General features: G+C 41.2%; 9 protein-coding genes across 12 annotated transcripts; 6 read left to right on the forward strand and 3 right to left on the reverse strand.

The window, feature by feature from the left end:
- Positions 1-50468: 50468 nt before the first annotated feature.
- LOC310932516 (G-protein coupled receptor 183-A-like) lies at positions 50469-51437 on the forward strand (the record flags this gene model as incomplete). Its single annotated transcript, XM_083895843.1, has 1 exon — positions 50469-51437. The coding sequence occupies one exon, from the start codon at positions 50469-50471 to the stop codon at positions 51435-51437; it is 969 nt and encodes a 322-aa protein (XP_083751969.1).
- A 2231-nt stretch (positions 51438-53668) lies between these two features.
- LOC310932517 (nuclear factor 7, brain) lies at positions 53669-55677 on the reverse strand (the record flags this gene model as incomplete). The annotated part of the gene is made up of 6 exons (XM_083895844.1): positions 53669-54210; positions 54326-54444; positions 54529-54551; positions 54634-54864; positions 54938-55033; positions 55279-55677. 6 exons carry the CDS (start codon positions 55675-55677, stop codon positions 53669-53671), a joined length of 1410 nt encoding a protein of 469 aa, XP_083751970.1.
- Positions 55678-59032: 3355 nt separating this feature from the next.
- tubb4bl (tubulin, beta 4B class IVb-like) lies at positions 59033-61437 on the forward strand (the record flags this gene model as incomplete). 4 transcript variants are annotated; one of them, XM_083896743.1, is made up of 5 exons in its annotated part: positions 59033-59089; positions 59947-60055; positions 60184-60294; positions 60380-60456; positions 61315-61437. In XM_083896743.1, 5 exons carry the CDS (start codon positions 59033-59035, stop codon positions 61435-61437), a joined length of 477 nt encoding a protein of 158 aa, XP_083752869.1. The 4 variants fall into 4 exon arrangements, with proteins under 4 accessions (XP_083752869.1, XP_083752866.1, XP_083752868.1 ...); XM_083896740.1 differs by having other exon boundaries at positions 60380-61437; XM_083896742.1 differs by lacking the exon at positions 60184-60294 and having other exon boundaries at positions 60380-61437.
- Positions 61438-64051: 2614 nt separating this feature from the next.
- Positions 64052-68273, reverse strand: crb3a (crumbs homolog 3a; the record flags this gene model as incomplete). The annotated part of the gene is made up of 3 exons (XM_083895845.1): positions 64052-64261; positions 64367-64410; positions 68162-68273. The coding sequence occupies 3 exons, from the start codon at positions 68271-68273 to the stop codon at positions 64052-64054; spliced, it is 366 nt and encodes a 121-aa protein (XP_083751971.1).
- Positions 68274-70825: 2552 nt separating this feature from the next.
- On the forward strand, positions 70826-74621 carry asf1ba (anti-silencing function 1Ba histone chaperone). The gene is made up of 4 exons (XM_083896752.1): positions 70826-71118; positions 72313-72428; positions 73014-73190; positions 73948-74621. The coding sequence occupies exons 1-4, from the start codon at positions 71010-71012 to the stop codon at positions 74137-74139; spliced, it is 594 nt and encodes a 197-aa protein (XP_083752878.1). The 5' UTR covers positions 70826-71009; the 3' UTR covers positions 74140-74621.
- A 664-nt stretch (positions 74622-75285) lies between these two features.
- On the forward strand, positions 75286-92436 carry prkacaa (protein kinase, cAMP-dependent, catalytic, alpha-a). Its single transcript, XM_083896745.1, has 10 exons — positions 75286-76044; positions 83652-83713; positions 84121-84249; positions 84610-84708; positions 84802-84884; positions 84977-85103; positions 85195-85290; positions 86182-86304; positions 87393-87557; positions 89441-92436. The coding sequence occupies exons 1-10, from the start codon at positions 75999-76001 to the stop codon at positions 89564-89566; spliced, it is 1056 nt and encodes a 351-aa protein (XP_083752871.1). The 5' UTR covers positions 75286-75998; the 3' UTR covers positions 89567-92436.
- Positions 92437-95886: 3450 nt separating this feature from the next.
- samd1a (sterile alpha motif domain containing 1a) lies at positions 95887-105725 on the forward strand (the record flags this gene model as incomplete). The annotated part of the gene is made up of 6 exons (XM_083895846.1): positions 95887-96249; positions 100279-100648; positions 101063-101226; positions 101762-101826; positions 105048-105162; positions 105579-105725. 6 exons carry the CDS (start codon positions 95887-95889, stop codon positions 105723-105725), a joined length of 1224 nt encoding a protein of 407 aa, XP_083751972.1.
- A 1348-nt stretch (positions 105726-107073) lies between these two features.
- On the reverse strand, positions 107074-115584 carry tecra (trans-2,3-enoyl-CoA reductase a). Its single transcript, XM_083896748.1, has 11 exons — positions 115058-115584; positions 114366-114417; positions 114218-114262; positions 114026-114129; positions 111260-111375; positions 110957-111062; positions 109038-109110; positions 108897-108940; positions 108745-108802; positions 108460-108548; positions 107074-107998 (listed from the first exon to the last, which is right to left on the reverse strand). Exons 1-11 carry the CDS (start codon positions 115226-115228, stop codon positions 107825-107827), a joined length of 1032 nt encoding a protein of 343 aa, XP_083752874.1. The 5' UTR covers positions 115229-115584; the 3' UTR covers positions 107074-107824.
- Positions 115585-117308: 1724 nt separating this feature from the next.
- On the forward strand, positions 117309-121681 carry dnajb1a (DnaJ heat shock protein family (Hsp40) member B1a). The gene is made up of 3 exons (XM_083896746.1): positions 117309-117758; positions 118943-119556; positions 119754-121681. The coding sequence occupies exons 1-3, from the start codon at positions 117548-117550 to the stop codon at positions 119982-119984; spliced, it is 1056 nt and encodes a 351-aa protein (XP_083752872.1). The 5' UTR covers positions 117309-117547; the 3' UTR covers positions 119985-121681.
- Positions 121682-121896: the final 215 nt, after the last annotated feature.

A 121896-nucleotide genomic window follows, 5' to 3' on the forward strand; every position in this document is an offset into this window, starting at 1 on the left:
CTGAAGTTGAAAGGACATTATTTGGATAATGGCTTTTTATTGTTAACATTTATTTGTATAAAAAAACACACACAGGCACAAACAAATGACGCAAATTCACTGAACGTCCCCCCCCCAAAAAAAGGAAAGATGGAAAATGTGCTGTGTTCAAGTGCATGTTGGGTGGCTCAATGCAAGGGCCACTAACAATTACTCTTGTTTGTTGGAGAGTACTTACCTTTCATTTGATTACATTGTCTAACAAATGAAATTACAGAAGGGGAGTTTGCGTGCATGAATGTGGAGCGCAGGGGAGCAACGAGGATTAAAAACAAACCTCTTGGAAATACAAAACGGTCCGCCTCGAATAAAAAGCCCCAGAGCAGTGATTTATCATGCAACTGCTGAGGATCCAGTGAGAGTATAGCAAAAATCCAGAGTTTGAAATGCATCTTTTATAGTAACATCCACTTCCACTAATCTACAAGAATAGATGGCTGTTAAAAATGAAAAAGCATCACAACTCTCCTGAGTATGCTTTGATCCAAGCCAGGGTGAAGTTTGCAAGCCTTCAGGCTGCGGACGTCAGTCTGAGGATTACACCGTCCTTGTTAGGCTGAGTTCAGGGGCGACTGGCCATCGTGTTACAACATATCCTGTATATATAATCCCGGGCGCTGAACTCTGACTGACCAAGCTCGTCTTCAATTAGACACCACACTTATTACCACCTTCATCAATTCTTGTTCGCCTTCCAGCAGGATGACGCAAAAACGACTGAACCAATTTCCAAAAGACTCTCTAGACGGCAGCAACATGACCAGAGTAAGAATCCAATTACATTTTTGAAATGGATCCGATTAAAGCCAGGGATACAGGAATTCATTTTTGCATTCGTGGATGTGTGAGTTAATTTTTTTTTTGATACTATGTTAATGTGATCTGTACATAAAAATAGAAATGGGACTGAAACTTACTCCACTTGTTGGAAAAGAAGTCTGTTTATATGTAAGATCTCACATTCAATACAATGTCCATTTTATAAATGATGTTCCCATGTGCAGTAAAAAAAAAAAAAAGACACTGAAACAGCTTTTAGGCCTGGCTAGAGTGTGATTAACGGCACATGTCTTAGCCTAGTTTCACGTTGAATGTACGTGCAGTGTGTGATGGCAGCAGCAGCAGCAGAGATCTGCTGTGTCTCACATGTTGTTCACACCGGGTGCATGCGTGTCCCCTGCTCACCTACTCTACTCTGTCTTACGTAAAGACAATTTTAAAAATTGTAAACTGCACTCAACTAAATGCCAGGACTCAAGCCGAGAATATGCTGAAGAAGGAAGTGAACCACTCGAGTGCTTTTTTTCTTTAAAACAGGAACAGGATGTGCAGAGTTCGTGGCGTGTAAAACACAACCAGACAAGGAAACTGTGAAGAAAGATTTCCTTTTCCTTGGTGTCTTCTTTTGCCGTGAGGTGCGTGCAGCTCGCATGAAAAATAGGTGAGGGGGTCTATTCCCCCCAAAAAAGAGCTGCAAAATGGTCTCATTAAATAATATGTGCGGAGAGAGATGTGCCTCAGCTGTAATGTTCTGCAGACAGTACGAAACAGGCCTCACTCACGGTAAAATCCATCCCTGGCTTCTTTGAGCCGTTCATATTATAAAAACCACACTGACCTTGTTTTATCGTGCTAGCTCCAGCCGCCATTGCACGAGTGAAAACGTTATATTTCACATTATGTTTGAGAAGTTTGTTTTCATAGTTTATATCTTTGCCATATGTCTTGATTTTTTTTCTAGTATCTGTCGTGGTTGTTCTGTTATTCATTTATAATTTAATAATTGATTTATTTTCTAAAAGGTTGTATTAAATTTTATCTCTACTCAGCTTAAGTTTTCCCCAGTAAATCCCTCTGTAAAACAAGCCAAAAAACAAAGAGAGTGAATTTGTGATTACACGGCATGACGTAAATATGATTAAAATGATCAGTCACAGATCAACATTTCTCTACAGGAGGTTGGTCCTGACAATAGCTTCTTGCAAATGTCCTACTTTTTGCCCAGAGTCATATCAGTATCAAATCAATAAAAGCAGACAACGCCAAAAACTATTTAAGAGGAACACCTGTGTTCTTTCTGTTATTCAGCTGTAAAAATCAGGAATCTTTCCCCTCAGCTGCTCATTGTGCTCGTACTGGAATGCGTCCTAAACATACACAGACACTGAGAGTAGCTACTAAACATGTTGAGGAGAGTACGGTATATGGCAGTAGTCAAATATAATTGTCGTACTTTAAGGTAAGTGAGCTGAATTATTGCTTTTCTCTCGCCTGAGAAATGAGGACCAGGGGCCATTTTCCTTATTTTCAGCCAAAAGTGCTAAAGTGCAAGGCACAGAAAACCTGCTCCAGAGCAGCTCCTACATAATAACATGAGTCAGTGCATGCACAATCATTACACTGAACATCACTGTGATTTATAGGTCTCGCTCTCACACAGCTCCTGTTTTCTTTCTGCAGGTTCCTCAAACAATGGAAGATGAAAGTCTGAGTGCAACTAGAGAATATGAATTAGAATAAAAAAATGTACTATTAATGTTTTTTTTTTGTTGACTGGACATAATTTTGCTCTGTAACAGTGTTCCAGACAATACATGCACCAAAACACGATAAAATCAAAAATAATTGAACCTGTGCTCCCTTGTCATGTGTCACCAGTCTTGTATAAAGTACGTAAAAGGAATAATTGAGTAAAAGTACAACAGAAAATGACTTTGATAGAAGTTATGGTCACTTTTTATAATATTACTTAAAGGGACACTGTGTAGTATATATGGGTTTATATAACCCAAAATCCACTTTTTTATACATATTATGTGCTCCTGCATTGTCTAGTCGCTGTATAATAGTTTTTGTTTCATTTTCGTAGTGTTTCAAAAAGTCATGTTAAATAACATGACCGCGGACCGCGGTTGCATAGCCACTGTTAGCAGCGAGACGCCATGTTTCTACTGGAGCCTGTAAGGACAAACGCGAGAGAACAAATCAAGCGTCTTTTTACTTGTAGCAGAAGTCCCGCCTCCTCTCTCTCCGCTTCGTCTGCTACGGCTGCGGTAGCTCGCCCTCTCCCTCGCCTCACGAACCTCATCTGCTGACATGGAGAAAGACGACGAGGACGACTTTTGACCAGCTGCGGATACCGTAGCGCTCAGGGAAGGGAGGGGGTGAGCAGAGCAGCAGGTCTTTGTTGTAAATTTCAGCCTCTCCTCTAGATGGCACTATAAACTACTTATTTCCCCTTTAAGTAAAAGTCTTAAAGTATAAGGCATTTACTATACGTATCAAAAGTAATGACTTGTACTTAAGTACTTAAGGAGTTAGATTGAGCAGTGTGGTAGGGACCATTACTAACTTTTCTTCTTCTGATTATATTTGGTATTAACAAGTACCAAAGATAGTTAGAGGAAATAAGATTAGACGATATAAAAAAAAGTTAAATAGAGTTAAATAGAATAGAATGTATAGTGTACATAATAGACCATTTCTAGAATATATACAATATGGACCAGATATTTACATTATAGACAGAGATTGAGCATGGGATATTATATGTTTATATTGCACTTTTGTAAAAAGACAGTATATTGCACATGGAATGAGGAGCCTGGTTATGTGTGGTCTACTGAGAGCAGTGCATGTTGTAAAGTCTAACAGCTGCAGGGAGGATGTCAAAGTAAAAGTTGCTAGAAATGTAAATAACACTTTTCTTTTCTTTTTTTTAGCTGTTATGTTGCAACAGCTGTGAGTTTACATACATTTAAAATTGAGGAGACGATCAAATGTCACAGTTTTATCTGCTGGCTCAGTGGGTGATCGCTTAAGGAACAAAAACAACCTGTGTTACATTGTAAAGGCTAAAAGATTTGACCTCTCTCTGGGGGAGACAAGTTAAAAAAAGAAGGCCACCTCTGTTGTCGGACAACCACAGAACACTCTCTCTGATGAGTTTGAGGTGACGCTCTCTGGTCGCAGGTCTAATTCACCTCAGAGCAAAACACATCGCCTCTTAAATTCCTTTATTCCTTCAGCTGTCAGGCTGCTGAACTCACCTGTCATTTTAAACCTAGACACACACTTTTATTATTTATTTCTTGAGTGACTATGATATGTATTATTTCACTTCATTGTCTGCTGATGAGTGTTGTTAATTGCCCTTTGGGGTCAATAAAGTTGTCTGAATCTGAATTTGAATTGAATAAGATAAACAAAGATTTATAACTTGATCATTACATTTAACAAGAGCTTATTGAACTCAAATATTCTGTTTTAGATATACTTCATTTTAAGAAGTAGAAACATCCAATCAAAGACAACGCTTCAGAGCAGGCAGGGGTCAGAGGTCAAGCTCAGTAGCAAAGCAAATACTTTTTTCTCTTTCCATAGCATGGTGATTTTTGCATCACTAATTAAGAAGAGTGTTTCATGAAATGATTAACAACATTTTTCCGCTTTTTATGATGCATTTAGCAAGACAGATAATAATGGTTTTAAGGTAGCATAGTACTTTGTGCTGTCCACCTTAAATGTCAACATCTTTGACCATTAACTTTATCTTCATTGTCTTTCTTGCCTGACATTTGACTGAGGTTAAAAATAAAATAAAACTTAGGTTAAAAACACATTGTAATGTCTTTTCCTGTCCATGTCTTGACCGGACTTTTCTTTCCCTCGCTCCCTGCAGAGACAATATCTCTGGAAACTGGTGTGGAGACAAATCAGTTCAGTGTACAGAGAAGGTAGTAACACTGTACTTTGTTGAGGAAAGTGAAAACAATTTGGCTGCCAATTCCAAGTGCAACGTATACTTAATAGAATGATTTGCAGAGTTCCTGTTGACACATTAGACTTTCATATTCAGTGAAGTGCGACATCCCCTCGACATTTTTTGAACAACTCTCTAATGCATGTTTGTCGGCGAGGCTTATTCCCTGTTGTCGAATATTTTAGCAGGGCAGCAAAAATGGGCACTTAAGCTACTGTTTCATTAAATGATCATGTTCCCTGCACCGTGAAAAAGATGTGAGAGGAGATGTGTGTGTGTGTGTGTGTGTGTGTGTAAGACTGAGGATGAGTGAAACCGCTGCTTCACACTTTTTCCAAAAAAGAGAAAGTGCCAGCCGCCACCAAACGATTAGCTTCGCTGTACATTTCATGCACAGACCCGACAACTGCATCCCACTTAGAGACTGAGCAAATTAGGCGATACAGCCAAGGCGACGATAGTTAATTGTTTTTTGGCGAGTGAGGGTTGTACATCTTGTTTTTTTTTACAGGGGATATCAGTTCCATCACAGCCCTGAATATGCAGAATTGCTAAAAGAGACATACTGTAGTTAGCAATTAGAGACCTTTTCAACCCTGTGGATTTTTGTCTCAATCCAGTGGCATTTATGTGACACACAGTGGTGTAATGTAAAAAAAAAGTACAAATACTTTGTGACTGTTCCTAAGTACAAAATTCACTTATCAGAACTTTTACTCCACTTTCCTCTAACTATCTTTGTTACGATAAAATCTGGAGAAGAGTCTCTATTTTGCTTTTCTAGTCTTAAGTAAAGTACACACAGACTAGCTGGGTTAGGACAAGAGAATTGAACCCACAACCTTCCAGTTGAAAGACAACTCGCCCTACCACGGAGCTCAATCCTTACTCCTCACTTTTACTTCTAATGTCAGACACAGAAACAAATGTCATATACTTTAAGACTTTTACTTAAGTAATATTATGAAAAGTGACTTCCTACTTCTACCCGTCTGGTAATACACTTGTACTTTTATAGTCAAGGATCCCTTTTAGGTAGTTTATGATATACTCCACCTTCGTCTCCTCCTTTCTCTCTAATCAGTTCACCTGCAGCAGGAGCACACCTGCTCCAAATCTCATCAAGCCTCTACTTATGTCCTGGTTCTCCAGCATCTCATCATTGTTACAGACCTCTGTATGGTAAACGTCACGGCTCTCTTGAAAATGTCTATTTCCACTTGCTTTGTTAACTCCGGTGCACTCCAATACTTAGAACTTGCTGCCACTGACACTTTCCTTTCCACCGCCGTCTGGATCAGATCTCCACCTTCACCTCCGGTTCCTGCGTTAATCCGTCTCATCTGTTAAACCCATTCATCAATAAACTGTTAAAACTGCATTGCGTCTTCGCCTGCCTGCTCTTGCCTCCAGCACCACCTCGCCTTGACACTTTGTACAATACATGACAGCGATGACGCTAAAAAAGTATTTTATTAGTCCCACAATGGTGCGAGTTTCAAAATATATATTGTTTTCAACAGCTATGTCATGTGACGAGCCTGTGCAGTGCTTCAAATGTTTGTTGTCGACCTCGCTACAGTGTGGGATCGCGGTTAATGGTGCGGCCCATGTGTGAGGACGCACAGCTTCAGTGACCCAGCTGCCTGGACGCTGTAATTGCCTTCTGTGTGCGTGGATTTTATTCATGTGTTGTTGTTTTTTGGCAAACAGAGGTCATATCTGATACATGTGGGAGGGAAAACAAATGACACACAGTGGAGATGTCCCTGTGTTGTGTGAGAGTGAGTGTGTCAGGCTTTTGTGGGCATGTGTGAGGGGAAGTGTTCAGTCGACGGCCGTTCTAGACAATAACCCTTTCATGAGGCGTATTGGGCATACATGCCACATCTGCAGTGAAGCAACAACTACCCTGCAGGGAGCCTCAGCGGACAGTTACCATGTTTACCATTCTGCTTTTATGGCTCTTGTGTCTAAATCGTTTTTCCAAAATGAACCACAAACTATCTTTTGTCTGAATTTGCATGCAGAGGTTAACTGGATTTTTTTCGACTGCAGGAGAATAGTTTTTCATCTGCCCTAAAATAATCAGACATCCTTTTGCCCGATATCAGCTGTGATTGGCTCCAGGACACTCAGCATAAAACTGTAGACAATGAATGAACGGTGTCATATCAAATTCTCTTTTTGTTTGTCAAAGAATAGGAAAGGAAATGTGTCTCTTCTTTAATAAATGTAACATCATCTGTTCATTTCAGCTGTTGCATAATCTCGAGAAGTGAGAGCACGAAGCATTGGTGTTTACTCCTCTGACAATTAAGTTTACTTGTAACAAAACTGTCAGCATTGTCAGTCACACTGATGTTCCACTGCTTTCAAAGAGAGGGTTGTATTGATCGTGAGCCAATGGCAATCACGCCTCCCTTTAACAGGAGGCTTCCAACTGCTTCCTGCTCTCCTGAGTCTCTGAGCACAAAATAAGATTAGCTGTGAGTACAAACCTGATTGTGAGACAACAGTTTCATTCAGCAGGAGCTGTCTGTGGTCTCTGCTTGGCAGGAGCAACACTCAACACTCAAGAACAAAGCTTACAGTTTAAACTGTCCGCTCTTATACGTGCTGTTACAAAAAAAGAGAGAGAATCTCAGCAGCAGTTGTATAACAGGCAGCTCAGGGCTGCTGCATTAGTCAACCTGCGTCCGACTGTACACTTAAAGGTTTAAACGTCAGCAGCCGTGGAGCCTGGCAGTGCAGGGGCCTCAACCCTGGTTACACATCTGGTAACACATGAGTGAAGTCTTTACGACGCATTCCAGAAATATCAAGAAACAGGATAAGTATTTAAGGCTCAAAGTAAATCAACTGGACATTTAGTTATTATCACTGAATTTTCATTAATTTGTTTCCGACGGCATATTAACACGTTTCTCCATTTATTTATTTTTTTTGCAAACAGTGAAATAATTAAAAGTCATCAATGGTTTTAATGCAGCAATGAACCCCCGTCAACAACAGAGTGAGAACAAATAAGCGGAAGCAAATCAGCTCCTCAAGACATCAGTCGAGTGAACTGAATGGATTAATCAAAACATATTAATGCAAATGCAATGCAGTCATGACTGTGTAATTCTATTTCCAAAAAAAAAAAAAGAGCCGAGGACAACGTGAATGCAGCTATTTGATCTGTCAACGCTTGCAAGTGCGGCATGAAAAGTTAAACAGCACGGTTTCAGCTGTCGGTGGAGAAACGGTGCGTGCTGTGACATTTACTAAAAGCATTCCTTGTGCCAAAAAAGGTATGAGGAAGCTGTGCAGTATGTGATGTCAACAGCCTTTAACGTGAACGCTGACTATGTCTCATCGGGTGAGTGATGTAGAACATCGAGAACATCTTCTTTTGAAGTCAAGCTTCCTTTCTCTTCAGACAGGACCATCAAGGGCTTTGTTTTGATGCTATGACACTGTACAACTTCACTGAGTCCAGATAAGAGCTCGAGTTCAGGGACGAAAGCCAGTGTTTGACAAATAAACACTATTATCATAGACGCACGATAAACCTGTCTAATTTAATCCAACAGGGAAAGAAAAACACATACAGTACGTGAAGACTTCAAAGAAGACACTTTAAAGTTGAGATTGGGAAAAAAAGATTCTTGCACTAATTAAATCCCTCCTTATAAATTATGTACACTGTGTAATATTCTGGTGGCACTGTAACAAACACCATAAATAGAAATGAGGAAATGAGACCACAGAATAAAACAAACACTAAACCAGACACAGATAAAGCAATTAGAGGAGACACAAGAGGGCAGATACGGCTTAGAGCGCTAGTATCTGTGATTTGTTCCTAAAACACTTCTTATCTTTTCTGAAATCCCAATGTCCCAACAGCCATCGATAAACAAAGTGTATAAATTGAAAAATGCCAGTGTCTGTAAACGTCACAGTATACTGTAATAAACATGATCAATTTCCATTTCCACATGGACGGATGAGCTGGCGTACCTGTCTTTCAATTTAAACAGATACAGTTTGGATGGGTGTGAATGGGTGAATGGCAAAACAAACCACTTACTGTTATGCCTTTAAATGTAAAGGTCCCATATTATGCAAAATCAACTTTTTAATAATTGAAATCCTCTGGAGGACTCTGGAGGCCCTATCAGTCAACAAAGTGTGAAAAAAGATGACTCACTCATGTTTTTGTGGTCCTCCTCAGTCTAAGTACAGGAGATAAAACACACAGTGTTGACGTCCGCACTCACTCGGACGTCACAATGCGCTAAATTCCTGGAATTGTTGTCTCGTGGAGCTCCGCTTTGTACATGAAACACGCGAGTGCTGGAGAGGGCAGCGGTATCCGAAAACCGGAAGTCCGCAAAAAGTTCTATTCTTGGCTCCACAGTGCAGCACAGAGTCCTACACAGACTTCAAGCCTCAGAGGATTTATCTGTCCAGTGGATACAACTTATATATGACGTCAATGTGCCTGCTAGAGCCTGCAAATGATCACTTTTCCAAACGCTAACTGCTGTTAGCTCCCAGTAGCCTCTTTGGCAGAGGTAATTTCCTGTCCATTAAGTTTCGTTTTACTTTTTTAAGGTGGACCTTAAGAGATACTACTAAACAGAGTGTTCTGAACAGGGCTGTTTTGGCAGGGTGATTGAACTGCTGTGGTGCTTTATCCTTATGGTATTTTGACCAAAGCATGTTCATTTAACTTGGAGAAATAGGGTATAATATGACTCCTTTAAAGGTTAAATAGTCATTTTGAAGAAGCTTGAAGTCTGGAGCGGCGTGAATCTCTGATGCAGAGATGATAGCCAGAAGAAGTTTGTGAGTCACTTACAGAAAAATGTCGCCAAATTTCCCACTTTCACGACTCACAATAATTTCCAGTGTTGTGTGGATGCAGCTTTGAAGTGAAAGCCAAAAGCAGGAGCCTGGATGATTGGTTGTATTTTGTGTAGCAGAAAAGTGAAGCCTGTTATTGCAGATCCTATCTTTAATTTGAGTGCATGGAGTGAATATGCGTCTTATTACACACACACACACAAGGGGGGAGCTACATTGTTACCTAATGTTTCGGGTGTGTGTGCAGCAGTGGACGCTCGACACATCATCTTCTCCTCCTCTGTCATGTTTAATGTTTACGACGTCACTAACAAATACACCATATGAATTATGAAGGAACTTTGACGATCCATCTATCTTGGCTCTATTATACAGTGGCATGCGATGTTTATACGGTGTGAGTTCCCTGAGCCGCTCCACGCTGCTCCGTCACTCCAGCATCAGCCTGGAATTCACTTAGACACTTAGAGGTTTATCACACGCAGTGGCAAAACTGGATGGATCCCATGCATGCATATCCTGACTCTCTTAAACCTTATTTAGGCAAGCGGCTGAGCAAAAAGACATTTACATTATCTACGAGCAGCGAGCTGCATGCAAGGAAAAAAAAGAAGTCCTACGGTTTGCTCATGGCTGCACAGCAGAGACACAGACGTGGAATACTTGAAATGTTATTAACCCTGCGGGACTGTTCTGCATTCGTGACTGAGAAAACAGCATAGCATCAGACAAAGTAGGTCAAGTAAGATAGTCAGCGTGAAGTTCACGGTTCTCCTGCACTGTCAGTTTTACCTTAAATTGCAGTCGCTGCACAGTTTTTTGTTCTCCTCTCTTGTGCATCAGATAAGAAGAATGTTCATTAAATCCTAACTTTACACTGACACTGATGATATCTTTGCATTAAAAAGTGAAACTGAAACACTGTCTGAAGATTATAGGACGATAAAAAAGAACGTAGGCAGACGTTTGCAGTCCGTCTGTCTCTGTTTACAGCTGCATTCATTCTACGGTTAAGGTTATCATCTTCTTTATTACCTGTTCATTGCTCTCAGCGTGTGCGACTTACACTCACTGTTACAGGTTTGAACAAATGTTTTTTTGTAATGAGAATATCTACGCCAAGGGCAACATTGTGACTCTTTTAAGTGGTGAATTTAAGTTTGAATGTTTCTGTGTGAAGGGGGAAAAAAGGCTGAAATAACAGATGCCTTTATCTTTAGATGTGTGAGACAAAATTGTAAATTAAAATAACACCTGTCTTCCTGATCTAATCAGAATGAATTATATTTGATTCAATATGGATTCTTTGAGAGACCTTTCAATTTAGCAGTTTTGAGCAATATGTTAAAGTCTACAACTCTACATCATTACAAATTTACTCCAAAGTAGTTACATTAATGCACTTTTTATTCACTGTGATCACACAGTGTAACTCTACACTGTAGTTGTAGGTGACAAATCAAACTAAAGCCTTAAAAAACCCATCCAAGCTCAAAATCTACAGCCTCGAAGCACAGCAGACAGTTTGAACTAATTACCAAGTTGTCCAGCAGAGGGTGTTGTGAGCTCCACCAGAGGCTAGTCTTCTACTTTGCTCACCAAGATGATATCGACTGGTTACATTTAAACCTTCAGGCTACAGCAGTGATTCAGGGACAGATATGAGTGTGTGTGTGTGTGTGTGTGTGTGTGTGTGTGTGTGTGTGTGTGTGTGTGTGTGTGTGTGTGTGTGTGTGTGTGTGTGTGTGTGTGTGTGTGTGTGTGTGTGCATCAGCTCCCTAAAATAACTGGTGAGGTTGAGGCCAAACAGAGCCGACTTCTAACTGCTACATTATCAAAGGCGTGAATCATTTTATTTACAAGCTGTAAAAAGTCACTACTAAGCAACTTTCCCATCCAGTCGATGCCGATGATGATCTCTTGAGGAGGAACACGGCACTGGAGGTCTAACGTTGTTCGAGTCAATGTTTAATAAGTGGACTTTGACACCGTGAATCATAGAGAAAATTGAGAGATAAATGTTCCTGTACTTGGCTCCTTGGCTTCCTGCATTTCTTGAATCGCTCTCATTCCTCATCTGTGTAATCTCACTCCATTACCCCGCCTCTTCTCGCTGTGTGTCTCTTCTTCAATCGAAGTGAACTTGATTTTTTTACAACCTCTCGGCAGAGGAGCCAAAAAGTGCCAAACTGCTGCTTCATCGTCTCACTTATATACACATTAAGTGCGGCCGCTCGCTGTAAACTTAGCCTCAAGTGCTTTGTAACTTTGGAAACTTTTGTTTGATCTCACTTAGACAAGTTGATTTGTTATTGGCTCCAGCTGCTTGAAAGGTTGTTTTACACCTTTGTCAGTCCTGTATGAATAACAAAGTATTTTTTTTCTTGCTCTATGAGGTGCAGAGAAACGACTAAGTATGCCTCATGTGTCCTTTCTTTCATCTGACCCCACTTATGACTGAATTAACCATGCAAACAGTCATGGTCGCAGCAGCAGATGTTATCTTCAAGCACAGACGAGCCTGCGCTCAGAGCCTGAGATACAGAAAAAAGGGAGCTGTTCCTTGAATGTAGGCATATACTTTATGTTGTTAAACACACACTGACCTGGTTTGTTTTCAAGTTATTTAATTAAGCAGACAAGACCGATGATGGTGTGAGAAGCAGTTTACAGACTGTCACATAACACACACTCCTGTCCTACACTGAGGAAGACAAATGTGTCCTGTGCATCATCATCATCATCATCATCATCCTCAGGCATTCATGAGAAAATGCACTGCAGAATAAACAAGGTATTAACAAGTTGCACAGCAGCGAGGAGGAGGCATCAATCATTTTCATCACAGTCTTTAAAATGGAATGCTCTTATTCCATTTTCAGACACATAACCATAATGCTGTGTCATTTAAAATGTCTGAAGCCAATATTTAAATGTATCATGTTTCCTACATCTTTGATTACATATCAATGTATATAATATATGTGTGAATTAATACAATACCATTTCTTATATGCAGTTCCCGAGAACAGGTTCAAGTTTTAAACCACAACAACTGGGAAAATTACCATTTACGGAGCTCCAGTCTGTCAATTTTTGCCATTCCTACTTGAATTGTGGAAAAACTGACCAACAAAAATAATCCACTAATAGCAGCAGGTTGAGTTTCTATTAAACAAAACTTAAAAATGTATTATTCAAAAGTATTTGGTTCTGAACTTTCGTCTTACGTGTGGAATTCTGCTCCAATTTAAACAAATCTGTTCGGATAATCTGTTTTTTTCTTCTTCTTTGTTTTACATTTGTGCAGCTTAGTTGTGTTGTGTAACAGCAACGCCGGTGCTGTTGTGCCGAGTTTACGTCAAGCTGCGTAAACATGCCTGTGGAAGTCGTTTAGGTGGTGGTTTATGTTGCAGGTAATGTAATCAGCAAACACAGACTAATTATGGAGGAAAACACAAACACGTTTGCTCTTGCAAGCACGTTTCTTCCACAGATTAATAACTAATCCCACAAACTAAATTAATCCCAGGGTGTAAAACGGAACATACTTATATTAAAACCAATAGCCAAAAATATCCACAGCATTTAAGAAAACAGGAGAAGGGAATACAAAGACATTTGAGATTATAGAGGAAACATCTTTCACTGACTCCCGTCTTTCAATCAATAATAAATACAACACTTTAGAAGGCCGATGTCAGCAAGGGTAAATTACATTTTGAACCTGATTCTTCGACAATGATAGCAGCATAAGGTCATCCTTCAGATGCTATGCTTTTTTTTTTTTTTTTTTTTTTTTTTTAAACATCGCTTCACGTTCACAGATGATTTCTGTTCCTGAGGAGAAAGGACGATACGGTACTGTATGACCCTGCCTTGAGCTTTTCAGAGACCTTCTGCAGAGGCCCTCTGGAGCATGAATAATACTCCGCAGCAGCAGTGTGTTAGTGTGTGATGAATATTTGATATGTTTAGTTTATGACAACGTGGCCCCCGCGAAGGGAGAGGAGCATAGTTAATGGGGAGGAGAAGACGAGGTTTGACAGGAGAGAGCTGCACAGCCACGGTGACGGCATGCATCACCTCTCGGAGAGACGGAGGCAGCCAGTCAGTCCTCTGCGGTCACACGAGGGAAGGGGAGGGGCGGGGCGGGGCGGTCACTGGAGCAAAACAAACACCCTGACATCACTCACTTCTGCCAGTTAACACAGCACATGATGTAATGCCAGCAGATTATCTGTCTAATAAATCCTCACCTGGAAGGTAACAGTCCCTGCTTCCTTTAGTAACATATGATGTGTGACATTATTGTTATTTACATCTATGTTATTATGTAATGCATTTTGATAAAAACAAAGTATATTTCCCTTTAGCATAAGCATGAGAGAACAATATATATTCACAATATATATCACAGCACGACAGGATCAATATATATTGGTATACTATTAAACAAACATACTTTGAGGTTTCAAGCAGTCGCACATCGACTGTGGAACGCTCTTCCCCTCGCTGCCTAGACACTGTTGTCGCTTTTAAAAAGCAGTTTTAGTTCGACTTTTAGTGTTTTCCTGTTTTTTGTATTGTAATTGTATCGCTCTGTGAAGCACTTTGGGATTCCATATCTGTGAAAGGTGCTATATATAAATAAAATGAACGTACTTACTTAACTCAAATGTGTTTTTAATTAAGTTTAAAACACTCCCTTAGACTTCCACTTCATATGTACTTTTTGGACATATCATGCAGCCCTGGTCTGATGGTTTGATCTAGATGTAGCAGCATGTTAACATTTCTTCATGGTACTAAAACAAAGTATTTCAGAGCAACTGGGATGACTGCAGCATGACTCCTTTATTTTTTAATTTCATATTAACTATGAAATTCAATGGAAGGCGCAGAGAGAGTGGTGTTTATATGCGCTTATATGAGTACCACTCAACACTCAATAATAGATACAAGCGTATATAAAAAAATGATTTAAACCACAATGTGCTAAATTCTGTGACGTCCCAAACAGTGCGTAAGTAATGTGTTTTATCTCCTGTACTTAGACTGAAGAGGACCACAAAAACATGAGTGAGTCATTTTTTTACACACTTTGCCAACTGATAGGGCCTCCAGAGGATTTAAATGATTAAAAAGTTGATTTTGCATAATATGTATATATATACGTATATATACGTATATATATATCTCAGTCTTCAATCAGTCAATCGATGCTACTGCAACAGAGGGCTGTTAATTTTGTTGTTGTGTCCTTGTGACAGCAGACAGACGGGCGCATATTCATGTGTGTAACATGAAGATGGAGGTCAAAGTTTCCTGCTGTGTACACAGCAAGCGCCGGCCCGAGTCCAAACTTGTGGGTCAAAAACACTCTGACATCAACAGGTCCCCTTCGGTGAGGCATGGGGACATGTTGTTTTTCAACGCTGCGACTGACAATGGCTGCCACTGAAAACGTAGGAGAAAGGCCTCATTGACTGAAAGGTTACACAGACCCCAAAAAACCCTCCCGTGGAAGACATTAGTCTGACACCGTGTGCAGTTCTAATGCCTTTGATTCTGTGCAGCGCTTGCTCCAAACAGCGCCAACAGCGCTGCACTGACTGCTGCAGGCCTTTGGGGATGTGTGTGAGTGTAGACACTTTAAGATAAGTGTTTCTTACTCTCTTAGTTTCTTCCTCATATACACATCAAGTTCTAATACTGCAACAAGAAGTTAAAATGTCACCTCAAGAAACACTTCATGGCAGAAATGAACAAAATGCGATCAGTATTGTTGTACTTGAATACCCTACATCGTCTTGTCTCGTGTGCATGAAGCTGAAATAATACTTTACTATGAATGAAGTCTCATTATGCGCTGTATTTCCCTGTAGAGGGAATATTCTCTGCCCGTGTGGATGCTGCAGCAGCTCCTCACGCATGAACTGCAACTCACACGGTAATTCGTGAAAATATCTGGATCAAAATTCACATACATATGCATGTAGTTTCTCCTGCACATACGCACAGCAGCCAGAAGTAAAGTAAGCGGACACGTCCCCCGGTAGTTTCATCAGTTTTGAAAAGAATCTGGGCACATTTTCTTCCTGAGCTTAACGAGCCAAGTAATGACCTCACACTGATGAAAGCAAAGCTGTTACAAATAATCTCAAGTCACGCGTCGTGTCGTAAGAAATGTGTTTGTTTGTTTCCACATCTATTTTTGACGGGATAAAGACTGTGTACGCGGGCTCTTTATTTTCAATCAAAATTATTCTTTGAACGAAATCTGAGCGCAACGTCAACAACGCACTGGTGCATAATCTGGATTTTTGTCCCCGTTTCTTTCTGAGCGGTCGCATGAAAGAATTGTGAAGAAGTGATTTTTCCGCATTCTTTCAGATGGAAAAGTATTAGCATAAAATTGCCTCAGGGTGTAAAATCTATGAATGAGAATTTTCCTCATGCTATTTTTTTTTCCATGGAAATTGAAATAATGTGAAAACAACACGATTCATCTAAAATTTAAGAAGTTCTGTTATTTGTCACTGCTTTGCAACAGTATTTGTTTTTATTCCTGTGTGTGGTATTAATAAATAAAAATTTCTTTCCCATCGTTTCACAGAAAAAGCACCTTTAAGTAGTAAACACACAACGAACCTTTCATTATAAAGGGAGCAGTGGACCATTTATTATTTGACCGGAGAGAGGAGTTCAAGGGGACAGTGCGCAACCCAAGGCCATGGAAAAGCCACGGATGAGAGAGTTTCCGGTTGAGCAGTCGCCGAGATAAACCAACTGTTGTTTGTGCTCTGTACTGTGATAATAGGCTGTGTTTGGGGCGCAATAGGAGCAACACTTGACCCTTGACCCGTACACATTATCAGGAAGGAGGGGGTATTTTTAGTGCCTCGCTAATGTGGATCTGAACAAACAGAAAATGGCTCAATACAGTTTACCTCCTCCAGGGTTTACAGCGCACTTCAGAGAGAAGGGAAAAACCTTGTTGTTTTCTTTTATCCTCTCAAATCCTTTGCCGCACCTCCGCAGGTATCGATTCAGTCTTTCTCACCTTGCGTGGAAATGTCTCTGTGCACACTGAAGAGGAATTTACTGCCCACAGGATAGAAATGTTAACTCCTCCACTGACTGACATGTGAACCAGACAGGAGCACATTCAGGGCGCTTTACCACCATACAGTTGTACCACGGCACGGCTCGACTCTACGTGGTTTGAGTAGTAGTTTTCCATTACTATCCATACCACGGCTGCACGAAAATGACATAACGTTGTTTTATATGCGACACAAACCCACAAAAAGTACTTCCTGCAAGACCGGAGCACAGACTCCATCTGATCGACATGATCGCCAGCTTTCAGCAGTGCTGTCGCTAAATAAACCAGACTCCTGTGTTAACTATAGACATTTTAGAAATCTCCTTGCTAATGGTTGGAGACTAAGACATTTTCCAGAATGTTTAAGTCTTTTTAAACTGATCTACAGTTCGGCATTGTTCGTTTTGATTCCTGTGTCAGATATCGCACTCATGACTCTTCCATTGACAACAATCTCTGACCAATCGGTGGCCAGCAGTCTGTTGACGCCACGTTTAGTATCGGCTCAGCTCGCTTGGAACCTCGCCAGAGCAGGAAACCAGGTGCTAGAGTAGAGTCAAGCTGTGCTGAGCTGACCCAGGTTACAACTGTATAGTTGTAACCTGGGTCACAACTATACAGTTGTGACCCAGGTGCCATTAGTTTTTCAGTTGTCATTTTCATGCCCACATTGCAAATGCAGTTGCACCCATCATCTGCTTGTTAGTCTCTAAAATAAGGTGTGGTCAGGCACATTGTGCAGCAGTATTTTTATGCCGCATTAATACAACACACAGGGATGTGCTTCAGCACTCCTCCTCTTTCTTTCTCATCAGTTAAATGCAGGTTGAACGTCCTTATCCCGTGCAGTGTGGCGGAGTTGTTGATGGGACAGAGGATCGGTAGGCGACAGAGGTAGAGGGTTACCTATCCCTCAGTGAAGGGTTCTTGCTGCCACCGTAGACAAGCAGCTCATGTGCCTTCACGTCACACACGAGCAGATCTGTCTCCTCTGCAGATAAACATTCACTTCAAAAGGTTCCTGCTTTTAACCCATTAAGGCCTTAAGCACCTGGAAAAAAGAGTTTCAATGCCTACTACATGACTGATCTCTCAGCCTCTGTAGCAGATATAGGAACACCATTCAAAAAGTATGTGAGAGCTTACACCTGTGGCTCTCCTGTGAAATTACATTTATTTAGATACAAAAATTAAAAGTAAAGTGAATAACTATTTTCAATTCAACAGTAAAGTAATATCAATTTGTGTCGGTGCCTTGATTTAGTCCTGATGGAGTGTGAAGAACAAGAACAGCATGTAATGACAGTAACAGTCTGCTTCACATGTGACAGTGATGATGCTTACAGCACTGTGGCATCTGCAGGTAAATCAACTGTCACCCCTGGTGCGCGGTTGTAAACACTCCGTCGATTACGGTGGTATTTATCGTCATTATCGCCGACCTCGTCGTCTTCAAACATAATTGTCTTAACCATAAATCCCGATCGATTTGTTCAGAGCGTTCTAAGTTATCAGCGATCTCTTCACTGTCAAAGTCCTCCGTGTTTGCACGAAGAAATTTCAAAACAATGTCGCGAGGAACCCTTATACCCCCCGAAAATTGACATACCGTTGTCAATGGCAGAAATGCGTCAATGATTTCCCGGCGTCAATGGGTTAAAGGGAAAGACAGTGCTTAAGCACTTGCCCCACAAACCTTTAGACTGTACCGTATAGATCATTTAAATTAGGCCCTCAAACTCTCACATTTCGTTGACAAACTGACCTGCAGTGACCCCGTATGAAGCACATGCACATGAACCCTGTTCAGTCAACACTGCAGCATGTGTGTGTGAGTGTGTGTGTGTGTGTGTGTGTGTGTGTGTGTGTGTGTGTGTGTGTGTGTGTGTGTGTGTGTGTGTGTGTGTGTGTGTGTGTGTGTGTAGGCTGGTGATTAGACACTAATCATGTAGGTCACATGGAGCCTGATTGTGTGATTCATCTTACAGCAAGTGCTTTGTTTCTATTATCCCAACCCACTGACTTCTCCTGGGCCCACAGGACTTTTCAGATACCTCGGCTTAAATTCCAGTCACAACCTCCTTGGTAAAAAAAAAAAAAAGAAGCATAGCTCAGTCCAGCGATGCATAAACTATTATCATTATCAGTCTGTTATTTTCATAGTGCTGCTGACCAGAAACAATTATAAGTTAAGAATGAACATATGTGCAGAAGTCCTTAATCATTACCTGACCACATCTGCTGAGGTCAAATATAAAAGGGGCTCTGTTGGCTCTGTTGGCTCTTCACTCTCACTCTCATACACTGTTCATTTGATACAATTTAAGAGCACTGAAAAACAAACTCCATCCCACTGAGAAATTTGCATTTGCCTCCAAACACCATTAACTGAAATAAAAATATATTGTGTGTTTACAAAACTAACTCAAACTAAAACTTAAGCCTTTTTGGTTTCATATGAACTATTGTGAAAGGTCGTATCTGAGACAGCCTTTTCTTTCAGAATAAAAGGTTTTCAATTTGTTTTCAATTTGTTTTTCCTCAGATTGAGCTCAAGGAAACACAATGTGATGTGTCTCATGAGGTTCTATTGATTATTATTAATCATTATTTATTATTATTCATGCTGTTTGGTTCATGTGTGTCTTTGGTCTGTGGGCTATTTGATATTTATAACTGGCTAATAACTGCATCCAACCTCAGCAGTATTATGCACATGTGTGCACTTTGGGCTACTTTCTTGTAGACTTGTAGTTATATTTGATTCAGGGATGGTTGTTCATCTGCCCTAATACATATTTTGGTAACACTTTGGATTAGGGAACACATATTCAACATAACTAGGTGCTTACTAACATATATAAGTAGCATACTAGCTCTTTATTAGTAATCATTGAGCACGTATTAACACCTTATTCTACATAACCTTATTTATACCTTTGATTATTATTATTATTGTTTTTTGTTTTTTTAATGGCAGTTTGTTGGGTTTTTATGACACAATACTTATTATGACTTTTTTGAATCTTGCACCTGGCAAAAAAAACTAAGCATTTACATAAAAAGTAGCAACAAAAAAACAGCTCTAAATGCAAAAAGTAAAATTAAATAAAAACTAAAACTAATGAAAAATGATTATGACCTATAGCCTGGTTGCTGAAATTCCATTTGCAAACATGTCAACATGGCACTGGTCAGAACATCCATCTCAATGCTTCAGAACAGGAGAACATAGTCTAATGAGTGATGTCACAACCCGTTACCACTCGGTCATGATCAATCTCTCTAAATGTTATGACCACTGTTGCTTCTGAGGCTCATAAACACACTGAGAGGCTCTAACCCTTACACTTTTTCCCTCAGTGAGTTTGTTGAAATGACCAAGGGATGACAAGAAGGATATAATTTAAGTGTTTCGGTGTCTGGCTGGTACCGGAGAGAATGATGCGGGTTGAAGTGTTGTGAGGCCTAATTAGCAAAACTCTTAACAAACTTAGACTGAAATGACGTACTGGGTCTCTCCAGAACACACTGCTGCCTCTCTGGACTTTCTTTACTACATTCTAATAGGTTTCTTATGTGCAAGGTGTGTGAAAAGGGATGACGCAACGTTTTCTGGCTGCTGTAAGACACACACACTCACGAGAATCAGGACTAAAAATAAAAAAAAATACACGCTTGAGCTCCGTTTGTAGAACAGCTAAAGTGCTAAATCCATTTTGAGCCACGCAGCAGAGACATTTCAGCCTGTCCACATCGAGCAAATTCCCCTGACATGTCAGATTGATTAATCTCACCGTTTTCCTGCTGCAGAGCAGGCAACATCAAAACATTGTCTGGATAAGTTCACAGGGGCAGGAAGGTAAAAGGCTGGCAGTCGCCCAGACCACAGTCAGTGATGGAATGTGCTGCACTTCACATCTGATTCTGGTTCTGGTATTGAGTGGAAAACGCAGCGGAAAAGCCAACGGGTGCTACCCAGAGACCCAGGAGCCGCATTAGGAGGGAATTGGTTTCCAGTAAACACGTTAAGTGTGAACAAGATCGCAATCGGCTTTGCACTGTGGCCCGTGTGAGGCAAACCAAACTAAATGAGGACAAACAACAAAACACATCAAGCAACAAGTGTGCTGTCCTCAAAACCTTGACGACAGGAAAGTGTACGCTCATTGTTCATGTGCTGCTTTATCACCAAGGGTTCACCTTTGCTATCGCAATTGTGTTTATTTATTACCCTGGAAAAAAAAACAAATCCAGAGGTAAAGAGCACCAAAGGAGCTGCCAGTTCCTCTGCAACTGGTACACTGTCGGGTGTATTCGGGAAGATTTGATCAACTCTCAACTTATCTGTTTAACCTCAGCACATGCCTGAAAGTAGGAGAGAAAATCGCCCCATCAAGATGTGGCTTTGAGCAACATGGAGTCGATGTCTATTCAATAAGCAGTGGATGTTTCCTGTCGCTAACAGGAAGGGATTGGTTCTAACCCTTCCCATTCAATTGTGCATATAAACACCGAGCATCTGTACATGCAGTGTTTATGTGTCACTGAAAGTGCATCGTGGAATTTCATGTTTCAGTGTTAATGATGTGTAAATGTGCATCCTATATTAAGGGGGAAATAGCTTAACGGCACTTTTTATTTCCCTCCAACATTTCAAAATAAAATAAATAAATAAAAGGAAACGACCCCAGGTTATATTCAAAGCATGATAACTTTGACTTTGAACACGACTGCCTCGGGATGTACACCAGATTTGTTTAATTGCTCATGTGACGTGCACGGATCATTGGCAAGTGAACAGAGATTAGTGTAAAGAGACCATGCCATGTTTGTTCACATTAGAAGACGATTTCGGTCACCAGAGAATTTGTTTATTTCGGGGTTGTATAATATTTGTGTTGTGTGGACTGGGTGTTGTGAGAGTTGGAAGGCACACAGGTCTAAGTGGAGCCCCGCGGTGGTATCCGCACAGACTCTTATCGCCACTCTGTTACAATTCAGAGTGACAGCTCTTTGTAGTTAAGGCTATTCTTAGCCGCCGGGGATTCATTGTGGGGTTTCACTTGAACCGGATAGCGTTGGTCACGTGACGGTGCTGACACCTACGCTCCTCCTCACACCTGTCGTAACCACGGGTCATCATCCAGCTGAGGAACTTCTTATCACGTTCTGCCTTTTGCGAGGGATCAGTAAATGTCTGTCATTTGTCTCCCTGCACTATTTTCGGTCATCTCTCAGCTCAACCTTTCTGAACTCGACTCCCCGCGTTATAAGCGAAAATAAAAGTGAGCGCAGCAAAGTGTCTGTGCTTTCCTGCTCTCTGGCCTCGATTCTGCTCTCGCCTTGTTCGATGGCTTATCATCAGGAAACCACAAGAGACAGAGATATGCCACGGCTTCTTGCTTTCTCGAGCGTTAAGTTTGTCGCTTGCTCAACTCTTTTTAACCTCAACACTGCAGCACTTGAGCTACTCCATGTCTTGCACCGTGCTTTCATTGACCAACTCATCCTACTCGCTGCAACATGCAAAACTCCCATGATCTGCCTGTTGCTGCTGCTGCAAAAAAAAATCAACACAACCTCCAAACTGAAACCTGTGTAAAGTGCCAGATTCTGAGATTATGCAATCACACATTCGACACGAGACTCTCGGGGAGGTGTTGTCTTTGCAAGGAACCAGCCTTTTTAATGTCACCTCAGCTTCACCATGTGCAAATGTTTCACCTCGATATTATCCCTCTACACTATGTCCCTGTTCACACCTCGATCCCTCAAGTGGAGGATTCTGCGAGTTGACAGCTCTTACTTCACTTCACACCTGGCACCACTTGGGACTGAACTTTCCTTTGTGCTCTGTGTGCAAATAAGCACGTACACCACCACATTTCTTTTCACCGAGGCCAAATGATATTGTTTTTGTAAGGTCTGACTTTTACAAATATTAAAACAGCATGTGGCTGTCAGTGTTGACATGGTGATGTGTAAAACTGTACGTGCGTAACCTTTACATATAAACAAAAAACTCAGAAAAGGTTCACAAAAGCTCACAAAAAAACCAGTCATTAAGCCACCCACCTCTTCACTGCCTCTGTATACACACAAACGCTCCCTCAGTCAGGTCTGATAGTATTGTTTGACAGAGAAGGACAACAAACAAAATGTCCTTCTGCTCAAAAACAATACACACTGCAGCTTTAACACTTTAAAACCGAGCTCTGTATCACCGACGACACGCTTTTGCTTAAGTGCACTTTGTGTTGCAGTACTTACATGACAGTTTGTGCTATCGGAAACATTTTTAAAGAGTTGCACATTTAAGCCAACATGTGGTTATTGCGGTAATTTCACTCGCACTGTTGCAAGAAGCCGGAGAATTTTGGAATTAGATTTGTGTCACATTTTCACGAAGCAAAACAAATAGATTTAATCATTCAAAAGCTCAATGGACCGAAGGTCACCACAGGCTTGGTGGCGCTGTCCGTCTGGTACTCGTTTCCTGTCAACATCTGACAAAATAATTGTATCTAACGTTTGTCAGATTATAAACGTAAGACGTTATCAGATGTCGACTGGGAACGGGTCCATTGACGTGTCGCTCCAAAACTCAGTAGCCAATCAACAGCTTCGACAATCGACAGCTTCCTAAAGCCCGCCCACAAACAAAAGTGAAAACAAATTAGGGAGTGCAAAGAGCAAGTGTATTTTCAAACAATAAAATACAATATTTTTAAATGATTGAATCAATATTTTTTCGCTTATTAAAAAGTGTTGTTTGAAAATATTGGCACATCTAATTCCATAGAGAATCGGCATCTTTGTCGCCAGAGAAGAGAGTTGAAAAAACGCCTGTGCATAGTTTGCATTTTCTGGCCTGTTTTTATACATCGAGAGAAAGACTCAACAAATGTGCTCAAAATTCTAATTTAACATGCAACATCTGTTGTTTGTGTACAACGTTTTTGTTTTTCTTAATTTTAAACTGTTAATACACTATTTTAACATGCAGTTAATTGTAAATAATTGCAAAATACTGGAAGTTATTCTGGAGAAATGGGCAAAAGCACATAGTTACAGGACATTTTTATTTCCCTTTTATGGTTAAAATAAGTCCAGACTGACTTAAAGGGTTAATAAAAATAAATCTATGTGTGGGAAACACCTAAAAAGCATTAAATATTAAAATATTCTTGCTCCATTATGAAACTAGTATGAGCCAGAGGACATCAGCTGAGTGAGTGCTCCTTCAGTGTACATTTGTGTTCACAGTGCTTAAAGAATGTTGACCACCTACAGTAAGAGTGTGGTCTGCTGTCTCACACGCTGTCCTCAGTGTGTGCCAGCTGTGTTCACACCTGTGCTTCGATCACAGGGTGTTTTTTTTTCTTCCCCTGTCAGCTGCAGCCAGACTGTTCTCCAGCACTGACACAGCACTGTGGACATAACTGGCGGAAACTTGAAACTTGGAGCATCAATCATAGACCCCATACAATTTTGGAATTAACATTCTTCCTGTGTGATCTGCTCATGTCGAAGGTCAGGTCTAAATGGCCCAAATAAGCCCTGAATGTGTCCAAAGATCCGATGACATAAACCACATTAGGAGGTGGTTTGAGGACGCAGGTGTCCAAATCCCTGAATTGCAAAAAACGCAATTCATCCTCAGGTTGGATAAGGAAACCGACTCCTCTGCTGAAGTCGTCTAATAGCCACATGAATAAATCTGATCACCACATGATTTTAAAAGTAAAGCTTTGATTTACATGAGCTCCAATACACACACACACGCTGACAGTGGACACATCTCTACAGACAGACTTGTTAAAATATTAATTTGTTCTTGCAGTCGTGACGTGGGTGTGTATTTGAGTAAAGGGCAGGGACTCTAGATGTGATGATATGTGGCCACAGGAGACTCATTTAGGACACATTTCAATGCCAGGTGTGAAGAGCGCAACTTTTGTGCTATCCAGTTGCGATTGGATCACTGATGTAGAATCCAGATCTGAACAAAACATGAAAGCAGCTGATGTCATGTGTTCCACAGGAGGCGATGGGCAGCTGTGACAATACACTGTCTTCATCTTGAGTTTGATTTATTCCTCCTGAATGTCTTCATTGTGTTTGCCCCAGCAGCAGCCGCAGTTACCGCAGACAGAAGGCTGAATCGTTACGGACAGGATACCACTTCTCTCGGTTTACAGTCGGCCGATAGTTGAAAGTCATGCTGGAAGAGTAAATGTTTGTGAACGGGGGAAAAGCAGTAAAGTGCTTTGCAGACTGCACTGTGATATATATGTCTGTTTTAGACCAAATATCAAAGTAACGGAGCGTCCAAAAAGTTTAAAAATCACAAAGAAATATGTTTATAAATGATTGTGTGGGGGGGAGAAGTACCTTTACTTTTTTTAGTGCAGCATTTACATGATAAAGACAATTTTCACAAGTTGTGTCCCTCTCAACACATCGTTACATGCATTGTCGATTTAGTCCGTGAAGCCAACATTCATATCTGTGAATGACAAACATAGCAGAGGTTGAAAGTTGGACTCACGTGACTTATAAATACAGATAAAGTGGCTTGTCATCAGGTATGACATGGGCGCACTCCGAAGTCAGCTGTAGCCATCTGTTACAGCTTATAACTATGACTTACACCCTGACAAATGCACAGTGCCACAAACGCTGTCTTTAACGGGCTGCGAACGCGGGGATATAAGATCAAAGGTGTCCGTTTAAAAAAACTGCATTTTTTGGAATGTTTTTGTGCCACAACATGGGAAGCAAAGCCACGGTTTCCTACCACGTAAGTGCAGTCAAGCCTCAGAGGCAAAATCGTAGACCACACAGTATGATACTCATGCTACTTACACAAAGCTGCAAAATTATCCTTACACAAAGAGAGAGAGCGCGTGAGGGGAGGGTGAAATGGCAATATTGGGTTTGTCTTTATCCGACTTTGATAAAGCGACGAGACAGATCAAGATCAGACACGATCAGAAAGCACTTACTACTTTCAGTTTTCACTCCATCACAACGACTTCAGTCTGAGTCTTTTAGCTGCTTTCCCAGACAGCGTTCACATGCGGGTCAAATAAAACCTACTAACAAATGCAAACTCTAACACAGTATTATAATTCAAATTTTTTGGGGACGCGTACACACATAATGGAACGTTCGCCCCGATAATTGTTGCAGCACTCAGAAAAGCGGAAAGACTGCGTCAAAGCCGTGCTAATGTGTATTCTGTATGCATTGAGGCACCTGTACTGGTTGCTCATGTTTGCAAATGACCACTTAAGTCAAAACAGAGCAATGCATCACTTATTAAATGTCGCGCACCTGTAGGTACAAGAGCTCGTGCGTCTCCTCTCTGCGGCAGATGTGTCGTCGTAATGAATATGTTTTTGAGTCGAGAAGTGTGCGAGAATTGTTTGTGTCTGACAATAAGCCGCGCACTTATTAGCCGCCATACAAAAACATGCACAGGGGACCGAGAGAAAGAGCCCACATGTTGTGTTTTCTCACTCTCGCTGCCTCGCTAATTAGGATCAACATCACTCCTGATCAATTAGCTCCCATAACAATTACATCCTTATTTATTCAGGGCTGAAGTGGGCAGAGAAGAGCTAATCCCTTCACTCTGCCTGGTACATGATTACACATATTTTCCCTCACAAGTGAAATGAGCACAGCCGTATTTGTGGCTGCCTCGGCCTGAGCACATTGTCCTGGTAAGTTGTGCAAGCGGAGATTGAACTGATCTACAAAAACCTATACAAATCAACCTTGTTTTTCAAAATAAGATTGAATATGTTATTTCACAGCAATGCAATATTTGCTGCCTTCGATTTTTTTTTTTTTTTAAATTACATTAAGGCTACCACTAAAAATTATTTGCCAGGACTGATGAATTTGGCATTTCTATTCCTCGGTGAATCGATGAGTTGTTGTTTGCCCTGCAAATGTTGAACAATATTGACTCCTGTTTCCCAAACCATCAAAATGATGATTAAGGTTAAGGGAAAATTCATCATCTGCTTACTAAGAACGTTCCTAGAACTAGGAGCAGTGGGCAGCTACTGAACAGTGCCCACGGACCAACTCCAGACTTAATGACTGAATGATTCCCCCAATTCAAAACCATACAGAAAGATATTGACTGTGCGATAAGTCGAACAAATGTTTTTTGTTTTTTTTGTTAACTGAAAGAATTATTCAGGGAAAAATGTGGGCAACTGTGCAGAGACCCATGCACAATGAGCCAGATTAACCAGCGGAACAGAAATGTTGTGAAGCCTGAAGATTATCAGCCAATCCAAGCAGAGCAAAGGAGAAAATGTGTCTCTCATTAAAGGGAACAGCAAGATCATCTCATTCACTTCAGATGTTCAGTGACAGAATGGACACTGGATTATGAGAGTGTGTGTTTGTGTGTTTGTGTGTGTGTGTGTGTGTGTGTGTGTGTGTGTGTGTGTGTGTGTGTGTGTGTGTGTGTGTGTGTGTGTGTGTGTGTGCACCTTCACATGGACACACACTCCACTCACTGACACAGAAAGACAAACAGATTCCAGACACAGGCACACTGGTTTAGATAACAGCAGTGATAAGTCACAGGACATCATGAAAACATTTAGAAGAAATAAAACCATTAAGTCTCAGCAGGAACAAAACTAATAATAATAATCACATGGAGCTTGGCTGCAAATCCCAAATGATATGATCTCACAGTTTTATTGACGCACGTGCAGGCATTTGGAAAGATTTACAGTCTACACGTGTCAGTTTATAGAGTCGTAACCATTTGCAGCACGTGTAAAAAAAAATATTAAATAGGATTAAGAATAAGAGAATAAAGGCAGATTTACCGTGTCTAACAGGGGATTCCGTAGATGTCCTCCAGCGTGCACGTCAGCGCATCTTCTGAGCTGCATCTGGCAGCCCTTTATTTCCTCACAAGCGGATCAGCTGTTAAAAATCCAACTTTCAAAATAAACTAGCGTCTGCTGTGTTCAGCTCAGGGGACGAGTCCTCTGTCCCGGGAAGTTCAGCGTCTCCGCTTGAAACGACTGAGCTGCAACGGGGGTAACAAAAAAAAAGGAGAAAAGAAAGAAAGGAAAGGAAATGGGGAGGAATTGAAATAATAGTAATTAAAAAAATGAAAAATGTGGGTTAAACCATGTGTCAGTGAGGTTTTAGCACCAGCGGCTGAGTGAGAGCGAGGCGCGCTGCTGCTGATGCGCTCCTTGTACCCGTGTGACGTAAGAGGGCGCGAGGGGGAGTTTAAACCTGGGACCATGCAGGTTGTGTGTGTGTGTGTGTGTGTGTGTGTGTGTGTGTGTGTGTGTGTGTGTGTGTGTGTGTGTGTGTGTGTGTGTGTGTGTGTGTGTGTGTGTGTGTTTGTGTGTGTAGAGGTGGAAACAGAAATATTCTACTCTACTCTATTTAATAACATTTTACTTTAGTACAAGTACTTGTCTAAAAATATGCTCAAGTTAAAGTTAAAGTTAAAAAAGTAGCTTGTTTAAAAATAATAATAATAATTGGGTTTTTTTTGTGTTGTGATTTGTCAAGAACAACAAATCTCACATTAATTGTTTCTATTGAAGGAAAACTTAAAATATGTAAACACATAATGTATCAGTCAAAATGGGTCAAAGGTCACACTTTCTCACTCACCGTGGGACACCAATTCACCTGTCCTCATCATTCACTGCCAAAGTTTCCAGTACATAAACTTTATTTTTGTATTTTTTGTATTTTTAATTCAGGCCAACTGTTTTACTCAGTAATGGATGTGATTTAAAATGTACTTCCAAAAAAACATACAAAAGTACAAAAACCTACTCAATTACAGTGACGCGAGTAAATGTAATTCATTACTTTACAACTCTGCGTGTGTGTGTGTACTTTACAACCAGTAGAACAGGGGACTTCGGCGTCATTACACACCCACAAAGAGGAGACTCACGTTGAACATGGGACATTTCTCAGGTCCCCTCTGTGTCATGCCTTAAATCAAACTAAAATCATGTCAAACATGCTCTGGTGTTTTTTTTGGGGGGGGGGGGGGTTAATACTAGGCAAAGTGGGAACTTGGAAGTGTCTGGTCCTATAATGACACTGAACCCTGATATCTGAGGAAAATGGTTAAGTTTAAAACTCAGATTTGAACTGGGGTCATGATGAAGTTTAGAGTTGGACATTAACTGGTTATAGTTAAAGTTAGGAGTGTTGGAATGTGTGTGGGATTGTATCACCTTTGATTAGCATTGGTGGTAAAGGAAGACTCAAGTTCATTTTATTTTATTATTTATATTAGCAGCTTAAATCATTCACCCACTGTTGAGTTTGACCAGTGTTAAAAAATTACAGTTTAACAATAATGACTGTAAAATTTGTCATTGACCTGTTTTTATTATGTTGTTGTTGTTCCTTTGACTCATTGTGTTTCCAGCACTGAGGTCAATATTCATGCATGGATGATGCAGAGGGCAGACCACCCACCGGCAATGGGCATATTTATTGAATGTACATTTTTTAGTGGATTCATTTGAATAAAAAAATGTGCACAGGCTAAATGTGTGATTGGGAAAAAGTGCTGCATTAATTTGTCTAATTTGTCTGTGAATAGCTGAAAGGCAAAACTGCAAAGCACATTGACTACAGTACAGTATAAATACAGACCATTTGTTCCATTTGTCTGTGAGTGTGAGACTCCTGGTTTTATTATTTAAGATATAAATATATTATGCATTAATGTGCATGGAAGAGACTTTGATGGCTGCGATTAATCATTCACTCTGTCTCCATTAAATGAAAATATACTATACATATTTAAATGCCATTTTCCCTTGTCTCTTGTTATTTGCCAAATAAATTTCAAAAATTCACGTAAAAAAGGTTTAACATGTTAAATCACTACATTTGACGGGAGTGTTTAAAACCTCTAACGTCTAATAAAAAATGCCCTGTCATTCTGCTGATTTCATGCAGTGACACTGATTAGAATATTCAATCTCTGGTGTGTAACTGATGCCAAACCACTGATATTCTGCATGAGGTTTACAAACTTTATTCCAGTTTCATAAATAGTTTATAGTTTGGGTGAATGTTGTCCGACTGCTATTGTTACTTCAGAAAATTGCTGTTTCTTTGACCTTTGCAAGGAGAACCCACTTTTATTAAATGGGTTTGGATGGAGAAGTAATAATCCTGTATTGAGGGTTGATTTTTTCTTTCTTTCTTTTTTTTAAGTTAGTGGCATCACAAATGCAATTTGCCTCAAATGGCTTTACAGTATGTAGTGCAAGTGACACCCTCTGTCCACAAAAACAATTGTGCAGGGGCAGTGTGGGAGAAACCTCAGGAAGAGCCACAAAGGAGGGATCCCTCAGATGGACACGGTGTCACATTCTGCAGATTAGAGAGGATAGAGAAGAAGACGGAGACCAGGAGCTTTTCACAAGTCTCGTCCAGAGTGTGACATCATACCGCTTGTCCAAACAGCATCTGGGGTTGGATGTGACCCTCATAAAAGGACATGATGAAGGGCGATTGAGGATAATGTTTATAAGTTAACTATATAATATATAGTATTTGAGCTGTGGCGTTGAAGCTCTGTAATCAGGGATACTTAAGAACAAAGAATGCGAGAGGAAGAGCAAAGAGAAGTGGTTGGTGTAGTGTAACTTTCCTTCCTGCTTTATTTTGAAATGTCTGTGTCTGTTCCCACCCCTCGTGATTACGTCTCCGTCCTAATCGATTACACCTGTCTCCCTCTCCATGTGTTTCAGCTGCCCTTCTGTGCCAGATCTTGTCAGTTGCGTCAGCGTTCCAGCATGTTTTCTCGTGTGAATTTCCCTGCGTTAGATCCTCTGCTTGTATTCCTGCTTTGTGATTTTTATCAAGCGATTTGGGTCCTCTGCATTAATGAGTGTGTTGGAAGACATTTGGGCTGAATAAACTGTTCTTTTGAGAACTCTTTTCCAGGCCTCAGACTCTTTTGGAGGCATTTATGAGTCTGTTCTGTCAGAACGTGATACTGGGGGGAGGGGGAGAGAAAACGAGAGTTATTGTCATGATAAAGTGCTGAGAAAAGGAGGGAGGGAGGGAGGGAGAAAGACAGACAGACAGATAAACAGAGAGGAGTTCACTTGAACCAGCCCTAACTTTATTAAAGAGGAATGTTTTAAGTTTAACTTTAAATGTAGGGAGTGTGTCGGCCTCCCAGACCCACAGCGGGAGCTGGTTCCTCAGGAGAAGGAGCTTTGGTAGCTGAAAGCTCTGCCTCCTATTCTACACTGAGAGACTCTGGGAACCACAAAGCGTGTGCAGGGTGTTTTCAGATAAAAAACAATCATAACACAGAGGTTCTATATCTGAACTAAACTGAAAACAGATATGTGGCTATTCATGTGCACCCCAGTGTAAACAGGAAGCTGATATAATGAGAAGGGATTCCTCAACAACTTAAAGAAAGAGTTAACAGAGTTTCTTCTTCACAGATCATAGTTGAAAAATGCCAGTATTAGTTACTATATTATTATTATTTCCAAAGGTTCCTCTTTTTTGCAGCCACCGAGTTTGCAAACTAAAACAGAGACAGCAGCATTTAATCATGCCGTGTTTGTGACATTGACAGTTCATCCAGTTCCACGGCGTTGCTTTAATCACTGACCAGATCTCTGCATTCTCCGAGCAGAAGATCTATCACATTAGAAATGTGGATTTTGTCCTAGATGGATGCGATCCCAAAGCGTTTTGTACCAAGCACAAGCCACTGAAAATGCACCGAAAGACTGTGACTGTTTTCAGAATTAATGGGGAGGAAATGTCCACATTTCTGCTGCACTTGTATCTTAGCACTCTGCCTGGGGAATTTCTTAGATGTTAAGCAAGCGAATCAATCACCTCGCCTTGAAGTGAATTAAACCACATATCCCACTGTGAGTGAAATACCTCCTAACAACGCATAACTAAGAAGGATGTGAGGATGTGAGGTTGTCGGCTACCGTGGTGGAAAAAAAAACATTGTGTTTCTCCTTGCAAAACAAACATACTTTTTTTTGTACATGAACTTTGCCCGTGAACAGGGTTCAAAGAACGTCTGCATGTGTCATTAGAGTCTGAAGCAATGATCTGCTGGATAGAGGTGCACACGTCTTAATGCTGTACATATACTTTATTTATTATCTCTTTATACGATATATTCACGTAAATTCTTTTAAATCTCCTCTGTTGAGGTTGTTTTGGCCACGTCTTTGCATGAAATGTGGCCTTTGACTTATTAACCCCCCGTTCCCCTTGCTTTTCGTCTTTTACTTTCTCGCTTTACTGATAAGAGCAGCCATAAATGTCCTTGCAACATGTGGGAAATATCAGCACATCTCCACTTACACATTTTACTTAAAGCTTCTCTGACTCTTGTCCTCTTGATGTACTGTAAAACGTGAAATATGTGACGGTAAGTCTCCAGTGATCCGTGTTGCTAAAGGTGGCTCACGCTCTCTGATGCCACAGTATCACCTGAAATGCAAGACAAATGTTTTTGTCCTCTCTCTCTATATATATATATATAATCAACAGCAACATATGAGGATCTGTATGGGATGTGTTCTCCCACAGGCTATACACAACCTATAATAAGAAAAAATGTCAGATAATTTAACAGCATTAACAGCACTAAGACATATTCCTCATGTCTACCTTCAGGGTACAAAATGGAAAAGACATTATGTCTGGTGCTGTTTGCAGGAGCGCTGTGGCTGGAAATAGAAAAGATAAGATATGCATTTTCTATCATCAAGACTCTTTGATGCTTTTCTATAATGATACACACCCTGCACATGCACAGTCCACTCAGGAGCCGCTTTATTAGGTACACACAACATCTACTTAAAGATCTGGCTCTTGCGACAGTCGTGGGTGATTTTAGGCTGATGTGAACAGATTATCTGGCCAAATTATCCTGTGGTGTGAGAGGTTAACAGATGCAATTTTAACACCATCGTACGCCATATTAAACTTAATGTTTGATATTCACGTCTGAACAGCGATTAGGGGGCGTGAGTAGAACATGGAAACGGATGTTGTGTACTTTTCTTTAGAAGCCAAGTTGATTCCGTCTTCTCAGCCATGACTTCATCCACCGTTTTCTTTTACGTTTCTCAGCACAAAACGTTGCACGGCGCCAACATGTCCGCTTACATTTCTGCTTATATTCTGAAATCACGTTAAGTTTCCGTGAGATCACAAATTTCTGGAGCCTCTCCTTGTAAACGCCAAGTGTGTAGTCCTGAGTCTTGACTGGATCGTCTAGTCTGTGCTTTCTCAGGAGTAAAACATTGAAAAATCGCTTACAAAGTTCCTTGTGTCTGTGGTCACCCACATTTTTTTTAAATCAAGTCAGAAAGTTCTCTAATATGGGGCAGTCAGTGGTGTCACTATTTCATTATTTCAAACTAATCTGCTCATTCTTCTGTTCTCTGTTATCTGGCATCAACAAGGTATTTTTGACACTCCCTGGATATCTTCTCTGTTTTGGGGCTATTCTCTGGTAACCTTTCTTCTCCACTCTGATGCTCAGTTTGAACTCATTAAATGTTTGTATTAACAAGCAGGTGACCTAATACCTTATTTTACCATTTTTTAATGTCATTTCTACTGTTTAATGAAAAATGATCTGTTATTTAAACCAGATTATATTTACTTTGTGTAAGCCATGTTCTCTATGATTAACCCTTGACCAAGATAAAGCAATAATGTGTCTAGTGGTTTGCAAAAGTTAAAACTATATTTCCAATGTGATCAAATGTCTGATACACTGGAACCACTGTCACATGAGCTCACAAAATCACTGAAGGTCCCTTTTTTTCTTATCTTGCTTGCTTGGTCTTCCATTTGCTGTTTTATTTTATAATTCACAGGGTGTTACATTTCAGGAGTCCTCCTGAGTTTCTTACCTGTTTGATTGCCTGCACCTGCCCTGATGAGTCTCACCTGCTTCTAATTGTCTCCTCACAGTATATAAACCTCTGTGCTCCTGCCTCTCTGTGCCATTTGGTCTTGATTTCTATTCAGTTCCCTTTGTGAGGTTTTTCAGCCTTCATGTAGAGAACTCATTTTGGTTAAATGACTGCTTTTTGCTTCCACCTCTGTGTCCGGGTCTATGTTGTGGGTCTAAACCTATGGTTCAGTCTAATAATCAGTCTGTATTTCTCATTTTGGCAGTATGTAGTTTTTGGTGACTTTCCTCTGCTGCACACAGAAGTGATTTGTTTTGAGACAAATGGAGGCAACACTAATTAAGCTGCCAAAATATGGGGAGAACACAAAGTAGCATCCACAAAGTTTTGCTAAAAAAAAAACATTGTTGTTCAGCAGTTTGACAGCATGGTCCCCTCTTTCAGATGAAGGACACAAATATAGCATACAAATATAATGTTGCATCGTTTCTGTTCACAAAGCCCAATAATTGAAGTTACACACCATAGCTTTAATGCATGACTAAAAAGTCATTGTCTGACTTCATGTGGAGATCATTCTTAACAGCTACTGTATGTAGAATATACACTTCAGGTCATGCTGATCTTGTTACCCAGACACTCCAGTACATGAGTCCTGCTCAGGCTTTAGCAGTCTGAATTATCTGATATCATTTAACCTTGAGACAGTGCAGATACTAAATGTAGCCTCCTCACTGATCTTAGTGGAGACAGGAACTCACTCACTCATCTTCTATCACTTCATCCTCCACCTGAGGTTTTGCGTGGGGGGCGCTGGTGCCAAACACCAGTTGACCTAGGGCGAAAGACAGAGTACACCCTGGACAGGTCTCCGGTCCATCACAGGGACACATAGAGACAAACAGCCATCAGGGAGACTGGGAGGCTTTAGCTGCAAATGTGTTTCTTCAAACTTTTGTCATCTTCCTGAATTCTTATGCACGACATCACTGCATGAAGCACGTTTCTTTGCTGAATAATTCTCTCCTCGTCCACTATTCCATCCTGCTCGTCTTGTTCCTCCTCCTGAAGTTGTGGCTCCTTCTTGGCCTGTGTCAGCTCAGGTTTTACGGATAATGATTTTGCAGAAATCTGCCAACAGCTCTGCTTCTCCTCATACCAGCGTGTTTCCATTCATGGAATAAACCTGGAGTTCTTCTTCTTTCTCTTTGGGCTAATTTTCCATGCAGTCATACATGGAGTTCTCTTGGTTGATCAATAGAGCAGTTGTATTGTCTTTTTTCTACAAGCATGATAGAATAGAAAATATTTCTCTGATCATTGCAGGCTTTTTTTAATAAACTGTTTTTTTAGACCATATTCTGGTTGACTGTTGACTTTAAGCTCCAAAAGTTAAAGGTGCATTATGTAATAAATCTAAAACCATTGGCCATAAAATCCTCCTAATATGTCACAGAGACTCAGGAATAATGTTCATATAACAAACTGAACTCACCAACAACAACAGTACAGCCAAAATATTTTCATTAAAAAAAATCTTTTGCAAACTGCAAATCATGATTTTTGTTTTGAAATCATGTTTTGGCATGTGGCGCCACCTACCGCCATCTACCAATCATTGCAGTCAGTAGAGTCTCATCTCACGAGCAACCACGGGTTGCCAGTTGCGTCAAAAAACGAAACCTAAAAGACCTTGGTATTTTGAATTTGAATGTTGTAACCGTTTTTGGCCACATTCTTACATATGGCACCTTTAATCATCGACAGAAATGCTTACACATAACACCACTAAATTTGGTTAAAAACTTGAATTATCACACACAGATTTGTGCAGATTATTCCTCTTAGAACACTACATGGATTTCCATTCATTTGGTGAGCAAAGCATTATCCCTAGCCTTAACAGTAACCAGTTGATGCCTAACCTTAACCATAACCTTAACCTGATCACAATTCAAATCATAACCCTTAACTTTATCAGTTCCCCAGAAATTAGATTTTGCCTCATTAGGACAAGGTTTTGTTCTCCATGAGGACGACTGGTCCTGACAAGGTCAGCGTTTATGCCAGAGAAGGTTCTAAAGAGGTAACAAATATAAGCGCACACACACAAGCATTTATACAAGAGATTTAAAATGGCCATGGAAAACATATGCAAAAGTTCATAAGAAGAAAGGTAAACTCAGCATTCAAGCATCAATGCTATCACTTTGAACTAAGAAAAGGGAACACATTACCCCGGTTTTATCTTCCCTTCACCGGCTCCCTATCGATTTGAGAATTCATTTTAAGATTTTATTATTGACTTTTAGAGCTCTTAATGGTCAAGCACCGAGACCATATTCACCTACATGATCAATAAGATGTTCAGATCAAAGACTCTTGGTGGCCCCCTCCATATCTCAAAACCAGAGGTGACCGTTCCTTCCAGGCTGCAGCACCACGGCTTTGGAATCCACTTCCTTTGCCTTTATGCTGTCTTGAGTCTGCTGATTCTTAAGAACAATGTCTTTTTAGACGTTGGGGACATTGACAGATTTGGGGATTAGGAAAAATTGGACACTCTATAAAATGACTGTGAGTGTAATAGTGAATGGTAATTTGCCTCTATGTGGCCCTGTGATGGCCTGGTGGCAACACGTCCAGGGTGTACTCAGCCTTTCACCCTGTCAAACTGGATCGACATAGGGCGTGACCCTCATGTGGAGGATAAAGCGGTAGAAGATGAATGATATAATCCGGTTTTATGTTTTTATGTGTACATTTCATTCGCTTACTACACTGTAGATGAACGGTTCTCACTTACTTCACTGTGGGGCCACAGTGGTAACATCCTCAGGAGAAGAATCAGTGGCATGTTAACACTAATTGAGTTTCCCTTTATTAAATCAGAGGAGACTCAAACCTCTGTCCTCAGACGTAAGTGTCTTCTCAGCAGGAGAGAGGACACACAGAGAAACATTAGAAATTATTCTTGAGTAACATACCAGTGATGATTCAAGCTAGTTGTATTTGCCTTGCGCAAACATCCTTTCTGTGCCTCTGTGTGTGTAAACCATTTAGTTTGAACTGTATTTTTTTTGTTTGTTTGTTTCGAACAAAATGGAATAATATTATTTTTAAAAATAAGCACAAAAACTGGATATTCCACCTCACAATTAATAAGTGAAGAGCACTTTTGGCTTGTGGGTTCACTCAACACTGGATCAGGTAACCAACCACAAAATCAACATTCCTTTTTTGTACAGTAATACCTGGGTGGAATTTGTTATATAATAATATATTTGTTATATATACATTATATATTTTAATATATAATTAACACAACAATATTACATGAGCACTGTTAACAAAAGCATGGAAAATAAATTGATTGATTACAAGAATAATACTTTATTAATATGAAAATAAATATACCAAAACATACAGACTCTCCCTCTGCATCACTGGATAGGGATAAAAGGGATAAAGTAGCTAATCTCTCCCTCTGTTATCGCCTTATTTACTTGTACAGAGAGAGAAAATAAATAAAGATTAAGATCCTGGGTTTTGTTCATTCCATATAGGGCTCAGTTTTTGGAATAATAACTTTGAAAGCAACATCAATCAACAGGATTTATTTATGTTATCCCCTACTGCAGCTGTTAATAGCAGCAAAAACACCATATTAAAAATCTACACGGAGAAAAATATACATTTTTGTTTTTCAAGTAAATGTGTGAGCATAACTTCACTGCGAAAATCTACGTAAAGTTTGTACGTATAGTTCCCAGTATTATTCCACTATTATAACAACTCATTCTGGTTTTGGAACATGCCTGCGTTTAAAAAAAAACTAAAAAAACTAAAAGTCTGAATAACAGAGCTGCTCTGTGGTCGCATGTGGCGGCAACAATTGTTGGTTTCTAGTACGCCTCTAACACACCACTGTGGGAACTACTATAAACACACACTATCACAGAGAGAAAATAATACTGTCCTTAGTTGTCAAGGTGTTCACATCTGAGTAAACACATTATGTAAATGTAGGCATGTGGGAACACATCGCTGTTGCAGAGACACAAGCTGTGTACGACCAGAAAAAAAAAGAAAAAAAAAACTTGGGAACACTCAATGAGGTGGAAAAGGTCTGCACAAGTAGTAGACAGGCAGTGGGAATAGTGAGGTGAGAGTGCAGGATGTGGCGGTGTGTTTAGGTCAGCTGCAGACCAGCCTGTGGGCCCTCTGGGACTCCTGAGACGAGCTTGTTTGGAGTCTGGTCACGCTCTTTGAGTCTGGTCATTCAACCGGTATTTGGCAGGATGGTCATTTCTGTGCCAGACAATGAGATCAGTGCGCTGTGGCATACAGAAATTCTGACATAGTTTTAAACCTGATTAGGGTCTTTTTTTTATCATGTAAAGCCTTGTTTATGTTCATAATACGCTGCGATTGGTTTAAAACTCCTGGGTTTACATTCCGGCTCATTTCATCACAATTACTGTACATGGGTTATAAGTGGGTCACATAAGGGCAACGGCCCTATAGATGCTTCACGCCTCGCTAGCCTCATTATTCACTGCATTACCGTCCATTCAAGTTGTTGAGGGTTTTAATAGAGGGGGCATCAGTTAGGGCTTTGCGAGTGTTTCATAATTAATCCACCAGTCATTGAAATGTTTAAAGGTTATATACGAACAACAGCGTTTAAATCAGCTACTGCGATGCCATGTCAAAACAGACTGTGGTTGCACATTTTTGCAGAAGAAATAGAGAATTATAACATGACAAGGTGAGAGTAACAGGCCATAAAAACATTATATATGTTAAATATCGCCTGGCAAAATGTGTGTGAGAGAGAGCATTAGCTAACCTTGGCTTAAGTTCTGTGTTTTGCTTCCCTGTCTGGGATAAAATTATCCACATTTGGGCTGCCAAAATAAGTAACGGTTATTCGTGTACCTGATACTGCACTTTACATATAGGCTAAATTACCCACACACACACGACACACTTTCTCAGTTGAGTATAAGTTTCAGTTTCGCTGTTTTACAATAATATTTCTCTGTATTTAACTTTCTAATCTTGATCTTGTTAATCAACAATAAGGAACAAAGTGTGTTCCTTAGCTGCTCAGTACAGAAGACTTATTTTATCTTTCACATATGGAACACGTACTTATTTTTTAGTCTATGTTTTTGAGAGGGGTAGTGAGGCTTTTTAGATTTGTAACATTCCAGACACACAACAGCTAACTGCTAGCTGCTCCCTGCTTGCTCTGTTGCATTCTATTTGTCAAAGCTATGTTACTCAGTACGTTTACATGCATGTTAAAAGTCCAATTTTAGTTGGACTAAGACAATGTTGGTTTTCATGTTACACGTTCGTCCAACTAAAACCGAGCTAGTCTTAGTCAGACTATCATACCCAGATACTGAGATTCATAGTCTGATTACTGGAATCAGACTTTGCGTTCTGCACATGCACCAAAATTCCCCCAAAAATTCAAAAGCTACAAAGAAGAAGCGCTTTTGGACTGACGAACATTGTACAGCAGGTACAGACAGAACCACAGCACAATCCATCTCACCGCCCATCTTGCTGTTTTCGCTGTTGTTGTTTTTCTGTGACATAAAGGTCAACAGGAAACTGATTCAATACGCTCTAGCTCTCTCTAGCTCGTTCTAGCTGTATATCTAGAGAGACACAGCGCCACCAGGCAGAGTCAGACGTGCACAGACGCAAAAAAAATTCTCCCCCACATGTATACTCATACTCAGCAAGTTGTCTGATTGCCTGTCTTAGTCGGACTATGCTTGATGTTAACTGTGCATATACCACAGACCATAATTTCAATTTAACATTTCCTTAATCTCTAGTGACACATCCTGATCATTTTATGTCTTAATGTAATCCATTTATTTAATATAGCAGCTTTAATGAAATGCCTATTGCTTTATTACTTAGCTGCTGTAGGAGACAGAAATAAGGTGTGACCCAGAATTAATTAACTCCCGTTTTGACTTTGAAAGAGTCTGGAAATACTCAAGCTGCTGTAATGGCATGAGGTAAGTAAAGTGAGTCGCTGAGCAACACGTAATGGAACAACACGTTCCACACTGCATCCCCTCAACCTGGCGACTTGAGGCAACATTATGAGAAACAGGATCCGTTTGTGCTACTGTTAAAGCATTTCCGCTGAAGTGGTGGCCTGAGTGTTCTTCAGCCAGATGTCCATCAGCAGTAAAGGCCGAGTGTTCACAGACGGCTGATAGATGTAGAGTCATGTTGAAAGACTATCAGCTCTGTTCTCACCCTCATGCCTCCGACAGCCAGCTGGATAGAGCTGGAGCTCCAGATTGTCCCTGGGGAAGCGGTGCAGAGACGGGATTAGGTGGCACGTCTTATCAGACATCAACTCTGGCTCCACAGAGTTAAATAAGAGTACAAAACCATTTCAGAAAGAGCCTTGTGCATTTTCACTGTGGTTACTTGTTGTTTTGTTTTTGTATAATATCTGGTCTTAATATTCATTATGTTTGTTATTGTTTTTATTGGGCAGTGTGGTTCATCTTTTTATTCTTTTATTTATATTCTATGAATTCATGTCCTTTTTTGTCTGCTCCCTATTGTTCTGCAATGATGTACTTTTGCCCAAGGTAATATAAAGTAGATTGGCTATTGATAATATTTGGTAGGATTTTCTAAACTTTGCACTTATACAACATGTATAATATGTGCATAATATGTGTGCCTTATATTATCAGCGGTTTTACCCTTAATCATAAGTTAACTTGAAATAAATAAATACAATGTACTTCAATCAATCAATTCTAACTTCTCTTAAAGCTCACATAGAGTGGTCCTGTTGCACATATGTTAGTTATGGAGGTCTACTTACATACATTAACTTGTTTTTATGGTCAAAAACCTCCTAGTTGCTGTAAATGAGCCGATAGAAATCTCTCCTCACTGAAGCTCTCGTCATCCGCGCTGTGTCAGACTGAAATCTCACACACAGAAGACTGTGTTGTGATTGGCCAGCCAGCGTGAGCTTTCCCAATTGTCTTGTGATTAGCACACCCGCTCTCAGAAGCGCAGCTCCCCCCTCTGGAACGGTGGATGCACTGCTACTCATTATCAAAACATTGTTTTAACAACGTTTAAAAATAGCTTCGTCACGACTCCCCGCCGCAGTCCCTTTTATGACTTTGACCCGGAGTCAGACTCAGAGTCAGAAGACACACGTCGCAAGTGAAACACCTCCACAATGGAGGTTCTTCTTCTTCTGCGATACAATGTAATGTTACTTGGAACCTATGTGATGTAATTACAAATGTGCTCAGTTTATTTGAATCAAACTGAATTCAGTTATGTGTCTCATCATGTGATTATGGCTTAAATAGCACAACATCAAAAAGTGTTCTTACATGTTTAAATAACAAATAAGTGTCATATTTACAACAGTGCTCACTCACTCGTGTTAACTGTCATGTGTCAACTAAGAGGTTACAGTTCAATAGAGGCAGACTCTCTCATAAACACGGCAGACAGATATTTTTAAATACTGTCACTCTTCATCTGTGAATGTAGCATGACTTTGTTTTGAACAGACCAAGTGTTTTTTGTCTTTTAAGTGTTCACTCTAACCTACTAATCCAGCACCTTACATTGAATTTTAAAGTGCAAGACAAATGAACACGTTTGTTTGTTTTACATGCACGCGATTGGCCTATATATTTATCTATGTGTGGATGCCAAAGATTTTTCTTTTTCTTTTTTTCTGGATGTAGAGCAGTGGAGGCTCCACAAGGCAGCTGAAACAGTGTGTATAATCATTCTGAGAACAGTGGCAGGTGTTTGTTCCTGTGCACTGCAGAGGTACAATAGAGCAGCCCATGTCACGGAGTTGGACCATGTCCCCGGGTATAAAAATAGACATTTGACAAATGCTGTTATCTCTCTTTTCATACAACCGTTGACCAACCAAAATATGATCCTGTCCCGTCTTCGTATTGTAGACTTTAGGCCAACTCTCTGCCTAACATCACGCAGGCATTACATAATATTTCTTACTTAGATAAAGTGATGGAAAACCCAAACAGTCTAATCTCTCAAGGGTTTGTGTGTAAGAAGTTTATTAGTCTCAAGATTCATACAAAAATAGCAGAGACATTCGCAGACATTTTTAGATTTTTCTATTTTTATTTCGGTGAAGTTCCTAAAGTGTTAGTCGTCCCAATTCATTTCATAGTAAACTAGTGCAGTGCCCGTAGGAAGTATGTATTCCTATAGTGGGAGTTGAAGAAGATTTTTCAGTTATGGTAATGCATGATAAGGAACATAAAGGCTAACATAATACAAACACTGTGCAACCTCTGTCAGCCACGCGTAGACACCACAACAGGTAGCTACGCTAATGCTAATCGAAAATTAAAACATTTTGCCTAATGAGGTTGCGCAGTGTTTGTATTATGTTAGTGCTACGCTAATGCTAATGGTAGCCCCACTAGTTTACCATTGGAAACAGATTCGCCAAGTTAACCGCAAAGTAGTAGCATGCTAATGCAAAATAAATATGTGCTCGCGTATTGGTGAGTGGACACCGACTTCTCCGTTTCAGTATAACACCATGATCTGCGATGAACTGTGTGAAAATGTCTCACCCACTGTGAGGACAGCCTCTTCACTCTCACCTCCCCGCACCAGACAGCGCAGCTACTGCTGATGAGCCGCTGCCTGCCTGGTGTAACGTGATAAATAAGCGAAAGTGCAGCATGAAAAATCAGCAAAAAATCCTCCCAAAAATTTGACAATCAAGGATGCACACCATCAGGCCATGCTTAACCCATATCCAACGTCTTAGGGCGATCTGACAAACGGCCAATGAGATATGCCTGTCACAGATAGACAGACACACACACAGAAGCAACTTGCTTTATTTATAGAATTTCAATGAGCAAATATCGAAGCTCACGGATAATTTGGATAAATACATGCTTTTAAAATGAAGATACATTTAGAGATGTTGTTTTTACGTCTGGTTTGTACTGCACCGGGCCTGATTGATTATGTCTATTCATTCTAAATGTACTGCATGTGGAAATTTTCATTTTTATTTGACAATGTTTATTTCACACACAGATCAATTTCATTGAAGGAGGTGCCTCTAAAAGCCAATAAAACACATCAAAGGTTGCTCTGTGTTGATCCGTGTCTGCCCTCTAATACCTTAACATGAGTGTAAAACCAGCACACAGTCATGGAGAGTTGGACCGGTTGAAACTTTACAAACCGCACATTATTCAAATTGACAAAATACATCTTGTGTCAGCATTTATAACTCTTTTCAGGTCATTTCAATTCTGCTCGTTGGGAAAAACTGGATCTATAATAATTGATCTGATTAAATAGCATGTGCTGGATGGATGAGCACATTTGTTTTGGATCGCGGTGAAAACATACTGTATTGCTTCAATAATAGAAGGCTTCTTCAAGCAGCTAAACAAGTCCTGTCATCACAGCAAAATCCCCACATTGTGGTCAAAGTTCTCTGTCAGCGTAATTGTGTGTTTAATTTTGCTCAGAAAAACATTCTCTAATAGTTTAACACAGCTAAATTTTTCCTCTACTTCTGCTTTGACTCCAATAAGAAACATTTATGTTATTTCAAGCAGTGAATGACCTGAAGTTCTCCACACACTCGAACGCGGCCTGGTTTACCTCAGCCAGCACTTCATTTAGCTGAAAACTGGACTACCAAGAGTACATAAACACAAACAAATGAAAAACGAGGATCTTGATCATTTTTTTTTCGTAATGAAGAAATTAAGGGTCACGTGGTGGAGCATTGGCTCGCATCGTTGTCTCACAGCAAGGAGGTCACTGGTTTGGATCACGGTTCAACCGAGGGCTGCTCTATATTCTCCTGTGTGTGTGTGTGTGTGTGTGTGTGTGTGTGTGTGTGTGTGTGTGTGTGTGTGTGTGTGTGTGTGTGTGTGTGTGTGTGTGTGTGTGTGTGTGTGTGTGTGTGTGTGTGTGTGTGGCTTCCTCCCATAGTCCAGAAACATGCAGATTAAGGATAAGGTTAATTGGTGAGAGTGACAAGGTTGTATGTTGGTGAAAATGGACGAATCAATGAACACTGTCCTCCCCAAAAAATAATATTAATGCCAATACACACACAGAGTAAAACAAGAAACTGTTGTGTAGTTCGGTCCTGAGCAGCCAAGATTTCTTTATATTTTCATTATTACAGAACACACCCTTTGAGGTAACAAGGCCGCTTTATATGGAATAAGGACAACATGGAAAAGCAAGAAGAGAAAGAAGAAATATTGAAAGTGATGTTTGCTGAATGTGATTAATGTGGTGGTCAGAAAGTGTTTGTGAACCAGGTAGGATTTGAATGGGGACTTTGTGGGTGCAGGAGTCGGTTGGTAGGTGGGGGAGCTGTCACACTAAATTCTGTCACTGTCAGTTCACAGGCTGCTGCAGATTGGGATTTGATTGGAAGCCAAAGTGAAACTGGATGAGGGTGGCGGTGATGCGCACGCCTCTGCTTGGCGTAGGCGAGAAACCCGGCTTCCCAGTTCTGCGCGTACTGGAAAGCGTCCAGTATCTTGTTATGAGTTGTCCCCGACTAGAGTCCATCGTTATAGTCCAGACAGAAGGTGATGGATGAGAGTGATATCTGCACAGCTCGGCTCTCTGACGGCAATTTTATTTTCATGTTTGCCTTCAATTCCTTCAGGCAACTGAGTCCTGGCATCGCAAAACTGTATTCAATCATCTTGAAATGAATTCCTCCTGTAGTGTATTTTCCTGATAAAACTGCACCTTTTGCAGCAAAAGCCTGTCTCTTCTAAAAAAGTGATGTTGTTTGATTCCATAATTAACTCCATCAAGAAGCGATTGCTACATGAAACTCGGGGTTGTTTGTTGGTTGGCCATCCCAACACACTAGCGGCCATAATTATGGTGATTACTGCCTATTTAGAGTGACATAATTGTAGTAATGGGTGGAAAGCTGGTGCTGTGCCCATTCCCTCTGTTTTTGGCTGCAGGCCATTCAGATTATAACAAATGTGTACAACCATGTCAAAAATCCATTTCATGATTCAGCTCAGCTACTCACTCCAAACAGCTGCTGCACTGATAATGCATAAATAATCACCTTTGTATATGACTAGGGCTGAATAAAATTGCTTAATCCTTTATTAATTGATTACTAAATGAATTCTCCATTATTTTTGATAGTTTATTAATCAGTTTGAGTGATTATTCAGCTTCTTAAATGTTTATATTTTGTGCTTTCTTTTCTCCATATAACAAAGAAATCATTTAAAGTGAATACTGTTTTTGAAACACTGACCGAGTGATTCCGACACATTAATCAATTATGAGAGTTGCAGCCCTTTATATGACAGTTATAAAGGTTAAATTACATTATATTTTGGTGCATATGTGCTTTAGTTAAAATAGTTTTTAACATTCAAATGAGTTCAGTCACGCTAAAACTGCAAGTTACTGTAATATTGTGTTTCCCTTCACTTTATATCACATTGGTTAAGGAGAAAAAAGAATAATGAATAAAACCTTTAACAAGAAGCTTTGTCCTTTTGTTGTCCATCCACTCCTGCACTCTCTCTCTCTCCACGTCACTTCTCTTCTTTCACCTGATGCAAAACTTTGTGATTGATGACAGAACCGTCAAGGTGTGTGCTTTCACAGTAAACGTTTAGTCCTGCTCCTCATTCAAGCTCTTCTCCTCCTCCTCATCCTGGCAGCCGTGACCAAATACAGTTCTGTTGCAGCCAATATCATTTCACACAGTTAAGAAAAATGACAGAATAAAATTGGGCCTAAAAGGCAAAGGAACACTGTGATATTGTTCCATGTGAGATAATTCATCTTCCACCGCTCTCTCTCCCTTTTGTCAACATATGATCTCAGTTAACAGTGGTCAACAGACGATAGCCACACGGATATGAGACACTCAATTCAGCAATCATTAGTTTTACAGTGATTTTCAGGCTGCGTGCACTGCTACAGTGTTCAAACAGAAAAACAGTGCAGTATATGGTTGCATGTGTGTGTGGTATGTCTTTGTGAGGAACAAAAAAATTTATAAACAAGAGCTCTTTTGTCAAACTGAGGACATTTTAGCTGGTCCTCACGTTCTGTCCCACCTTAAAAGAGTTGTGCATGGTTACACACTTGGTTTTTTTTCCATCCATCTTCTACTGCTTTATCCTCCACATGAGGGTCACAGGGGGTGCTGTGCCAATCCCAGCTGACATAGGGCAAAAGGTGGGGTCACCCAGGACAGGTCACCAGTCCATCACAGGGACACATATAGAGAGGAACAACCATCCACTCTCACACTCATGGTCAATTTAGAGTGGCCAATTTACCTAATCCTCATATTGTATGTTTTTGGACTGTGGGAGGAAACCAGAGAACCCGGAGAAAACCCAGAGAAAACCCATGCACACACACACGGGAGAACATGTAAACTCCATGCAGAAATGCACTTGTTCCAACCGAGTCTTCTTGCTGCAAAGGCTACTACAGAATGATATTAATAGCCCAATGTGCACAGCAACACAAATAAGAAACAAGAAAAAAGACAACACATTTTCCCATCAAAGTATCACCTTCATACAAAAAAAAATGGGAAACAAAGGTTAGATTTAGCTTTAGTTTAGGTTTATGTTGAGGCCTGGGATTAAGCATTTATTTGTCGAGAGTGCATTATCTGAGTGTCCTCACTGAGACAGTTGTGCAATAAAATGCTAATTATTAGTTTCCAGGTAAATGAATGTTTAAAGGTCAGGCTGAGATTATATTTAGGTATTAAGTGTTAAATGTAACAAATGTACAGTAAGTCCTGAAATCATGCAGATAAAACTGACTGTCCATTTGACTCCAGGTGATTGGTCAGTTCCCTCTGGTCATCACTGAATCTGGAGGGCGACTCAATAGAAATATATGCTACTCCTTAATCCACTTCTTCCTGCTAACATTTGAGACAGAAAATAAGAGAAAGAAAGAGGGGTTTTTTTTTTATTCATAACAGCATGATTTTACCACGTGTTTATGTAAGCTGTGACTCACTCTGCTACAATTATTTAAACCGAACCACTCAAGCGATCCAGAATAGAGCTTTGTCTTCTGCTGTCATTTTAAAAAACTTATTTCTTGATTTAATTAGCAGATTTTTTTTTTTTTTTTTTTCAAGGTTGCAATTTTATCTTTTGTTTGTTTCATCTCATTCATTGTATTCCTCAGAAATACATTTTTGACTGAATATGTGAGTTTAACTCCTAAGCAGTTGTACGTTCTCAGTTGGCCTGGCAACACAGACCCTCCTGATGATGCCAGCAAATCAAGTTGCGTTCCTATTTTAATTCACTTTAATAAAGAAATAGGTGGATACAGGCACAATAAGTATATGAGAGAAATGTGGACTAAAAAATGTAAATAGAGAGAAGAGCCTAGAGGGTAAGACAGAAGAGATCAGTGTGATATAAATAAAAGTGCAGCTGTTAAATAATAAAAGAAGTGTGCCTGTTTGGATGTTTACATGGGACAGGTACAGACATTTTTTCATCTGTCTGGAAAGACTTTGGGAGCTGGAAAATGGTTCTTGGGAATTTTCAATGTAAATATCACATCATGTCTGCAAGGTATTGTCAGTGGTACACTGTTGTTCTTGTCCAGGGTCTAAAAGTGAAATGCAGACTGCTACTGCCCCCTAACACAACACGGAGACAGAGCATCCAAATGACTCTCTCAATGTGTCCTCTGAGTGTGTGTGTGTGTGTGTCTCTGGGGACTTACACATCAAAAAGACAAACGACCAACGTGTGTTTTCTCTCGTGTTCAGATGGGAAAAGAACATCCAGCTCAAATCGCCCGAGCAGAAACTCGAACACAATTAACATCACAGCGTAACAATAACTGCTGCCAAACACAAGATTGCTTGGCAAATTAAAAACAAAACTGTATTTTTTTTTTTTTACCTCCAATCCGGCAAGTATTCACTTACTGGACTTTTGCAAGTGAAAATCAATAATAAAATTAGAAAACATCTGTTGATATTGTTCTTGTGAGGTAAACGTGACACATCAGCCCTGCAGTAAATGCTCATCACAGCAATAGTTCAGCTTGTAAAGACTTTCAACCCAAAACACAAGCGGATGATGACATCTATATTATAGGATACTACTGCCCGCTTTTTGTGCTGTTGAGAAAACATGGAAAAAAACATGGCATCTCAGTTAAGTTCACCTGACTCATTATTCCCATGATACCAAAAAAAAAATCCAGGAGATCCTCCCCTCATGGTCAACGTCAAGTTCACGACACTTCAGAGAAGTTATAAATGAAATCACTGAAAAAACACGCCGACGTGTGACACACGCTGCATCGCACAGAAACATATTCCACACCGGTGAGTAGAAGAAAATATATTTGATTTTGAAATAGTTTCCCAAAATCCTTTGCTCGTCTTAATTTAAACAGCAGCTATTTGAAAGTATTTACTGTGGTTAATATCATTACTTTTTTAAAGTAATATCATTTCAGAAGAATGGACTTTTTGTGGATGAGGAGTGGAGTTTAGTTTTCACTTCACATTCTCTGTAACTGCAGTAAATGATTCACTAGGAAATCAATAGAACAGAATAGTACTAGAATTTGGTGTGTTTTTGTCAAATAATGTTTCTCGATATGTGACATGACGTATTTCATCAAAACTGGAAAAAATATATAATTCTTCGAATTAATTAAAGTTCTTGTTAATATTTCAGAACATGTCAAATTCAAGTAAAACAGCAAAAAAGTGTTAATAAAATATGAATAACCTAGAATAAAAAGCATTCTGCTTCTTGTAACGGGCTAGATGTACAGTCGCTGATGTATTTACTTGGACAAGTCAAGTTGTTGCAAACTATGTTTAATGAAAAAGGATTTCCTGTGAATAAAACATAACACATATCAACTGGTAGTTCAGCCAAACCCAAGGTCTGAATAATTTAATACAAACAGAAATGTAAGAAAAGGAGGAAGAAGAAGCTTCAATATTAATATGTTTTAGAATGCAAGTAAATCTGTTAACATTACACAATATTCAGCCCCTAATTGTCTGTAAAGTAGTGTTACTGCCTTCTTCATCCATTACTTATTGTCTTTATTTTCCATCTATCTCCCCCCCCCCTAATTAAATGTTTGTTAAATTGTTCTGTTTATTTCATTTCCAGTTTATGCCTCCAGATTGAGTCCTTCCATCTCCAAGGGGAAGAGCTGCTTCACTCGTCCATCAGTGTGATTAGTCCCACAGGTGTGTGTGTGTGTGTGTGTGGCCTAAGGTAGAGTTGACAGATAAGAGAAACACCATCCACTGAGGGGAGCGCAGAGAACAAAGGTCCACATTTAACCAGAATATGCCCCTTGATGGTTGTACAAGGAATGATCACAGCCTCTGGCTTCAACAGTCCAGTCACTGGAGAGGGATCAGGTGTACTGCATGTGAGCTTTTTCAGTAGTAGTTCGTGCAAATCGGCTTGACTTAGACACTTTAAATAGTCCCAGAGCACAGAAAAGAACTTGACATTCAGGTCTCGTAGCAGAAACACTGCATAAATCTTCCCATTTGTGGTCCTCAAAGGTCATAGACAGACAGAGAGCTTGAGGCCCACAACACCTGAGGGTTCACTTCATGTCAAACTCCAGTTTCTATTCCACCAATCCAGCCATTATTGAATTTATCTCCCAAGCTATTGTCCTTTTCTGGTCAGAAATTGACTTTAGCAATAACTAAATGCACATTTCCACTGCCTGTATACTGACAATAGTCTTAAGTGAACGTCTGTGTGCAGAATATGAACTTTGCCATTTTAACTTGGGCATAGCTGCCCTTTTATAGTGCTGTGAGAGGGCGGGACCTTTATCATGAGCGCCCTTAAGTGAGTTCGGTGTCCCGACATGCAGAGAATCAAGGATCCCAGAGGAGAGAGCGCACAGATACAATAACACAATAACAGCCCGAGGAGAACCTTGTTTTGTCTCTGAGGGAACTGTGTCATTCTCTGTTGGGAACAAACTTAGAAGAAAGGATTCTAATGAGCAACAGCACATTTGTCATGACAAAGGAGTGTATATAATATAATATAATATGGAGCAAGAAGGCAAAATATTGTACACAACTTTTTGAAGTGATGAGCATGTTGCTGAGCACAGCCCAGATACTTACTGATAACGGAAAAAACAAACACATTTTGGCCACTTAACAAAAGACTACAACTTCTACTGTTGTCTTTCCTGGTAAATTTGCATCACTTAGGTAAAGTTTTTAGCTTACTGGTGGGAGTCAGCAGTGGATTACCAATTCCTGTGTGCCATGATGTAAAATTGTTGATTTTCTCTCTGAACTATGGTACGGTAAAGTGAGCAGTTTACTTCAGTTTACAGCCAGAAAGAGCTGTCTAACTGTGAGCTAAAGCAGAAATCATACCTTTAAAACATTGTAGACTTAAGACCTTTAGCGTGAGCCTTTTTTATGTTGCTAAAAATCTCTTTTTCACAGAAATGGCAGTATTAATGTGTCACAACCTCATTACAGCTATGCTTCAAAACACATGAACGATCCCTAGAACCCTGGCATTAATAGAAAACTAGTGTTTGTCATTGAGAGATAAATTGATATAGTTAAACCTCTTATCCTCCTATCAGATTCTGCAGTCGAAACATGGAGAACAATGTATCTTCACCGCTCAACGTGACTTCCGTTCCGACCAAGCTCCCTCTCAATACCACGGCTGAAATCAACGCCACGGTAAAACCCTTCAGCGTGTTTGATGGCTGTGAAGATCTGCACGAGGGCATTCTCTTTGACTTGACCCTGCAGTGCATCAATGTGTTTGTGGGAATCCCCGCCAACGTGCTTGTCCTTGCCGTCCTCATTCGCAATCGCAAAGAACCCTCCACTTCAGACATATTCCTGGGCTGCCTGGCCTTCATGGATGCCTACTTCAGCTGCATACCCCCTATCATATTATTGAACCTCTACCTCTGGAAGAGCAAAGGAGTGTGGTCCGCCATTAAGTTCTCCTATGGTGTGAAAGACACCAGCGGGCCCTTGTTTCTTTCCTGCATCTGCCTGGATCGATTTATAGCTGTGGTCTTTCCAATTCAGTTTGGGCAGCTCAAAGACATTAAGTACAGGTTAAGCCTCTCTGTGGTTGTCCTCTGCCTCACCTTCGCCTATTCAGCAGCCAAGACAGTGGGAGGCCTCCCCAACTTTGAGAAGGTGTTCACAGGTGAGATCCTGGCAACGTTTACTTGGATGGTTGTGTGTAATCTGAGCATCCTGTACGCCCTGAAAAGGTCCCGTGGTGCAGGAAAAGATGAGATGCACCCTATGAAGAGGAAAGCCTTTAAGATGGTGCTCTCTATCCTTTGCATCATTGTGTTTAACTACCTGCCTCCCGTGGCACTCTTCCCATTTGAAGATTACTACTCCCCTGATGCGTTTCGCTGCTACGTGCAGCCTGTCGGCTTCGCCTTCCTCAACATCAGCAGCACGATCCAGCCACTTGTTTACCTGTGTCGTCTGGAGAAAGTGCCTTTCATCCCTGACAGCTGGGTTAAGAAGTGTTTTTCCTGTTTTACCCCAGAAAATAAAAAAAGCCCACCAGCGCAAAACCAAACAGCTTGAGATAAACTTCAAAATATCAGACACTGAATGTGTCGTGGATGCCGTGGATTCCATTTGTTGCTAAAACTGTTAAACTATCTGTGAATGAATGTTTATTTTAGTCACTAATTCTAAGCCTCTTTACTTCTGTCATGTGTATTGTAATTATCAAACTATTCAGAATATTGCTGTCAGAACACTTATATTCGCACAAAATATCACACGAATGTATAACTTGAAGTTTGCCCAAATAAAGATTTTTTATTATTATTCAATTGAATAAAAACCTGATAAATAAATGTCTCAACATTATCATCTTTTTTTTGCACATGCAAAACCAGCTGTTCATGCTGTCATCAGATCAAAACATTTGTGAGGCTTTGGCACCATCAAGTGTACAAGAGAAAAACACACTCTACCATTCATAAACCCTGAATGTGCACAAGAACCAATTGTCAAGCAAAAGTATTTTGTGAGGACATTTTGGCTGGTCTGCACAATTTTGGAGGATTAAGGCCTGTTTTTAGGGTTAGGGTCAGATTTAGGTTAGGGTTAGCATTTAGATGTTATTGTTGAGGTTAGGGCAAGGGGCTCAGGAATGCATTATGTCTATGAGTGTCCACACAAACAATGCAAAACTGCTATGAGTGCATGTGTAAGAAAGAAAGGGAATTTGGAAGAGCTATGATGCTAACTTTTGTGAATGTGACTATTAAAATTATTGTATATTTGGGGAAATGCACTTTTTGGCTTTCTTTAGTCTAAGTTAGATAGCAATATCAACATATTGCAGATACTTGCTGTATGTTAACTTAGCAACAGCTTTACAACAAGGTCGAGCAACATCTTTGTTGTTAAATCTGCAATTAAACTTCTGCATAAAAAAAAAGGTATTTTGATTGGGAGTTATTCATTGGAAGTGTTGCAAGGCATTCACTGGAGGTTTAGGAATGTTTATGTCCTGATTAACTCCTGCAGTTTAACAATAGATTTTTGTTGTTTGCATCATCCCTCCATCTTTTACTGGTTATCTTGTCAGACAGAAGGTGGGATGGCAGTCATTTTGACATGTTTTAGCAGGAAAAAGCACAGGTGTTGCGGATTACATTACAAAAATGACAGTTCTGTTAAGTTCATGTACGAGAGGACAGTGTGACAGTGAACCAGCATGCACCCTGAAACTGAGAAAGGTAAATGTAACACAACCATGATTCATTTGATTATTTACACCTGAGATTTTCTGTGACCTTTCAAACGACTGCTGTGCAACAGGCCCCATAAAACCCTCACCACCCCCAACCTAGAAGGAAGATAACCCAGAACATGCCAACTCAAGGTCAGGATTGACCTCCTCACTGGCTTTCTATGTTATTGTAATTTAATATGATAGAAGATGGAAATGTGACTGTCTTGGAACCTGGACAGCTTCCCCCCAAAAGAAGATTATTCTAAGAAAAGTTGTCAAGATGTTTGCAGGTGATGAGAAGAGTGTCTCTTTTCTGTCGCCCAAGCACCTGACTGCCGTGGGTCTAGCTCCACCTGTACCATTACTCTGGTACCCCAAAGCAAGGGTTATGAAAAATGGAACGATTTTGGTACAATTCCTAATGGAAACACAAAAAAATATGTACCGTATCATACCGAACTGTTCCACTCCTATTGTCTCTGAGGCCTACTTTACACCTTGCATTAAAATGCATTTTACTGTGATTGGATTGCAATCAGATTGCAACACCCAAGGACAGATTGTTATCGGATCTCTAAAACCACTTTGGGTGGTGGTCGGAGACGCATTGTGACCAGACTGAACAGAAGTGGAAGTGCAATGTGGTTCTGATGCATCTCAGAGCCACCAAATACCTCTCTGCTCCACTCAGTCGTTGTGGAGCTGAGACGTACTTGATGGCTCTGAGCACAGCAAAAACGATGTGGGAGGGTTGGTGACTGTGAACAGATAGCAATCGGAGCTTGCCCTGATTGGAAACTGAACTGTGATTGGTTGACCAGCACAAGGTGGAAGTTTCATGCCCTTTACCCATATGCCAGATAGTCTAGGAAGTGATGGTTTGCTTGTGTGTCTGTTGTGACATCACAAATGTAAGGAAGTAAGAGCCTGGAAGCTGTACAGCTGTTTTCTGGGAGCATTATTGTAAGAGAGAGAGATAACTCTCTGTATCAATTGATATTCTTTTACCTTCACTCTATCTTCTCTCTCTCCCCCTCCTTCTATGTCTTACAATAACTCATTGACCCTACTGTTGACGCAGCATTGTGACAAGTACCTTCTCGGGCATTATTCTCAGTGGATGACTACTCTGTGTATAAAAATATGGAAGAAGCGTTTCTGTGAATGTGTGTGTGAATGTAAAAACAACTGTGTTGTCGGCGGGGTCAAAAAAAGACACCGTCCCTTTGTTGTAGTCCAGTTGCACTTTGATTTGTTTTGGCATTCTTGAAAGTGCCAGTGGGGTGGGTGGCGAGGTCATGGCTCTGAACTCTCCATCTCTGAAACATAAAGTCCAGAAGCCATTTTCAGGCCGAGCGGAGACTTCAACGTTCCGGGGTACAGACAAGGAGGCCACGCCCAGGAGCCAGTCCTGATTACTTCCCGTTTCCACGACCCAGTGGTGACTTCCTGAACCAAGCGGGGACATGGCTACCACTTCAGCACTCATGTGGAAACGCTCTGGGTTGTCCGGGCAACAACTGGGCTGCTTCGAGTAGTGGAGGGAAGTGAGATTGTCAGACAGGATGAGGCAGGGGTGTGCTGTATTTGGGTCCAAAGTCACTGGAGCTAAAAGATGGGACATGAGCCAAAAAGACACAAGTCAAATAGGGTGTGAGTTGTACCTGCTCCATAATCTTTAAGTAACTAAACCTGAAGGAGAATAAAAATAAAATGAACTCACTGTAGTCAATGTGGTCCAGCATTTTCTCCCAAACTATGTATTTGAGGTTGCAGAGATGCTTGGTTGTGTCGATCAGTAATCCAGACATGTTATCTGATCCAAGCACAAAGCTGTTGCTTCTGTCAAAACAATAGATAGTTTTCATTGACAAAATGCCACAGTTAACACACTATAGCATCAACATGTCATTTTGGTGACCTTACCTATCATCGGTGGCTTTAAAATTCTGTAGGGGGAAAAAAAGAAATGTCACAGTGGGACTTTTTTTTGGAAACACTGATATAAAAGATAAAGTTGACAATGCAAACCTTCAACAAAACCATGTCCTCTTCTTTAAGCTGCTCCTGTATGACCGAGATTGTGTCCGTGAGGGACAGCACTTCTGCGGAAAGCTCTTTAATCTTATCCTTCATTCCTGCAATCTTCTCCTCCTCTTCTTGTTTCACCGCTGCTAATCTGTCCGACTCCTCCTGGCTGAGCATCTGATGGAGCTGCTCGAACTGGCTTCTGATCAATCTCTTTGTCTCCTCTGCCTGACTCTGTCAGAGATTATGGCAGATTATTTGCAATTCAAGAGAAATATGTAAGACGCGTCGGGTCATCGCGAGTTACCTTGATGTACGTGGACATGACTGCAGACGTCTTCTGAATTCTTTTGAGGTTTTCCAATTTGTCTTGCAAGGTTTTAAGGGATAAAGCGAGTTCATCCTGAGAATGAAACAGACTTCAGTCAGCAGAGAGCAAAAACCCTTAAGTACTTTAGATACCACTTTAGCCATTGATCACTCACAATGCGGATTATCAGGACAGACTTGCAGAACAGCATTCTGGCTTTAGGTGTTACAGTACATACTTCACTTTAGCAAAAACAGCAGCGGTGGTTATAGTGCGCTGCTGTTAAAATACTATTGTGAAACACACGCACACACACACACTTTGTTTACAACCCTTACCTTGCAGTCCAGCACTGCCTCCTCTATGGGTGAGTAGCTGTGGCTCTTGTGAAGTTTAGAATACTGACACACCACACAGATGGGCTGTTTGTCAACCAGACAGAAGAGTTTCAGCTTCTCACCGTGCAGGCTACAGTTCGTCTGGTCCTCCAGTGCCTCCGCGCACTGGTCCCTGACCAGCAGAAGAGCCTCACAGACATTTTTAAGAGCCAGATTGGAGGGAGGACTGGACTTGGGGGCTTTCCGTCTGCACACCGGACATTCGCGTATACCTGTTTCCCAGCAACGCTTGAGGCAGACCCTGCAGAAGCTGTGGCTGCATGACAGCAAGACAGGGTCTGTGAAGATGTCACAGCACACCGGGCATGTCAGATCCTCCTCTGGCAGTGACATGATCATAGCCTTGCCATGTACAGTGAGAGTAAATCCACAGTTTTCCACAGCACGCGTCCTTAATGAATCCCCCCGTCACTCAATAATTTAGAGTGCTGCGTTAGCTTCAGAGTATACAAACCGCCTATCTTGCGGTTGTGAAGAAGTTCTATTGTTCTTGACAGACTGTAGCAAATGCTCTTGGTTTTCCTGTGCATGACTTGAGTGGGAGTAACTTAAATCATGTGGCAGAGTGAAAAAGATTGCGTCGGGAAACAGGAAATAAAGCCCTATTGGTCAGGTCTAAAAACGGGTAAGTAAGGTAGGACATGCATTGGAATGCAACCACACAGGATATATGAATGTGAATGTTTCAGCGTTGGCTTCCACTTTATCAGCCCAAGCCAAACAAGCACAAACAAACATTTCAGGCTATTTGGTGAGTCAGTGTCTGGTCATTTAAACAAGGGATGATAAAGTGAATATAAAATACTGGTTACAAATTTCATGCACCAGTTGCATGCAAAGTACTGCACTGCACTGTTGTGTTCACAGGAGAGCTGGTTTCTGCCTTTTTGCAGGTGAGGTTTTAACTGAACAGGATAAACCAGCTCGGATAATGTTTTTAGCACGAAGGCCATACCATCACAACCACTCTCTGAAGTTTCATTGTTTTTATGCATTGTCAATATTCACATAAAAATGATTTACATAATACAACATTGTATATATCGTGTGCCTGCTGGTCATGTTTGCTCAAATATATGCAACAGAGAATGAGAGGAACAGATTTATTACTTTCCTAAAAAAAAAAAAAAAAAGACTTCCATATCTATAATACAAAAGCAGAATGTTAAATTACAGAACACAGACAACATGTGGAGGTGTTGAAGCAGGTTCAGGTTGTCTTTCCAAGTGACAAATGTTATGTTTGTCTTTGATTTTAGGGTGTGAACATCCAATGACGTACAGTGAAGCGTCATGGCCTTCAGGCGTTAGGGTGCAGATTATTTTTTAAGCTATTGGTGATTCTGTTTTCTGTCTGAAGAGTAGAGAAAAGTTAATGTGTATTTAACTTTTAAACCAGCTCATGTGGTCACTCTCTGAAGCTGATCCATTCATTTTACATTTTTGATTTCATTTCATTTAACAAAAAAGGTTCAACCCTTACAGTTTCTCACGTCAATCACTTCATCCAGGCCCATTTGCGTCGGATATACTGGCCCTGTATTTACTGAATAGCACATTAATACCAAATATTGCAATATCATCAAATTGACACATGAATGTGCATGAAGCAAATGCATTAGTGGAATGGCTTTTTAAATGTTGATCATTTAGTGTTTCAACATTTCAATTTCTCTTAAATTGTACATACTTTATGTGGGTGTTTGGCAAGAGAGACGTAAAACACAAAGTCAGGAGCGATATGTAAAACGTGTCTTGCTACTATAAAGTACACAGACAGTAAAACTAAAACTAACCTTATAACTCACCTGAAGAGGCAAAACAGTGTGACTGCAGCAGATTTATATATTTATTTACTGTGTACCAGTTGGCAGGGCATGCGTCAACTCCCACTTCAAAATAATGAGTGTTATTTACCCCTCCAGCAAATCTCATATGTCATAATTTGGCTTCGAATAAATGATTGCGTTTTTTGTAAAAGCGTCATTGAAACATCAGAACTCCCTCTTTGTTTCATGCTCTCATACTCAATTGTTCTACAAAGACTTCGTGGAATGGTTATGCTACAGAGTTGTTACCACAATAAATGATATCAATATTATTTTTTGGTAAAATAATAAAGACCACGAAACTGGACCTTATGCTTTGCTTATTCTAGCCAAATCTTTCATCCACAAGGCAAAAAATACACCAATATTTACAATAATTGCTTTTGTGGTCATGAACTTTGGGTTATGACCCAAAGAACAAGATCCCGGATACAAGCGGCTGAAATTAGTTTTCTCCGCAGGGTGGCAGAGCGCTCCCTTAGAGATAGGGTGAGGAGCTCTGTCACCCGGGAGGAGCTCGGAGTAGAGCCGCTGCTCCTCCACATTGAAAGGAGCCAGCTGAGGTGGCTCGGGCATCTGTATCGGATGCCCCCTGGACGCCTCCCTCGGGAGGTGTTCCGGGCATGTCCCACCGGGAGGAGACCCAGAGGAAGACCCAGGACATGCTGGAGTGACTATGTCACTCAGCTGGCCTGGGAACGCCTTGGGGTCCCCCCGGAGGAGCTGGAGGAAGTGTCCTGCAAAAGGGAAGTCTGGGCATCCCTTCTCAGACTGCTGCCCCCGCGACCCGGCCCCGGATAAGCAGAAGAAGATGGATGGATGGATGGATGGATGGATGCTTTTATAATAACATCCAAAAATACACAAATTCCATAAAACTAATGAATGCCAAAATCCTCTATGCATTACAAAATGCGTGTGAGCACCCCTTTGATAGTCAATGCAGTAAAGTGCAATGATGCTGTTATTGGGATCCCCCTCAAGGGGGCCCCTCTTACATGTCCATTGTGCTTGGGGCCCCCAAATTCCTTCAAACAGCCCTGCCTACCCAAGTCATAATTATGAGATGCTACGTCATAATATTGGGACACTATTTTGTAATTATGACTTCTGAGTAGGCCACACGGCTGGGGTCGTGGTTAGCACTCTTGCCTTTGCAGCAAGACCCATCGTTCGAGCCCTGTTTGGGACAAGGGCCTTTCTGCATGGAGTTTGCATGTTCCGTGTGTGCGTGGGTTTTCTCCAGTTTGTCACGTTTCCTCCTACAGTCCAAAAACAACATGCAATATGGGGATTAGGTAAATTGAACTCTCTAAATCGACCGTAGGTGTGAGAGTGAGAGTGAATGGTTGTTTGCCTCTATATGTGGCCTAGCGATGGACTGGCAAGCTGCCTATCACCCTATGTCAGCTGAGATTGGCACAGGATAAGGATAAAGTGGTTGAAAATGGATGGTTGGATGGATGGAATTAGTATATATTATAACTTAGTATCTGATAATCATGACTTACTAATGTTCATTTTTTTATTTTGTTCAGGGCTTCCATACACACTAGTGTTGTAAATGAGAAGTTTAAATACAAATTTTTTTTACAAAAAATAAAAGTCAACGATGATGTCACCTCCTCACATCCTATCCGCCGTTTCCACAGATCTTGGTTCCGCCCTCTCTCCTCCGCTCTGTGGTTGCCATGGCGATGACGTCAAGTTGCACCACCGCTTTAGCCCAGTAGACGCTTCCAGAGGCGGAGCCTCGACTCCCTTGTAATCGACTACAAACGGGAGCCATTATCCGCTTCTGCTGCTGCTGCTGCACAGATTCTCCTCTCCTGCTCGACCGTCCTCCTCTTTTCACTCCTTTCAAGATGCGCGAAATTGTGCATTTGCAGGCCGGTCAGTGCGGAAACCAGATCGGAGCAAAGGTACTTATATGATTTTATTTTGGATTCATTTATTTCTCTGCTCGGTTTAGTTCAATATGAAGTGTTCCTGCAGCTTTCTAATCCATCCATCCATCCTACCGGAATTTTCTAGAAGGAACACAGCATGACGGGGTGTTTTTTTATGTTCTCCATTGAAGGTTTTTTGTAGAAAATTGAGAAAAATCAGAGGATTTATTCCCTGCAGCACCGGGCTAAAAAAACACATAGATTTTGAGTATTAATTGTACTATTGACAGAAATATCCATGCTAAAGACATATATGCATTCAATTAATGCATTCAAAATTACATTTGATGTGATTGCATTTTTTTGCTCAGTGCAGTGATCTCACCATTGACTTGAGTAGTAATGCAGCCTAATGACAGCAGCCTCCCCTCCCCCTTTTTCATCTATGTCCTATTTTTATCCCATTTTTTCTTTATCTACTAGGGCTGCGACCATTATTCAAGGAATCCATTATTAATCGATTACTAAATGAATTGTTAACTGTTTTGATCATCGATTCATCGGTTTGAATGAGTGATTTTTTTTTTACAAGCTTTCTTATTTTTCAGCTTCGGGAACATTTCCCTTAAAGCAGAATCATTTTGGTTTGTTGGGAAACGTGTTGTTTTATCACATTAATCCGTTTTCTAATGGTTTTTCTAATGGCATCAACCTGCTAGATCATTGATTGATCATCTGCTTGACTGCTCAAATAGGTACTTTCGGGGGCTGGGAGTCTGCAAACTGCTACTTATTTGAAAGAATAATACATTGTTAGCGTTTATTACTGTGATTATTATTATTGCTTGAGCTTAATTATGCTTCTCACACCACGCCTATTTTTCTTTCAGTTCTGGGAGGTGATCAGTGATGAGCATGGCATTGATCCCACCGGTGCCTACCATGGAGACAGCGACCTACAGCTAGATAGGATCAGTGTCTATTATAATGAGGCCTCAGGTAGGCCTACAGATTCACCTTAAATAGACACACAGCAAAACGATCAATCTCATTCCTCCTCTTATTCACCCAGCTATCCTGCTGTGCACAATGATATGCATCCATGTCTATGTTTTGCCTGATTTCAGGTGGGAAGTACGTGCCCAGAGCCATCCTGGTGGATCTGGAGCCTGGTACGATGGATTCGGTCAGGTCTGGCCCCTTTGGACAGATTTTCAGGCCTGACAACTTTGTCTTTGGTGAGCTAATGATGATGAAATGACCTATAATCACTTTCTTTGTTTCCTGCATCAGCTCACTAAATTGTAAAACTCTCGATTATAGGCCAGAGCGGAGCAGGAAACAACTGGGCCAAGGGCCACTACACTGAGGGAGCTGAGCTGGTGGACTCTGTCCTGGATGTAGTCAGGAAAGAGGCAGAGAGCTGCGATTGCCTGCAGGGCTTCCAGCTCACTCATTCCCTTGGTGGTGGCACTGGCTCTGGCATGGGCACGCTGCTCATCAGCAAAATCCGTGAAGAGTACCCCGATCGTATCATGAACACCTTCAGTGTGGTGCCTTCTCCTAAGGTGTCTGACACTGTGGTGGAGCCCTACAACGCCACCCTCTCTGTCCACCAGCTGGTGGAGAACACTGATGAGACCTACTGCATTGACAATGAAGCTCTCTATGATATCTGCTTCCGCACACTCAAACTCACCACCCCCACCTATGGAGATCTCAACCACTTGGTGTCCGCCACCATGAGTGGTGTGACCACCTGTCTGCGTTTCCCCGGGCAGCTCAACGCCGATCTCCGTAAATTAGCAGTGAACATGGTGCCGTTCCCCCGTCTTCACTTCTTCATGCCGGGCTTTGCCCCCCTCACCAGCAGAGGGAGCCAGCAGTATCGTGCCCTGTCTGTGCCAGAGCTCACCCAGCAGATGTTCGATGCCAAAAACATGATGGCTGCCTGTGACCCCCGTCATGGCCGCTACCTCACTGTGGCCGCCGTGTTCAGGGGCCGCATGTCCATGAAAGAGGTGGATGAGCAGATGTTGAACGTGCAGAACAAGAACAGCAGCTACTTTGTCGAATGGATCCCAAACAATGTGAAGACAGCGGTCTGTGACATCCCACCACGCGGTCTCAAAATGGCCGCCACGTTCATCGGCAACAGCACAGCCATCCAGGAGCTGTTCAAGCGCATCTCTGAGCAGTTCACCGCCATGTTCCGTCGCAAGGCCTTTCTTCACTGGTACACAGGCGAGGGCATGGATGAGATGGAGTTCACCGAGGCTGAGAGCAACATGAACGACCTGGTGTCGGAGTACCAGCAGTACCAGGACGCCACCGCCGAGGAGGGCGAGTTTGAAGAAGAAGGAGAGGAGGAAGTCGCCTAAACCCTCCGTCCACCCATCTGCCAAAAGTCCTTTCACCTCATCCATTTCATCACACTGAAAAACAGTCACCATCTAGATCGCTGTTGCTCTAGTGTTAGACATTGGTGTTAAGAGATACTAGTGAAGTTCTTGGTTAAAGACGTTTTTTCTATGTTGTAACTGCACTAAATCATTTGCATCCTTCCATCTGTGGTGTCATTGCTTTGCCAAACTCAACAGCAACTGCAACTGCGAAGCCCTGAAAATGGAGAATGATTAAAAAGTCTCACTACTTTCACTACGTCTCGAGTTTTTATTAAATAACTATATTTTTATTGATTTGTTTTCCTGTGTACTCTGACATTACCAGGCATCACGTGGTAGGTGATTCACAACCTTCTAAGGGTCACAACGCAAACATTATGTTTGATTCAAATGCAGAATAGTCGTTAATGTGTTACGTTCTGTGAGAAGTGAACGATCCGAAAAGAGGAAATAAAAACAGTCACATGAAGCAGGACATAGGTGCTAATCATGCCGACCTAGTTCGTAAACAAAGGTATGCAGTGCAGCTTGAAATATGGGTCACATACTAAGTAAAGAAACACGTGGTAGGACACTGATGTGCCATAAATACAATTATTACAACAGCTCACAGTAAAAAAAAAAAAGTTTTATAGCTGTCCTGATAAAGAACTTTCTTTTTTTCCTGTTCATATCAACACTACTTCTTCTCTCCCAATCAGCGCAATGACAGATAAATGTCTTATCAGTGAGGCGTCTCACTGAATGTGAAAGTTGTTCTTCAGAACTCTGTGCATGAAAGACATCTAGATAAAAGCATCACAACCCAATAAGGATGCATTTTTATTTTCTGGAGATACAGCCATGTGAGAAATGATTCGATTTTGCTGGTAATCCAGATACAAATCACCATATGGACACTTTGGAAGAGGACTGTCCTCTTTGAAAAACTAAATCCTGCCTTGATGTCCTCTATAATTTAAAGTGGGAAATTTCACTTCTGACTTTAAAAATCAACTTGATATGATGTAATGTAATATATATTCATGTATAATAAGCATAGCAAATGTATGTTCACATCTAATATGTGCAAAGCTACTGACAGAAAACTACAGTATGTATAAAAAGGGATAAGTTGGTGTAAAAGTATGTGGCCTTTTGTCTATAGTTCCAAATACTGAGATTAAGTGATTAAAGGCCTGTACGTAAAAGATCAGACAAACTTAACATTTCTTCATTAAAGTCATGAAACAATGGCTTCACTGTTGCAGTGATTTCCTCAGGTGCTCTGAGGGCCTGAACTTTTCACTCTCGGTGCTTATCTGCGTTGCACTTTTTATCATCCTAAAACATTCCCTGCACCGATGCCTGAGGACGACCCTGTTTACACTTTTTCTCAGAGCTGCCTTAACTATTTAAAGTCTTATATTTCAGTCTGTGGTGTAAAATTATGGAACAAGCCAAATGTGGAATTAAAACAAAGCTGGAACCTAATCCAATTTAAAGGAACTATATGGTGGGTTATTTTTACAAGGTACAGGAATATGGTTAGGTGAAAAACAAATGTGTATTAATCTGTATTCTGTAAACTGTAATTACTGCTGTGAATAGTCCTCTCCATGTGCAGTATGATCTAATATAGATCATGTTTTATTGCTGTGAATAGTATATGTTAGAAATATAATCCAGATAATTATTTATATGTCAACTGTGAATGGTCGTCTATATTTGTAATATGTTAATAAAGTGATATAGACAACAATTTATATATATATATATATATATATATATATATATATAATATAATATATATAGGGGTCCAAGAGAGAATATAATTCAAGATCAAGGGGTAGGATTAAATAAGTTAATACTTCTTCCTACCCCATTTCAAACATGAGTGTGGCATTACATGTTTGAAATAAATAAATAAACACATATTCCACTACTCCATACCCTTAATCTAATTTTAACTGCATACCATGCAAATGATCCTATACACAATGTGGCCCACAAGATCTCGGTAAAATGCTGTGACGTTTAATTACTCAAACATGACATAAACATTAATAAATATGTTGTGACAGACAGTGTAAAACATCTCCGCTCGATCGCTGCACTGTTGATCAGATGAAATGACTTAAGCTTAACATTTGTTAGTCAAAAAGTGTAAACAGCTGGTTTGTGTTTGCTGGGTATATTTTCCCGGGTATATTTTCCCGGTGTGAACTTCTCAGGACTCTCTGTGGCAAAAAAAAAAAAAAATCATTTGAGGCAAAGGAACAGTGAAGATTCAAATCATCGAGGTGTAGCTAAAACAGGAACGTGTGTGAAAACTACAATTATTACAGGGGATAAAATACTGTCATTTCAGTTTCACTTGTGCAGAAGAAATTAGAAAACCTAATTGAAATGTTGGACTGTATTAAAATCCACTGGAAGTTGCATCCAGCTGCTTCTCCTCGCGGAACCACACATGAAGCAGTTTAAGGCGCCTCAGACTTGGCACTCTGTCCTCTCAGTCCTGAGAGACTCTTTCTCTTTCTTCGATCAGCTCAAAGACGAGAGACTGCTGTGCACATTTTTGTTTGAACACGAGGGACCACAGTGTATCTCAGATGAGCCTCTCCTCCTTCGGTAGCTTCAGTGCGTCCGGTGCAGCCGCGCTGTGTGTGCCGGACTGTTCCTCAGCGCTGGGCATGTACGTCCCTTCAGTCTGCCTCTTCTTTTTCACCATGCAGAAGAGCCAGCCGAGGACAGCCAGGATTATGAGCAGGACACCCAGCGTGACAGTGGGGGCCACAATGGCCGCAATATTTGTACCCTTGAAAAAAAAAAATGGTAAAACAGAAACAGCACAGGGATCAATTTGGTGAAAGTGCTTGATATTTTTCTTTTGTTATTATTCACTGAAGTTTTTCTCACTCACATTTTCATTGGAGGTGGTGTTACTTGCTGGGGTGGTGCTATTCCCTGTAAAAAAAAAAAAGAGCAGAGACTTTTGTGGTCATGATGTTTATCACATTTTAAGATAACACAGCCTTTGATGTTAACCATTAAATATCCTCTGCAGTACCTCTTCAACTAGTTGTTTTAAAGGTTTTTAGTGTTCATACAAACTAATGTGTGAGCGTCTGGATTCTATCAGTCTTAGAAGGATGAGTTTAAAGAAATATGCCCACATTTTTGCTGACACGTGTCTGGTTAATAGTGCCGGATTAAACACTGACCTGCAGTTTGTTAATTAGTAAACTTCAGAGGCACCAGTAAGTGGATTTTGTTAACTCCGACAAGGCCAAGTTATTTCTTTCCACCTGCTAAGAGTGTGCATACAGTGTTATCCTTACAGAAAGCATTGTTGAAAGGGGTCATATTATACCCTATTTCTCATTAACTAGTTGGTGTCCTAATGAACATGTCTGTGACATGCTTTGGTCAAAATACCGAAGAACACAGAATGCTTTGTTTAGTAGTATCTCTTTAGGTCCACCTTAAAGGTCCACCTTAAAAAAAAAAGTCAAACGAAACTTAAGAGACAGGAAATGACATTAGCTACTGGGAGCTAACAGCAGTTAGCATTTGGAAAAGTGATCATTTGCAGGCACATTGCAGTCATATATAACATGTATCCACTGGACAGATAAATCCTCTGAGGCTGGAAGTTTGTGTAGGACTCTGTGCTGCACTGTGGAGCCAAGAATAGAACTTTTCGCAGACTTAGCGGACTTCCGGTTTTCGGATACCGTTGCCCTCTCCAGCACTCTCGCATGTTTAACGCACAAAGCGGAGCTCCGCGAGACAACAATTCCAGGAATTTAGCGCATTGTGACGTCCCAATGTGTGCGTAAGTCAACATCATGTGTTTAATCTCCTGTACTTAGACTGAGGAGGACCACAAAAACATGAGTGAGTCATCTTTTTCACACTTTGCCGACTGCTAGGATCTCCAGAGTCCCAAATATAAGGATTTAAATGATTAAAAAGTTGATATGGGACCTTTAAATGTAAAAACAGAGGAAATCACTCTCCACTAATGGCTAAACAATCAAACAAAAACACCTACTTTGACCTTAAACAACTGTATCTTTTAATCATATCTTTGTGGTGACCTTATTTCGACACACACAGCAGGTGTGGAGAGAGACGTACTTTCAAGGTTGCAGATATCCTACCAGTACTAATGCTGTTCCCACGTATTTTATCCATGAGCGGCCATGTGATTACAAAGTGACATCATGAAACTACACAGTGACCACTTGAGCAGGAGACCGATGACTGACCGCGGCGGGGGAGAAGTTCAGGAATGTACAGTACACTGCAGCTACAGAGTCAGCTGAGTCAAAGCACACACTGGATCATAATGTGGAGAGGAGGGAAGAAGAAAAAAAACAACAACCCTCCGATGCCCTGTTGTTGTGTTTGTTTGTGTTCAGCATTACTTTACAGAGAGAGACACACATTTCAAATCAAGCCTGATTGCATTTCCTGAGTCAATCATTCACTGGTGGCAAATAGTAAACTTTACAAGGGCAAAAGTACAACCTGATAACAGGTGGGGGAGGGGGGAGACAGGACAAGAGGGGAAACATTCATGCTCAAAAAGTCATATTAGAAAAAGTAAGTTGCACTGCTGTGGAAGAATGAGGGAACATCATATAAAACTAACTAATATACAGATCCAGTACAGACTAACCAACTCTTTATCAAACTGAAAACGCTCAAATACAAAGATCTAGTTGACTTTACAAAAAAAAAAAAAAAAGCACAACTCATGCACAAAGTCATTCATCCAGGGGGTTGCTTCAGTTGAGGGAAAGCAAATATGGTTAACAAGGAATTTGAATGTTTAAAAACAAACAAAGACTAAATACTGTTGTCTCGAATTTATGGAATAACCTCAGCAGATGAAATGAAATCACGTGGAATAATAATCCAATTTCCTTCGATATAAGATACTAAACAAATACAGGATGGAAATATGATGATTTGTTTGTTCCTGTTTGGGTGCATGTATTATTAGTGTCTTCAATTTAATATTGACATAGATTGCGGGACATGTATCATATTAAGCAAAACAGGTCATTGTATAAACATAAAAACAGTAAAGTAAACAGTAAGGTAAGGCCACCAAAAGTTCTTACTTCTGCCTGCACACAAGGATTTGAAGGAAATGATTTATTACAATGTTCTGTGTTTTTCTTTCCTTCTTTTTTGCTTGTCTTCTTTTTGTTCTTTTTATTATCATGGTCGGGGGAATAAAAAGTATTCAGTGACTGATAATGTCTGCTAAAACTCTCCCTCATAGAACACAGAGCCTGTCTTAATGCAACACTGTGTAACTGTTGCTGGACGTGCTGTCTCTGTAACAAACCACGATAAAAACAGATTTTCTGATGACTTTTGATGTTTGTTGATGTTTTTTAACTGACCTCAGTTCAGCATTACTCTTGAGCTTGGTGAATTTCACCATAGAGCTGGGCTGTATACTGACTTTTTAAATGATATATTTTCAAACACGAAAAATTACACTCTACACTCTTAGAAATAAAAGTGACAGGTAGAACCATATAAGGTTATTTGGCTTGTCCTCATAGGAGAACCTTTTTTAGAGAACCTGGAACCCTTTTGGAGCATTCCACCAAGAACCCTTTTAAAACTCTTTTAAAGGGGAAAGGGGTTTTAAAGGGTTCTCTGGATCAAAATGGTTCTTACTGGAACCATTAGTGTTACCAAGAACCATTGAAAAAGCCTTTCTTTGGGAAAGGGTTCTTCAGAAGCAAAAGGTTCCAGGTAGAACCTCAGCCCTTGTAGAAGGACCCTTTTGGAACCCTTATATCTGAGAGTGCCATTTCACCGCAGCGTGAGAGTGGATGGACTGGCAATCCGTCCAGGGTGTAACCCGCCTATTGCACTACATCTGCTGGGATTGGCACCAGCACCCCCTGCCATCATCATGTGGAGGATAAAGCGGTAGAAGATGGATGGACGATGGATATAGAATTCGATGGTACCGTTTATTCAGCTGCTGATTAATACCTTTGCTGTAGAGGGTTAGTGTCGTCCTCAGGGAGCCAATTTAATTTACTAATAGTAATAATCTAAACAGTGGCCAATCTTTACTTTATTTGTCACCACTGCCACAAAATTAACATTGACAAACATGGGATTTAATTGTTAAATTTGCATTATGTCCCGAAGCAATGTGAGTCATCCCAACTCTTTCATTTCCCTCTCTCTGTCACTCTCACACACACATACACACACACACACACATGCACAGTTAGACTTGTTGAAACATGCTTCAGTTGGCGATCAAAGGCGCATGACAATGTTTACTACATATTACTGAAAGTTGTGCACCTGCCGAAAGCACCTGAATGAACACACTGTGTTTTCATTATGTGGTTTTATTAAGTGATTCCATTATTGAGGCAGAGGTCTGCGGTGCAGAGTGGGAATAAAAAAAAGAGGCTCTGATCGTTGAGCAACCAAATAAGATTTTGTAAATATTTTTGTTTCAAAATGAAAAGCACAGAGTTGCCACAATTCATCTCTTACTTCAGCTCTTGCTGACAAGCCTGTGCATGTTTCAGATTTGCTCTGGAACGTCTTTATATTTATCATTACGAGATTTACTAGTGTGTGTTTGTGTGTGTGTGTGTGGGTGTGGTCAGAGGAACACTTTATCTGAGTGCTGAGGATGAAGACATGGTTTCTGACTCACCCCACACCGGATCAGTGCTCAGCAGGAGCAGTAAAACACTCCCGACCACAGCTCTTAGAAGGGCCAGCACATCCGGACATGCTGCTGCCGACGACGCCGCTTCTGCTGCCATCTTTGCCCCTGGCCAGCGGGGACGAGTAAGCTGCAGACTGCAGCCCCTGCAGCTTCAGGGCATCAGCTTGCCCCCATTTTCATCTGGTACAATGTAGCGTCTTCCTCCTTGAACTGATGAAGACACAGGAATTTCATATGTTGAAATCGACTCTGGTAGAGAACCAGGGCCACAGCCCACTGTCTGGGTATAGTCTTTGATATTCACACTGTTAACATTTATCTGTTACCACATCATCCATCCATCCATCCATTATCTACCGCTTTATCCTCCACCAGAGGGTCGCTGGGGGTGCTGTGCCTATCTCAGCTGAGATTGGGCGATAGGCGGGGTACACCCTGGACAGTTCACCAGTCCATCGCAGGGCCACATATAGAGACAAACAACCATTCACTCACACTCTCACACCTACGGTCAATTTAGAGTGACCAATTCACCTAATCCTAACCACATCATATGAAAATAAAAATATTATTTTGATAATAACATAATAATAATAACAATGACAGTAAAATTAATTCAACATAGGACCAAGATTACCCCGGAATAGTGTCAACTTTATTTCTAGAGCACATTTAAAAACAACCAAAGTGCTTAACACAGGTAAAGGCATAGCAACAAGGTACAAAACATAAACTCAATAAAAACATAAAAGTAAAACAAGTTTATTTGTCTTATCTTGAAGTGAAAGCAAAGAAGAAGAGGGGGTGATTTAAAGTTACACTAAGAGATTTGACACTATTCCAGAGTATTTGGTCCTAATTAACATACTTTAATGCTGGGAAATGAGCATTACACACGTATACACATCTATACAGAGGGACTAAATTCAAAGTTATCAAAGTTATTATCTTTTTTTTTGTTATCTATCTGGCCATGAGCCATTGGAGGATTTGCATGATTTTTAGGAGCATGAAACCTTTCTGTGAAGCTCTGGTATAATAAGAAGCAGTGAGTCACACAGTCAGTCAGTCAGTCAGTCAGCCTGGTGCTGAATCATAAAAACCTGCTCAGACCACAGGAACAAATACAGCTATTCATAGATCATATGTTTAAAGTACAACTTTAAAAGTGTTATCCTCTTTCTTTTCACTTGCAGCAACAACAATAACAACAACGTGGTTACATTGTAATATGCTTCACAGGTGACTCACCCTTGATCCAGCTGTTCACAGGTGGTCACAGTCAAACTGGAAACACGGAGCAGGTTCGACTCTTCTTCACGGCTTCCGCCTCACCTTGTCATGGTTTAGTCAACCTGAGGAAAAATGGTGGTTTCAGGCATAACATAAACAGGAAAAGATCCTCCACTATCAGCCTGTGCAGCACACCTGTTGGTGTTTTATGTAAAGCAGCTTTTTTTTTCTTCTTCTTCTTCTCTCTACTGCTCTTCAAATCGCCATTGGTCACATGGTTCAGTTTCGGGTTACATTACCTGAGCGCAGTTATCCACCTGCAGCAGCAGCAGCAGCAGCAACACAACAGATCCTTCTTTGTACAGAGTCGAAGGAAGAAAAAAAACGCAGGGAAGGTCAGTGAAGCAGATCAGAGCCCAATTTCTGCTGCTGCTTTAGAAAAATACTCCTCACAACTAAACACCTTCAGAGCTTGTAGAATAACAGAGTCAGTCTATGTCAAAGTTGGATTAAAGTGGTATTTCCTCAGCGGCAGCAGCTGCAGTAGTAACAGCAGCAGGTTAAAGTGTGATGACAGGTTATACTCGCACTTGCTCACTCCAACCTGAACCTGCCGTTAAGTTCCTCCTCTGTTCACCTAGCAACCTGTTGGATAATAGTGGTGGTTGGAGGTGGTGGCATGAAAGAGCGCCCCCATCAGGTTTCATGTTTCCCAACATGAAAAGGCATATCAACATTCCTGGGATATTTGAATGATGAATTCGGGGCAGCCAGCTGATCCACTGCAGTCTCTAATCCTCAAACAACCTCCCCCTTCTTCTCAGACTCCCAAATCTGTGGTTTTCACAAAGTTTTTCCACTGACCTGGCGCTAATATTTAGTGATGTGACACATTTCTGATGTGTGATTCACAGTCACTCGACGAGTTCACTGTAAATGTAGACAATCGCGGTATGTCTTTAAAGGCAATAACACGTGTGGTGTGAATCATGACAGTACTATAACTAAAATACTATGAACAACTACGTATTGCACACCATACAATATCATAAAAAATATCTATCTATCTATCTATCTATCTATCTATCTATCTATCTATCTATCTATCTATCTATCTATCTATCTATCTATCTATCTATCTATCTATCTATCTATCTATCTATCTATCTATCTATCTATCTATCTATCTATCTATCTTGTATCTATCTATCTATCTTGTATATGACCACACGGGGGCGATAAAGACGCTGTGCATTGTTTCCTGTGACGGAGTCAGCTCTTCTTCGCTCTCGAACTTACGGCTTGCCGTACGCGCGGTAAAGCGAGTACGCGGCGGGAGAGCTGAGTGTTCCTAAACTCGTAACAAAGCTGTTCGCAAAGCGTATCAAGTAAAGCAAATCGTGTCCATTCAGCCGTTTGTTGTTTTTTTCTTCCTTTCTTTTTTTTCAAAGCCTCGTATTTGGTTAAACCCAACATGTTTGGGAGGCTCTTTGTTGGAGGCAGTGTTGCTTTTAAAACATTCCCCGGGAAAGTGGTTTAAACGTTTGCCGTTGGATTTTTTTTTTGCTAGCCTCGTTTTAGCAACAGCGCTCCAGCAACAATGGCGAAGGTGCAGGTGTTGAATGTGGCTGTCTTGGACAACCCGAGTCCGTTTGGAAGCCCCTTTCAGTTTGAAATAACCTTTGAGTGCATGGAGGACCTTCCTGAAGGTAGGCACCGTCGCAGAGTGTTTACTGATTGTCTGAGCAGTCTGTCTAACATTGCTAACGGCCATTAGCTTAGTTGGCTAACGTCAAAACAAAGTCTGGAGGTCTAAAATGGACCGTAAAAGTAACTTGTCAAGGTTCTCATACTCGTTCAGTCCAGTGAAACTTTTAAACGTATAAGCTAATTCAAACTACACCGTGAACAATGTCAACGTCTGTGTTCTGATAAACGTTTACTTTACCCAAATGTTTTTATTGAGAAAAAAACATGTAGGAAAAACATCTCTCCAATACTGGAAACACACTACACTCATTTCCAAGGTGTATACATTATGCTCGGATAAGAAATAAACAACAGTGAAATGTGAAAAGTGAAATAATTAAATAAATAAACAACCTATCCTCCCCCTTGCTCAGATGACCATTATATAAATAAATGGTAAATAAGTAAAGGTAATAATAAAGTAAATAAATAATAGTAACACTAATAATAATAAGGAAGAGATACTACACATTACTTCACACAACTCTGCAAAAAAAAATGAGCTTCAGTTCACCCTCTCAGGTCCTCTTCAAACCGTTTACATTTGAAAAAAAACAGAAAAGTAACAGAATATTGTAACAGAAAATTATTGCCCACAGCTACTGCTGTTTCTACTTAAGAATGCACAATGTTGGACTTGTGCTGATATATCAGGAGTGCTTGGGCCGATAACTAAAACCGATAAATTTTCCCCTGTGCCCAAGTGAAATAAACATAATTGTTTACCTACTCATGTCAGCAGACGTAGATATACATTTTCTTCATTGAGCAAAATAAATAAATAAGAAATGGGATTGTGTGACGTTGCATAATGGATGTGTCTCCCATTTTTGGTGCTGTCTGAGTTGTTTACGTTGCACTCTCAGTCGTTTCAAGATGTGAAGGTCTTGCACCCAGCCATTAGTGAACTGCATATACAGATTTGTAGTTTTTAAACTGATCCGATTTATAAGCACTCATGCCACAAACCTCATTTAAATAGATGACCCCTACCCGTGTTTAGCAGTCCAATAGCAGAAGGTATGAAGGACTTGGAGTAATGGTTTAAAATGAGAAGAAAGATGCTTGATCAAGATATGTCTACGAATTAATCTGTATTTCTGAATTTAATGATAAATCCTAACTTAATTTTACTTTTCTTTTTCCCCCCATAGACCTAGAATGGAAAATCATCTATGTTGGTTCAGCAGAGAGTGAAGAATATGACCAAGTCCTTGACTCAGTCCTGGTGGGCCCTGTACCTGCTGGGAGACATATGTTTGTATTTCAGGTATGTTTCTGTTAGGACAAAGAACTGAAAAGCTGCTTGTGGAAGTTTAATTTTCATTGGCAATGTTCTATTATGCCTTCAACACTAATTTTGTCTTCTAGATAGCTTTTTAGTTATTTACTGATCATTTTCAGATATCAGATATATCAAACTGACACCTCGTTTACATCCCCCAAACAACCTGTAGACTGCAACTAATTTTGCTGTCCTGTCTACTACTCATCTGCCCAGGTGATAATGCAGCTTCACAGTTATCACTTATCATGTTGTGGTTGGTTGTTTATCCAGCTATAAAACATGATGAGATGGCTCACATCAAGAATGTGGCCACTCAGTTTTTGATGACGAGTTGAGTAAAAACCTGAATCAACCTGATTCAGCTTTTACTGCAATACTGCTGCAGACCATCACCCCTAATGTTTAAGCCAATTCCTGAGTTATAGTATAGACACATATCATTGTACCCTGTGAAAGTATGAGTCAGGGCGAACAATGAGATGCAATTGTATATATAAAAACAGATTAAAATTAATGATTTCCACAATCTTTTTACTCCTTTCTTCAATGTTGTTTTTCTTCCAACAGGCCGATGCCCCAAACACTGGCTTGATCCCTGAGAGTGATGCCGTAGGTGTAACTGTGGTGCTGATCACCTGCACATATCGTAGCCAGGAGTTTATCCGCATTGGTTACTATGTGAACAATGAATACACCGATCCAGAGCTCCGTGAAAATCCACCTATCAAGCCAGACTACACACAGGTCTGACTCAGTATATTTGTTTGAAGGTTTAAGTATGTACATTATGTATGATGAGAATGATAAAATGAATTGATCATAAAAGATTAATAACATCAGATTACTAGACCAACTAAGTGTTTTTTTAAACTCCCAGCAATTTTCCTAATTCAGTTGGTAACTTCATTAATAAGCCACTGTGATTTTTGCTGTATTAGGATGGATGATGAGGATTTTGTTTGTAGGTGTAACATTTTTAAGGCAGCTGACCTTTGGATTGAAACCTTTCATGTACAGGTGCAAAAGAAAAGATCAGCATCAGGGATTAACAGTGATGGCAGTTGCAAAAGTGTAGTTTCATGTCAGATAGTATAGTTATTTTGATGATTTACAGCTGAATGAACTGTGATCATTGGTGATAACTCTAAGACAGCAAGTGAAGCTTGGCATCATCTAAAATGTTATATTATGATTAGAACGTGTCACTAGTTTATCACAGATAACAGATGTATTGTTAAGTGATGGTGGCAAGATACACATTCGCAAAATGACTCAATAGCTAGAGGAAAATTATTAAATTAACATTCAAGGTTTCAAATACAGCATGTTCCACAGCATTTGTTAGTCTGAGTCACACTTGTACAAACACAGTAGTCGAGTTCAAAACTTAACTTTCAATTTATAGTTAATTATAAAGATCATGGAAACATTAGATATATCTGCATATCACTCTGATTTGTCTCCATAATATTAATATCTATTTCCATTTTTCCCTCTTCAGCTTCAGAGAAATATCCTGGCATCGAACCCACGCGTTACCAGGTTCCATATAAACTGGGAAGGTTGTGCAGAGAGAATGGAAGACTCTGAAAATGTGGACCCTTCATCAAACTCCATGCTCCCCCCATCCTGTCTTCAAGGTAAGGCTCCACCCATGGGGATACTTCCAGATAACTCCATGGACTGCCTATAGAGATGACCCGGAAGATGAAGTGACCAGAAAGGTGACAAAACGGCATGAGACCTTGCTAACAAAGTACGCCTGTGGACATTCTCGTGTGGATGTACAAACATGTTTGCTTTACAGCTGCATTAAGTTCACCAAGGCTTGTTGTCACAGATGAACTCTCACCTTGGGTTTCAGATGAGTGTTTGTTTCAAGGAACATCTCAAAGGAATATTCATGACTAAGAGCTGGAGGATTCCTTTCCACGAAGCTGAAAGCAATATTGTAATAGTTAAACTCACAGGAGAAAAACGGCTACAAAAAATTAAAAGCCACCGAACTGAAATAGAGCAGAAAGCTGTGTTGTGATTGTCCTTCCTTTTTTGTTGGTGGAAAATGGATTTGTACCAATTTAGGAGGATTTCAGCACTGAAGCAATCGGCAAATAAATTGCTGTGTTGCTGAAGTAAAATGCCATGATCTGCCATCATATTTGTCTTCAAATTCTTTATGCACTTAGAACCTCTTCCCAGGTATGAATGGGCTATGTATCCCATGTTGTGTTTGCTATTTTATGTTCCAAATAAAATAACATTGTATTTGTTATTGGTCTGTGATGGTGAACAATGTTTTACTTAATTTGAACCACTTTGTCTTTACTCTGTCCAACATTTTTATTTTTCAACTCTACCACAAATATCAGTAAGTGTTGTCTTATATTTTTACATTTTACTAAAGATAGCCTGTGTTAACGTCACACCCAATCACAGATGAGTTGGATAAAAAGGGGTGGGTAGGCTACGTGAAACTTGTTTTGAAAATGCTTATGCTTCAAATTGGTTGACACTTACAAGCTATCCGTGTTGTTTTCGATTTCGCATGGAACCCAGTTGGATAAATACAATATTAATATATTGCAATACAATAAAATTACATTTTCAGGAAAAAAAACGTTTTGGGCGTATAGGTTACTAGCAAGTCCGGGAGGCGGGACAAAGCAATGTTAACTGACGAATCGCATCAATGCAATGGCTGGATGGGTTGACGCTCAACCAATCAGCGCTCGACTTGCAGCCACTGTCACGCAAATGTCTGCGTATGTAACAAATCAGAGCGAGCCAGAGGCGGGACCCGCTGGATGGATGACTGGAGTTTCCCTTGCGGTCTGAAGATTAATGGAAGGGTCTGTTGATTTTAGTAATCGACTATCAGGTGATCGGTACCACTGCACTTGACGGCTGGATTAGGAATGAATGGAGGGGCATCCCTTTGAAACAACCATCGGGGGAAAGTGCGAATAACCCTGGCACCACTTTTTGTTATCCTGGCCTCAACTGAAGGAGGCCTGCCTACATAGAGATAGCACCTAGGTAGGTCAGGCCAGGATACGACTGCGAGGGACGCTAACAGCTAACGATAGCCTGCTCGTTTGACAGACGGAAAACGGCTTTCGACGGTCTGTCCAATGGTTCTGAGTGGATGCTAGATAAAACAAGCCTCGTCTGGGAATAAAGGACAGTCGAGCGTCGTCTCAACTTGCAGACTCTCGCTTGGAAATTGACAGGCTAAAGCTATTAAGCTAACATTCACTGTCCATCTCTGCTAGTGTTAGCCGCCGTGCTAGACTAGCTAACTCTAAGCGTTAGTTTTAGCTGCGGACTTGGATAAGACACTCGCTCGTCTCGAGTGTTCCCGGATCCGTTGTGCGAAGGTGTTTGAAGACGCGCACAGTTACTCACTATAATTATTTAATAATGATAGCTGTTAGCTAGTAGCCAGCTTGTGAACACGTCGACTGCGGTAAGAGGAGGTATAGCAGCACTCTACGACTTGTGAAGGAAAACTCAGCCCGAACCCAGGGAGTCCACTATCGGCCTGCTGCCATCATGGGCAACACGCCCACCGCAAAGAAGGGCAATGAGATGGAGAGCGGTGAGTAGCCTTTACCCGCAGCTACAGCATTAGCAGTTGGCTGTATCATGTCGATGGGTCTGAGTTGTATTCATTTCCTGTTTCCAAGTGCAGCTTATTATACAGATGCAATAAACCAAGACCCAGAGATTCTGCCACAGAAACGCCACATTTCAGATTGTCAAGCGGCAAAACATTGTGGTACTGTCAACTTCAGGCGAAAGACACATGTGGCCGTGTATGTCCACATGCTGTGTAAACTTCAGGCCAACTGTCTCACTGTGGAGTATGTTAAATTATTTTTCCTCGCCCATTCTGTGTGAAAAGCTCGTGATGAAGAGCCGTAGGTTATGTCTGGAGGTGCCAATGAGGATGACAGAAACAGGCCTTGTACAACAGTCACAGGTTTCTTTGTGGTTTGTTTTTTTCACCCTCAGAGCAAACGGTAGTGAATGAGTGCAGGAACTGTGCAAACTCTGAACCCTGGCGTGGAGTTGTTGATGTAAAAACATTAAAATGTTATTACATTTATCTATTACTAACCTTAACAAATGCATTTGAACCAATTTCATCCAAAATGTATTTGTAAAATAGATATGAAGGCAGCATTTACAGATTGTGAATTGAGCAACACAAGTGTTGCTCAATTATGTTAAGCAGAATTGTGTATCATTTGTAACCATTAAACCATTTTATCATAAAGAAGAAACCCATGTCTCTGGACCTCTATTTTTAAAGGTCCAGTGTGTAAGAATTGGTAACATCTAAGGGTGAGACTGCAGATTGTAACTAATGAGGGAATAATCTGCTCATCCCGTTCTTTCCCAAGAGAGTTAGGGATCTTCAGTTGCATGCCAGAAAGAATGTTGGTTGTCTTTAAGTAAGCTGCTTCTTAAAAGCACGAAAAATACATATGGCTATTCAACTTCTGCATATAAACCCTCCTAAATATTATCCACTGTATCTTTAAGTAATGCAGTAATTTGAATGAAAAATACAAAAAGTGGGTGTGAAAAGTACACCCATGTACTTCTTTCAATGAAGAATACAAGCACACCCATATGAAACGTTTCACCTTGTCTTATCAAATCTAATGTTGACCGGAAAGCTGAGAGTTTGACGGTTACTGAACTGAGGGGAGTTGGTTGTTATCAGTGAAGAAAAACACTCAGGACAGGGTCATATGATGCACGAGGGCAATCCTCTTCAGGCACAAACTAGGAGTAGAGGAGTCTCTTGAACATCATGTGATGAGCAGCATTTAGAACAAGGACACTTGTATGTGTCACGGAGTACACGTGTGGAAATGTTGATGTGCGTGTTGGGCAGCAAGGGATGCTGTGGTGTCGCAAATCATTTTGCATGCTTTTGCTCCCTACAGCTTTTTACATGTTTTGTTGTTGAGCTTGTTAACCACCATATTATATTATTCCTGGCACTTTAAAAAAAGGAAAAAAAAGAATGAACCTCATTGTTCTACTTGGGGAAACAAACGGATAGATAACTTAATTGTCAATTTGAATCCAAGCATTAGGGTTGCCTTCCTCCAATCTGGACCACTGGCCTCAGAGAAGACTAGTGAGACCACAGTTCTGTGTTTTTATCCATGACACTATAAGTAACGCGCAAGTGTGCAAAGTTTGAACAGGTATCTGCAAAATGAGTTTCAGCTCCTTGCTGCTGCTAGAGAGTAGGTGTGAAGAATGGCCGTCAGTCCCTCTGTAATTTTAACCCATCACTGGTAACTCCCGTAACATGGACTGTGTCTTCAGGTGTTGTGACTCAAAGTCGTTTTTTTATGTTTTGGGGGTTGTGGAAGTTTAGCAATCTCTAGATTGCAAGCTAAACCATAGGAGGTAATACTGCTTTGGGTTTGCTTTACATCACTCCGGACCCAACCTGATCCTTGGAGACAAATTCAGACCAGGGATCCAGGGCCTAACTCAGGAGTGAAATTTTCCACAGAGCATCTAGGGATTCATTTCAACATGGCTGCTGGTTTTGATTTCTACAGAAAACGGAAAAAGTGTCGAGAGGTAATTCGAGCATGCAGGGTCTCTTTCCTCTGAACTTTCCAGGCAGCCGAAGACGAGCGGAGAGCTTCCACTCCATTATAAAGAGCTGCTTTCTGGCCCACAGGAAGAAGCAGGGCGGACAGACACTGTGAACTGAAGCAGGAAGTGAAGGAGCAGGAAGGTCCAGCCCAGGCTGAGCACCGTTGTTCATTGCCTTTGTTTGGGATAAACTCAGGCAGCCAGGATAGTATTAAGTTTAGTCCCAGACCACGCTGTTGATATCACATATTCTGGATTTTGCTGTTCGTTAATCCATCCGGACATACTGCAGTGTTGTCACTCTACACAGACTGTCAGCTGGCTTCCTCCAGCCTTTTATGATGTCTGTTATTCACAGACTGGCAGGAAGGCTGTTTCATCGGACTGGGCCTTGTTTAGGGGACACAGGCTGTGGAGAAGGCAGACATGACCAACCACAGGAGGAGCTAAAGGCTTGCTACTGGAGTGAGTTTTCAGTGTGAAGTTGGTCAGGAACATGGGTTAGCGGTGGAGTTGTGGTTAATGCTGTGGCCCACAAGCATAGCTTGGCAAGTTGTGCTCAAGTTCATATGTATAACCAAGTTTTATTTATTTGTCACTGCGGTAATCTCATGACCTGGTGATTTGAGTGTCTTGGCTTTGGTGGAGATTTTTTTCAAACTTGCAGACATAGGTACGTTAGGCCAGTAACTGAGATATGTGTGTGTAAATGCGTATATATCCACTGATACAAGTGCACTCATGCAGCAGTTTGTCTCTGCTTTGTTACCTTTTGTTTTCCAGTTACTGTTCAAACAAAGCATTTTAGCACTTTTAGCTTTTAACTGTTTACACAGTGGAGTGATGAACCAATGCAAACATTCACGGACTTTGAATTTTTCAAGTAGTGCTGTTCTTGTATGTCTGATTTAAGTGTTCACACTTAAAAACGGGCAGATATTTAACATGTCCTCACAACCAGTCATAGAGGCTGGATGGATACAGTATGTATTTTGGATTCATCTATATAATGAGATGGAACACGCATAAAGTGCGACTCCCTCCCGTCTATAAATATCTTAATGGTTCATGTCCTGCCCCTGCTCTGAACGCAGCTGGTTTGCGTAACGGGGGCAGGTTTGTATTTTGGATCGCTCATCACTTCCTGTCTCCAGTAAAAAGGGGCTTTTGTTATAAGTCTTCACTAATTACCAATTACCTTACGGTTGAAATGCCTGCTCAGATAAGCTCACCATGTTGTTGCCACAGGTAGCCAAACATGCTGCCTGTGAACAGTCCTGAGATGCATAATCTAGCAGCAGGCCCAGCAAAAAGTGAGGATTGAGTTCAGTGATCACAAGCGGAACAGGAGTGGCTGGTAGTGTGAATCCCTGTGTTTGTGTGTTGTTGTTGACCTCCGCCAAGGAGGTATATCTTTTCGCCGGAGTTTGTTTGTTTGTCTGTCTGTTAGCAACATGACTCAAAAAGTCACAGACGGATTTGGATGTGACCGGGAACAAGTGATTAATCCGTTGAGGCTATCACTATTTTTATTGCTATTTTGTAGGCACTGAGCTGCCTTGGTGGAAGTCTGCGCTCTCCGAGTGCTTTTATAGTTATTACTTGTATAATGTTGTTTGGCCTCACAGACAGTGCTGCTGAAATTACATGCTCTCTGCAATAAATAAAGCATCTTATGATACCATGCTACAGAAATGAAGGGTCAAGAATAGGCGAAACTTTGAAAAAAATAATGTTTTTTGTTTTTTTATTTCCAAGTAAAATGATTGTTCGCCAATCTTTGAAGTTACCTTTTATCTTCCTACAATTGTGTAAACCTAGAGGAAAAAATATGCACATTTGTAAAGGATTTGATGATGCGCTGTGGCTGTTGGTAAAGTTTTTTTTCCTCCATGTACAGTGCCTGTGTTAAAAATCTCAGAGAGGTACACTCCAGGTTTGACTTAAAGATCATTGTGCATGAGCACTGAGCACAATAAAGCGTTGCAAGTTGGCAAATGCTGCATGCATTTTGAATAGATGCTAGTACAAATATGACTGGGAGATAATTCAATAACCTATAATATTTAACACTTTGAGTTATAATTCGGAATGGAGGTATTGACCATCATTCCCAGTGTAGCACTGGGCCCGATTTACAGTCGAATGTTGGTCAGGTTGCCCTAATATAACCTTTCTGTCTCTGTGTCAGAGTGGGGTTCATGAAGCCTCAGGGAGGGATGCAAGATTGATTTCTGGAGGATCAATTCAGAATTGGCATTACAAATAGAGTCTCTGGTGTTATTTGGACAGGGAGATGATGTTTCCTGGTGGTTTGTGCCGTTCTGTGACTCCAGCTTACTTTTATTTTTTAAATTGCAGATGTGACATGTCTGATGGCTCCACTAATTTGGGTAATTTTCCGTTGCATCTGAATGGTATCTAGTTTATCTGACGGGTCATTTACATAGGCCTAGTTTTCCGTATGAGTTTCTCTCTGGGCTGGACAAATATACCAACTACTCTTTTATACTCCTCCCCCTGATGATTATGCCCCAGTTTAGATCAATATGGAGCTACTCTGTATGTGTGTGTGTGTATGTGTGTGTGTGTGTTTGCATGTGTGGTTGACATGAGAGCGAATGGCAGAGAGTACTTTGTGTGGAGAATAAATATTGATACAAACCAAGCAAGGGTCCAATTGATCTGTGTGAGTGTAACGGGGAGCAGTGCTGCTCTGTGTGCTATGTTTGCCTGGACGTGGACGCATCTTTGTGAAGTCGGTCTGAGGCAAAGTGACGGACACTGAAACCATCCTTCCAGTGAAAACACTTGACTGGTTTCTGTGGTTGAGTGGGGCTGCTGATCTGACCCCCGGCACTCTCACAGGGGCAGGATAGGTCATGAGTCACTGGCTGTGAGGAAATAAGGAAAAACTGGGGAGACTTTGCAGGGCTAATGTGTGACAGGAAGAGCTCCAGAAGGCATGCTGGGAAGAGGGAGTCATCGTCGTCCTCAAGTGAATCAGGGTCACGCCTTGCAGATGCTGTAGCACCAGAGGTACCCATAGTCCTCCCAGATGGTAAGGGCGTCAGGAGTGTCATTAAGGGAATCTGAATGAACATCAATTTCCTTAAAGTTGTTGATTTGGCCTTTCTGCTTCCAGCTATTTCAACAGCAGTACCTAAACTTCTCTGACCAGCTTCATGTCAAAACAGGACTAATTCCATTGGTGGCTTTTTGAGCTTAAAAGTAGGAGTTGAGCAACTTTCATGGGAAAAGTTTTCTCCCCTGGGACCAGTCTGCATCCAGTGCTCTCTGTGGGGAGCAACAGTGCTCTCAACATGTTTATGTGAACTTTGGTCTCTGTCGTTCTTGCTGGCCCTCTCCCATCCCATTGTTGGAGCTGCTGGTCTTAAGAAAATTAGCAGAAAATCCCATTTAGTGGAGAAGAATTTAGATTTAATTAAGTGTGTTGGAGGCCAATGTGTAGATCGTTGTTACGAATGTTTGTTTTTTCATATCAGTACCAATGTCCATTGATTTGAATATTTGTATCACAAAGTTAAAGAGTAGATTAAAATGCACTTTAACTATTGACTGCTGACTGGCTTTATTTAAACTGTGCCCCAGGCTGCTGTTTTGCACTGATTACCAAACCAAATTCTACAGTATCTTCACATTGTTTCAGTGATAAATAATTTCTATAATATATACATGTTGTTCTTGTAATCATCCACATTGGATACACTTTGGACTTTTTTAACCTCATTTTAGGGCTTTGCATCTTCACTGGTCTGACCATTCAAGTAGTGCACTTCTGAACCTGTGTGCGCTTCTTTGTGTTTTGACTTGTACTCCATCTTGTTTGGAGCTGTCTTGCTTTACTTGTTCAGTGTTGCCGTTGCATCCATGATCTTGAATGTAACCTGTTTTAAATTTTGAATTTGAACTTTTCTTTACACTTGTATATGGACAAAACTAATACATCTACAGTGAAGCTGCAGCTTTTGGCAACTGGACAATCAACAAGCAATGTTTTTTATAACTGGTTATGTGCTGTCACTGCATCAATAGACAATCATGGATGTCCTCATTGCAATGCATCATGGAAAAAAATCTTTCCAACACTCCCTAATTGTGAAATCTTTTGTCCAAATTAAGACACTAGCATTTAGTAGCTGTGCCATGTTTCCCTCTGTAAATATTCACTGTACTTTAGTAATTAAGCAACAGGAGAAATTATAATTTAAATTGCTGTATAATTACAACCTCAAACTTCTTGTGTCCTGGGATAACAGTACACCTAGCACTAGTTTCCTCAACTGTGAAGGCAGCTTGTGTCCCTTAAAGCTCACAGATGTTATGGAGGAATGAGGAAGGCCTGGTTATCTTCATGTTCCCACAGAGCACAGTGATTAACCTCATAAAGATAAAGGCAACAGAAGTAAACTTCTCCATACGACACAATGTGTGCTATGGCTGTCAGTGTGTTCAGTCATTGGCCAATTATAACATGTGCATGTGTGTTTTGCTTTGCCAAGTCAAACACTGCACTCAGAGGCGTTGTAGCATTGTGTTAAATTGCTCTCTTGGCACTGATGCATACATTTCCCCCCCCCCCCATCTATTTTTCATCCACCTCTATGGTGTATGCATAGGTGGAGGAACTGTGAAACTGTAGGTTTAATGAGATGGAAGTGGACTGTGTCAAACCTATAAAACGTTTTTGACATTTTAAATAATTGTGGTATTTTCTTGTTGGCTCCCTAAAGCTGTATCGGAACTATATCTTATATAGTAATGTCCACATTCTGCCTTCTTCTAGGTATGAGTTATTGGATCACAATAGCCCACAATATATACAAACAATTGTCGATGCTAACTGAAGGCTACATAGGTTCTCCAACATACTTGGAAGTGAATGTTGGGGTGAGGGATATTCAGCTGCAACATGCAACTTCACCAATAAATGTTGCTGAATTTTACATACCCTTACTCATACATATTTAGCCTTGGCTTTAATAAATTGATGTTTCACACTGGTGCCTTGCTTGAAATGGGGCTCCCAAATCTCACTTTAGATGCAGGTTTTTCGGCTCTCTCACAGATATTATATATATTTTGCTGCATTGCATTGATTTGATTTATCAAGCCTCACTCCTGCAGAGAAGCATACCCCACCCCACATCGTCGTCCTGACACTACCATAACTCACTGAGTTCACAAGATGATGTTCAGACAGCTTTTTGGTTCTTGCTCAATGTTGCATTAGTTTAAAATCTTGTCTGGGGCACATGGTTAACTTGAACTGTTGCTGAACACATTTCTTCAGTTGCAGCCATGAGTTCCTAATATAGCCTTCTAAAATTGTCCTCAAAACCAGAAACAGCTGTTAGACATTGCATTTGCAGCTTTATTTAACTTCACACATTCACACTGATTTGTTGTAAAACACTTACGCCCATACTGATGTTTTATTCTCTGGGTTTTGATTTTTAGATAAGGGAGCCCTGTTATGCAAAACCCTTTTTAGGCTGACTCGGGACGTTTACAACTATTTCTAATGATTATCCATTTTGTCTCCAATTGCAGTGAAGGAGTTTCTCGCCAAAGCCAAAGAAGATTTCTTGAAGAAATGGGAGAATCCATTACAGGTGAGAAAGACATACCTATTATTGCCCTATATATTGTGTGTGTTGGGCCACATTAATGTAATGATGCTCGATATAATGCATCATGAAATTTTCTTATTCATACGTTCTCAGACAGTGAGAGCAGACTGCTTCATGATGAAATTAATTCCACTGAACTTCAAAGGGCTATTGCACCCTCTGCTGGGCTAATGTGGATATATAAATATTTACATGTCTCTCTTGAATGGATGCACCGCTAACATGTGCTCCTTGACAAACGTGTTCAGTTGCATTAGTACAATAGGAGTTATGTTGTAACTGACACGTCGGGACAGTTTAGTTGAATTATGCCGTTAAGTTGGACCATTCATGGTATGTTGCTGGTAAAATGTGATCATGTCCATAACATCCATTTCTCTCCACCTCAGCAAACTGCAGCATTGGACCACTTTGAGCGTTTGAAGACCTTAGGCACTGGGTCGTTTGGTCGAGTCATGCTGGTGAAACACAAAGAGTCGGGCCAGCATTTTGCCATGAAAATACTTGATAGACAGAAGGTACGGTGGTTGAAATCTGATACTCAGGAGGGATGCTACATTTAAATGCATGACTTATGGTGTGTTCATTATCTCATAATATTAATACAATGATAATATTTTGATATTATTACATCACTGGCTGGTAGTGCCATCAAAAACAGGAAAAATGACTGCCTACTACAGGTTCAGTTTCTTCATCTTATGATCACACATCAATGCCTTCAATGAGGATTAAGTGTAAATGGTACAGGGGTGTAAGAATGAGATTAGGCATTTTTAATAAGGTAGTGATCCTCTTTCTTTGTTATTAAATACGTCTCATCAGCCATTATAACAACTTGTGCTTCCCGAATAAGCCTCCATCCTCTCTTCTCTCAGGTAGTGAAGCTGAAGCAGATAGAGCACACACTGAACGAGAAACGTATCCTGCAGGCCGTCAGCTTTCCCTTCCTGGTGCGCCTGGAGCACTCTTTTAAGGTATGTAAGGCGTTAAAAACTTCCGTTTTATCCTCACACCAGGTTTACCTCTTGTTTGTGTGTCAAATTAAGCCTTTGCTCATTTTTCTGTAGGACAACAGTAATCTGTATATGATAATGGAGTATGTACCCGGGGGAGAAATGTTCTCACACTTAAGGAGAATCGGTAGATTTAGGTAAATTGACTTTTTGGTTTATTTTATCAATATACTGAATTAATCTTGTGTGCTGCTGGTTGATTGTAAATATTGTGGCTGATGTTTTGCAGTGAACCACACGCCCGCTTCTATGCAGCCCAGATTGTACTGACCTTTGAGTACCTTCACTCACTGGATCTCATCTACCGAGATCTGAAGCCAGAGAACCTGCTCATCGACCACCAAGGTTACATACAGGCAAGGATCACTAGTTAATATTTGTCATAGATAAGTCTCTTCTTGCAGAGTGTGGCTTATTATACTCAGCCCTTTGCCCTCGCTTCCTCAGGTAACAGATTTTGGATTTGCAAAACGGGTGAAAGGCCGAACCTGGACGCTCTGTGGGACTCCAGAGTACCTGGCACCAGAGATCATCCTCAGTAAGGTAGGTGTCTAGTTATACAAGTGGCAACCAGTCGTTACGTAACCCATAACGTCATCTGAAATCAGGCCCCTACTGGACGGTACCAGCTGTCGATTACACTGTTGTGTGCTTATATGTGCCATATTTTATCATCTAATTTCCTGTAAACATGAATAGTAATGTATAACATCAACATCATGAGCTAGTGAATAACCAGAACTAGCCTCTGTGACCATTAACTCTGTCTCCATACAGTGACCAGTCTTGGTGAATCTGCTTAAGTTTTTTAACATCCCTGGGTTTAATTCACACAGAAGCAGTGTTTTTAAGAGCACAGAAACACTACGTTTTAAAAAACGGGTCCCACATCAATTGCTTCCATTGTAATGTATATTTGTTTGAATAAAGCTATACATATGTAAAAACTTTGGACGCAAAGTGCAGGCTTTATGCACAGGCTCAACTTCTATGTTTTCGGTGTAGTAGATAGGGCCGTAGATGACTATTACCCTGTCCCCTCTGTTGCTTGTTTAATTATTTATTTATTAGTAACTTCCATGTATCTATTTGTTTTTATTACTTTTGTAATTGAAATGGCCTTTGGGACAAATTAACTCGTCTGATCTGATCTGATCTAAACCAAGTGAGACGTCGGCTCATTTTACCATGGACTTCCAGTCAAACAAAGTTGTTATTACTACCAGCACAGTCACCCCCTGGTGGGTAGACAGTGGAATCCCAGAAGACTCAAATCATTATTTGATATACAGTCTGCACAACATTGGACTTAAATACTTTTTTTAAAAGGGGGGGGGGCAATCTGTGGCAAATATCCTGCTTACTACTCTGTCATTATTGTAAACTGTGGTTTAGTTTGACATTAATTTGGCGTTTTATGTGTTTTTTTTCCAGGGTTACAATAAAGCAGTGGATTGGTGGGCTCTGGGAGTGCTGATATACGAGATGGCTGCTGGTTACCCGCCATTCTTTGCGGACCAGCCTATTCAGATTTACGAGAAGATTGTATCGGGGAAGGTGAGTCTATAGAAAACTTTCTTAATTTCCTAATTTGTTTGAGAACACAGTGAATAATGTTCATCAACAGAGGCAGGGATTTGCAAAGTTTAAAAAACAGTTCTCTAATGGGAAACCTTTAATAGACTAGTGATGTGTCTGATTGACTGATCGTAACTGCTCACTACCTCTGGCTCATATTTGGGTTATATTTGTTGTGCTGTAAAGGTCCAGTCTGTAATACTTTGGGGATCTATCAATAGAAATTGAATTTTGAATTTGTCATTATGTTTTTATTCACCTTTTTTTTTTAATAACGAGCCCTTTATTTTTTACTGGTCACTGTTCCTCTTCCCTGCAGTCCACCATGTTTGTGCTGTAGCCCAGAATGGACAAATCAGACACTGGGGAGGGCTTTTCATGAGTTTAGGCCACTTTTAAGGCCTTTCTTTTACATTGTACATTTGGGCCAAAAATCCTACGCACTTGTCCTTCAATAAATGAACATGAATTTGTTGTCACTTGTATTTCAAGTGCAGTTGTTTCAACAAATTATAGATCTTAAACCTTTATTTACTACGCACATCTCTGTTGGGAGCTTTGGAATAGAAAGAGCTTGCTGTGGTTTTTTATTGTTTGGCATATACAACAGTGTTATACAGATTATAAATCTCAGTGAATTATCTGACATGTGACTGCAGTAGATGTCTTAATCTGGCAGCTGGATTCTCTGTAGACACTGTAAATAAATAAATGCCTACAGAAGGTTTGTTTTGAAAAAATAAGTCGCATTACACAGGACACAGGACAGTTTGCACCTCCAAAATCATGTCATCACTGCCTTTATTCCAAAAAAAACTAGCAGTGGTAAGCGATGTAGTTCATAGATGAGGAAGGTCAAAAGAAGGTTGAACGGTGCAAACAAGGTAGACGTGTCAAAACCAAGCAAATCAAATTTAAATTCAGCATTCGTGGGCACAATGTCATTTACACATAATGTGTGTGACTCCTTGGCTTTTACACATCCACAGCTGTAGGTCAGAGGAAAGCATGAGCTGAAATAAAACCTGTGAACTCGCACACTCACGCAGCTTTTTCCGTTTTTGCAGGTTCGCTTTCCCTCTCACTTCAGCTCAGACCTGAAAGATCTGCTGAGAAATTTGCTTCAGGTGGATCTGACCAAGCGCTTTGGCAACCTCAGGAACGGAGTCAATGATATCAAGGGCCACAAGTGGTTTGCCACCACCGACTGGATTGCCATCTACCAGAGGAAGGTGAGGAGTCGGCCCTTGATAAAATAATGTGTTTGGTTGGAGGAATTGCCTTTAATCTTCATCATGTGATAATTTCACACCAACTGTGCCTTACTTATAAAGATGATGATGTATTAGATGCTCATGGGAAGCTGACAAAAAATACACTAAACATGTATTTCTCTCAGTTTCCCTTCGTAATGTAAAAGCTGGTTGATTTAGTCGTAGTACTGCACCAGTAAAAAAGTTCAGTTCAGTCCAATTTATGGTCCACATAAACCCCAACTTTATTTATAGTTCACCACTGAAGCTGTCAAACAATTTCATAAAAAATGATTATTAGTCCAAGAGTGCATGTATACGCAGACTCTGTAAGTTGTCGGTTGCCTGATTACGGCCTTGGCTCGATTAAACTATGCATGTAAACGTACTGAGAGAAAATACTAAAAAGACAAAATCTCCAGATAAAAACTCTGGGTTGATATTAGTAATGCTTATTTCATTATACAATGACAATCTTTGTTTGGTTCCCCCCCCAGCAGTTTTTGATATTCATTCTGAAAAATGAGTCTGTTTTAGAGAAAGCAAATAACATGTGATCACAAATTTAGCCCTGCAGTGTGATCACTTAATGATGAGACTTCCAAGTATTCAAGTGTGATTTCCCACTTTAATGTTAATTAATGAGTAAAAATGTTTTTTTATTGTCTCTTAATCAGGCTTTTAGCTAGGATTTTTTTAGAGGGTGTCCCCCCTTGCCCTCCGAACCTAACCCTCACTCTCCTGCATTGTGCGCCGCTGTACGCGGATCATTCGCCTGTGGATGGATGGATTTCTCTATGCGCAGTTTTATCCACACATCCATATAATATGACACATACATAATGATCTTTATGACGAGGATCGAGTACAGTCGCGATGAAATACAGCGGATCCAAGTAGATCTTAGAAAAGTGTGTTGACAGATTCTGAAGAGCGCACTTTTTATTGTTTTCACGCCGTGGTCTCATTCTTTCTTTAGATGACGCTTTAGCGCTGTAATTAAGGGAATAAACGATGCATCGGATGAGCTGATCGCTTTAGTTAACTGCTCAAAGGGCGAGAGGGAGAGAAGAGAGTCCTGTCGCGGGAAGTTCATAATCCGCGCTGCGCTGCAGCCAAGTTTGGCTTTTACGCAAAGAGACTCCAGCATTTAATATGTGCTGTTCCACCGTGTACTCACATCTTGTGGTATACGCGCGGGTATAGACAAGCGCATGCTGGCCGTAGTTTTTGCGGCCAGCATGCGCCTGTCTATACCCCAATTCATCACAACATCGTTTCGGTGGTTACCGGGGGAAAAATAGGGCGTCTTCAGGGCGTCCTGCCTAAAAGTAGGGAGTCTAATTTCTTATTATTTTCAGTACAGCGTGACGCCCGGACGCCCTGCTCTTAATCGTCTGCAACCTGTATGTGAAGCATTCTTTGATGCCTTTGATCCACTACACAGTTCCAGCACGGCTCGGCTCGACTCTACTCTTTTTTTTTTTTTTTGGTGGCGAGGTTCCAAGCCATTTGAGCAGCAACAGACTGCCGGTCACTGATTGGCAGAGAGTGTCATCAATGGAAGTGTCATGAGCACGACGTCTAACAGGAATCAAACCAAACACTGCCGAACTGTAGATCCTGAAGACGTGTTCATCTCCAACATTTGGCAAGGAAATGTTTAAAATCCTTATGTTTAACAGAGGAGTCTGGTGTATTTATGTCACACTATGATGACTCCGCCCACGTTGAGGAGGTACTATAGTAATGGAAAACGATACCAAACCGAGTCGAGTCGTGCTGGTACTGTATAGTGTAAAAGCGGCGCATGTGACTGCACCGCATCACTCTAGTGATTTTGACGATGTGTGTCTTTTCAGGTGGAAGCTCCCTTTATTCCCAAGTGCAAAGGCCCCGGCGACACGAGCAACTTTGACGACTACGAGGAAGAGGAAATCCGAGTCTCCTTCACAGAGAAGTGTGCAAAGGAGTTTGCCGAGTTCTAGTTTTTCAACGACGAGTAGCGGAGAGAACGAGGGAGAGACACGCATTTAGAAAGTAAACGGGGGTCTGAGGACGGGACGTGCTAGGGTGGACTGCTAACTTGCTTATTTATAATGACGACAACAATGTAAAATCCCCTCCCCCTTCCCTCCCCTCCCCCAGTGGAAAATGTAGGCAAAGTGAAGAAAGATCCAGCAGAACCAGCAGTGTTGCCTTTTCTGATTGTTTCTCAACTGTTACTTGTTTGTTTTTATTTATCCCTCTTGTGTTTGTGGCCGGGGCTTGGGGAGAACGGACGTAGGTTGTGGCTATTCAGCTTTCTGATGGTGTAATGACACATTTTAAGTCTTTGCAGGTTTGGTCATTGATTTTCTGTTAAGGTACTGAATCTGCTCGACTCCCTCCCTCCCTTTTTTTGAGCGGGCCCTCTCTACAATCAAGGAGTGATTGTTGTATCTCGTCACCATGCCCCCTCCATCTCTCCATACTGAATCTGTCCAAGCAATACCAAGTCCAACAGATGTGCCTATCATAATGCCAACTGGTTGGAAAACTGCGTCAGAAGCATTGGTGCAGAGCTTTGGCTGTGGTGTTGTCGGCCTTTTGTGACCGTTTCGGTTGAAAGCTTGAAAAAAAACCTCTGCGCCGGCCTTTGTCTGCTCAGTGTGGCATGATTATTGGGTGGATGATGCACTCGCTGTTTGCAGGTGAAGCAGTGGGGGACCTCTTTGATCAAAAAGAAAGTGGTTTATCATATTAAACTTTCATCTAGGTCTTACTGCTTTTTGGGGACCGGTAAGAAATGGTAAACATGAGGTCTGCGTTTAAATTTGTCTTTCTCTTAGCTGGATTTATTAGAGCATTTAAAAAAAGAAAAAAAAACCTACTGGTGATCATTTTGTCCTTTTTTTCTTTGTCAATCTCTGTGCTTGTGTGTTATTTAGTGCTCAAGGGTTGGTTAAAAAGCTATGATTTAGCAGCGACTAACATTGTGGTCACACTCCTGACTATTGTTTATTTAATTCATAGTACATTTATACATGTATATTGATATATATATATAAAATATATATATATATATGATAGAGAGCATAAAATATCCATCTTTTTCAATATTGTCTCATAGCTGTACATCGGACATAGGATTTAATAAATAGATTGAATTTCTGCCAAATTTGCAAACTGAGAACACTGCAAAGTTTTATGTGTGTAACGGACGGACGGCGATGGATTTTAATATTCAGAGAGGAGGGGAAAAAAAGTAGCAAAATGTTTCGACGAAAATGTGCATGTTATTTTTGTACGATGTCCCTTTTAAAGAGCGTTCTGCTTTACTCGTGCTGAGGTACCCTGCGATTCGATCTCGGCTGCTCTTATTTTGGAAAGACGGAAGGAGATTCAGAGAGAGAGGTCTTTGACGTTCTTCTGGCCTTTTGTTCACGATTATTTTCACTGAACTCGTGCGTCTCACCTTGACGATTTGTTGGGGGTTTTTTTCTCTCTCCTCTCCCCCCATTTTTCTTGTATATACCTTACATGTAACACCTTCACATAGACTCGCAGTCCGGCCAAACATGGTGAGCTGTTTTGTGATTAGAGTGGGGTTTTTTTTTTCTTCTGTTTTTCAGCTTTCTATGTAACAAATTAAACTAATGAAGCTCTCCTAAAGCTGTCCCCTTCTGCCAAGTTTATTTCTGTGGATGCAAGACAATCAGACCAAATCGTATTGCTGGTTTGTTGACTGAACACATTGTTTTGGTTTGATGAAGGATGTTTGCTTTCACCCTCCCCTCCCTTCTCTCCCCCCCTCCCCACACCCCCGTTGCCCCATAGGTGCTAGACTTTGTCCTCTCACTGAAAAGCTTCTGTGAACTGTTTGACGTGCATCACTCTATTTGTCGAATCTTGTGTCATGACCTTTTTGTGAATGTTTCTAAATGATTTTTTTTTGGTTGGCTTGGGTAATTATTCATGCTGGGGGGGGAGGGGCCTCTTAAATGTAATTGAACGCAAATGCAGGATAACTTTTGAATGTCTTGGATTGTCTGTTGGAGATGTTTCACTGCTGTTTGGAGAAAAAAAAAATGATGTGTATTCTTTTATGATAAATATTCCTCTGGTGAGCTTGGTTTTTTCTTGCATGTTTTGTAAAGTGACCCAGCAGCAGGACATCTCCCTCTCCCGCGAACCTGAGACTAATGTTTGAGAACGCGCAGTTTCCACAGCCGACAGCCTCACGCCACCAACCCCGAACCTTTCGTTCATGAGCGTCACGTTCAGCAATGCAGTGGATCGCCTACCATCCTGTGCAGTCTTTTTGCAAATAGTGAAGCACATGCCACAACTATTTTTCAAATCTCTTTATTTATTGTTTGATTTCTTTTGTTTTTTTTCCTTCTTTTGTTTTTTGCTCGTTCTTTTGTGTGAAGAGAGCACATGTATTATCTTTATGTTCTGACTAATGACTAAATCAGAGTTGGTGGGTGGACGGCGATGTCGCACAACACCTTTCTTTTCCAAAACTAATTGCCACTTGTCTCTCATTCTTTAATCAGCTAAAACACTATCAAGTGATCTGTGCTCGTTTTGATTTATTTCCCCCCCCCCCCTCCTGTGTTTGCCTTCGATTTTCACACACTCTTCATTCAGACATAACACTTTTTACATCGGAGATGTTTTGCGTTCATATTTTCTAATTGTATTTTCAAAAAAAAAAAGGATTTAAAAAAAACAAAGCAAAAACAGAACATTAATCTTTTTCCTCATGACCTGGGTACAGTGATTGTGTAGTCTATTGTACCTTTTGGGAAACAATACTGTATATCCTTGCCTTTGACAGTCTTAACTATCTTACCCTCTGGAGAACTTGACAGATACCCTTAGAACACAATGAGTATGTTAAAAAAAATATACATAAAGTAATATTTTGCAAAATGTATCATTCCAATAAAGTTTTACTTGTTAAGACTAATATGTCTGGGTTATATATTAACTCACTCCATCTTTCTCAATGCCACACTCACTTTTTTTATGCCATGCACCTCTGAGGGAAGATCCTCCTCATGACAGGATCAGTGGAGCAGAATGTTTTGGTAGGTGATGGTGGGTATGGATGCTGTATTTTCACTTTGCTGTCGAGTATCGTGCAGGTTTTAAGGAGGCTGCCAGGTGCAATTGAATAATGCAGTGTTGTGTTCATCCCGTCACAGTGTGGGATCGGTTACCAGCCAGCTCTCAGCACCCCTCTCCACAATTACGCACTCGGAGCTCGCCTCAGAAGTGCATCTTCCAGTGCGTTAAACAATTAAATGTATAGTTAGCGACGGTAGCTCAGTGGTAGGGTTCGATTCCTGGCCCCACTAGTCTACATGCTGAAGTGTCCTTGGGCAAGACACTTAACCCCATGTTGCTTGTGACGGATGCGTCGGCAGTGTGTGAATGGGTGTGAAAGATGAGTGATGGAACAATGCTGTGCTGTATGAAAGAGTGAGTGAATGTGTGGAAAACTGTAGTGTAAAGCAGCTTTGAGTGGTCATCAAGACTAGAAAAGTGCTATATAAATACAGACAATTTACTATTAAGACCTAGACAAAAAAAACTGGATTAACTGTGCAATTAAGCAACACTTATTGATGTCGTTGCTAAGGAACGCTCACCCGTCCAAGTGTGTTGGAGAACCTGCTGTATGTAGCCTTCAGTTAAAGGAATACATCACAGATTTGCACTTAGCTTTGTATTACTAGAATATGGTTACAATGTTGGAAACATTGTGCTTCCCAACCTCAGTTTCCTCTGAGTTTAGAAATATCTTCATTCTTTTTTTGTTGCGTGCCCATCAGTGACACTTGGTCCTGTTAGCGTAACTGTTAGCAAAGATGGCGTCTAAAAAGTGTGTGGAATTAGCGTTGCAGTTTCAAGCCTCAGACCAAGGCTCGGACCAATTCTTTATTTTTAGTTACGTGCCCACCAGTGACACTTGGTCCTCTTAGCGTAACTGTTAGCAAATATGGCGTCTAAAAATTGTGGAATTAGCGTTGCAGTTTCAAGCCTTAGACCAAGGCTCGGACCAATTTTTTATTTTTGTTACGTGCCCACCAGTGACACTTGGTCCTGTAAGCATAACTGTTAGCAAAGATGGCGTCTAAAAATTGTGGAATTAGCGTTGCAGTTTCAAGCCTTAGACCAAGGCTCGGACCAATTTTTTATTTTTGTTACGTGCCCACCAGTGACACTTGGTCCTGTTAGCGTAACTGTTAGCAAAGATGGCGTCTAATAAGTGTGGAATTAGCCTTGGTCTGAGGCTTGAAACTGCTACGCTAATTCCGCCCTTTTTAGACGCCATCTTTGCTAACAGTTACGCTAACAGGACCAAGTGTCACTGGTGGGCACATAGGCTAAAACACAAAAAAAATACAAGATATTTCTCGGAAACTGAGGTTGGGAAGCACAGTTTTTCAAAAAATATTACTCAAAGCTAAATGCAAATCGGTGAAATATTCCTTTAACTGTTAGCGTCAAAACTCAAGATATTCATCTTCACCATCTCATGGTGGTCAGGAAACGTCTCAGACGAGTTGATTTAAAATGTATTTCTCTGGTAATGAAAGTAACAATTATCCAATCAGGTGATTGTATAATTCTTCAATTTACTGCCAAATTAAAACAATTCACCTCAATTGTACACACTGGACCTTAAAGATAGAGCTTTTTTTTTTTTTTTTTTTTTTTTACATACACAGTATACAGTTAACAATAAAGCCGTTTGCTCATCATTTGAATTGTGCCAACATACCTGAGGTAATCGTCGGAACAGTATATACTTTCATCGTTTGCCCTTCAGTGTCAGAATTCTGAATCACCATGTTCACGGTAGTTTTGGAAAATATGACAAAAGATTTTGTACCAAAGCAGTGATTGTGTGTCTGAATATATTTTTTTTAATGAATAAGACTAAAGAAAAAGGTTCCACCAAGCCTAAAAGCTTTAATACTGAATTTGGATGCAGTTCACCACCAAAATCTAATTGTTTGTTCCCTGGGCCATGGCCTGCATCCCAAGCAAATTGTATTAATACGCTTAACTTTTAAAGTTTTATGCTGCTCACAGAGAGACAGACAAACTAATTAAGGCAATAAATAAATAACCCTCATGGCAAAGGCAGACGTTCTTTCATTAATCCCTCGTAGGGGAAATTCAAATTAACACAGTGGTACAAAGAGGAGCAGCACGGTGGCTTAAGAGGTTAGAAAGGATAGAAATATTAAGAATATAAACAAAAACAAATAGTAGATATAGTAGAGGACCATGGTTCTCAAACTGTGGTACGTGTAGATGTGAGGAGTGGAGGAGGACGAGAGAATTGGAATAAATCTGCATCCTTTACTTTACAAAGTACTTCAAAAAAGATCAATATTTTCTCAGGTGCTACTTGGTATAAGAGTCTGAGAACAACTGGTATAGGATAAATAAATAATCCTATGTACCCTATAAACATACAATGTATAATATAAACAATATTAGGTGACAGTGTGTGCAGAGTCCTGATTATTATTATTATTATTTAGCCTGTGATTGGTCAGCAGATGGAACGTAGAACTTCAGTTTGACCTATGAGAACAACATTGACTTATATACACAATATACATCAGCCATTATGAGTCTCCAAATACATTTGTGGAATTTTTTCAGCCTTTCACTTACGATTTATGTGCGTATGCATATCATGTCTCTTTGAAATGACTCAAAATTAAATAAATCAATTATTTTATTACAAATTGGTTCTTAATAGTTTTCTCTTTTTTATTTGTTTCTTTTAAATGCACTTTTATTGGCAAATCACACTTTTATCGGTTATATTTTAATGCCTTGCTTTTATTCTGTGACTTTCTTAATGCCTTTGTAAAGCACTTTTGCCCTGGGTATGAATAATGCTATACAAATAAAAGTGGGGGCCCATCTAAAAAGTGTGTGTGACATTCTGGTGAAATTATGTCTATACAATAAAGGAATAAATAATCACGGATATATCAAACATGTATTATTATACTTATACAAACCGCTTTAGCGCGGATGCGCGCGCACGTCCCCGTGCAGGACTCTACATTCCACCTTAAAACTCTCCCCCGAGTGAAACTTTTCGCAGTAATCCATCGCTCCACCTTAAGCGCACACGCAAACGCAGGAGGCTTTTCAACGAGGTTTCCGCTTCTCACTCGGGCTCCTCGGACCGCGGCTCACGAGAAAACACCGCGGCTCACGCACAAGGTTGACGCACTGAGGTAAGAAGGCGAAAAAAGGGACAAGAAAGAGCAAGAGAAGAAAGATGTCTGAGCCCAAGTACCGCGAGTGGATCCTGGACACTATCGACTCGCTGCGGTCGCGGAAAGCCCGGCCGGACTTGGAGAGAATTTGCAGAATGGTCCGGAGACGACACGGGTCCGAGCCCGAGCGAACCTGCGAGGAACTGGACATACTGATTCAGGAGCAGACGGTGTTGAAAGTAAACTACAAGGGCTCAATCTCGTACCGGAACGCCGCCAAGGTTCAGCGGAGGAGCCGAAAAAAGGACGATGTCACGTTAACGGCGGCTGCGAGGAGGAGCGCGGTGGAAGAAGCCAGTCATTCTGACCTGAGCAACGGGGACAGCGCTCTCGGTCCCGCAGAGCAGGACGACGAGGACCTGGAGGTACGGTGGTGGTGGTGGTGGTGTGTTTTTTTTTTTCTTTCTTTCTTTTTTCTCTACGTTTGTTTGACGCGAGGAACTGGGTGACATGTTTGTTTTTAAGCGAGCCCACGTCACATCACAGCACATTAACAGGTGGAGGTAAATGAGGGGCAGAAAACAAGGCTGCGTGATATCGCTGACAAAAACCAACGTGTACACACGGGGAGTGGTAACGGGGGAGTGATTTTGCAAGTGCATCCAAAACTGCCGCAGACGGGGAGCGGCGGTTGGACCTCGCTCGAGCGCTAGCGAGAGGGAGGGAGGGGGGCTGACTGAAGGTGCGTGAGAAGTCAAGCGCGTGGCATTTTTACACAGAAAGCACTCGATAGGCGCGACGCAGGCGAGCAGACACAACACGCGAAAAGTTGCGTGGGGCCTGTCCGTCTGCAAAAACACCCCCACCGAGCCTCCATTATCAGCGGCAGAAAGCGCTTTTCAAGCCCCAAACTCGGCGTTGAGCGAAGGGGAGGAGGATGCGGAGGGAGGAGGGGGGGTGACAAGTTCACAGGAAAGGAGTCGCGCGCGACCGGAAGTTACAGACTTTCGCTTTCACATAAAATCTTCCAGAGGGAGGGTTCCTCTAGGGCACTTTTATTTTGTAAAGCCAAAACCGGAAGTTGGTGATTTCATTGTCAAGTACTTGTCAGTATGGGAGTGGATGTAGATAGAAAAAAAGTCTTGAAACACCGCGGAGCCTGATGGGGGACGGTGGGACATTGTTGGGTTGTTTGACTGTTTTTCTCTATTTTTTCACATGAACACGAGGACACTCGTGTCTGGCGAGACACCAGAGGTCTGTCCATGAGCCATGTCCAATCGCAATTGTTTTAAATTTCATCATGGGTCCATGACGAAATGTTTCCCCCTCTTCTCCCGTCTGGACTTTAAAAAAAAAAAAAAAAAAAAAAAGCCCCGTCGTCGCTGCTGTTTTGTCTCGATTACAATCAGCGAGCGCATCCGTGCCAAAGTTCTCCACACGAACGTTTATATAGTTCAGTTTTTTTGTGGGGGAACTGCGTCTGTCTTTTGTCACCGATGGACGACTGCAGACGCAGCGCATAAAAGTCGAACCCCTAGATCCATTGTCGGACACGCTGCCAACCGAGCCCGGTCACGTCTAACGCTTGGTGTTAGCTGTCGTTATGGCCTCTCTCTCTCTCTATGGTCCCGCACTGCAACCGCACATCTTCTCCTCATAATGTCTCTCAGCTGTTGTTGGTTGACATAGATCCACATAATTGCAAAGTAATGACACATACGCGGGGAGGGAGGGGGGTGCGGAAGAACTAACGCAAAGCGAGCGCAAACTAGAAGGCGGATGATGCGTTTGTGTGATTCGTGGTGAAGCTGCGATCAAATGGACTTTGTTCCGTGTTGGTGAAGAAGAGACTGACGCTCGGTCACTTTGCGCAGACTGCCTCCTGCTTCTGTTGTCCAGGCTTCACCCGAGCACAGGGGAGGTGGTGGGGAGAGACATGTAGACAGTGACGTGTCCGATAACGGACTCATTTTGGGGTTTACTCTCTTCTTTTTTCCCCCCTCCCTGTGAATTGTTGACCCGGTGCAAAGTCAAAGTAGACACACACGAATAAACGAAACGCGTCGTGGAACGTGTTCGGTCCTCGCTGTGCGGACGGAAGACTGCGTTATAGACTGTGCGTCGTTTTTTTTTGTTTTTTTTGCCGCCGCCGCCGCGCAGCTCCGGGAACTGAAGCGCTCCGTTAAAGCACAGACACAATGGCGAGGTTTTTTTTTTTAACCGCTGCTCCTAAACTCCATGCGCACTTTAGAGGAAATGTGAGGTGGGGGGGCGCACACACACACACACGCCTCGCATCGGCCTCTTTTTTCTGTATGTGTGCGTGTTACAACACACGCAACGAGCACATCTGCACATCATCTATGAAAACCGTGTTGCTGTTGTGCGTATCTTTCTTTTATTTTTTATTATTTGCGTGACTGCGTCTCATCTGTGAAAGTTGTGTGAAATGCGGTGCGCTGGCCCTGAATGAATGCCGTCCGCACAAGCGGCTCTTTTCCACAGGAGCGGGGCGGGCTTTAGTTTGCGCTCTGCTGCCTGGACACGCAGTCGCATGGTACAAGGTAATTTTTCACTCAGGGCGCCGTCCACACACACACACACACACACAGAGAGAGAAAAAAAAGAAAAAGAAAAAAAAGTGTGCATTGGTTTGAATAGTGTGGAGATAAAGGTGACATAGACTGCACCGCAGAGAGCGACTGAGGCATTCAGAGGCAGTCATTTACCTCCATCTCTAGGAGGATGTTTTCATATGACATTTGCACCCTCCTTCAATTTATATCATCCAGAAACAACAGCTACAGGGCTTCAACTCATTTATTTAGGTAGTTTTTCCCTCTACATTTAATAAAAATTAATTGACACTTATACCACTTTAATGGGAAATTGGGGCATGCAGGCACTGGGCACTTTATTAGGAACACCTGTAAAACTGCCAATCACAAAGCAGCAACTCAGTGCTTTTAGGTACATGTATGTAAGTAGACATGGTCAATACACTCACTGAAAAAGACGAACAACACGCTGGACAGGTCCAGTCCATCACAGGACCGCATTTTAGACATTCACTGTGACAATCTGCATGTTGTTATGGTCGAAACAACCTGCTGAAATTCAAACCAATCATCTAAAATGGTGAAAGAAAGGTTATTTTTTACTGACTTTGAACGTGGCGTGGTTGTTAGTGTCAGATGAATCATATTTCAGAATCTGATTCTCACACACAAACATCTCTAGGGTTTAGCGACAACGGTCCAAAGAGAGAAAAATATCCACGGTGAAAATGCTACTTTGGTGCCAGAGGAGAGCAGCCAGACTGGTTTGAGATGACAGAAAGGCAACATAACCAACCACTTGTTACAACTAAGGTATGCTGAAGATCATCTCTGAACACGCAGCACCGCCAAACCTTGCAGCAGATTGGCAACAGAAGAGTAGACCGGTTGCCACTCCTACCATTTTATTAGGTGTCCTAATAAAGTGGCCAATGAGTGCATTGTTGATGTGTTTAATTCTGCACCCTGCACTTTGAATGTTCAAATTCCGGGAAATGAAAACCCATCGGAAGCAAGTCTACTACGTTGTGAGTTGTTATTATTTCCCCCCCCTGGAAGTGTCAAACGTCATATTACAAATCACATCGGAGTTTGTATTCATTTAAAAGTTGCAAACCAAAACAAAGCTTCACAGCAGACTTGACACTGCAAAGCTACTGTGCAAACCCAAAACCCAATTTATACTCCTGTGTAAATACCTCTGCGTCGACACAGAGCCTGTCGCAGAGCTTCTGCGTCATCTCAGACTGCACAAAATATTTTTTAAGTGTCCGTCACTCCGTCAAGGGACAACGGTGACGGCAAGAGCTGCGATTGGTCCTCAGGACAGGCCGAAGCTGCTCTGTGCCGGCTCACAGTGCGCACCGAGCATCCACAGAGGCGGAGCTGATCACCGCCCGACAACCTCGCTGCCAAACTATAAATACGTCATATCTTAATACACAAACCACATGTTTAGACTCTAAATGGCTAATTTCTCCCCTCAAATTATCTTAAAACTGCGTTCCGTGACACAGAAAAGTGAGAAACGGCCAATGTTTCAACAACAGTCTTTCTCTCTCTTTCTCTCTTGGACACCATTGCTCACTGTAGCCAAAATTTGCACAACAACCTTGCGCAGCGACCCCTTCTGATCGGGCAGGATCAGTTGGGGTCCACGACGCAGAAGTATGAAGGCTCGAGGGGTCTCCGTGTTTACGCAGTCGGATAACGCATTACGCAGTTGGAGAAGTATAATGTGGCCTTAACTATGAACACATTGTGTGTCCACAGTATTTTGTCTATCAGCTCTGTAACAGCTCACTCTCTCCCCTAATTTCAAATCCTATGTCATCCTGGAGTTAAGGTATCAATGTCATCATCATGTGGTTTCAATTTGCTTCTGTTTTCCAGGCTGACACCTCTATGGTTATGGACACAGACAGTAATGCAGATGAGGAGGGGGCCGATGAAAGCCACGACGGACAGGAGGGGCCTTCCCCTGGTGGGCACATCCCTGAAGATGCTGCCGTGCACTGTGCCACTGTGCGAGCAGTCTCTTCCCCCTGCTCCCCCTCTGGCACTCGGCCTGGCTCTGGCTCCGGATCCGGCTCTGGCTCTGGCGCCGGCTCGGTGCTGGACTCTGTACCTTTCCAGAAGGCCAGTGAGAGGCCCAGCTCCTTGCCTCCCTCCAGCCCGAGGGCCCTCGCACACAATGACTGGACTTATGATTGTGCTGTCTGCCCAGTGGAGCGCCAGCACCCAGGAATGCAGAGAGACAAAGGTATTCAAAACTGCTCCACACGGTCTGACACGCACATACCCGGGATTATGGAGCACTCTGATATTGTTTTATGCTCCAGTTTAATGCTTAGTTGAGCATACGCGGTGGAAGTTTGTAACCATCTATATGATTAATTGTGGGTGGGCAAAGTTATTGACAGCAGACATGCCTTACTTTATGTAAGCGAGTTTCAGAAGGAATTATTATGACATAGCGATACATTCCTGTCGGTAGAGTTGAATATTCCACTGATTAATTTGAGGTTTGATTAACAATATCAAAAACACACTCTAACTATAATATATTGATGAAACTAACCAGGTTAATGTAAACTAAATCACTAATATCAGAGTGGACAGTGTGTATGACATCAGTGTGATGTGTGTGTGTGTGTGTGTGTGTGTGTGTGTGCAGTTGCCGTTGTAGTAGAAGCAGCCATGAAGCCAGTGATCCACTCTGTGACCACCAGCCCCTGCACTTTAAAGAACAACGTGAAGAACGAGGATGGAGAGAAGGTGGAGGACAACGGCATTTCCTGTGACCAGTTGGTGCCGGACTGCAAGACTGCGCCAAGACTGGTAATGTGTGACAAACAAGAACATCTGTATGCAGGGTATCATTAAAAAGTCTTCAAAAGTCTTAAATTCATGGATCTAAAATTAAGGTCTTAAAATGTCTTAAATTCATTAAAAATGTTTTATGCTGGTCTTAAATACACTACTCAAAGGTCTTAAATTAATTTAGTTTTTCTTTCTCGCCGAACTTCGAGAAGGAGATGTAGAGATTTTGTATTTTTTGTATACTTGGTCAGAAACATGCAGTTAAACTGTACTTGTGCATACAGCTATTGTCAGAGAGCACTGAGTATCGCGTTATGTTCAATAAACAGACAAAAATGAGTCACTGAATGACACACATGCTATGCTTGGGTTGTAATACTATCGCCTATATTTATATTGTTTTCTGTCTTAAATTTAATTCAAGGTGGCATTAAAAAGGTCTTAAAAAGTCTTAAATATGACTTGCTGAAACCTGCAGATACATGTGTCCGACCTCTTTGATCTCTCCCCTTTCCTACTTGATATTTCAATATTTCATGTGTCTTGTCCACAGGATGAGAGCAGGAATGTGTCCGACGGGAGACCACAAACCCTGTCTTTGCCACCTGACAACTGTGAGTAACATAGTTTCCTTCTTTTAAAAAAACAAAACAAACAAAACAATAGATGACTGACTCGACTGTACTCTTAATTTGGAAATAACGCATGTTAAGGGCATTAACTAACGACAGCTTACACATTATGTAGCTGTTAGTCGTCCCTCTCATCTGGTTGCCTCGAGGCTTACTCAAGATCTTTTGAGTGTTTCACAAGCTCGCCCTGCTGCCTTCCGTCCAGGTGGTGCTCCCTCGTCACTCTCAACATGCTGCCTTGTGTAATGCTGCTGCAATACACAAGGCAGTAGCTCTGTCTGTGTATAGTTTACCTCACAGAAGGAACAACGAATATTGTAACTAATGGAGGACGCCGTGGAATTATAAAATAAACGATACAACCAAAGAATTCCTTAGCAAAAAAGGGGAAAAAAAAGAACACTCTGGCTGCTTTGTCTGTTCAGGCTACTGCACTGTAGAAAGTGCGGCACAAAATGGAGGCCTCCACAAAAAAAGGCTTATTTTACCCCCTCAGTTAGGGCTGAGCGATTAATCGAAATTATATTGAAATAGCAATACGGCCTACTGCAATTTTTGTCTTGATCTATACACAGTCTCAGGGCCAATTCCAATTCCTATCTTAACCCTCAAGCTTAACCCTCAAGCTCAACCCTTAATCTTAACTTAGAAATCTTAACTTTTGTCACTTAGAAATGGGACACCCCTTAAATGCAGATACGTCTTCAGACTGTGGGGGGCAGACTAACGTGAAAGCTGCGTCCAGTCTGTCAACTCCAAAAAAGAACACATTTACGTCACCATTATTTATTACGATCCGTTTGTCAGTCAAGTTATATAAATAACTCTATTAACAAAGAAAATACTTAATTTGTAGCGTACTCGTTTCGCTGCTTTTGGCGCCATCTTTGTTATCTCAAAACAGGCAAAGCATTCTGGGTAGCCCTTGCTCCCAAGGGTGGTCTCGGAAATTCTCAATATTGAGGGCGATACAGCCCTTAAACTTGCCCCTCAACTTCATTTTTCGGAGAATTGTGGTCAGCATTTGCACTAGAGGGAACGCACATTTTTGAGATTGAGGGTTTAGACTGAGGGTTAAGCAAGGAATTGGAATTTACCCTCTACAGACTGAAGAGAACATGTTTCTTAAATATCAGACAGAATGTGTTTCGAATGAATAATGTCAAAAAATCGCAATTAGATATTTATTCAAAATCGTTCAGCCTTACTAACACTAAAATCATACATATGTGTCATTTCTGCAAATAAACCTTCCTAAATGTTACACACTGGACCTTTTATGTATACCAGAGGTGGGCGACTCTGAATTAAAGAACAAATCCAGAGTTACAGACATTCTAGGTCTATTTTTTTGGGGGGGATAATAATTACTTCATATTGTGTGTTAGTATCACAATCACACACGTTGGATGATTTTTGAGAAACGTTTTGATTTCAACTGAAAGAACTACAAGCATTACATCAGGACAAATCTATATTTTTTCAAACCACTGTAAGGCTCAAAACAACTTCTGTGGTAGTGTGGTAGTGAGGTAGTGTTTGCGTTCTATTTTTGCTTGACGATGGACCACTACCCTTTAATTCTGCAGAATTTAGCAGAATTTGATGTTTGACCGCAAGTCAAAGTCAGGTGTTATTTTCAAAGGTATTTAAACCGTTCACTTGACTACATCAACTACACTCTGCGCCAAACAGTGTGTCACTTTGTGCTTTACCTTTTCTGGGGCCTGAATGTAGTTTAGCAGGAAGAAATAGCCATCTAAGATAGCGGCAGCTGCGGCCATGTCTTATGTCACATAACACGACAACAGTCCTGTCAGCGCGCTGTCAAAAAAAAAATGGGCGAGTAAAATAAGGGCGATGTACGTTCACTCATTCATTTCACCTTCACTATATTGCATTGTGAGAATATTAATCGACTGCTAACTCAGTTGTCAACTGTTTGATAATTGATTAACCGGTTTGATGGTGTCTACAGTGAGTCATGTGGACTGTTGTGCTTTGAGGTACATGAGGTTTTATGAACAGATAGACTGGGGCCATTCTCTGTATGTTTGTTTATATTCTGAGAAAAATTGAAGAATTTTTATTCAAAATCTAACTGATGCACTGGGTACACTGATAAAGAAAACGTCAAACTGTCACTTTACTCCTGTATTCTGATAAGGATATAAATACTGTCTCTTACCATTAAATCAGTGTTTTATTGTTGTACAGTTTGCACCACATTTGTAATATTTTAGCCTCCATCTTGGTTACAGGCACATTAAAAAAGAAGTTAGATATATCGCCCTTTACGACACCTGAAGATGGTCTACTGAATGGTGGCAAGGTCGAGGAAGTGTGAGTATCTTGTTATTGCATTTTCCGTTCATGTCTCTCTCTCTATCTTTTACAAATGATTCAAACACCTTCATCATCCGTTTGTTCCTCAGCTCCTTTGTCGAAGAGTTTCTGACAACACAAAAAAACAATTAAAAAAAGTTAATTAAAGTGGACATTTTATGCAAAATCAACTTTTTAATCATTTAAATCCTTATATTTGGGACTTTAGAGTGAAGTGTGAAGTGTGAAAAAAGATGACTCGCTCATGTTTTTGTGGTCCTTCTCAGTCTAAGAACAGGAGATGAAACACACAATGTTGACTTCAACACTCATTTAGACGTCACAATGCGCTAAATTCCTGGAAACCGGAAGTCCGCAAAGTGCATGAAAAGTTCTATTCTTGGCCCCACAGTGCAGCACAGAGTCCTACACAAACTCAGAGGATTTATCTGTCCAGTGGATTCATGCTATATATGACAGCAATGTGCCTGCTAGAGCCTGCAAATGATCACTTTTCCAAATGCTAACTGCTGTTAGCTCCCAGTAGCCTCTGTGGCTGATGTCATTTCCTGTCCCTGAAGCTTTATTTTACTTTTTTTTTTTTTTTTAAGAGATACTACTAAACAGAGTGTTCTGTACAGGGCTATTTTTTTAGGGTGATTGAACTGCTGTGGTGCTTCATCCTTACGGTATTTTGACCAAAGCATGTCACAGGCATGTTCATTAGGACACCAGGGAGGTTAACTTACTAGGTTAACTTGGAGAAATAGGGTATAATATGACCCCTTTCAGTAAAAAAAAAAGAAAAACTTGCTGAAGAAAAGCATTTTTTGACTTCTTTTTCTTGACTTCGTTTTGCTTTCCGTCACAATCTTCATGCAGCTCCGTGAAGAAGGAGAAGATGTCTCAGAACCTGTTGCAGTGGACGGTGGCAGACGTGGCCAGTTACTTCTCTGCTGCAGGCTTCCCAGAGCAGGCTGTGGCCTTCAGAGCACAGGTCGGTGCACCGCCATGAACTGCCACAGGTGGCGCTACATGCCCAATGAAAACCAAACTTATAGTACAACCCATCACCCAATGCATTTTAGATGCAGTCAATGCTTTTTTTGTTATCCCTCTGCATTATATTTTTGGTTAGAATTATTGCACAGCACTTTATAAGTGTATTGTGAAAGGTGCTACATGAATATAGTGTATTATTTTTGTGTTGCATTGTAATGGACCCAAGACATGGGAAAATACCCAGACTTCCCTGAACCTCTTCTCTACATTACTTACGCTAATTTCACTTCCTACATTGTGTCTTGGTGGCCCATCAGAAGCATTCTCACTCAGCATGGCACTTTTGAAACTCACTGGTGACGAGCGCTGACTTTTTTTTTTTTTTTTTTTTTATCGTTCTGCCACCAACAGGAAATCGATGGGAAGTCCCTGCTCCTCATGCAGCGCAGTGATGTCTTGACTGGTTTGTCTATCAGACTCGGCCCCGCCCTCAAAATCTACGAGCGCCACGTAAAGGTGCTGCAGAGGACCCACTTCCTGGAGTACGAAGATCTCTGAGGTGGTGATGCACACCACGACAGACAGAAACAGAATAATGCTGCATTGATGTGAACATGCATGCAGTGCCCTCTCCCATCTGGATCCTGCCACCCACCTTCATATACAGTTTATGCAGAGGGTGAGTGGGGGAGAAAGGCTGCGGTGGAAGTAACTTTCACTGTGAGAATGACCAGAAACTGAAAGACGCCTCATCCTACCTCTCATTATGGTCTTTGGTTTTCACATAGTTGCCATTTCACCCATGTGACCTCATTGTGGAGGTGCAGTGAAATATGGGTAATGTAGTCGCTGAAGGAGGACTCTCCCTTGCACCAATATTGCGCCACGTGTGGGGCGCAATACTTACAGACATTTTCGACTGCAAAGTGCTGTAGCAACGTGTTGTCACGGTTTTTGGGTCCATCAGAAAATGTTGGGTTTGTTGCAGTTCTGAAACTTCCAAACCGTGTCCTCACAACATCTATTCCATTACTTTGTGTTAATCCAGAAACAAATGAACACACAAAGCACATCTGATGTGTGTTTCACTGAACTCATATGATGAGTGGATTTAAATGGCATGAAAGTGCTGGGGGACGTCAGACTTATCGACATCAAACGCTGCATTCCCTGACCCCTCATGTCACCAATCGCTGCTGATCACATCTCTGTGTTATCTCTACGTATCTATGAGATTCTGCACCAAGATAAAATGCTACTACCCCCCCCCCCTCCCTTATTTTATCTTATTTAGAAATGAATGTGGTCCAACCTACAACAGTTACACTCTGAGAACAGTGTCAGATGTGGCCAGTTGATGTGCAGCCTAATGGAATATGCTTTTATACATGAAATAAAACAATAAACATGATGCCAGGTATGCTGATGTAAAACTGAATCTATGGTTTTAGATTGAACCCAGCTGCTCGGAGTCCGTTTACAGGGCAGACACTTTGATCAAAAATGCAATTTTATGTTGTTATCCTTCGTGTATAACTTGTTCAGCGTCTCCTCGTGTTCTTGAGCCAAGCCAGCCCTCGCCAACTGTCACATTCCATATGATGTAGTCGACATCTCCCGCGTATATCTGACCCCCCCACCATCATTTCTGTAACATTGAGACTTCTTCCAGAGTCACAAATAAAGCTTGTGTCTCTCTGTTCAGTTCTGTGATAGTGTATTACTCCAACAGCGGTTGTCTGGTGCATTTTCAGTCCCAATCATAATAGTCTTTTATTTCAAATGACACCAGTATTTATTACTGAGGTGTAAACAACTCTGTTGTTGTTCTTTTTTCTGATATATAACACTTGAAAAGTCTTTTATGGTTTTGTAGCTGCACAGATTGTCAGATTAGTAGAAAAACAACAGATTCTCCACATAAATGCACAGCGATTGAGGTTTAATGGCTGAAACATGGGTATTTTAGCCTTTTCAGCTGAATACCTTTTGCTGTAAAATCGTCTATGTGTGAGTAAGAGGTGTATTTTGTGAGGCGTGTCTGTGCACGCTACAAGCTGTGTTTTTTACCCCCCCTCTGTTGATGTTCTTATGCCAGAAAAACACTCAATCCATGTACAGGCAAAAAGAAATGCAGATTTTCTTCAGCTATGGAGGAAAATATGAATAATGAGTATACAATTCCTAATCCAGATCTAACAGCGCTGTAGTGTAAAGGTTAATGGGGTCAGTCAGCTCAGTATAGTGAGCTGCACGAGGCCACGATCGTGCTGTGTTGACATGCAGATCAGGCCCTTTGAATTCCAGCCCTGTCGGGAAAACTCACTGATTTAGGCGCCAAAAGCTATGTAACGCAGGCGCGGCTCTACTGTATATCAAAGCAGCAAAATAGAAAGGATGTTTTTTTTTTTTGCATTTATATCGTCAAAATCACAAACAACAACAACAAATTAAGACTCTTCTGTATTTTACACCGAGGGCCTCCTTTACCAGGAACAGCCAGCGTACAGCAGTCAGTTCATGTGATAGAAAAGTATCCTCACTGTTAACCTCGGCACATGCTTTCTGACATCGACATGGGTGAAGGAGCCAGTCAGTGAGAAGATGTGTGTGTGCGTGCGTGTGTGTGTGTGTGTGTGTTGTGGCAGCCTCTGGCTCTACAGGATGAATGGGAGTATGGACGAGCGCAGTGTTGGATAATCTCTGCACTCCTTTAAGTAGCTGCGGTGTTTGCCTTTGGCCCAAACGGTCATCTGGACGAAGGCCACAAGAGTGAAGAAAGCCACAGGCACACACTGGGTCAACACTGTGAAGCCAATCCAGGAGCCCACCTGTGTATGACACACACACACACACTGGTTTACACAGCTATTCTTCTTACAACACTGCATTGGCCTGCATTAATTTCAGCAGCTTAAACAAAATGTTTTTATCCCTAACCTTAACCCCAACCAGTTAATGCATAACCCTAACTGTTCAAATTCAAATTTTAGACCTGGTAACCAGTTCCTACCAGAAAAGTATACTCACGAGCTGTAACCAGTAGATGGCAGCATCTTCATTAAAATTTTTGAAAAACAAATCTACAGTTACGGTGCAGTATTAGACACCAACTATAGTAATTCGGAGTCAGAAATTCAATACAAACAAATATCTGCAGTCATTATTTTTCCATAAACCACATTTACAAATCCAACAGACAAGACACCAAATAATCAGCCTATATATAACTTATGTTTTGAATGATTTAATTATGAATTACGTGTGTATGTGAATTTGCATGTTTGCTCACCTCATATGTGTAGTTTGGACAAGAGACCAACCAAAAGATCCACGTGAATGGGTTTTTATTCGGGTAAGGAATCTTCTTGTTTTTTGAACCTGAGATGACAGAGAAGCACAGATTCAGTTTAGTATTAGTTATTTTTATTTATTGTTTTAAATTTATGCAAATTCATACATAAAAATAAAATGGTGATGATGAAGGCATGATTTCGTATAGTAAACAATAATAGCACGTTGATTAATGCAGTATGTAAATCTCCATATATCACCGTCATTGTTATGAAGTGCTCACCTTGATTTTTGAGGTTACGCAGGGCAACGTGGATGGACAAATTTCCCAACTGACAGAACTATGAGAGTTAAGACATCAAAGGATGTCATTTAGTAAAAGTTTAAATATCTGGAGCATGTTTTAAAATATAGACCTATATAATTCAAACTCACCGAGAAGATGTAAAGTCCTATGTTTATCTGCTGCTGCCCATAATCTGTCGGTGTTACACAGGGGGAGAAAAAAATAGAATAAATGGAAGTCGACTGCAACTGATGAGTGTACCTGAGAAAATCGCAGGAGTCAGCACTTACAGGGAGGAGTGTAGAGAGGATGGTTAATGTAGTACGCCATCCAGGCAGCAGAGCACCAGTAATAGCCACAGTTCTGGAATAGCAAGTGGGCTTTAATGAGTCAAAGTGTCAAAATAAGACATTTAAAGGTCCAGTATGTAACATATAGGATAGAAATGTGGCAGGAATTAATTAAGGAATTAACCACCGCTTTATCATCCATTGGAGGGTCGCAGGGGGTGTTGTGCCTATCTCAGTCGACATAGGGTGATAGGCGGGGTACACCCTGGACAGCTCACCAGTCCTTAGCAGGGCCACATATAGAGACAACAACCATTCACTCACAGTCTCACACCTACGGTCAATTTAGAGTCACCAATTCACCTAATCCCCATATCGCATGTTTTTGGACTGTGGGAGGAAGCCAGAGAACACCCACGCACACACACACAGGGAGAACATGCAAACTCCTTGCAGAAAGCCCGTTGTTTCCGAGGGCGTTCCAAACGGGGCTCAAACCCAGGAACCCGGGTCTTCTTGCTGCAAAGGCCAGAGTGCTAACCACTACACCAACTGTGGGCCCGTAAGTATGTTTGTATTAGTAAATGATTACTTTAAAATATTTTTTTTGTAGTCTTAAAGTACTTTCACACCGAGATAGTCCAGGGGACTTTATTGGGCGGGGGAATACTGAAGAATGTCACACCTTCATTTTGTTTGGTTGACTTTCACGCTGCACTTTTCACGCAGTTGCAACAGCTGTTGACCAGGAAGGAAAAAAAGCATGAGGAGGAAGGAAACCCAGCTCATCTATTGGCCAGGACAGAAAACTGAAATCCATCCCCTTCAGCCGGCTTGTTCAACACAGAAACCAACAATGGAGCAAAACCAAGTTTATGCAGTCTTCAGGTCTCTGTTTTTACTTTGGTGTTCAAACCTCATTGGTCTTTCACAAGAAGCTGCCCAGTGTGAGCAGCAGACGTGCTGAGGCAGAGCTAGAGGAGGGGCATGGGTGGTACTGGACCCCCCCCCCCCCCCCAGTAATCTGATTGGCCACCCCAGGTGCCTCCCCAGTTGACTCTGGTCGAAAGGAGAGAGTTGCATTTGGAGTCCTCCTGTACAGTAGTTGGCGCTATGCTCCACAAATAGTTGTAATCAACCTTACTAGGAGAAGAAGAAGAATCGCCACAGAAGAAGAAGAATGAACAGTCTTGCTGGACAGGGAAATCTTCATTCTAAAGTAAGTTTTACAGTGGAGTCGCTGTTTAAAATCACTTTTGTGTTGAGATAGGAGTCTGAGATCAGTTTTTGCACTTTGATAATGTCTCTGGCCATGACTAAGTTCTGCAATATGTTCAATATGCTCTACCAAGGATAGTTTGGCAGTTAGACTTAGCCTTGGCCACCCCATGGCCATCCCAAAGATAAAAGTCTAGCTCCGCCACTTCAGACGAGGCAGCGAGCTATCCTCACTTCACTTCCTGTCTTTGGTTCGCTGGATAGTCCGTTTGCATTTCCACAAGGACCAGAGTTCACTTGAATTCAGGTGAACTTTCACACCTACCAAACAAAGCAGACTATCCGAGGAAACAAACTCTTGTCTGTTTAAAGTAGACCAAACAGCTCTGGTATGAAAACGCCCTTAGAATAAGCCATTCGTATTTACTTTCATCAACAGAGGCCTACAGAGGTCATCATTTACAGCAGCTCAACTGGACAAACCAGCCAGAATGTATGCTTAGCATTTTGAGGCAAAAGTTTACTGAACAAGCAAAGAAGCAAAGACATCCTTTCTGGTGTGTAAAGTGTGTAAACCCACCATAGTTTCCTGGTGGGTGAGCGGAGGAGTCCTGAGTTTGTTACAGTCTACAGTCTCACCATTAGATGTTCCTAATTCTTTACTTTGGACCTTGAGAGTTGAAAGTATGCAGCTCACTCACCTTAAATATGTTTCGGAGAGGCATGGTGCCATGAGAGATACGATGGATGAACAGCGTCTCCAAAATCCTCTTGATGTAGTGGAGGGAGTGACATATGCAGGCCAAGCTGAGACATCACACAAGCACAGAGTTACATACTGAGCTGTGACTTATTGCCCACCTGCCGTCCATTTCACTTGGCCCTGCCTTGGTGTGAAAATAGCAATATGTCTCACAACTGTTTGTCATGCAGATGGGATGTCTGTGCAAAGCCTGGGACATCCTAACACATCCCTGAAGAAACATGCGCGAGCTGACACTCACTGTACGACCCACTGCTTGCTGCTGCTGAAGTCATACTTTGGAGAGTAGATGAAGGGAAGACGGAAGTAGAACATTAAGTAGATGATCAGTGGACCTGCACACTCGGTCAGGAACACCTGAATCGAGCAAAGACAAGAAAAGTGCTGTCAAGATTCTCTTAAATGTTAGCAAAAAGACAATTAAAGCTGCAGTCAGTGATCTTTGGACTGTCTTTTGGCTAACTTCTTGTGTTGCTGTCATTAGCATCCTCCTCTCATACGTCACCTCACAAATACATTATTTATTCAGAGACTCCCTGACCTTACAAGTAGAGAGTTTTGTGGCTCCTGATTGGATAAAGTAGTTCTCCTACATTCAAGGCTGACCCACACTTATGTGGTGGAGGTGTCAGCTGGGTAACATCCACTTTAAATGGCGGCAGAGTTAAAGGTGTATTATGTAATAAATCTAAATCAACTGGCCATAAAATCCTCCTAATATATCACAGAGACTCAGGAATAATGTTCATATAACAAACTGAACTCACCAACAACAACAGTACAGCCAAAATATTTGCATTAAAAAACATATTTTGCAGACTGCAAATCGTGTTTATGTTTTGAAATCATGTTTTGGCATGTGGCGCCACCTAACGCCGTCTACCAATCATTGCAGGCAGTAGAGTTTCTGCTGCCGAGCAACTACGGGTTGCCAGTTACGTCAGAAAACGAAAGCTAAAAGACCTCAGTATTTTGAATTTGAATGTAGTAACTGTTTTTGGCCACATTCTTACATATGGCATCTTTAAGTGTTGTCAAACTGCATTGTTAGTCTGTCGCTTTAAGGTCTAAGAGTGGCAATGGACATTTTGGACAGGGCCATTTTCACAATTGCTGGTGTTATACAATGTGCACCCAACAGTGGCAAACATTTCATCTATCAGTTTAGTAACATTAGCATCTTCTACTACAAAGTCAGCCAAGACAGACATTGCCAGTGCTTTACATGTATTTAGTCGGATAAAGACAATAATTCGGCTTTCTTCATGTCATCTTCAAACACGTTAATCCTAAAGAGGCAAAGGTTGTGCCTCTGTGGGATTAAAGAGCTAGTCTTACTTGGACTAACATACCTGGATAATGTGAGTCATAGTCTGATTACTCCTGTATGTATAGTCGGACTTGGCGTTCTGCCCATGCACCAAAATTTCCTTTTTTCTACCCGGAAGCAGAAGGAGACCATGTATAAACTGCAGTACTGTTGCCGGAAATCTTATGGCAGTGGCGCAGCAACCATCTCACCTTTTGTTCTTTGGAAACTGATTGAATACGCACAATAGCTTATAGAGAGATACAGCGCCACCTACGGAGGCGGAGTCAGCCATACACAGTCAATAAATAAATTTTCTCAGACTCGACAAGTTGTCTGGGTTCCTGTCTTACTCGGACTACAGCCTTAGCTCGATTAAACTGTGCAGGTAAACGTACTGTCAGACTCTTGACTCAGAGTATCTATTCCACACAGAGAGACCGTGGGCAAACTGTTGTGAGCGAAGAGCGCACTGCTCCACTGTGCTGTTGTCTCATCTGAAATAAGTTCTCCTTGTTAGATCAACATTTTTGCCAACTAAATCTCCTTTCCAGTGCCAGAACGTGCAACCGATACCAGTGTGTCTCTGGTTTCTCGTACAACCAGGTCCATGTCAGAGCAAAACAAGTCCATCTACTTCATTCTCAGCACTTTCTGTGCAGCAATAATATTATTCAACATGTGCCCACACAGCAGATGAGATACTAAGACAGCTCGCAATACCAGCTTTCAACAAACGATATGATTAAAGTAGCAGCGCAAGCAGTGAAACCAATCCCTGAATCAGCACCCTGTCCAGAACTCTGGCTCAGCGTGCCTGACCAAGAGCTTCTGGTGATGTCTGCTGGGGACGGGGGTATTTCATCCCCTCCTCCACCCACACTGGCACCAGTCAGAGGCCTGGCAGGGTGCTGGGGGTTGTGTCAGGATTGGTAAGGACACAGGAATGTAGAGAGCCCATAAGCAAGAGAGAGAGAGAGAGAGAGAGAGAGAGAGAGAGAGAGAGAGAGAGAGAGAGAGAGAGAGAGAGAGAGAGAGAGGGACAAGGGAGTAAAGAGGTGCCATGAAAAGCAAGTGAGAGGTCATAGGGATAAACACCTTTAAGAGAAATGGGGCCATGAGATTATATATCCTAGGACACAGAACGGGCAGTGCAGGAAGAAGCACCTCTATCTGTCAGTGACGTTGAAGGTATTGAGTGGCTGAAAACACGCACATTTTAAAAGACCATAGAAGTGCTTTTGTGTGCTTTTTAGCCACCAAGTGCAAATCCTGTGTGCTTTAAGTTAAATAACATAGTCTTTGACCTCATACGCTCTTAGAAATAAGGGTTCCAAAAGTGTTCTGTACTACAAGGGCGGAGGTTCTATCTGGAACCATTTGCTTCTGAAAAACCCTCTGCCGAACACTAATGGTTCCAGTAAAAACCATTTTGACCCAGAGAACCCTTTAAAACCCCTTTCCTGAATAAAGGGTTTTAATATGGTTCTTGGTAACACTAAGGGTTCCAGGTGGAACCTTTATAAAGAGTGTAGATTAGTGAAAGCTGTGTTAAAGCTAGTTTTAAGTCAACTACACACAACTACTTGCATTTATATTCACATAATCACATCTAAAGCATTTTAAAAACAAGCACCAAACTGATTTTCTAGACTAAAACTTTTCTTCAAATTCAACACGTCCTAATAATGCACTCACAGTTCCCCATGTGACCTGAGGTCCCAGGTCAGTGAAGTGAAAGATGGCTGTGGTTCCCACAGGAAGTGACTGGAGCACGTCCTCGTCCCTGAGACACTTGGCCTCTGAGGAACATGACACATAAAGCCAGATGACATCACACGACTTCACAAGCATACACTCAGAGATGGATAGAAGCAGCAACACACATACTTGGATCCAAACGCAGGGATTGTCTGGCTGGATACCATTTTGGATCTGTCAAAAAAACGGAAAAGGATTTTATGTCGTCATGGTAGAGAGATTTTAAAATATATAGAAATAATAACAAAAATATGTTGCCTCAATTGATTAAACTTACATGATTTGTGAAATAAAGCTTTTATATCCAAAATAGTGGCAGTTGGCTCCACCTGCAATGAAAACGCAGAAATGATCAGTGAGCGAGCTCCAGGTCATTTCCCTAAAGCTTCAGTCCTAAATATACACAAGCAGATGTCACCGGGATTGCATGAATTTTCATTCCTTTTGGAAAATGTCTGACTTGCATTTTGCTGTTTTCATTCGCACTGTTTTTTTTTGACACCACTCTACGTATTGATTTGAGCTGTTAATCACATGTGCCCGACTGTCTCCAGTCGCCTGCTGGCTGTGTAACACAAGGTCCCTGCCAGATGAAGAAGTAATTCTCTGAACTGCAACTCTTGCTCAATGCAAAACACAGCTGACAACGGCTGCACAAGCCCCGGACCATGTGTGAAGTGGACGGTTCTATGTAAAATGAGCAGTCTGCTGGTCAGAGTGGTGACTCTGTATTCTAAAACAAACATGTCTCCTCTGCCTTCACTGCACAGCACTCACTGTCTCTGCTTACGCTACTTTTAGCACATGTGTCAGATGTTGCAGATGCATGTTGTGTAAGGCATGAAATAAATGGGTTAAGCACCCTTTTAACTTTGTTTGTGAATATCTATGATTTTAACATCTATCTAACATCTTTCTAATATTATCATTTTAATGTCACAAGAGACTCCGTATGTTGGTGACACCCACCTTATCCAGAAGTAAGAGTTTCTCCTTGGTCTTTAAGTCCAGTATTTCCACCTCAAAGTAAACAGTCCTTTTGGTCTTTTTCTGAGCTTTAGGTTTTGGCCTTGGTGCAGATTTCTTATCAGTTGTCTCTGCGGTCCCCGCTCCCTTTGCCTCTAAGGCGAGTACATCCATGATAATGTTAGATCCCAATCCTCCGTGTCCTTTTCCAAATAATCTTTAAAGCGTCCAGTGAAGCCGGGTTGTCCTCTCAGCACTCCCTCAACAGAATTGCCACTCCAACTCCAAGTGTGTCTTCTCTGGTGTCTTTTTGGATGCTCAGAATAGCCCTCCACTTCCAAAGGAAGAGTGGCAGGGAACTATATGAAACCATGCACAATTCCCTCTACGTGTACCACACGTGTGTTATTGGAGTGGAGGCAAGTGAGCAGGAAAGAGAGTGTGGGGCAGTGGAAGCAGCACTGCTCTGAGAATGTGACGTGAACCTGCCTCTTACCTGAATAACAGCCTCTACATGATCCACAATACCACCTCCCCCACACCCCCCCTTCACGCAACAAATCGCACTGAAGACGAAACTGGAGAGCCCCAAGACATAATCCATAGTGTGCCATTTACAAGGCTAAATATAAGTTGCCTGATTTGCTCTGCACTGGCTTGGTAACCTTGGGAAGCCTACAGTCCTACCCAGTGTCAGATGCCAATGTGCTCTCATTAGACCTACAAGACACATCTCCATGTTTTCTGTGCTCCTCGCTTGGTCACACAGTGTTGGGCCCCCATTAAAAGCCTGATCCATGGGATGAAAGACCTCCACATGCCAACATGCCGTCCTCCTCTCACCCAGACCAACTGCGACGCTGGTATTCTTTTCTCTTCCTGACCTCCACAACTCAAAAATACAAACGCGCTTATTTCGGTACCTGCTTTGTGCAAGTCTTGCGTGCGGCGCAAAAATGCTTCTACTTCAAAGTTTGTGGTGGGAGGAGGGTATGAAAAATGCTGATTGGAAGAAGATCAGAGACACCTTTCAGCACACAGGGCCACACATAGCCAACTGCATAACTATAGTTTAATCTATGGTCTATTTATATCCAGTAGTGGAAGCCAGCAGCAAGCAGTGGTATCGTGGTGTGCAGCAAAATATTCAGCAAAGTATAAAACAAATCAATTGCATTCTATTTGTATTGTGTCAACTCACAACAAAATACATATTATTAAGCCAGTTTACAGAACAAGGACAAGACCTTGAGGAAGGTAGACGAAAAGGGGGAAAGTGGAGAAAGGTGGAGACTGGAGCTATACTGTAACAGAAGCAAAAGTATAATAGTTTTATTTAAATAATAACAATATTATTGTCAGAGTAGTTGTTGCAGTTGCAATAGTAATACTTTTATAACATGCGTTATATTAGGAATGGGAATCGGTGTCGCTCAGGCTCGGATATCAGATAGATAAAAATGCTAAATCCATGCTATCCAAATGTCCTATAAATCGCATGCTTCAATATGCACAGACTGTAAAAATGTTAACACAATCATGTTTGGGCTGTTTATTTATTCTTTTTGGGGGAAGAATATTTGTTACACAGAATTATGTGTGTGAAAGGACGGTATCAGTAGATATTTGAGACACAATAATCGCAGCAGCTTTCACAGCAGCTCATATTGTGAGAAGAATGATACAGTTGTATTAATAATAAGTTATTATTATTAATATTATTATTATTATAATCAGATACATCAGATCTGGATCATACAGCCTCTGAGTCACAGATTCCTGCAAACAACATTGAATGCAACAGAAAATGCAAAATAATAATATGCTTCTGAACCTCCCTGTCAGGAATCTGCTTGCATAAAATGCAGAACACGCTCACTCAGTCTGGACATAATTTATTTCAATTTGGGCCCTCTGGTGGGCGCTATAGTTACTTCAACCTGCTAATCCTGCTGAGCAAGAGGAACAAGACCCAAGGTCGGGTTGCGCAGTAACGTTGAAAAAAAAAAAAAAATTCACCACACATTTAATGTATCTACACATTAATACTAAACTAAAAAGTCCCTATTGGGTACAACTGCTTTTAATAAAGAGTAATTCCTTGTTCCGGTGTGTGTAGACAAAACCGGAAGATGCTGGCAGTGCGTGCTCTCGACTCGGTACTGATGACAGGCAACAGAGGCACCGTCTTCTTCCAGAAGTTTCTTCTACGAGAATTTCTGCTGCCTGGCGGTGACATGTGGATTCTCCTGCTTCGGACACAGTGTTTCAAGTTAAGTTTAGTTTAAAAAGCCTCCGAGTCTCGTTGCTAAGTTTAAAGTTGAACACTATGGTAGAGACCAGCGAGGGAAGCTAACCTTTCCCGTTCGCTCGGCAGCCACTGGCCCGCAGAGGCACACTTACAGCAGGGGACGCACGCTGTGGATGTGTCGCTTGCACGTTGCTTTGAATGATGCTTTTATGAAGCGAACTTGTAATTGACTTGTTAGTGTGATGGGTAAAGATTATTACAAAGTGCTGGGGTTAGCCAGAGGTGCGTCCGAGGATGAGATAAAAAAGGCGTACAGAAAACAGGCCCTGCGCTTCCACCCGGACAAGAACAAGTCCCCCGGAGCAGAAGACAAATTCAAGGAGGTCGCTGAAGCCTACGATGTCCTCAGTGATGCCAAGAAAAAGGACGTTTACGATCGCTTTGGAGAAGAAGGTAACTCTTCTCGTCATGACAGCTCGTTTTGTTACAATCACCTTCACCAACCTCTATGTTATGTTGGCACGTTTAGACTCCGCTGCATCCGAATGGATGTAGCTGTTCTTGCTAATGTGTCACCGTCCAGGTTCGGTCCTTTCGGCACCAGAACCCCCTGTTTGTCTCGTATTTATTGGCGGGTTATAGCTTGTCACAGTGGTATGAAATCGCGTGACATCATACCAGTGTGACAGAGGGTAACCCGCCTGGTGGGCGGAGGTTTACGACGAGGTTGAGCTGAACTGAAGGACACTACCGACATCTGTGACGTCATTCTTACGATTCAAAACAACAGTTACATAATTCCGTTTTTTTCTCGTCAAAATGACGTCGCTTTTGCCAATCATGTGTGATGGGTTTGTCTTTATATATATATCTACAAGTCAGCCGCGGATGCATGTAACTGAACTGTATCACATCTCGGGTTTGACGTCACTGTTCGGTTCATCTTCATGTTGTGATTGTATAATCACTATTATTTGTTCTTCGGGCACATAATAACACCACTTTAATGCTAGCACTCACTGATTTAAAAAGAAAAAAAAAGCATGCTGATATTGAACAGTTAGTTCAATAAATACAACGGGATGAAAATGCTATTTGGAGCTTTGAAAAACAATAGATAAAACAAACAAACTGTATACAGCATGATAAAAATCATGACATTGTTGTATCATTCTCATGATAACAATCACAATGATCTCTGGGTGTCCCCCTCCACTTATGCCCCCCCCCCCTCCCTTGCCGGTGACCACTCATGAAACAGGTTTTTGTACAATAGACACACAGCTAGAGAATATTCTGGAAACAGTTGGTTCTGTCCCTGGACTGGTGATTCATATACACACATATTTGTGTTTTAGGCTTTAATATTATTATTATTATAGTATTATTATCAACACTAGCAGATACTACAGGTAATACAGGTTTTTATGTGGTTAAAGGTGAAGGATAGAAACCGAATTATACATTTATTTGTTTTTTTGGTTGTTTTTTTGCAGCTTGGTCATTTTCAGGATTGGGGCCAATTAAAATTACGTTATCATTCATTTATTGAGATTTACCCATGTTTGATCCTCACTGGCCCAAAAGTAGTAATTGTCACAGATTTCTGATTCTCCTCCCATCATTTTCTTCTTCAGGATTAAAGGGTTCGGCTGGTGGCGGTGGTGGTGGAGGACACAGTCGTCCAAGCTACAACTACACCTTCCAAGGAGACCCTCACGCAATCTTTGCAGAGTTCTTCGGAGGCCGCAGCCCATTTGATCAATTCTTCTCACAGGATGGGGAGAATGATATGGACAACAATGACCCCTTCATGCCGTTTGGCATGGGAGGAATGGGTGGCATGGGAGGAATGGGAGGAATGGGAGGAATGGGTGGGTTTCCCAGGTCCTTTAAAACTCACACAGCAGGTCCTCACAGAGCACGTGACAAGAAGAAGGACCCGCCTGTATTGCACGAGCTGAAGGTGAGCCTTGAGGAGGTTTTCTCAGGCTGCACCAAAAAGATGAAGATTTCCCGCAAGAGACTGAACTCGGACGGCTGCACCGTGCGAAACGAGGACAAGATTCTAACGGTCGACATCAAACGTGGCTGGAAGGAGGGGACCAAAATCACCTTTCCCAGGGAGGGAGATGAAACTCCCAGCAACATTCCTGCAGATGTGGTGTTTGTGGTGAAAGATAAACCCCACCCAGTGTTCAGAAGAGAGGGCCCGGACATAATTTACCCTGCCAAAATATCACTCAGAGAAGTAAGTGAATGTTTACAGTCAGATATTGTTGTGTCTCAATTTGTAAGTCATTAGTGGAAGCTGCTTACATAGGAAACACTGAATTATATAATAACTAATGAAGCTTTCTTTTAAGTGCACACAACAAGGCAACAATATTTCTTGTTCCAGTCACATCATTCTATGCTAAAGATGCTGATGTTTCCTTTTGTGTCTAGGCGTTGTGTGGATGCACAGTCAACGCCCCGACACTGGACGGCAGGACCATCACTGTGACCTCCAGAGACGTCGTCAAGCCTGGAATGAAAAAGCGTATTGTTGGAGAAGGGCTGCCATTATCCAAGCACCCGGAGAAGAGGGGAGACATGATCTTGGACTTTACTGTTAAGTTCCCAGACAAACTCGGGCAAAGCACACGTGATGCACTCAAACAGATCCTTCCACCGTGACTTGAGAAGATGTAAAGTCTGTTCAAAAACATGCAAGTTAATATTGCCAGTGACTCTCTTTCTGCGTATCATCACATTTTGGCCTGAAGAGTTTGACACAGAGGGTAGATTTTTGGTTCCAGATGATCACCAAATCCAAATTACTAACCAGTATCCAGTCAGAGTATCTTGAGACTTGTAAACTGACACAGCAGCTGTGTGTGTGTGCGCTTGCGTGTGCGTGTGCACGTGCATGTGCGTGTGTGTGTGTGTGCGTGCGTGCATTCAGCTGAGTGTGAGAAACGGTGTTGAGCAACAGCCTGCCACAAACTTCAGATTCAAGTCAGTAAAGTAAGTAGGGTGTGCGATGATGTGATTTGGCTTCAAGGAGAAAGTCAAAAGCAGAGAAACCAAGTGTGTAAGACTTAATAGAATTGAACAGTCTTTTTTTTTAATTTTTATTTAGTAACGAAGGATTTGGTTTTCACTGCAGTGGTTTATGGGATTGTTTTACTTTGTCACACAACCAGCTCATTAACACATACCTCAGGTGCACTGATGTGTGCTTGAATGTTGCTATAACCGCATTAACAAAGAAGGAAACTAGATGACAAATTATCCTGCGTGTTTTCTGAAAAGTTTGCTCTTACTTCTTCAGCTGTGACCAGCTCTTCCTCCTCCTCCTCCTGTATCTCGCTGACCATTTATAGGGCTACACCTCTTGTGAGTCGTCTGGAAAAATATACTTAAAATGTGCACAAGCCTAAAAGGCTGCTCCTCACATGTGAATGCTCCCTTTATCCACACTGTGAATTACTGTATAACAATAATCCATGTTTTCCGTTCAGGAAAGAAGGGAGTTGTTATGTCTGATCAGTGCATCCAGCCATTAATGATGGCCCATTTTAAAAGGAAAAAAAAAAAGAAATCCTGTTTGACCAGGAGCTCTCTCTACTCTTAATTGTAAACATATTTGACTTTGTGCCAATAATTCTCTCTGTATAATTATACAAATATGTATGTGAGGTATACACGTATGTTGAGAGCATGCACATCCTGTCCTATGTGATGAAAATGAATGATTAATCGTAATCTATTCACGTCATTTGTACCCTTTGTATGTATGATCAGTACACTACTACTCTGCTAACTTAAAGTGAGCCTTTTTTTGTTTTATTTCTCATGAGACATTGTTAATTTTTTTAGTGAGGTTTCAAATGAAATACAGAAATAAGACCCCAGTTTAAAGGCCTACAGAATATATACTTTTATTTATATACAGTATGTCGTTCTTATTTTGTGGTATATCACATTTCAGTGAGAATCTGAAAAAAAAGAATAACCTTTAATGACTGTGGTGATGTTGGATGGATGTTTGCAGACCATTTGGTTAATTTGCACATTTTAAGTAGTTCCAGTGTTTACTTGTATGTGTTGTGACTGTCAGAAGGTCGTGACTTGCCTCAGCCTGCTCCTTCTGGAGTTTTACGTTTCTAATTGACACAAACATGTGGTCTAACATGGTTGTAGAGATGTGTAATCTCTGTTAAGTTCAACTTTTTTTTTGTTTAAAAAGAAAAGTTTGTATTTTTTTTTTTCTTTTAAGGAAAAAAACAAAGTATCAATGTTTAACCTCTGGTTTATATTATAGTTTTTGAAGTTCTTTAGGGTTGGATTGGGGGATTGACGTTTTTCATAACAAATCTTCCATGATTTGATAAGCAGGTTACATTTTTAATAACTTTCTTATGCTGTGATGATTTGCAGATTAAATAAACTGGCATATATCTTGATTTATTCCGGTTGTTCTATTGTGATTACTTATTAATTACCATGTTTTCCTCTAACCCTACACTCAAATGTCACTGTATTTATACTCTATAATTGTTTACTCTTCATCATGTGACTATACATACCACATCGTAATGGATTA

The sequence above is a fragment of the Microchirus variegatus genome, assembly GCF_963457635.1.
Source record: "Microchirus variegatus genome assembly, chromosome: 10".
Taxonomy (NCBI): domain Eukaryota; kingdom Metazoa; phylum Chordata; class Actinopteri; order Pleuronectiformes; family Soleidae; genus Microchirus; species Microchirus variegatus.

Bases quoted from the DNA above. Each gene is read 5' to 3' on its own strand.
- asf1ba (XM_083896752.1), top strand. From the start codon at position 71,010: ATGGCGAAGGTGCAGGTGTTGAATGTGGCTGTCTTGGACAACCCGAGT. The intron at 71,119-72,312 runs GTAGGCACCGTC...TTCCCCCCATAG, and splicing joins CATGGAGGACCTTCCTGAAG to ACCTAGAATGGAAAATCATC. The intron at 73,191-73,947 runs GTCTGACTCAGT...TTCCCTCTTCAG, and splicing joins TCAAGCCAGACTACACACAG to CTTCAGAGAAATATCCTGGC.
- prkacaa (XM_083896745.1), top strand. From the start codon at position 75,999: ATGGGCAACACGCCCACCGCAAAGAAGGGCAATGAGATGGAGAGCG. The intron at 83,714-84,120 runs GTGAGAAAGACA...TCTCCACCTCAG, and splicing joins AATGGGAGAATCCATTACAG to CAAACTGCAGCATTGGACCA. The intron at 85,104-85,194 runs GCAAGGATCACT...TCGCTTCCTCAG, and splicing joins ACCACCAAGGTTACATACAG to GTAACAGATTTTGGATTTGC.
- tecra (XM_083896748.1), bottom strand. From the start codon at position 115,228: ATGGATGTACTCGCCTTAGAGGCAAAGGGAGCGGGGACCGCAGAGACA. The intron at 114,130-114,217 runs GTATGTGTGTTG...CATGTTCCTCAG, and splicing joins ATCCCTGCGTTTGGATCCAA to AGGCCAAGTGTCTCAGGGAC. The intron at 111,376-114,025 runs GTGAGTGCATTA...TGCTCGATTCAG, and splicing joins CTCAGGTCACATGGGGAACT to GTGTTCCTGACCGAGTGTGC.
- dnajb1a (XM_083896746.1), top strand. From the start codon at position 117,548: ATGGGTAAAGATTATTACAAAGTGCTGGGGTTAGCCAGAGGTGCGTCC. The intron at 117,759-118,942 runs GTAACTCTTCTC...TTTCTTCTTCAG, and splicing joins CGATCGCTTTGGAGAAGAAG to GATTAAAGGGTTCGGCTGGT. The intron at 119,557-119,753 runs GTAAGTGAATGT...TTTTGTGTCTAG, and splicing joins CCAAAATATCACTCAGAGAA to GCGTTGTGTGGATGCACAGT.